The sequence below is a fragment of the Anabrus simplex genome, chromosome 1, assembly GCF_040414725.1.
Source record: "Anabrus simplex isolate iqAnaSimp1 chromosome 1, ASM4041472v1, whole genome shotgun sequence".
Taxonomy (NCBI): domain Eukaryota; kingdom Metazoa; phylum Arthropoda; class Insecta; order Orthoptera; family Tettigoniidae; genus Anabrus; species Anabrus simplex.
Genome location: NC_090265.1, coordinates 493,933,918 through 494,055,813, shown reverse-complemented (window position 1 = coordinate 494,055,813; position 121,896 = coordinate 493,933,918). Strand labels below are relative to the sequence as shown.

Genomic DNA, 121,896 nt, shown 5'->3' with positions numbered 1-121,896 from the left:
GTTTTCAAATATGTAATATGTTACATGTATGAGATAATTTTGCAGATGTAGTCTTTTTTTAAATTCACTCTGTCACTCCTGTTTACCCCCTATTCATCGAATTATCCAAAAACACAAAAATACGTGTTTCTTTATTTTCAAAGGAGATTCCAAATTTCAATTTTCATATCTGTAACATCTTCAGTTTTTGAGATATAAGTCTCCTCATAAAAGGTGTTCAACCAATTTTCCCCCTTTTTTCACCCCCCTTAATGGGATTTTCCAAAAATCAAAATAATACGTATTTCTTTATTTTTAAAGGAGATTCCAAATACCAATTTTTACGCCTGTAAACTTTTAAGATTTTGAGATATAGATATCCTCATTTTAAAAATTCACCCCTCCCCCCCTTTTCACCCCTTAGCGACGGAATATCCAAAAATCCTCCCTTAGCGAGCAGCTACTTTCATATTTTATGTCCAGTAGTTTTGGTTCGGCGATGATGAATCAGTCAGTCAGTCTGTCAGTCAGGACATTTTATTTTATATATATAGATTTACACTGAACCTATTCAAAAAGGCTATCTTCTGTATGTACAGTAATTCTTTTTCTCTTTCCGTAAAAAGCCTTATCTTGGATTCGACTTCTTTACACATATCATTGATATACTGTACCGTATATAAGAAAACATAAAGGTCCAATAATACTGCCTTGAGGAATTTCCCTTTTAATTATTACAGGGACAGATAAAGCTTCGCCTACTCTAATTCTCTGAGTTCTGTTTTTCTAGAAATATAGCCACCCATTCAGTCACTCTTTTTTCTAGTCCAATTGCACTAATTTTTGCCAGTAGTCTCCCATGATCTATCCTATCAAATATCTTAGATAGGCCAATCGTGATACATTCCATTTGACCTCCCGAATCCAGGATATCTGCTATATCTTGCTGGAATCCTACAAGTACAACTTCAGTGGAATAACCTTTCCTAAACCCAAACTGCCTTCTGTCAAACAGTAGCGGCGATTGGGAGTTAGAAGTGGGGGGCCACAAAAATCAAAAAGTACCCAGGTCTGAGAGCTATAGAAGTGGGGCGGGGTTGGACATCAAAAATGGAAAGAAAAACAACCTACAAAATGGTAAGTTTTTTAATGCTCCCTGAGCAAAATATGATAGTACCGGGCGAGTTGGCCATGCGGTTAGAGTTGTGCGGCTGTGAGCTTACATCCGGGAGATCGTGGGTTCGAATCTCACTGTCGGCAGCCCTGAAGATGGTTTTCCATGGTTTCCCATTTTCACACCAGGCAAATGCTGGGGCTGTACCTTAATTAAGGCCACGGCCACTTCCTTCCCACTCCTAGGCCTTCCCTATCCAATCGTCGCCATAAGACCTATCTGTGTCGGTGCGACGTAAAGCAAAAAACAATAGAGACGTAAAGGTTGAGTCTACTATATTTAGTGCGGTAATAATAGTACTATACAATAACTCTCACCAATGGAACAATAATTCCACATGTATTACAATTAAATAGAAGTTTGGTGCGATTATACAATTAAAATACCATTTAGTATTTGACTGCACACTAACAAAGTAAGACAATAGATAGAACTACAGACACATTTACAGAGTGAAAATGGTAGACTAATGAATGAGTGCAGCAAGCGGATGAATCATACCTCAGTGTCCATTACCTTGGCAAAAATACACCCCTGCTACCCTTAATCAAGAGTCCATACTACACGCTGATGCGTGAGTCTCCACTAGTTGCTGTGGTGCTGTACGAATTGGTTAGCTGCAACGAACGACATTTTGTGCGTATTTCCACTGAGTATTTTTCTTAACAATTAAAGAAATTAAAGGAAGGAATTAGCTGAAAAAATAACAAGGACTGTACAAATAGCTTTTTTTTTTTACAATTCCTAGTTTGAGGCAATTTTTTAAGATAACTGTTAGGTTCTTTCAAATACAGTAGAGACAATACGTGACACTCAGCAAGATATCGAGGGACAGCTATTAGAGCTCTCTCTAGCGGATTGACCTGAGATCTACTGATTCTGTCATAAGAGCACGTGTATTTGTGTGTGAAGTTTTTGGTGTTATTTATGCGTTTTCAGTGAGTTGACATAATTAAATAGTAGCGTGTGTCATTCCTTTATATCTCCTCTCAACATAAGGGGAAAGGTATGTGCTGTGTTTGGCTGCAGTAACTATGAAGTAGAGAAGAATGCGCGGTCTTTCTTCCGTTTCCCTCGTGACAAGAAAATGTAAGTAATATTGTGTTTGCGTATATATTCTTCCAGTGACAAAGAAATTTTTATGGTACCGGTACATCATAATCTTCTCTGACCTGCTTGGCCCATATTTTAACTGGCTTAAAATATAATACGCATATTTTATTGTATACCGGTAGTGCAGCAGTTAACCTTCAATACCAATGTGTTGTTGTAGGTGTGATCTGTGGGTTTGATTTAATTCAGGAAAATACATACGCATATGAGTGTGGCTGGTTGTGTTCCAAGTTACCCTATTTGGAATGCCGTAATGCATTGTCAAGCACTGAAGAAAATATGGGTGATTTAAGAAATGTACATATTTTGTTGAAACAATATGATAATGCAAATTTGCTTTACCCTAATGTAATGGCATTATGGCAAGTATTGCTTATAGGGAAAGTTTGAATGTTTTTGAGGCTAAATTTATAGATTTTCTTTCTGTCAGTAGGCTTCAAGTTAAAAGGAAAATTATCCAGCTCTTAAATGTAAATTCATTGAATCATGTGTGTAAGGAATATTCCGATAGTTTTGTTGACAAGTGTTTTAATATAATGATGCAATGCTTTTAAATGAGAAAAAAAAAAAAGAATTTAGCCGTGAATATTCAGGCAGGAATTCTAAAGCTAAAAAAGTAATGCATAAATGAAAGATCAAGCCCTTTCACAGCAGTCCATTTCACATCTTGATCATATGTCTAATTTCAGTCTTTAAATAATAACCTGTTAAATAATTCATTAATTTATCCACAAATGCTTTAGCAACTTTGAAGTTAATATCTTAGTAACACTTTCTTTCTAGACGTAATTTATTTATCCATTTCCATTGATATTTGAATTTAGCGCGAATTTTCAGGTCAAGCCACTAGGAGCGCCACTTGCAACTTGTCTCCTATTTTAACAGGGCTATAATCCGGAACTGTCGCGTATTGTCTCTACTGTACGGTATTTGGTTCTTCAGTCTGCCAAAACTTAGAAACAATCAGTTGGCTAAAATGGAATACAAATATTTTTTCCTCTAGAAAGTGTGTGCGTGTGTGGGGGGGGGGGGGGGGGATTGCCCCTGTTAGTCGCCGCTATTGCTATCAAACCAGTTATTAATTTTGCAAACATGTCTAACATAATCAGAAAGAATGCTTTCCTGGAGTTTACATGCAATGCATGTCAAACTGACTGGCCTGTAATTTTCAGCTTTATGTCTACCACCCTTTCCTTTATACACAGGGGCTACTAAAGCAACTCTTCCTCATTTGGTATAGCTCCTTCATGCAAACAATAATCATATAAGTAAGTTATTTCAGATATGATACCCACTACGTTTCCGATTATTGATATCGGGCGTTTTAAAAGTTTTTAAAAACTTTTACGGTGGCCGAAGTAACACTAAGTTGGAGAAACTTTGTTTGATGATATTTTTTTACGGTGGCCCGATGTTATCCCAAAACTCCGGCTGTTTTTTTCGATAATCATAATGCATTAATGAATTACAATTACTGTTATGTACACACAAAACAGTGAAGAAAAAATACGGCCGAACTTATATTTCTTTTTGAGAAAATTAGAGGGAATATCCCATGTATAAATTTTTAAAATATACGAAAAAGTGGCCGAAGTATTAACAGTGTTTACCTGCTCCTAGAGTAGGGCCTACGATGTATTTAAGATTCGTTTTCCTTTACAAATACGCCTAGAAAAATGAACTCAACGAAAATTGATCTGTGGACTGTACATCAATGTATGGCTGGGAGGCGTGACCAGTCTTAAGGGAAATTATGGGTAGGAAGAGCATTGTCATTTGTCACATTCGTGGCTTTGGCATATGAGTGACGAAATAGTATTATATACCGGCGCCTTCGGGTCGTACGAAAACCTCGTCTCCCTTTCTTCTTAAAATAAGATAACTCTAAAGCTGTTTAAGCGAACTTTAAGATTATTGGCAGCTCACAATACGTAGGAAGCTACATTGCTACAATGTGCAGGATAAAGTTGCAAACGATTTATTATAACGTAGGCACGGTGAGGTAAAGCTTAACTATACAGTATGTGTCTCTGTTATTCGTACAGGCTTCAGTTTTTTATGAAGACTCGTATATTCACATTAACGACTGAAAAATTGAAATAAAACGTACTTTACGGGTAAAAACATAGTTTGTCAATGATAATTCGTTAGTGAAAACCACACTTATTTCTATACAGGTAAGAATATTTTATATGATTGTGCCGGCATCGACAAATGCGTGTACCAGTTGTATTCGTACACATGGAGAGGATGATGCCCACTGTTTGTTTGCGATGCACGGAAAAGTCTCAGTGACGGCATACGTCTGCTTGAGTGCCGTTTCTCTCCTTCCTAGTGTATCTGTGGTGGACATGGGTACGAGTGCAGAGTTAAGTACGGAGCTTAAGAACACTGTACATAAACCGGCACTTAAAGGATTTTCATTACGAAAGATTGGGCTGCTAGTCAATAGAACAAATTCTACGGTGCAATATGTGGTTGATAAACTTAAATACAAAGGCACTGTTAAGAACAAGCCAAGGAAACCACCCAGGAGAAAGTGTTAAACCGAAAGGGAAGAACGATTTGTTGTTCGGCTGACAAAGATTCCAAATTAAGTGCACCATTATTGACAAAATTCACGGAGGAACGAACTGGAAAGAATATCAACAACTCCACTATCCGTCGGATCCTGTATCGGCTTGGGTACTATGGAAGAATCCCTCGGAAAAGGCCATATGTAAGTAGAAAAACAGACGTCTTAGACTGGCATTCGCAAAGGAGCATATAAATAAGGAAAACGAATTCTGGAATGATGTTATCTGGTCTGATGAGACAAAAATAAACCTATTTGAGTCAGATGGAATCCACAGAATATGGAGAAAAATTGGTACGGACAATGATGTGGCGAATACACTCCCAACTGTAAAATACGGTGGCCTGTATGTAATGCTTTGGGGCTGTATGTCGGTCAGAGGTGTGGGTAACATACATTTCATTGACGGAATAATGAACAAGGAGGGCTATAATGCAATCCTGGGGAAAACGTGAAGCAGGGTGCGGAAAAAATGGGGATGCCACTTGCTTACATGTTCCAGCATGATAATGACCCGAAACACACTGCTGATATTAATAAGACATCGTTGATCTGGAACATTCCTAAGCAGCTTAGAACACCTCCCCAGTCTCCGGATTTAAATCCCATCGAACATTATTTGACTACGTTGAAGAGGAATCCACGTAGGCAACGTGTGCGTACGAAGGAGGAACTTAAAAGTGTGATTCTTCAGGAATGGCAGAAAATCAGCCCGGACACGTGCAAAAAATTAGTGTATTCTATGCGGCGACGATGTCAGGCAGTTATAAAGACTAGGGGACATTCTACTAGATATTAACATGTTCCAGGAACCTTTCATTTTTTGTTTATTTCAAGTGTTCAATTTGCTTGTACGAATAGAAAAGATACAAGATTATGGGCGCGCTATTCTTAATTAGAAACTGTATGTTTTGTTAACATGGTTGCAAACAAATACAGTAGATATATGTTTTATGAAGGCTTTGTTGAATATATGTTCAGTGAATAAAATCCCTTTCAGTTTATCATTTTCTGGCAATGCGTTGAAGTACTAAAGCAAACAGCTCGTACGAATAGATTTGGTACATCCTGTATATTATAGGTGCCGTACCTAACTGAAATGGAACTACACGCATGGATTCAACTTTGACAATGATGCCATTTTAAAGAGATTTGTAGAGTCCGTTTGAAGGTATATATTCGTTTACTCATTGTTACGATTTACATATTAGTCGGGTGATGTACCCGGTATCCTTCATTTCATTTCACTACAATTTTTCCGTCTGACCTGTTTGAAAAATCACAATTGCCGGATCTTAATCAGACCGATTGACATTTTTCATAATATCTGACATATCGCTGAGTTTTCTCGAGCTTTTCCTTCTGAAATTTCTAATATTAGCTCATCGAGACATTACTTGTAGATTTGTCCATTGGAATCGGAATGAAATCGTGATTTTTATTAGGCTTTTGTGTATTCGAAGAACAGTTGCAAGCAGATTGCCGTACGTCATGTTAATGTTGGGTGGGCGGTGAATGGTAGCGAACAAGTAGTGAAGGTTGCGTGGTGTAAGCTGTCATCTGACGTACCGTACGAGTTCCCACTCTGAAGTTTGGTCGGTTATTTATTATCTTTCGTGACAAAATTCATCTAAATAATCATGTAAGTTGGTAGAACGGATTAAGAGAATTAGATGTATGTAGAGTTTCGTTTAAGGTTGTATAATAAATGCAAATATTATGTCTTTCAGGTTAAATTTAAAGCTGTGTCTATTCCTTGCATCGTTTCTACTCTCTTCTGCATTTGCGGAAGACTATTATGAATTGCTGGGAATTGCCAAGAATGCAGATAATAGAGAAATAAGAAAAGCATTTAAGAAGCTAGCTGTGAAACTTCATCCTGACAAAAATAAGGTTAGAATTTAATCTGAAAATAGTTTTTAATGATCGGCAAACCTAAAACCGAAGTAAAGTATTCTACATGCATTTACGGACACCGACCTCCTAATCGTTCGTGTGTGTTACAGTTAATAAAAGTGGGAGGACAAGGAAGTCGAAGTGTATAGAAGTGTTCGATTCTGAACCACAGCAGTGGCTTTTTCCAGTCTACTCTACTCTACCTACTCTAGAATAGTCATTATAACATTAGTGCAGTCCTATCTAACAGGAGTAGAGGAATCTGTTTAAATTCTACTTTGGCTGTTTGTAGTGGCTTCATCAAAAATTTTATAAATCTGCATCACGATGTCCACTTTTCTGAGCCAGATCAAGTCATGTGAACATTTAAGTTAGTAGGACGTATGCTGACTTCATGGAAACGTGAAGCATTGTTGTAGCATCTTGAATCGCAGCCGTTGGAGTCCTGTTCAAGGACTTTTTTTTTTTTTTTTTTTTTTTTACTCGACACTGTTAATATATCTATTCAATTGTAGACCATGGATATACTGGTAGCAAAAATTAGATTAATATTACCCTTTAACATGATCAGGACAATGCAGTCTTTTCTTGACAAGTCTGTATTAATGGAGCAACTGGTGGTCGTCAGACAACGGAAAGTCAGATTTCGAGGCTCTAGTTCTGTGCTTTGGTCACACCTGTGTATTTTATTGGGTTGGATGTAATCGGATAGTTCTTAGACGATTCATCTCCATCGCAGCCATCTCATTGTGAATTTTTCAGGAATACTGATATTCTGAACAAAGAAATGAGGCCTGAAAATGGATGTAGGAAGACCATGATTTTTGGAAGACGCTAATGAAACACACAACAGAGGTTATAACATTACTTGTATTTGAATCCTAGCTTTCTGTCTGGTAAGCTCACACATTTATCAGTGTGCAACACTAGACACATTTGTAGTTTTGGAAGTTGCAGGATATATTGAAATTGCAGATTTACTTACTAGCCATATCATTTACTATATCTTTTAAATTTATTTCTTCACTATATGTATCTACACTGATGGAAAATGAAATCCCAACACCAAGAAAATCTTAGTTTAGAATAATGTAATTTAGGCTAGCAGTTATCTAGGTAACATTTATTTTATTAAAGTTTTCAAGTCACAGGTTCAGGTACGAAGGTAATCCCAAAAATAAGGTATCCTATTTTTTTATAAATACATAGACCTGTTTATTTCTACAATGGTTTACATCATTTTACAGCTTGAACATTTAGCTATTTTTCTACATAATCACCATTTCGGTCGATGCATTTTTGTAGTCGCTGTGACAGTTTTTGTATGCTCATGTCATACCAGCTTGCCGGTATGCTGTTCAGGAAGTTGTAAACCTCATCTTTCACCTCGTCGTCGGTGCTGAATTGCTTTCCAGCCAAATGTTCTTTTAACTTAGGGAACAAGTGATAATCACTGGGCGCGAAGTCGGGACTATAGGGTGGATGGGTGGGTGATGATGTTTCACTGAAACTGTTGCAGGAGAGCAACGGTTTGCTGGGCGATGTGCGGGCGAGCATTGTCACAGAGAATGTTTATGCCCTTGCTCAACATTCCTCTTCTCCGGTTCTAATTTGCCCGTCTGAGTTTTTTCAGGGTCTCACAGTACCTGTCAGTGTTAATTGTGGTCCCAGCGGGCATAAAGTAGACCGACAATACCCCTTTTTGATCCCAAAACACAGTTGTCATGACTTTACCGCCAGACGGTGTTTGCTTGAATTTCCGCCGCTTTGGCGAAGAGGGATGCCGCCACTGGCATGATTGTTGCATGGTCTCAGGTGTAAAGTGGAATGCCCAGGTTTCATGACCCGTGACAATTGAGCCCAAAAAGTTGTCCTGATCGGCTGCAAAGCGTTGGAGAAATGCGCGGGAAGAATCAATTCGTTGCCACATGTGGTCTTCAGTCAGCATCCGTGGCACCCATCTTGCGCACACCTTCCGGTATTTCAACTTTTCTGTTAAAATTCTGTGAACGGCGCTTCAGGAAACCTCAGGAACCAAAGTGCAGAGATCATCTAGAGTGATCCGCCGATCTTCACGCATGATTTGCTCAACCACGACTGTCTTGACGGAAATTGATGGTCTCCTGCTCCTTTGTTCGTCGTGAATTTCAGTCTAACCGGCTGCAAACTCGCTACACCACTTACAAACCTTTTTGACATCCATACGTGGCTCACCATACACTTTCGTCAGTTAGCGATGAATTTCAATCGGTTCAGTACCTTTTGTGTTAAAAAAATGGAATAATCGTGCTCATTTCACACTTTGGCGGTAGCATCCAATGGGAGCTCCATTCTCAAGGGCTGCCAGCCAAGACTGAGTGCCTCAGCACGGCGTGCGCATGTTTATATGCGAGCGTGGGAAATACTCTTCACAATATTGTGACCAACAGCCACACGAACAGAGTTCTGTATTTATAAAAAAATAGGAGACCTTATTTTTGGGGTACCCTCATATGTGCGAGAATACACATGAACTGGTGTACTCCAATAACCACTGTAATTGCCAAAATTTTAAATGCAAGTATGCAGACGTGCACGCATTGTGTTATAGATGTACCATACATCATTTTGTGGGATGAAATTCTGTGCCTGTTGCACTTGGTCAGTCAAATCTGCAACTGTTGATGCTGGTATTGGATGATTCTGGATTTGTCATCCCATAATGTCCCAAACATGCTCATTGTGTCAAAGGTCTGGTGATCTTGCAAGCCAAGGCAACTGGTCAACATTCTGTAGAGTATATTGGGTGACAGCAGCAGTACGAGGATGAGCTTTATACTGTTGGAAAACACCCGCCCTTGAATACAGCGAATGAATGGTAGCACAACCAGTTCAGTCACCAGTTCGATGTACAGATCCGCTGTCAAGTTTCTTGGGATAATGATGAGAGTGCTCCTGCAGTGAAAGGAAATCGCTCCCAAGACCATAACTCCTGGTGTAGGTCCAGTGTGTTGAGGCCACAGACAGCTTGGTTCCTAGTGCTCACCTGGCCTCCTCCTTACTAACCTATGGCCATCACTGGCACCAAAACTGAAATGGCTCTCATCTGAGAACACAATAGATCTCCACTCTGCTTCCAATGAGCTCTAGCTTGACACTACTGATGTCTTGGATAGCAGTGATTCAGAGTTAGTGGTATGAATTGTACAGGACGTCTGGCTCGGAGCTGTCCTTCAAGTTATTGTTTTGTTACGATTCGCTGTGTCACTCTGGTACCAACTGAAGCTCTAATGGCCGCTGCAGATGCAGTACGATCGATCACAGCCATGCAGCAAATACGGCAGTTTTCCCCTCCGTAGTGGTCCATATGAAGCTGGGCTCTGGTCTTCTTTAGACAATGCCTTCCTGTGACCATTGTTGCCAATACTGATGTATTCTGCTACATCCCTGCCAAGTCTTTCTGCAATATTGCGGAAATAATATCCACCTTCTCATAGCCCTATTACACGACCTTGTTCAAACTCAATAACCTGCTGATACTGCCTTCATTTCTGTAAAGGAATGTTTGACTCGCTCCTAGCTCACAACATCAACACGGGATAATGACTAATGTTCACGAAGTGTACAGTGCGTATGTAAAGCAAAACTGCTTAGCAAGGTCATAGTGGCGCTACTAGCACCACTCTTTGTCAACTAGCGTGCAAATTTGAATATGTGTCATCTTTCAGACGTGCAGGCATGCTTTCCGAATTTTGTGTATCTAACACAATTCCTTCTTAGTGACAGCGTGTTGATGTTCGTAACAGATGCTGGGGTATCAGAAGTTTGTCCTTCAAGTATTTAACATACCAGAAGCCAATAGGATATGTTGCATTAAATGTCATCAAATGCTATCAACTTCAGCAGGGATTGAACCTGCTGTCTTGGTAACAGAACCAATAACCAGTTAACAGCACTCTATTAAGTCAGCTTCTTCATTATGCATTTCATTTCAAACAGTTTTATTTTCTTTATACCTATTATTGTGTACAGTACCACCCTCCATTGGTCAGTTATTGCATACGGTACCCTGTTAGGTCACTGTTATTTTTTTTGGTTTGCATAAGCCACTTTGGGCTTCATTAATTTTGACTGCATCTTCCTTCCCTGCTTCCTTTTCTCCCATAATTCTTTCTTTGTATTTCTCTATGCTTTCCTCAGGTCAAAAAGGATTGCACTGCCTTGTCGCATTTCATGGAAATGTAGGAAGAGGCAATGATAGTAAAAGGAGACAAAGACGTACATGAAAATACAAGAAAACTAGTACTATTTCCACATTTTTGCACTCTGACATTTTCAAATAGATGCTATTTGCTTTATGTCGCACCGACACAGATAGTTCTTATGGTGACGATGGGACAGGAAAGGCCTAGGAATGGGAAGGAAGTGGCCATGGCCAGATGCGAGATAGCTGCAGTCGCTTAAGTGCGGCCAGTATCCAGTAATCGGGAGATAGTGGGTTCGAACTCCACTGTCGGCAGCCCTGAAGATGGTTTTCCGTGGTTTCCTATTTTCACACCAGGCAAATGCTGGGGCTGTACCTTAATTAAGGCCATGGCCGCTTCCTTGCCACTCCTAGCCCTTTTCTATCCCATCGTTGCTATAAGACCTATCTGTGTCGGTGCGACGTAAAGCAAATAGCAGTAGCAGAAAGATTCAAATAGATGGGCTTTCTCCTCACCAATCTCAATTTTTCTATTTTCATTTCTTCTCAGCCCCTGACAAGACTTACTTTGTTAGAGCGTTCTTAACCATATGGGAATTTTATAATGATGTTATTGGATTTACATCCCACTAACTACTTTTACGGTTTTTGGAGCATTTGGGAATAGCAGGCCATAGCAGTTCTAATAAACAAACAATTTTGTAAGTCAGTTACTGCTGCCAAGACCTACCCTGGGGCAGATATTTCGTATGATCACATTCTCTTGTTATCCATGCTAAAGCTTAGGTTCAAGAAAATGAAACAGCCTATGAGATCAAAAAGAATTTATATACAAAAATTTACTGGGTGAGTTGACCGTGCGGTTAGGGGTGTGCAGCTGTGAGCTTGCATCCGGGAGATAGTGGGCTTGAACCCCACTGTCGGCAGCCCTAAAGATGGTTTTCCGTGGGGCTATACCTTAATTAAGTCCTTGGCAACTTCCTTCCCACTCCTAGGCCTTTCCTATCCCATCTTCACCATAAGACCTATCTGTGTCGGTGCGGCGTAAAGCAAATTGTAAGAAAATAAAATTAAAAAATTACAAATACTAAAATTTAAGGACACAGCACTGCAACAGGAAATAAGAGGTATCTTGAATAACAAATTTGCCAGAATAAAAGATGAAACAAGTAATGGGTTAGAAGGAAAATGGCAACCTATAAGAGGGTCACTGCTATCCACAGCCAGAGAGAAGTTAACGTTGAACTCTGAGCGAAAATTCAACAAGTGGATGTCGGATGAAATTCTGGATCTCATGGAAGAAAGGAGAAAATGTAATAATGATGAAATACAAAAAAAGAGACAAAGGACAATTGGTTAAAAGGACAATGTAATGAAATAGAGAAACTAACAAACAAACATGATACGTTCAACCTACATAAAACTATTAAAAATGCTGAGAACGTATGGAAAGGGAGACCATTGAGTGTGATTACAGACTATGAAGGCAACGCTATGCTCAAAGTAGAAGACAAAATATGAAAATGGAACAAATATATAACAACATTTCTTACTCTGCCTCTCCTTGTCTTCCCTACCGTACTCCTCAGGAACTTTATCTCACTGGCCTGAATTTTACTCTCAGTTCTTGCTGTCAAAGTCCAAGTCTCTGATGTATACTTTAATATAGGGGTGTAGTACATCGTGAATCTTATCTCTTTACATTTCATAGGAACTTCCCTGTTCCCCACCAAGTTCCTTACATTCTAGTAGACGTATTTCCCACTGGTACTCTTCTGCTGATCTCCTTGCATCTTGCATTATTTCACTTCCCAAATATTTGAAGTATTCAACAACTTCAAGGTTTTGTCCCCTGATACTAACTATTCCTTCTCCTTCTCTTTCTCCTCTTGCCATCACCACTGTTTTGCCCTTCTCCACTCTGATTTTTCTACCATATTTCTCATTATTGTCATTTAAAGCCTCTAGTTAGATTTGCACTTATGTACTGTTGACTCCTCAGATCACTGTGTCACTGCAAACAATAATGTTTTCATATTCCCTTTATATATTGCCCTTGTTTCCTTTAGAATTTCATCCATAACCATTATAATCATAATTGGAGACAATATACTTCCCTGTCTTAGTCTGGTTTGGTTTCTAAACCAATTTGTTTCCCCCCTCCACTGGAGTCTGGACACAACTGGAACAATTCTTACATTGCTTTCACTAGTTCCCTTGATTGCCTTCCACATCTTTTTTCTTTCCAGGATTTTCTACACCTTTTCTCTATTAACATTATTGTATGCCTTCTCTAGATCAAGGAATACCATCACCAGATCTTTTCCATATTACCACTGTTTTTCCATCAGTAATCTTGTAGTAAATATAGGACGTATCGTTGACCTGCCATATTGAAATCCATACTGCTCTTCTTATAAATTTCTTTCCACCCTTCCTCTCATCCTCCTTTGCATTATTCTCTCCAATATTTTGGCTTCTTGTGACAACAATGTAATTCCTTGATAATTGTCATATACCTTCCTGTCACCTCTCTTAAATACTGGTATTATTACACCTTTACACTAGTCATCAGATACTTGCTTTTTCCTCCATAAACACCTTAGCAGCCTATGTAAACAATGTAGACCAATAGGTCCTGCTGCCTTTATCATTTCCTCACATATCATATATATTGATCATTACTGTTCTTTAAGCATGTCTCTGTGACAAATTCTTTATCTAGCCTGATTCCTTTATCCAGAAATTTTGCTAGTTTGTTGGCTGGGGTATGTTTGTAGTCCTTTATGGGATGTATTGGCATGTCTTGTTTGTGTAACTTGCATTAGATATTCAATGTAGATGCAGCAGGGTGTACTTGTATCTGGTCTGAGGATGACTGTTCCTGAGTGGTTGAAAGCATTCTAATGAGGCAATTCATTTGCAATTGAAAGAAGTTATGAAATAGACCATAATATATTATCATACTGTATTTACTCGCAAAATTTCCCCCCTCCCCCTTTCTTTTTATGTCTCTAGATCTCAAAAACGGGGAGGGAAAATTATGCAAATGTAAATTAAAAATGGAAATTTAAAAAATCGAACATAATTACCTTAAGTTAAGAAATTTATATAGTCCTAAAATAGTACAAAATAATTGAAAATATGTATAACACAATTAATTTTAATAAAAAATCAAGGGCAATAATATGTTCCCTAGGAATAATTATACGGAAACCGTCGTCTTTTAATGTCGCACGAGAATTTGCTGAAGATAGGAGCCAGACACCGGATCTGTAAAATTTCGTATGCTAATATGTATTTCACTTCAAAGAAACAGACTTACCATGTGATTTGTCATTTATCGTCGCTTTCTTCCAAAGTCGTGTGTGATGAATCAGTCCCATTCTCTTCCATCTCCCAGATGCAGTAAACTTTAGTTCCATCTAGTTTGTTGGAAATGCCAGTTTTCTTGAAATTTTCACAATAATGTCTTGTGAAACCAGTCCCCATGCACGTACAAGTCACTCACATATTAGTTCTAGTGAAGGCCTCTTGATCTTCCTGGTAGGCGTCAGAGTATGAGAACCTCCCGCCATCCATTCAGAATATACCTGCTGCACGTTGTCTTTGAATGGCTTGTTGACGCTTGTATCAAGAGGTTGCAAGGCTGACGTGAAGCCACAAGGAATTATTGCAGCATCAGTCTTCTTGTCGACCATTTCTTGGCAAACATCAACATGATGGCCACGGAAACTGTCCAAAACCAGGAGAGACCTGTGGTTTAAGAGATGGCCAAACCGTCTTCCCCACACAACACGCAACTAATCCTTCATGAGATCTGCCACCATACATTCTTTCTCCTGGACACTAATGTGCAAACCAGAAGGACACCTCCCTTTAGGAATTGTTTTTCATTTGAAAATTACATAGGGAGGAAATTTTTGCCTGTCTACAGTAACAGCCATAGTAACTGTGCAGCAAAGCTTCTCTGCCCCAGTAGTCCTCATGACTATGCTGGATACTCCCTTTTCGATAATGGTGTTTCTCAGCCAATCAAAGAAAATCTGAGTTTGATCCGCATTTCTGATTTGTGATAGCAAGTAATTGTACTTGTTCCGCTTCCTGATTACAAATCTATGAATCTGCACGATATTTTCACTGTGATCCTTCAGAAGTTGCTGGCATAGAAATGTCCTTCTTCGAAGAGAAAGATTGTTCCTTTTCTGTAATCGACAAAGCCATCCTCTGCTTGCTTTAAACTCAGGAATTTTCAAGGTTTTGCTACTTCTTCAGCCTTTAACTGGAGCATCTCATGGGAAACTGAAAAACCATCATTTCTCAATTGATTTATGTAAGAAACAACTTCCTTTTCAATTTCTGGATGCTTCCCGGTTTTTGGTCCCCAAAATGATGTTGTTTTCTTGGTACACTGTAATTCTTCTTTCTGCTTCCACCAGTAACGCACGTGTGATAGTGCTACGGAACATTCACGAGATGTTATTTTTGGCAAATTCTATTACAGACATTTTAAATTGTGCTTTGTAACTACTATTTTTCTCTCCCATCACATCACTAACAAACACTTCGCACAACAATTTACACATAAGAGCACTGTTGAAAGCGTGATTCACTGCTGATAACAAGGGCGAGTTATGCCTAGCAGTCACAGGTGTGTTCTGGCCCCGGGCGCTGGAATGTTGAGTAATCATTCACTTCCTCCTCTCCCAGCATGGAGAACATGAACTGGAATTTCCAAACTAGTTCCAGATTTCTGAACATTGACATGAATCACGAAGACGAGATAAGTCCGTGGTTCACAAATAGTGGAAACCGTAGATAAAACGGGGGGAAAATATGCGATTTTTTTTTCTTTCCAAATTTTTGTTCTAAAAGTCAGGGAGAGAAAATTATGCAAGGGGGAAATTTATGCGAGTAAATATGGTAGTTTGTTTTTACTTAATTTTATGACTTTTGTTGTAGATATGCTAAACAAAGACACACAAGTCTACTTACAGCTTCCTTTGCCAAGGTTATGCATGTCTTCAAACCAGGCAATATCACAGGCAGTAATGCTTTGTCATTTTTGAGAGCCCAGTTTGTTTTATAAAGTTCAAGTAAACTGTATGCAGCTATTGGGGTTGCCTGGGTAGTATTTCCTAATATTAGATGATAGCAGATGAGAATCAGAGGGGTTGGCGACTATAAGGATTTGAATCTCATTGCCGTCCTAACATTAATAGCATTTTTAAGCACTTTTAAGAATATTATCATATATTTGGTTTTATTTTAACTTCCACGTGACCTGTTATTTCTAGTCATTGTAAATTATGTCCTATACCCAGTATAGTAACACTTATATTTCAGGATGATCCCAGTGCTCATAGTACATTTATACGGTTAACAAAAGCGTATGAGGTACTGAAGGATGAAGAGAGTCGTAAAAAATATGATTTGTATGGTGAAGAGGGAATCAAATCATCTCAAAGCCAGAATTATCACTCTTGGAGTTACTATCAAGACAATTTTGGGATTTACGATGATGATCCTGAGATTATCACTCTTAACAAAGCAGACTTTGGTAAGTTTTGTTCTTCAAATCTGGTTATTCTATTTGACTGTTGGAATTTGAGGTATTACCATAACTTATATTTAAAATTTTCCACAGAGCAAAGTGTCCTCAACTCCAACTCACTGTGGTTTATCAACTTCTACTCTCCTATGTGTTCTCATTGCCATCTTCTGGCACCAGCATGGCGACGTCTGGCTCGGGAACTTGAAGGTGTCGTAAGAATTGGTGCAGTAAACTGTGAGGATGACTGGGCTTTGTGTAGACAGGAAAATGTTCGGTCTTACCCATCGCTAATTATGTACCCTACTGTGAGTATAATTTTATGTACTGTAAATATTATTGTGGCACCCATTTTATTTCAGTTTCGACTCAGTTAATCCGTAACTGTTAGATTCCTCAATCCATCAAAACTAATTTAAGAAATAGCCTACCTGGAAAAGAAAAAAAGAAAAAATTGTTTCTCTTTCAGGTATAATCTGTTGTTAATTGTTCTCTTTTGCAGGTATTTTCTAAATATTATTTAATCATAAATTAATTTTGACAGACTGAAGAACGTAACAGTTGTAGATATATTTAATAGCCATAAATATTTGTAGAAATTAATCGTATTGATTTTGTAACAGATGAAGAATATCTTATAAATTATTATTGTATTATATATTTTTGGCAAATGTAAATTCGTATTCTCACCTGGAGGTGGTACAGCTCTTTTCAGGCATGGCCCAAATGGAGGTGAGCTGCAGTACCTTTTTAACTACATACCAGCCTCCTGCCAATCTTATATTTCTAACAGTACTGGGAATTGAACCCAGGCCTCCAAAGATGGGCCAGTTCATACCTACTCTCCTCTGCTTCCTCTGTTTTGGTTAACCACCTCTTCCTTAGTTTTCCGTTTGGTCTTTTCAGGCACGTTGTTGGAGGGTTTCTTATTATTTCCATTTTGCCAACACGGCCAAAGCACGTCAGTCTACTGCTCCCTTTTCTGTTCTGTAACTTCTCTGTCTCCAGCCTTTCCTATATCTCTGTGTTTCTTATATGGCCCTTCTTCGCCTTTCTCAGCATGCCTCTAAGGAACTTTATTTCCACTCCGTGGTTCCTGCTTTCCTCTCTGGATGTTGTAGTCTTATGTTTCTGCTCCATGTCGGAATAAGGACAAAATAGGTCTTGTATAACACCTCTTTGGGTCGTTGTGGGACCTTTTCATTTCATACTAAATCTCTTATGCTCTGATCCTGAAAAGCCATATTTCTAATTTTTGATCTGGGCCATGGCCTACCGAACGATCGCTGCTCAGCCCAAAGCCTGCAGATTGTGAGGTGCCGTGTGGTCAGCACGACAATTCCTCTCGGCCATTATTCTTGGCTTTCTAGTTCGGGGCCACCATCTCACCGTCAGATGGCTCCTCAATTGTAATCATGTAGGCTGAGTGGACTTTGAACCAGCCCTCAAATCTAGGTAAAAATCCCTGACCTGGCCAGGAATCGAACCCAGGGCCTCCGCGTAAGAAGCAGGCATGCTACTCCTACACTGTGGGGCCGGCTCCCAGACACTAATTGTTTAACTTTATTATGCCTCTTCCAATCCTATGCCTCGTTACCACCATTGTTTTACTCTTGTCTTCACTTATTTTCAAGTCCATTTTTTTTACTTTACTTCAGGCATCTAACTGAATTTGTGTGGGATGTTCACCCTCACCCCATATTACATCATCATCAGCAAATAAGAAAGTTGTGATGTTTTCTGGCTCTGTCTTCCTTTTGACTTTCTTCAGTACTTTGTCCATTACAGTGACAAACAAGAGAGCGGACAACACACTTTCCTATCTCAAACCAATCTGTCCTTCCAGTCCTCTTCTTCGGTCTGCGTTTTACATTTCATGAAAAATGCCCAGATCATGTGTACCTTCTCCTGTGCAATTCCATTTCTCAATGCTCTCCATTCTCTTTCTCTGGAGACACTATCATATGCTGTCTCGATGTCAATAAATGTAATCACTACATCCTTGTCATACTCCCAACTTTTTTCCACCAAATATCTCATCACGGATGTAAAATCTGCTGTCAATCTACCCCTTTGGAAACCATGTTGCTCTTCTTCCAGTTATTCTACTAACTTCCTCAGTGTATCTTCCACAGAAAGTGATGTAGTCACAAAGACGTACACGCTGTCACTTGTGTACACGGATTTTATTTGCAATTATTTACAGGTTATACATTAACCACACAAATCAACAAACCACCATTTCTAACAATTGCCTATCACGAAGCACATGGAGATTGCAACCTTGAAACAGTTGACTGCTTACATTAGCATGTCGGCTTTAACACAACACGTGTTCACAAAAACAACTCCAGCTAACCAATAACTCAACTCCACCATCAAGACCGCTTTCTTATATATGTTGCCTGGCATCTCATATCTTCTAATAAATTCTAGACTGCTTAATACATAGTTACAATTGGAAGGAAGGTTCTATGTAGTTCTCGTCTTACCTAGTGTCATTCTGGATATAACAATGTGTTGCATAATACCATAGTGGATTACACATCATGTATACAGGTGATAATAAATTATATACTATTAATTACAGGTTCTTACATTAACTAAATTCATATAAATATACAGCACGTTTCATTACATAACCTCACAAACAATGCGATCGTAAATAATAACGATACGAATACTAATAAGTGGATGTAAACAAGTCATAGCCATACATCACAAGTAGTAATAATCATAAAAAATAATAATAATAATAATAATGATTTGAGCTCGATACTTGCATTATTTACCCATGGGTTAAAGAATGTTGTTTTCAAGTTATATCATTTTATTACACTTTTATCAATATCCCCAGTCTATCACACTCGTCGACTTTGTCTTGGACGTAGATTGTATCTTCTCTCTTCCTCGATGTTGCTGGATGTGCTCTCCTCCTCTTGACCAGATCGTGCCGTGTCGGGGGTCAGGGTTGCCTCGCTGCCAGCCTCTTCCTCAATGATAGTCGATGCATTCTCCTTATGACCAGACTGGGCTGTGTCATTAGTAGCCTCTCCTCCAGGTGGATCCATGGTAGTATGAGGCTTACTCTGTATGCGCAGTGATTAGGTGACTCGCCGCAACTCTGATACATGGACTTTGACAGGAGGGTTGGTCTTTAGTGATTAAACCCCATGGCCCAGCTGTTTATCCACCTCGACGGGACCAACCCACTTAGATGCGGGACCTGCGTGAAACCCTCCAATCTTATTACAGACTGGGTGGTTATGTCGCAGTACTTGTTGGCCCGGTAGGAAGATCTGGGTCTCTTCGACATCTTTGAGCCTTGGCCTGGTTAAAGGATCTCTTCTCAGCCAAAGCTTGCTTCATGTCCTGCTGCTGTTGCTGCCGCCACACTGCTAGGGAAGCAGCTGCATCATCTTGACCAGAAGTGGGTGCTGGACGGATCTCCCAATCCCCGGTGCTGTACAGCTGTCGACCAAGAAACAGCTCTGCTGTGGAATAGCCAGTGGCACGGTTGATGCATCGTCGCAGGGCAAAGAGTGACTGTGGTATCTGATGGTCCCACTGTCAAAGTTTTTTGTCTATTAGGTGGACCCGTAGCATCGTTTTTTAGCTCCTGGTTCTGTTGGATTAGCCCTTGGGTTGTAGATAGGGGTGGTCCAGTGCTCCACACCCCATTCTGTCATCATATGCTGCCACTTCCTTGACGTGAACAGACTCCAGTTGTCTGACAGAATGCACTGTGGATAATCGTAGTGGCTGAAAACCTCATTTTGTAGAAGGCTGGTGATGCGTCCCATCATGGCTTCTGGTATCGGAAAGGCCTCAGTCCACCTTGTGAAGATGTCTGTGATTACTAGGAGTCCTGTTTTACCCCGTGGTATTCTAGGGTAAGGACCCATCACATCCAGGGCTATGATCTCCCATGGGCGTTGCGACTGTCTTCCTCGTTGACTGGAATCTGCCTTCCTGTTGCTCGCCTTGGTGCAGGCACAGATATACCAACCCTTCACATAGTCCAGGATGTCATTCCACGTGTTGATCCAGAAGAATCTTCGTTGGATAAACTGGTATGTCTCTTCACCTCCTGGATGTCCGGCTTCAGTGCTGTCGTGGAGCTTCTTGAGGATGTCCATCGTGTGCTGTCTGGGGATCACCGCTACTGCAGGCACATCAGAGAGGTGCGGTCAGTACATCAAGAGTCCTCCATCAACTCGGAAGTTCTTGTATACTTCTTGAATTCCCTCAGGACGAGTCGACTATGGGTGTTCTGTCTCGTAATCTACTACGCCAGGGTCCTACAGGGCTTGTCTTGTTCTTGCCACTGTTTGATTACTCCCAGATCAAGTTCCTTCTTGATGGTCATAAGGACAGGTTCCTTAGACTCACTCTGGTGTTTTCGTGGGCGCTCCCTCTCGACATTGGTGCTCCTAGCTTCATGTTCCATCGCCGGGTGCCTAGATATGCTGTCTGCTCCTATGTTCGTCGGTCCTGGGACATGACACACATCGAAATCAAATTCTGCGATTAACAGAGCCCATCGCATCAATTTAAATTTTGAGCCAGAGACAGAGTTCAACCATTTAAGAGCAGCGTTATCGGTGTAGAGCTGGAACTTCCTTCCCTCCAAGTAGCCTTTGAATTTGCCCATGGCCCACACCACGGCTATAGGTGGGTCCGCTCAAGGTTGCACTTGACAGTTGTAATTCATGTTGGCACCACTACAAAAATGAAATGAGGAACATCACCCGTCAATCAAAATCACCAATCTACTACTTTTTTATGTCAGATACAGTTACGCATTTTATTCATGTTAATTCGTATTTTATTCCGTATAGTGCTTATCTTTCATTTGCTTACACAAATATGAGCATTTAAAAGAAATATTATAAGATTTAAGCGACCCACAAAATAAACACAAAATATTTTCAGTTGATTGTTGTTGACAATGTGGGTAGCATAGTGGTGCCATCTATATCTAACTTGACTACCGTATTGAAGTGTTGCCGTTTCGTCTGTCGTCGCGAGCACGTGATCAGGTGTGATTTGTGCGTTTGTGAAAGTGTTGTTTCTTTGTGAGATAATTGTGAAATTTTATTTTAACGAATGCAGTGCGACGTCACGGAAACGACAACGTAGTTATGAACCACGAAGTGATAATCCTTTGTGCCGTGGACTGGGCCTTAAGTCAGGCATTATATTTAGTGCGGAGAACTCATGAGTTTTACGAGAGGGAGAGGAAATTCGTACGCTTGTATAGCCGTCTCTCTTTTCCTGCAGATCAAGTTGTGGAACGCATATGTCAAACATTAGGCCTTTCAAAGAGTACTGCTATTAAGATAGGTATTCGCCTCCAAGAACAGAAGGAAAAAGGAACTGGGGAACATAGCAGTAGCGGAAACGGGGCTGATAGTAGGGACTTGTTTCACAGCACTCCGGGAAAGAAACGAATTAAGCTATCTTCTGTAACAGGAATTAATTCTTTCCAGGCTGATGCAATACGAAGACACATGTACGATTATTACAGTTCTAAGTCCCTTCTGTCATTGTTACGGACAATGCACCTTACCACTCCGTAATAATGTACAAGACCCCTACTTCGAGCGCCCGTAAAGAACTGTTAGTGGAATGGCTGCAGTAAAGAAATATCCCAGCGCATATGTATGTGTATGACTAAATTAGCCGACGAGGTAGCGAAGGAACAAGAACACGAGGTTATTAGGTTGCCGCCGTACCACTGTCACTTCAGCCTCATTTAGTTGGTACCGGTATGGTATGGGGTGAAGTAAAACATTATGTACGCACTAATAACGAGTCCTTCACAATTACTGAAGTGGAAGGACTGTTCCAGGAGAGTATTGCTCGAATGGATGCGGCTTTGTGGAGGAGGAAAGTTAGCCATGTCACAACATTCATTAACTTGGCAATGGCAATACATGGCATCAACAGTGACTGTCAGGAATTGATGATCTGCCTAGATGACGATGACAATAACAACGAAGGCGACTGTAGTGATAGCAGTGATCTGGAGGGTATCGAGCCTCTACCTGTATGAATCAGGTATGAAAATAAGGTTTCTGAATTTTTGTAAATTTTATAGATTTTACTTGAAACTTTTGTGTTAGCACCGGTGTATATTATTCTAACATTTATCGATGTATTTAAAGTGAGATTCTTGTCAGCCGATTTCGTATCATTTTGTGTGATGAAATATTTTATTGTAAACGTCATCGGTGTGTTGAAAGTTCAATTTTTGTCGGCCAATTTCATTTGTATTGTGTATCATCGCGATGACATTAAAAGAATTTCTCCCACGTTTTTAAAAACTCGCGTGTCGTGCAGTCAGCGTGCGTCGGCAACATCGCTTTGTGCACCATTGCAGTATGACCACCATTGTGCGCAGCTGTCATGTGCAACCTTACGCCGGCCCACCTCTAAGGCTTCCTTCTCGGCAGTGCAGTAGCATGTTTGGTGGGAGATAGCTTTCTGCTGGCATACTCAATGCTGTCCCTTCCACCGTCACTCCTTTCCTGGAATAACACTGCTCCTAAGCCGGAGTTGCTGCCGTCTGTCTGCAGGCACATATTCTGTTGAGGGTCGGGATGGACTAGACTGGAAGCGTTGAATATCACAGCCTTAATGTCTAGGAGTGCTGCCTCTTCCTTGCTGGTCCATTGGAATGGGCGGTTGTTATGGAGTAGATCGGTGAGTGGTATTGTCTTCTCTTCAAAGTGTGGCACGAAGCTGCTATACCATCCACACAAGCCAAGGAACTCACGTACTTGTCGCTTGGTCTGCGGGCTTTCAGCTTCTTCGATACCTTGATTCTTCTTCGGTTGCCTTTCTAAGCCTTCAGATATTAGGACATGGCCAAGATATTCTGCGTGGGACTGAGTAAAGTGGCACTTCTCCAGTTTGCAAGTCAGTACATGAATCTTCAGTCGTTCCAGTACTTTCCTCAGATGTACGAGGTGTTCTTGAAAATTCTTGCTGTGAATTAAAATGTCGTCGAGATACATCTGGCAGAAATCTTCAACATATCCTGACAATACCTTATCCACCAGTCGCATGAAGGTAGCAGGAGCTTTCTTCAATCCAAAAGGCGTTACTGTAAACTGGTACAATCCTCTCGGTGTCATGAAGATGGTCAGCTGTCTAGAACTTTCCTTGACCTCCACTTGCCAGTATCCGGAGTTGAGATCCAGCGTGCTGAAAATCCTAGATCCACTTACTTGTTTCAGCGAGTCTTTTAGGTCAGGCATGGGGCAGGCTTTTCTACTGGTCTTCTTGTTCAACTTGCGGAAGTCCACACACAGTACCAATGTAGTTAGTCCGTTATTGGACATTATAAATTTTCCAGCTAACTCATTCCTGGTTGCCAGCGTTTTGCGCCAGTGTGCTAAGTTGGCTGATCAGTTAGTAAATAGCACACCCACCAAGCCGCATGGCTAGTGCATACCGCGGAGGCCACTGCGTAGTCAACTTGGAGCCACTGGCAGTGCCAATGCACTATGAGAGACTTTGTCTCATTTCCAAAAACTGATGCCTGCCTGGCCATCAGTTGATATAGATGTTGATTCCTGTAGGGAACCTGAAATATTTGTCCCGAATGAGTAAATTTATAATACCAATGTAGTTGGTCTGTTATTGGACATTATAAATTTTCCAGCTAACTCATTCCTGATTTCCAGCGTTTCGCCCCAGTGTGCTAAGTTGGGCTCATCAGTTGGTAAATGGCACACTTACCAAGACGCATGGCTAGTGCATACTGTGGAGACTACTGTGTAGGCTACCTGCAGCCACCGATGGTGCCAATGCACTATGAGAGACTTTGTCTCATTACCAAAAATTGATGTCTGTCTCATTACCAAAAATTTATGCCTGCCTGGCCATCATCTTGGTAGGTGTGCTATTTACCAACTGATCAGCCTAGCGTAGCACTCTGGGGCGAAACACTGGCAACCAGGAATGAGTTAGCTGGAAAATTTATAATGTCCAGTAACGAACCAACTATATTGGTAATATAAATTTACTCATTCAGGACAAATATTGCAGTTTCCCTTTGGGAATCAACATCTATATCATCTGTGCATCTGGATGCGGGATGATGATGAGGTAGGGAGAGGAAGAAACCCAGTATGGGCACATAGTAGCCTACGCCTAACAACTTATAAATATCATTTTGATCTCGTATTGGCATCAGCTCAACTAAGGTTGAAAGAAGAATTCCACCCTCCAATACTTAATGTTTTATAGCTAGTTCGTAAAAGTACAAACATAATCCAGCTCAGAGTCTAAGTACTTAATTAAAAGGTTAGTACATGTTTCATTCCTAAAGTATGGAGCATCTTCAGATAATTAAAAACACTGATGGTAAGAATGAGGTAGTTTTCCGTGGCTTCCCATTTTCACACCAGGCAAATGCTGGGGCTGTGCCTTAATTAAGGCCACGGCCGCTTCCTTCCCACTCCTAGCCCTTCCCTGTCCCTGTGTCGCTATAAGACCTAAGCACATAACAAAAAAAAAATAAACAAAAAACAAAAAAAAAAAAAAAAAAAAAAAAATGAGGTATCAACAATCATCTGCATCATATTCCCTCATTCCTTATGAACACTGCAGAGAGGTTTGGAATTTAATCCAGGCTTTTGGCATGCAGTCTAGTGATAAGAAACCACCACCTCTCCTACCTTGCTGGCTGATATTCTGATGGTGAACTTTTTTCACCAATGGGACTCAAACAGACTAACAATGGTGTCAGACCAAATAGACATGACACCTTAACAATCATGGCTACCAAGCGTGCTGCTGAAGGAAATGTAGTGTATGTGCATATATTTGAGGCATCTTGGCACCTATGGTATTTAACAGACTAAAAGTAGCTATGTGGAATGATATAATGTATTTATATTGTACCAAAAGTAGCGTATATTTGTTTCATGCATCTTAGAAAAAATAATGTTTTTGTGTTATCCTACAAGAGCTAGGAATGCAGTAAATCATGTAGCTGGAATCCTGTGCATTCTTGGCCGAACATAATGCTGATGTTTGTTATAAAGGAGGCGATTTCTCTTCAGTTTTTACTTAATCTATAACTGGTTCTTCAGTCTATCCAAAACTAATTCAGGATAAAATAAATTTAGAAAATACCTGAAAAAGATACCATCAATAAAAATGGCATTTTATCCTGAAGTATTTTTCGACAGGCTGAAGAACGTAACAGTTTTAGATGAACATGACGGGTTGGCTATTTTTGTTGTTGTGGTAAAGACAGTTGCCAGTGAAGTACATTCGCTTGATATAAGATGTGTGCAAGAATAGTTGAACATACATACATGCATGCATGCATACATAAATCTTCTTTATAGACTGTTTTGCCTTTTCAGCATTCAGTCTGCAAGCCTCTGTAAATTTACTAACTGCTGCCACAATCCTCTATTTGTAACTAGTTCTCTGGCCCTGTTTAGTTCTATACCTCTCTTCTCCAAATCATTGGAAACTGAGTCCAACCGTCGTCATCTTGATCTCCCTCTGTTTCTCTTACCCTCTATAACAGAATCTATTATTCTCCTAGGTAACGTATCCTCATCCATTTGCCACACATGACCCCATCATCGAAGCGGGTTTATGCGTACAGCTTCATACGCATTTCCTCATTTTGAGTAACCTTCTGCCATTGTTGCCACCTGTTTGTACCAGCAGTCTGGCCTAAGCTGACGTCTTGGTCTTAATGGCAGATCGTGCTGAAAGCCTGCAGTCTAAATCTGAATACGTTTCAGTAGATGATCCATGTAAACTATGAACAACAAAGGTGAAAGATTAGAGCTTTGTCTAACCCCTGTAAGTACCTTGAACCAAGAACTCATTCTACCATCGATTCTCATTACAGTCCAGCTGTCCACATAAATAGCTTGGATTGATTTTAATAATCTACCCTTAATCCCATAGTCCCCCAGTATGGCAAACATCTTTTCCCATGGTACTCTGTCATATGCCTTCCCTAGATGTACGAATCATAAATGATCCCGACAGCCCTCTGTGGTCTGAAACCACACTGGGTTTCATACCACTTCCTCTCAACCACTGATCGCACCCTCTCTTCCAAGATGCCGTTGAACACCTTGCCTGGTATACTGATCAATGAGATAACTCAATAATTGTCATCCTTCCTTTTCCCTCACTTATAGATAGGTGCAATTACTCCTTTTGTCCAACCAGAAGGTACCTCACTAAGATTCCGTGCAAATCTTATTACTTATGAAGCCATTTCATCCTTGCCTTCCCACTATATTTCACCATTTCAGGTCTAATTTCATCTGTTCTTGCTGCTTTATGATAACGGAGTTTATTTACCATCCTTTCCACTTCCCCAAGCATAATTTCACTGACATCATTGTCCTCTTCCCCTTGAGCTTGGTTGTTCGCAGCGTCACCGGGAATATTTCCTTTCATATTGAGAAGATTTACAAAATATTTCTTCCAACTATCCATTGATTCCCTGGGATCTGTTATGAGTTTACCTGATTTACCCAAATCACTATTAATTTCCTTTTTCCATCCCTTTCTCTCTTTATTACTTCCCAGAAAGTTTTTCCTGCTGCTTGACCTAGCCTTTCCAGATTATTACCATTATCTTCCCAGAACTTCTTACTGGATTTAATAACTATTCATTTCGCTCTGTTTCTTTCATCTATGTACAATTCCCTGTCTGCATCAGTCCTTGTTTGGAGCCATTTTTGATACACCTTCATTTTATGTTTACAAGCTGCTCTTACTTCATCATTCCACCAAGATATTCACTTTTCCCATCTTTACATACAGTTGATCCTAGTCATTCCCTTGCCATTTGTACTACAGCAAGCCTATATGCCAACCATTCTCTTTCGATATTCTGAACCTGTATATTGTATATTGTTTGGAACTTTTCACTAATCATATCCATGTACTTCGAATTTCCTCATCCTGGAGATTTTCTACCCTTATTCGTCTGCAGAGAGATTTCACTTTCTCTATCATAGCCCTAGAGATTCTTAGATCACTACTGACCAGAAAATCCACACATTGTTAACAGATTTCCTGAATTTGAAGTCAGTTATGATATAGTCTTTTATGTATCTGGTGCCCCTACCATCCCATGTGTAGCGGTGAATAGCCTTATGCTTGAAGAATGTATTCATAACTGCTAATCCCATACTAGCATAGAAGTCCAACAAATGCTTCCTGTTCCTATTGACTTCCATATCTTACCCACATTAACCAATCTCCTTTTCGTATCCTTCAGTTCTGTTTCCAGCTCTCGCATTGAAATGGCCCATTAACACTATCTTATCCTTGCTGTTGACCCTGTTTACGATGAAACTTGATGCTTCATAAAACTTGTCAACTTCATCCTCATCTGTCCTCTCACATGGCAAACACACCAAGATAATTCTTGTCCTAAATCCTCCAACTGCCAAATCTACCTACTTCATTTGCTCATTTACATGCCTTACAGAAATTATGTTCTGTGCAATAGTATTCTTAATGAACAGTGCTACCCCACACTTTGCCCTTCCCTTTTTAACACCTGCCAAGTACACTTTATAATCTCTCTTCCTCCTTATCTCATCTTGTTGTTCTCAAGAAGTCCTTCGCCTGTCGAATGGGAGTGCGACTCCGTTATTGCCATAGGTCCGAGGGTTGCTTAACATATTTTGAGCGTGCTCAGTGAAAAGTTCTGTGAAGCAGGATGCTACCCTTACTTACACAGTTCCAGTGAGGATCTCTCCTCCAAGAGGTTAGGACCACGGTTCATATAGTCCTAGCCGTGTGAGCACAAGGAGGGCAATCTATTGACATGCCCTCTTATAACATGTTAAAATTGTGAGGCAGGCTAATGGGAGTCGATAGGCGGAAGTACAGATTTTCATATACAACAATTGACGGAGCCATATTGTCTTTCCGGTTTAGATGACAAATATAGGTAATCAGGTTCCAACAGGCAAATGGAGTGAAAGGATATGGGTTCTGGTCTCAGTGAACAAATAATAGTTGTTTGACTGGCTTGCATGTTTCCCAATGATAACAAATGGAAGTTTAAGTCAACTTTATTTACTTTATAGTGGAGTAAAAATCTACCATTCTAATAAGAGATTGTTCGAGGACAGGTGGTTTTAGACAGAAGAAGCTGCAACATTTTAGTGTAGACATAAACTTTGAGTTGGAAAATTTCAGTAGTTTTAAAGAGAAAGAGACACTTATTTTAAGAAAATTTGATTACATATAGTTTTAAATGCTTGAGTTAATAGACAAGGCTGGTATTTTAATACGATTTTATGTAGAAAAATGTAGTTTAGAGTTCATTGATTGACACATATTAGATTTTAATTTGGAGGTGTTTAGTTTAAACATTTTAACGTGTTATAAGAGCACATGTCAGTAGATTCATTGGTGTTTATTATAATGTAATATTTGGTAGTTTATGAACCACTGAGGAAGAGAACATAAAATGTTCTGGAAACATGTACGGTGTGTAACGTTGAAATAAATAATTAAGAAATTTAATGTATTAACAGGCTGATTTGATTATTATTATTATTATTATTATTATTATTATTATTATTATTATTATTATTATTATTATTATTATTAATCACAAACAGTCTTATCAGCACACTGTTTTAATTCAGAGCCGGTTTTCGGACTCTTTTAAGGTACATCATCAATGGTAAAATTATTTACAGCATTTAAGTCCACATTAGTGTGTCATCAAAATGAGTTAAAATAACATAAAAAAGTTAAAATGGAGCCCTGTTGAGATCAACTGTAAAATAAGAAGAGTGTGCAAAGAATAAGTTTACCGGGCGAGTTGGCCATGCGGTTAGAGGCACGCAGCTGTGAGCTTGCATCCGGGAGATAGTGGGTTCGAGCCCCGCTGTCGGCAGCCCTGAAGATGGTTTTCCATGGTTTCCCATTTTCACACCAGGCAAATGCTGGGGCTGTACCTTAATTAAGGCCACGGCCGCTTCCTTCCCACTCCTAGCCCATTTCTATCCCATCGTCGCCATAAGACTTATCTGTGTTGGTGCGACGTAAAAAGAGTATCAAAAAAACAAAACAACAAGTTATGCTTTAAGCATTTGTAGTTGAACCTAATGTCCTCATTGATAGTTAATATTTTCAGTTTTATGTTCCTAAATTTAAAGGCTTTGGATGTTTCTCGACCAATGAAAGACAAATTATAATCATTATAAAATATCAAAGACAACTTAGTAAACAGTGCTGATGATGGTATTTATTATTATTATTATTATTATTATTATTATTATTATTATTATTATTATTATTGAACTATTTGTGATTAATAATAATAATAATAATAATAATAATAATAATAATAATAATAATAATAATAATAATAATAATAATAAATACTATCATCAGCACTGTTTACTAAGATGGCTTTGATATTTTAATTATAACTCGGCTGATTTGGAGTATAACAGTGATTTTTATTAGTGAATTGACACCTTACTGGCGACCTGTCCATCTGTGAGGATGGGGCCCTACCTGTGATGAATTCTGATCCTAAAGATGGCACATGCACCCAGCTCCCAAGCCATCAGAATTAACCAATGAAGGTTAAAATCTCTGACCTGGCTGGGAAACGCACCCGGGACCCCTTGGACCGAAGGCCAGCCTGCTAAACATTTAGGCATGGAGCAGGACTGTAGTTGTGTTGAGGCTCACTAAGAGGATGTAGTCGATTATGTGAGGTACAGGTAAATGAAGCATTAAAATGACAATTGTTTTGACTAGAACTCTGTAAGAAGGGAAGAAAGAAAAGGGGAGTATCCAGCTGATAACAACTAATGTATTAAGCAAACTCATACATAAATTGCAATAACTTGTCATTGAGACACATTTGAAAAGTTAATGGTTCCAGACCATGCAAATAACTCCTTATACAAAGTAATGAGTATTTTGTTTGTGATTGTTTTGCTGATAGTACATTAAGCAACCTCATTAGAGAAGATTAACAATCCAACAGGGTAACAGAAGAAATAAAATATTTCTTCAACCTATTTACAGAAAGTATCAGTATCTCATAGGGTAGATAATATATTCAGAAGGGACGAAAGAGAAAGTCGTAACTTCATTGACTAATTGCTAATTGTTTGGTCCCTAAAAGATCATTGAATGAAATTAGAAAGTCAAAAAATGCAACTTATTAGAATAGGAGAAACATGAACAGGGGTTAAAATATAAAGATTAATAATACCAATGGGCAATATATCCCAGAAAAAAAGCTATAAAATTTACTGAAGTGTTCAATATATCTTATACAAGAATTTCTTTCTAAGCGCAGAAATTTCCCAAAGTCAGTCAATTAGCCTGGCTACAGTTTAAAAGATAAAGGGCTAATGTTTAAACAAACCCACTAAAGAATCTAGAATTAATTTTTAAAAGACTCTAATTCATCTGTTTGTTTCCATTTGATTTAGACTAACAAAAGAAATGTACACGTTATTGAAAACAAGCAAGATGGTGAGGGCCCTTGATATACGACTCTTGCAATTAAAGAATTGAGGCAGTTCCAAGCCCAGCTCGCACCGCAAAATATTTAATCGCTCAATTCATCCCACAGAAGGAGAGACGAGTATTAGTAAAAGTCGATAGTTTGAAAGAGCAAATTTTAAAGTTGTGTTACCTCAGTCTTTCCCTTTTTTTTAACTCGACATAGTCTTTCCCTTTTTTTAACTCAACATAATGTCAAGATGACGAAGCCATTTTGACATGGAGAAAATGGCTAAGGAAAAAAAAATTGAACACCAAGTAGAACTGCACTAGATGATTGAGTGATTTTACATCCGAACTGCCTTTACAGTTCACCTGGGCCTGGTATTTATACAGAGTTATGGCAAAGCACAGAAAATTAGAGATGGTTCAAGAACTGAGAAGTACATCAGGTCCGCTCAGTCTTACCCATAAATAGATAAGATAGGTAAAAATATCATAATACCAGCCATTTAGACCGCTAAATGAGGCATCTTATGGTACAATCTGTTTGTCGAAGTGACTTATCGTTTAGCAGCAGTTAATCTGTAAATGAAGGTTTGCAATATTGTAAAACTGCATGTACTTTGTATGTCAATCTATATATATTAATTGAAGTCGATTTGTAGTGATGTAGAAATGATATGTCTGCCATTATAATTAATATTTTATGGGATCCTTCTCCAACACCTGTGTAACTGGCATTAGTAAGGAGGGACAACCGTTGTAATGAATAATTCCTTCTCGATTTGATTGGCAGAAGAAAATGGAGCATGCATTTATGTTCAAAACTCCCCTAACCGATTGTGTTTGGGCGTAGGCAAGTGTGCCTGCCGTTATAAACAAATCTACCCACCTAAAATGTAACTGGCATTAGGCTGGCCTGCTATTATAATGGGAACTTACCAACTCGGTGTGACTGACATTAAGAAAAGTGGCCTGTCATTATAATGATAACAGCACAATCAGTTTTGGCTGGCAGTAGGAAAGGTGCCTGCATTTATAATAACTCCTCAACTGTAATCTGTCTAGAAGTAGTCAAGGGGGCCTGCCATAGTAACGAAAACTCCCTAAATCGATTGTGACTGCGCAGTAGGTAATGGGGCCTGCCTTTATAATGAAAACTTCCCTACTCGATTGTGAATGGCAGTATGCAAGTGAGCCTGCTGTTATCATCACAACTCCACAACTTGCACTTTACATTGGAAACACCGTATGGGTACCTCCCCCTGCTGTTTCTGGATAACGCTAAGGGACATGCAATTTAAAAAAAAAATTCTTATTCACTGTATGTAGGCCCTACAGTTATTTATTTCGATATCCGTATACAATGTAGAATACTGTAGCGAAGCACGTTAAGTAATATTTTGCTAGTTAAATAATATTTTCATATGTACAATGCAAGACGATTGGTAATGATTCATATGGGAATGATTATTCTATGTAATTTAACGTAGTATGTGGGCTGGTTTGTATGCTGGTTGATGGTACAAAGTCTGTAAAAGTAAGACCATATTGATAGTATATATGTGCGGCCAAGCATGGCCAGGCCACTCGAGACGATGCGCGTGATGTCATTATTGCCAAGGTAACCATTAAACCTCTTATTATATCCTTTTTGGCTACTAGTCAAATTCAGCAGAGGCCATTATTCTGGCCTCACAGGCCATGTGATGCACGTGTACTGAGAGCTGCTTGTCTGGCTCCTTCAAAGGGTAAGCAAGGAAGTTTATGCGGTAAACAGTGGCTTTATTATTAGTTGTTGTCATACACTTAAACTATAATTTGGTACAATTCATAGGTATGAGCATTTCATTTTATTATCCTTGGCCTCCCCATCAGATGAATCCATGAGCTGCCACTGCTTGCATTATAGCATTCAGACCAAAATAACGAACGCATGGTGTTTGTACTCTGGACTATGGCAGCTGCAGTATGGGAGGCACGCACATAGTTCTTGACCTTGCAAGCAGCCTACATGTGTTCGACCTGGCAAGCATGAGTCACCAGTCTGAATCTCAGCTGTTAACATGGTGAGACAGTTATCATTGCAACACCATATTTTCATATGTAAAAGATCTGGTTTCATCTTAATGGTCACCTGAACAGTCATAACTCTCGCTTTTGGTGTGCAGAAAATCCTAATGGTGCTCGGGAAATCCCTCATTATGATAGGAAGATTGGTGTTTGGTGTGCTGTTAGAGCAAGATGAATAATTTGGCTTATTTTTTTTAAGACTACAGTAAATGCAAAGAGGTACCAAGGTGACATTTTGACGTCATTCTTTGATCAGTTAACGGAAGGAGAAAAATTGCGTGGGTGGTTTTAACAAGACTCATGCCCCTGCTCATACAGCAGAAGATTCCCTTCTTACAATCGTAGAAGTGTTTGCAGACAGTGATCAGTGCTGGTTTATTTCTCCCTCATTCTCCTAATCTAACAGTGTGTGATTTTTTCCGCATGCGACCTAAGTTAAGCTGAAGCAGCCACTGCAACGCAGAGTACAAACACCGGGCGTCCGGTCTGAGTTTATATAGGAGAACCTGTATGTTGGGAGATAATTCTGTTTGTGAATGAATTGCTATACCTGAGGAACTTTCAGTCATTAACTGTTCACAATAGCTAATTTTTTAAATTTGTTGTAACAATCTTTCACCTGCCTTAATGTACTTTTATCTGAAAGATGCATGCTGAAGTTCTTTTAATACCGTGTGTATTGGCACACCTGACAACTGGTGTGTACTATATCATTCAGACATTGAAATCCTTTAGCTCGTTCTGTGGATCAGTTGTAGTTTGTCGGTCTCCAGATCCCAAGATTTGGGTTCAAACCTAACAGAGGCAGTTAGATTTGTAAAAGATGGAAAGAAGTCAATTCTGCACTCCATGTCTTGTGATAAGATGTAAAAGATCTCTTTTGACTCATTTGGTGTTTATCTGACAAAATTAATTAAAACTCAACCTTAGATCACCCAGCAGAGATCTACTTTACTCTGGCTTAAGAAAGGAATGTCGAAATTGATGTGTTGGCAGCAAAATGGCATCATTAAAATGCCTGCACATGTTAGCTGAAGGCATATGATGATGATGATGATGATGGTGATGAAGATGATAAAGTCCACTTCGATCATCTTCATTGTTTAGTCACAGCTATAACATTGTCAATATCTGCACCTTTTTATGAAATCATTTTGGGTTATTGCTTTGACAGTGGAGGGACAAATTAATGATGTTATGCAATGATAGACCAAGCGACAAAATTCATGTTTTGAGAAAACGGCATCTTTGCGAATACTTAAAGAAAAACTATTTACCTCGTGTATTTTTCTATGAATCAAATCTTATTATATTCACGTAGCACCACACTTTGTTTTTCTAAAATAATATAAGCAAAAACCTTATTTGATATTTTATTTTGATAAAAAAGCATCTTAGTCTACAAGTGATTTCAGAAATTCTAGAATGCAATCAGAGTCCAAGCGCCAGGTGGCGTTTAGTCTACAAACGCGAAACAGATTAATACCAAACTAGCACAACATTTCTACATGGATGAACTATCAAGCACAATATCACAGTACAATACTGTTTATATTTTACATTCTATAGTCAATAATAACTCTTTTATTATTACCCAATCCTGTGTTCATTATAGTGTATGAACTTCACAACTAAATAATGCAAATAATAATAGTAAAATCAACGTAAGAAAAAGAGTAAAGTTCACCTTCTCAAACGACTTCATGAGTTATTTTGAAATCAGGGTTTCCTGAAAAACCTTTGATATCATCAGCTCTGGTAGGCGAACTAACTAACTTTTGATAAAACTCCAAACAGTCTTTAGGGATCAAGTGAAACATGGGCATCAGGTCGCGTAATTTTTCTGAGCTTGTTAATTTCCTTCCGGCCACAGTTTTGCAGTTTTCTTGGGAAATGTAGGCTGTCACCGACAGATTTTCGACCAGTTCCTTTTCCAATGTTTATTTCTGTGCGGGTTTCCTGCCTTGGAGCACTTTTCACAAAAACTGACAGAGGCTCTGATTTCCTGGGCTGGATTTCCTTGAACAGTAACCAGTTTACCTTTGCACCCTCAACGCTTTTCTTCCTGTTGGTGATCACGCCTTCTATTGCCTATGTACCTACAAAGTCATCCTTTACCATTTGGAAGACTTGTAATGGATTTCTCTTTCTGCAAGACTTTATCGATTCTGGCCTCCACATGAATATGACCAGAGAATCAAATGTGTTGTGCCTGGTGATACATGAGCCAGTATGTGTTTTCTTAAACATGATCCAATTTCTTGGGCTCCTCTTCCAGCATCTCCTTCCACCCACACGTAACAAAATCCTTTGTTCCTAGAATCATGAATACCGCAGTTATACAACCAAAGTTGGCGTTTATAAAAAACTATATCTGTTGGTATTCTTGGGAGTGGCAATGTCTTATCCAAATTGAACGAAAAGCATTCAGTTTCTATCGACGTGTCGTTTTTATCCTGCATGAAATTCTGCTTCATGAGATTCCTTGCAAGGTTTACTTCCTCATGTTCTTCTTTTGCTTGTGAAGAATCCATTTCTGATGAATTCTCTATCCTGATAGTAAGAGCATCACATGTATTTCATGTGTCTTTAGTGTTTTACACTTTAGGCTGAACTTTGTTAGAAATATTTTTTATACAATGCTAAAGAAACAGGATTCGCATAGTTTTCATAATAGAGACCGTACATCACAGTGAGAGTAGTACCTGGACTTAAATACTCTGCGTTTCTTTGTGAACGACAATAATGTGATTTTTACTTTGGAAATTTTGAAATGTGTTCACATACTTCACGGACTTTGGCTTCTGGTAGTTTATATGTCCTCCAGCACTCCCTCCCCCATCCACGATTTCACATCGCTTCATTTTTTTTGAAGCTTTGTCAACAACACAACTCGACACTCGTGATGTTTGTAAAAATATTGCTTTACACACTTCCCTATTGCACAGTAAATACTCTCTGGACGCATTCTGCTTCTCAGATCGTACTGCTTTCTTCCGCTTAATACTGACCTCTATAACCATTCCTGCTATTATTTGACATCTAGCTTCATAAGAGCCAACTTTATGAAAATTTGTAAATATCACTCCTCTCTCCCCCACTGTAACTAATACGTGGCATTTGAGCCTGCAATTACATTTGTAATCCCGAAATTCTTTACTGAATGTAACTATCCCCCTGGTATTGATGTAGTCTTGATTGGGATTCACCTTCATTTTCATAATTTGTCGCGTTTGATCTTCAAATTTTCGCTTTCTTCCTTTTCTTGGTCGGTCATCTGAAATAGCACCGCTAGTGTACAATTCTATCTCCATATCTGATGTCCCACTATCTCCATGTGGAGCGAAATTACTGCAGGTGCCAGTTTTCAGCATTTTGTCACAATTTTGGCATACAATATGATATGGTAGGAAATATTTCATTTATAATAGAAATGTTGTTCGACAGAATACTGTTATCTGAGCACTTGTGGTACAAGCTTGAAATATCATCACAGTCTTTCTGAGGCTTTTTATTAGAAACACTTCGTTTAACACACGAACATCTTCGCTAGAGTGGCTTATTTCCCCAATATTCCCTAATTTTTTTAATTCACGCAACTCAGGGTCAGGCACTTCGTTTTCAACAGATTCCTGAGCTGTCCTGTCGGAACTATTACGGGCACTGAAATTTTACATTAAATCATCAAATGTGACGAATTCAGGCGAACCATTTACACATTCTCTTCCAACTGGAAGTGAAATATCACAAGGCAGAAGGTCCTGGTTGAGTGAAGGTGAAAATGTATTACTTTTACAGTGATTCATGTCCGTTTTAGGTCGATCAGATTGATTATGTAGATCAGAAACATCTCCGCCACATTCAGTAGGTATAAGAAAATTGGTTTGAAAGTGTTGTGTGGGATTAGTTACTTCCTGAATGTGATGTTCAGCATGCTCTTTGTCAGGAGGCAGATCTTGTGGAGATGCCTAAAATAGATATTGAAAAATGGTAAATATCCGATTATAAAACTTACCGTTCCATCCGTTTTAATAGGAATATAAAAAATCTATCTTGCCGTTTTCATAACACTTTATTACTAATGCTTCTAACATCTTTCCTTTTGAAGGATGCATGTTTATAGCTTACTAGGAGATTTGTTAATACTGCGGCAGTTGCTAAACAATACATGAATGGGATTATAAAGAAGGAAATACGCATTCTTAGACACACAAACCCGCCAGAATATACTGCAGCTGCTAAACAACGCAGATGCCGAATGCAGTATTAAGTAAAGAAACCTTCATTCTTAAACTAGAAGCCTGCCAGAACTAATCAGCAGCATTAAGAACCAAAGCATTAATAGACCAAGTGACAGTCTTGGTCTACAATTGCAGAATGTTTAGTCGGTTGGTCTACTATTGCCTTTTAAGATGATACTTGATCTTCAAATGCAGAACACAGTAATGGACTTAAGTCGTGTGGCGCTTAGGTTTTTTTTTAATTTACAGGAAATTTTACTGAAGAATTTTATATTGAAGTTTGAAGACTTGGCAGCCAGAATGCAGGAAAAGCCTGAAATGAGCAAATTGTTGCTTAGTCTACAAATGCATAACTACGTCCAAATGTGCAAAATACTTTAAAGTGGAAAAGGGTACATATGGAACATTCTTGGTTACATTACATCTGTTATTCAGTGAGACAGGATTTAGGCCATGTTTGGAGAGATAATTACTCTTACTTTCTCTGATTTGCATGGCTGGAAAGAACACGTTAAAAAAAGAACCATAACCAGGTTTCTTTGATTTAAATGTGGTGGTAGTCGTAGTTTAAACAAGATATAATTTTGGATATTTGATTTCAGCTAATTTAAACCAGTTATGGATTCTTATTAACTATATACACTTTCCCAACTGGAAAAGAAGTAAATAGTAAGTTATACTGATGCTCAAAAATAAGTTCTACTGGCAAATTAAATACCAAATCACAAATTATGGAATTATATTCTGAGAACTCCAGTTACTTAGTGTTCTGATTTCAAACAGAGGTGTTGCTTCATTATTACAATGTTATTAAATGAAGCACAAAATATATAGTAAATATTACACAATATTAAAACTAAACCTTCAGTTAGAGTTCAAAAAGCACTACAGGTTTGTGACTTATTTGTAAATGATTTAACTTAAAAAAAATTAAATAACTATAGGTATAAACACTATTTCCATTCTCTTTTCTGTTTATTGTTTACATTTTCATATCACTATTAAAAATGGTTCCTGGTGTGGGTTATTGTAGGCATGTCCTAGTTCATGAACTATGACCAATAGCTAAGTAGACTACTAAGTGGTTCTAAAGTCAGGATACTAATAGCTATGGAATGGGAATGGGCATCTCTGACATATTCTGAGTCATGACCCTCCTCCTGCTCAGGCAACTACGTCTAACCTGTTTTTGAGGAGTGATTCTCACGGGGAATGTGTGTAAGTAGGGTAGCATCCTGCTTCACAGAATTTTTACAAAGCCTACTCAGAATGTTTTAAGCAAGCCTTGGATCTATGGGAGTAACGGAGTCACACTTCCATTTGATAGGCAAGGGACTCCTTGGAAATAACTTGGCATGCAAAATGGAATTTGATGGGAAGTTATCAATATTAATGGAGCTTATGGAAGAAAGTAGAACTGGCTGAGTTGACGAAGAGGATGCATCTGGATGTACTAGGAGTTAATGATATATTCGGGTAAGGTAAGATAACGAGGAAGAGAGAGTTATAAAGTGTTCTTGACGGGTGCTAAAAAGGGAAGGGCAAAGGTATGGGGTAAGTTTGTTCATCAGGAAACTTTTGCATGCAACAGAAATACAGTACATGGATATGACTATTGAAAAGTTTTAAACAATAGATAATAAGTAGCTTAAGGATATAAGAGAATGAGTGACAAACAGGGATGCCGTAGTAAAAACAGCAAGGTAATGCCTAGGAACAGTTGTATGTAAAGATGGGGGAAAAAAAGATAACATCTTGGTGGAATGATGAAGTAAGGGAAGCTTGCAAACATAAAAGGAAGGCATATCAGAAATGGCTCCAAACAAGGACTGATGCAAACAGCAAACTGTATGCAGATGAAACAGAGCAAAACAGATAATTGTTCAATCCAAGAAGTCAAGGGAAGACAACAGTAATAACCGAGAAAGGTTAGGTCAAGCGGCAGGGAAACCTTTCTGGACAGTAAGAAGGGAGGGGGGAAAGGGAATGAATAGTGTTTTGGTTGAATCAGATGAACTCACAGTATATCCCTGAGAATTACTGGACAGGTGGAAGGAATACTTTGAAAATCTTCTCAGCGTAAAAGGAAATCTTTCTGTTGGCATAGCGAACAACCAAGCTCACGGGGAGGAGGACAATGATGTCGGTGAAATTATGCCTGAGGAAGTGGAAAGGGTGGTAAATAAACTCCATTGTTCATAAAGCAGCAGGGATGGATGAAATTAGACGTGAAATGGAGAAATATAGTTGGAAGGCAGGGATGAAATGGCTTCACAGAGTAAAGAGATTAGCATGGAATGTCAGTAAGGTACCTGATTGGATGAAAGCATTAATTGCACCTATCTATAAGCAAGGGAACAGGAAGGATTGCATGAACTATTGAGGTATTTCATTGTTCAGTATACCAGGCAATGTGTTCACTGACATTTTGGAAGGGAGGGTGCCATCAGTGGTTGACAGTAAATTGGATGAAAACTAGATTGGTTTCAACGGGCGAGTTGGCCGTGCGGTTAGGGTTGTGCAGCTGTAAGCTTGCATCTGGGAGATAGCGGGTTCGAACCCCACTGTCGGCAGCCCCGAAGATGGTTTTCCGTGGTTTCCCATTTTGACACTAGGCAAATGCTGGGGCGGTACCTTAATTAAGGCCACGACTGCTTTCTTCTCACACCCTTTCCAATCCCATCGTCGCCATAAGACCTATCTGTGTCGTTGTGTCGTAAAGCAACTTAAAAAAGAGAAAAAAAGATTGGTTTCAGACCACGGGTGGGGGGGACTGTTGGGATCAGATTTTCAATGACTGAGCTCGATAGCTGCAGTCGCTTAAGTGTGGCCAGTATCCAGCATTCGGGAGATAGTGGGTTCAAACCCCACTGCCGGCAATTCTGAAAATAGTTCTCCATGGTTTCCCCATTTTCACACCAGGCAAATGTTGGGGCTGTAACTTAAGGCCATGGCCGCTTCCTTCTCACTCCTAGCCCTTTCTTGTCCCATTGTCGCTATAAGGCTTATCTGTGTCCGTGCAGCATAAATCAAATTATTAAACTCAATAGACACAGCAGTGACACAGCTTAACATGTTTGTACGCCAGGATCCCAGGGTAGGATTACATGTGTTGCTAGAGAAGACAAAATTTCTCAGATCATTGAGACCCCCAGTGAACTGGAACAGGGCAAAATGAAGAAAGCCAACATGTTCATGTACCTGGGAAAATTGACTGAATCCAATCTCTCAGAAGGAGTAACACTAACAAAAAGAAAAAGGATTAACAAACTAGAACTGATACCAACTGACCAAGGACACTTACAACAAGAGCTGTCTCTCCCATAACACCAAACTCAGACGCTATTGTGCAGTCATCCACCCAGAAGACCTGTATGCCTCTGAGTGTCTGATCCTTAACAGGAAAGTCCTGAGTGACACTGGAAGTCCAAGAGAGGAAGATACTAGGAGCAATCAAAAGGAGGCAACACAACCAGGAGCTTTATAATTACACAGAAAAATCACAGATGTGATGGGGAAGATACGTCTGACCCTGTGTGATCATGTTGACAATGAATTCCCCCAGGAAGACCAACTGGCTTCTCATCTATTGGAAGAATAAAATGGTTAAAAGACTTGCAGAAACTGGAAATAACAGGGAGTGACATCAGAGACCAATCACCTCTCAGGATTCTGAAACGAGAGAGGTTCCAGGACACACCGGCCCCTAAGAAGACAGGCGCCCTCTGTGACAGCCAGAGAAAGCACATTTACTGGGCAAACATCATGGCCTGTCCTATAATAATGGCGTATGGCCTCCGGAGAGGCCTGGTGCAGGTCTTTTTCTAGTAGACGGCCTATTAGGCGACCTGCATGTCTGTGAAGATGAGGGCCCTACCTAGGATGATTTCTAATGTTGAATACGCCACACACACACAGCCCCCCAGCCATTGGAATTAACCAATTAAGGTTAAAATCCCTGACCCGGCCTGGAATCGAACCCGGGACCCTCTGAACTGAAGGCCAGTACACTGACCATTCAGCCAATGAGCCGGACAAGGCCTGTCCTAAGCAACGGAGTTGAATGTTGTGGTGCATAGTTACTGAAATTCAGGTGTTTTCTGACAATTTCTGTACACAAGAATATCCCAATCCCCTCATATGAATGAAATAACTATGAGTTCTTCATTCTCATCATACTGTTTTTATGGGTTGTTCAAAAACATTTGTTAAATCTGCTATTTTCCATTAATCAATGTAAACATGTTTTATAGAATTTTTCCAATAAGTAACTTGTACCTTCTTTTCTTTCAGAGAGAACGGTATAATGGAGACCGAAATGAAGAAGAAATGAAAAGCTTTGTTCTTAAGCGACGTCAAGTGGAGGTGTTGAATATTGGCTCTGAGACTTGGGACACTTTTAGACAAAAGGAAGAAATTTATCGTGATATGTCCTGGCTGCTCTTCATGTGTCATGATGATAGTTGTCCTGACTCAGAAACAAGAATCAAAGTAGCAGCGATGCTGGTAAGAGGAATATCATAGCTAAAGTAACTGTTATGTTTCAAATCATTAATTAATCATGTAATTCTATTGCTTGTGTATATCATTATGTAGATACAGTAGAACCTCCGTTATCTGAAACTCTGTTAACCAAAATATTGTTTAACTGAAAGGATCAGGGAAAAAAATGTGGTTAAATTACAAAAATGATTTAAAGAAATAATATTTATTATGTTATTCTGTACCTAAGTTTTGTTTCAAGTAAATGTATGAAATAGAAAACGAATGAGGAAAGGAAACTCCCCACTCTACCACGAACCCTTGTACTCAAGGGGGATGAGTAACTAAATGCTTGGAATTTGACCTTGACTGCCACCGCACGTGCCAACACAGATCCGTTTGGCTGTCTCCTTTGTTGGCATCGGTTGTGCGGTGGTGATAGAACATTTCTTCTTCCTCTTGAGATGCCTTCTCCTAGCAGAGATTGGCGGTCCACATAGCCAGCTCCGTACGTGATGTTGCAGCATAGAAAGCATCTTCTGAAGTGCAGTTGTGCCATCTTTGGATGTCCTTCAACCATGAATTCCTCCTCCTGCCTACAGACCTTTTCTCCTGTATCTTACCTTCAATGATGAGTTGTAATAGCTGGTATTTCTTGCCTCTCATAATTTGTCCTAGGTATTGGTTTTTCCTTTTTTTTTTACAGTAAGTAATAGTTCTTTTTGTTTCTTCATGCGATGAAGGACTTCGTCATTTGACATTTTCAGCACCCAAGGTATTCAGAGTAGGCGGCGATATGGATACATTTCAAAAGCATCGATTCTTTTTTCTAGATTTTGGTTAAGGTTCCAGCTTTCACATCCAAAGAGAAAAATGGAGAACACACAGCACTGAATCATTCACATTCTCAATTGCAGACTTACATTCGATCTTGTAAATAGCTGTTTCATGCTAAAAGATTGTCTCCTGGCCTGTTTGATTCTAGATTTTATCTCTCTCTTGGAATCACATTCCTGATTTAGCACAGTGCCCAAGTATTTGAAGGAGGATACTTGTTGAATCTTATTGCCTTTTATTGACAGGGCTGCTTGGATTTTTCTTTTAGTGAAGATTACAATTTTGGTCTTGGAAGCGTTGACAAACAAGCCAAACTCTTCACTGCACTGGACTAATTTGTCTATCATGCGTTGGAGCGCAGGTAATTAATTTGCTGTGACAACAGTATCATCTGCGTACCTGATATTGTTAATTGCCTGTCCATTTATAACTATCCCACTGTTTTCTTCCAGCAACACTTCCCTAAATATTGCTTCAGAATAAATGTTGAACAAGAGAGGTGATAGCACACATCCCTGATGAACACCTTTTCTGATTGTAGTCGCTGCTGATGTTCTTTGGTCAATTTTGACATCTGCAGTTTGATTCCAGTACAGTGCGCTGATAATGAGTAAATCGCTTTGGTCAATACCAGTCGTTTTTAATACGTCTACCAACTTTTCATGTTTCACACAGTCGAAGGCTCATTTGTAGTCAGTAAAACAAGCATATACATCGACATTCATGTCCCTGTACCTTTGTATCAGTATATTTAAGGAGAAGAATGCTTCGCGTGGGCCGACCCCATTTCAGAAACCAAATTGAGTCTGATCCATATGAGGTTCACATTTCTTGTAAATCTAGGTGTGTATGATTCGCAGAAATATTTTGAGTACATGGGACATCAAACTAATCATACAGTAATCATCACACTGGAAGGAATTGTACTACTTTAGTATTGGTATGAAAGTTGATCTCAGCCAGTCAGAAGGTATCTTTCCTTATGTATAGATAATATTGAACAACGATGTTAGTAGACTGAGGCCGGTTGAGTCCTGTTCAGCTATAATTTTAACATCTTCAGCGTAAATTCTGTCTGGACCAGTGGCTTTACCATTCTTCTGAAGTTTAATGACATTCACTACTTCACTCTTTGTTATTTCAGGACTGGCTTCATTGATTTCGTCAGGTGGTGGGGGATCATCTCTGTCATCTTTGAAGAGATATTCGACATATTCGTTCCATCTTTTAAGTTTCTCTTCAACTCCTAAAATAATCTTATTGTTTGCATTCCTTAATACTTGTCCGGATCGCTTCCTTTGTAGACCACTCAGCTCTTTCACCTTTTTATATAGGATAAAGTGATCATGTTTCTCCTGAAGTTCCTCGATTTTCTTGCATTTGTCAGACATCCAGGATTCCTTTTTTCTTTGCATTTTCTACATATCTCTTTGTGTAGATTTTTGTATTTAACGGGTCTTTGTATTTCCTTCTTTCATTCATAAGCTCCAGGATTTCATCAGTCATCCAGTTTTGCTTTTTATTGCTGTTGATTTATCCAATGTTATTTTCCTGGACTTGAGTTATCCTATCTCTTATGGCGTTCCATGTGGATTCTATTTCTATATGTTGAGACTCTTTTTTATTGCTTCCATCTTTTCCAGAGCAGCACCAACACTAGTTCTGACATCAGAACTGGCCAATTTTCTGATGTCTATGGGTCTTGATATTTTAACACACCCTGTAGCGTTTCTAAAGCGTTGCATTTTAAAGTCCATTACTACTGGGTTGTGTTCACTGTTAATGTTGGCACCAGGATAGGTTTTTACTGATTTCACAAATTTCTTCAGCTCTTGTTTCGCTAGAATAATATCGATCTGATTTCTGACAGTCTTTTCTTCATTATCTGCGGGTGAAGTCTGTGTATCTGTCTAGGTCAATGCTGCATAAATTTTCAAAACCAAAATGGATGATTTTTTGCAAGGATACAGTAAAGATGCAGATGTGACAGGTTTGAATTTTAAAATGTTACCCAAAAAAAAGACCTGCTTCAAGAAGTGAAAATACCGGGCTAGTTGGCTATGAGATTAGGGGCGCACAGCTGTGAGCTTGCATCCAGGAGCTAGTGGGTTCGAACGTCGCCGTCGGCAGCCCTGAGGATGGTTTTCCATGGTTTCCCATTTTCACACCAGGCTGTACCTTAATTAAGGCCATGACGATTCCTTCCCACTTCTAGCCCTTTCCTATCTCATTATTGCCATAAGACCTATCTGTGTCAGTGCAATATCAAGCAGCTTGTAAAGAAAAAAATAATCTGTTAGTTTCTAAAGTGATATTCTACTTCACTCTGATACAGATATAGATGACCTAACCTTTCAGCTTGCTCAAACAGTGCCCTCATCACCTGTTTATCTTTAGGGAAGTGTCTTTGTTGAGGTAATGGTTTGTGTGGACTTGGCTTTTCTTCTTACAAGCGTCTCCAGATGGAAATTATTTCTCACCACTTCCTTACTCTGCTGTGAGCTGGATGTTTGGGTGGATCCTGTTGAGATGCTGGAGACTCAAGCAAAATTTCTTTCCTCCGTGACTATAGAAAGTGTCACCCACATAGTACCATGAAGTCATGATGTCAGCTAGAAATAATAATAATAATAATAATAATAATAATAATAATAATAATAATAATAATAATAATAATAATAATAATAATAATGTTGTTGGTTTTTAAGTCCCATTAATTACTTTTCTGGTTTTCGGAGACGCTGAGGTGCCAGAATTTAGTCCTGCAGTAAATCTACCAACACAAGGTTGAAGTATTTGAGACTCTTCAAATACCACTGGACTGAACCAGGATTGAACCTACCAAGTTGGGGTCTTTAGACCAGCACCTCAACCGTCTGAGCCACTCAGCCTGGCTCAGCTAGATATAAAATCATAACTTCAAATAGTACATTGGTAAAAAGGGATGTCACATCATAACTGACTATTGCATCAGTATTGTTGATATTTATCCTTTCTGACAGATGCATAAATATTCAGAGTTTGTGGATCTCGGTTAATCCAATGTGGATTTTTTTAGTGTAGTATTAATCTGCATGATGTGCTTGGCTGGATCGTAGGTTGGGGGGAGCTGATTGTACTGACCATGGGGTAAAATGTGTTAACAGGTTACTGAAATTTGGGAAGTCTATATAGACATAATGGTAATGCTTCTGTTTGAGGGAGTCCTTGGAATGTGGCTTCCCAGAGATTTCTGGACCAGCTCTCGGGGTTGCTTCACAAAATGTGTGATAGTCGTATTTCATTGTTTAACATCAGTCAGAAAGAGAGGCAAGCTGATAGCTGCACCACCATTTATTTAACATTCTCAGTGTTGCTGTTATACATGTGCTCATCCTGCTTTTGTTTTGACTGAAGAACAATTGAAAAGTCAACATACCAAGTGAGTAGCCATGTGGTTTGGGGCATGTAGCTGTGAACTTGCATTTGGTCGATAGTGGGTTCGAATCCTAGCCTTGAAGATGGCTTTTTTGTGGTTTCCAATTTTCACACCAAGCAAATGCTGGAACTGCTTTCTTTCTGCCTCTAGCCCTTTCCTATTCCTTCATCGCCGTTAGACCTATCTTGAGTTGGTGCAACGTAAAGCTAATTTAAAAAAAATCAACATATTTACAACACCAATATTACATAATATCCCAGTAGTAGTCCAGCCATTACCTGTCAAAATGTCACTAATTTAAGGAGTCTGTATGATCCAGACCTATTATAAAATGCAGTGTATGAAATTGCAGTGATAAAATTAGCTGATTTATGAAATAATATGTTAGTAAAAATCAGAGGTAAACACTGGGGATAACCTTTCACTAAAATGGATAGGATTATTTACTGAAAGAGTCTATGGGGTTTTTGACAAGTACTGGCAAAAAGAGAAGAAACTTTCTAATAACCTGCTAGGAGAAAAGACACACATTTCTCAGTAGACATTCAAAGCTTGTACCCTGGAACCTAAAACATGTCGAATAATACAGTTGCTCTAGTTGTGTGGGGATGAATAGTTTAGCACATGAAGGGTAGAACAGAGAGCTGCATCAAACACACTCGTATGTGACTCTCTCCAGGAAACCATACCTTAAGTCGGAAAATCGCATTTCTGGTTTATTTTATGTTTTGATGGTAGATAAATTCGTGATCATTTTTGTGAAAACCAGAAGTCTTTAGTTTGAGAACTGATTACTTCATGTAACTTTGAAGTTGTAAGACAGAATTTATTGAATTTCGAGAAAATTGATTTGAAATTGGGGTATAGTACTTCGATAATATATTAAGGATTTAAGAAAATCTGACTGTTTCACTGGATAATGTTATATCAGCTTTGCATATTACAATAATTTTCATAAATATTTAGCAATTTTATTCTCCAGAAATTAAATATGTAAACATGTTCAAAATTTGAAAGAAAAAAAGGAAATTTTATTCTTGTGGCACTCATATACGGTATACAGAAGTTCTGTCTTAAGGTGTTCAAATAAGATATTATAACCGTCCATGGTTCGTTTCTATCAAGGGTACGAAGATAATGTGAATGCGCCTCGGCTGGAGTCAGCGGAGATACATGAGTCTCCACTCATGGCATAGACATTCGATGGAGCACTGGTTAGATCTAATTTTCTACTTAACATTAGGCTCTATTTGTCATAGCGAGGAATTGTTCAATTAATTATGTAAGGCTAAGATAATTCCTAATTTAACTCATTGCGGACCGTGGACGGCGTAAGACGTTTAAGCTTGCTCCTATGCTGCGGGCCGTGGACGGCGTAAGACGTTTAATGTTCCGCGCGAAGCAATGCTATTTATATTCGTCACCTATGCATTCCTACACCTTAGTCAGCGTTACTGGTTGTAGCAGGAAGTTGGTTGACGTTTTTGATATAACTCTCGCGTTGAATGGGCTCATGTTTATCTTAGCTGTTTTAGCGGGAATATCTCAGCACTTCCTCGCGCGTCAAGACGGTACTTGAGACTCCAATGCAGTGCGTGTCGTTCTTACCAAGCGTAGTATAATGGCTTATAAAACAAAGTTTCTTACGGAAGATTAATTATTAGATATTGTTCACAATGATTATTCTGAAGATGAAATTATTCCTAAAATAGATAGTGAAAGTGAGAGCGACGAGGAAATTCCGATAGGCCTATAGAGAAAAGTGAAGTGCCTGATACATATCATCCTAGTTATTGTCCACCCGTTCCACCATTTACAGAGAATTCAGGTATAAACGTTCAAATAGAAAATAAGCAGGATATTTTGAATTACGTGAGTATTTTCATGAATGACGAATTTTATCAGTATGAGTGTGAGCTGACCAATCTCTACGCGAGTCGATTGCGGTGCCCCGGCCTTTCACAAAGAATTTGATCATGCAATCGTGGAAACCGATTAGTCCAAAATCCTGATATAAAAATGTACTGGACCGAGGACCCTGTTTTTCATACTCCAACATTTTCTAATGCTATGTTCCGATTACGCTTCCTTCGTATTCTTTCATTTCTTCACTTCAGTGACAGGAATCATTATGCCGAAAATACAGATAGGTTGTATAAAATTAGACGTATTTTGAAACCTGTGATACCAGATTCACACCCTAAATATTTACTAGAGGTAAGCACAAAGTATCATTTTTCTAGCATTTATAGTTTAGGCGTAATTGTAAATTGTATTAAGTGATGCTCGTCAGGAAGGCCGGGCATGAAAATGGCTGGTCCAGGCATTCAAGTGTCCTGCTCAGAAGCAGGTACTGAACGTGTTAATAAATAAAAATATTGAGAATATTAGTTTCTTGGAGGGATTTTTCCAATTTAGTTAAATCAAAGTAAGTATAACTAGATAACAATAATCTTACATCACAACATGACTGGAAAATATGAAAATAAAATAGAGATTGAATGCTTTGTTGGTTGATACTATTACATAATCAATCGCACGTTAGTAACAATTAATTTAAATTCAAAATTAACTTGTAATAAAATCAAACATGAACTTGCTGAAGGCTTAGTATCACAATCCATAAAGTTATCTGTTATCACTAATTGTCCGCCAATCATAGAATTAAACTGAGAAAAGTCAATCATTTCACTCGTCTTTACCACTCAGTGATCCAAGATTTCATCTTTCTACTTTCCATCATGATTATTCTCTCTTGCGTAAATTAACTTAAGTACCTATCAATTTGAGTTTCATAATAACCTATGTCCAACGTAGCCATTCTTAAACAAGTGATCATATATCATTGCGACTAGATTTTATAATAACTGCAGTCGAATAGGAACAGCATCTCCTGGGAACTCATATCAACCATGTAAAATGTACAATATCTAGCTAATACAATCCTGAATAAATAAGACGATCTGGAAATGGTTCAACAGCATCTGGTCTCGACGGAAGTATCCTCCTGAAAATTGTGAAGATCCACTATTACTATGGAAAATCCATACTACAAAGCAACTACTCAGATGAATACAACTCATGCACTGCGTCAGGTGACAAAAACTTTGCTTAAATATGATGCTTCACTACATCCATATCAACGTTATTTATTGTCGAAGGTCTCCTATCAGTGATTATCCATTAAAATGTTTAATGTTTGCATCATGTCTTGCCACAAATTAATACTTTGATGACCTCATACATGTCAACCCTTATAACCTTCAGGGGCATTACGTGAAAATGTTAACATCAAACCTATTGCTTGTCTACCTCTGGAGTCTCTTAACTTTGCATGATGAACACTTTAATCAGTCACTCTCAACCCTGAATTCACTGAAAATCTCGAAGACTATATATTACACTCTCATAATACCTACTTTCAATAAATCATACATCATAGCAACCTCATTTTACGATATAAACACTTTATCGACGATCATATCATTTATAATTCACAATACCTTCATGTGCATCATGCCTATTCATAATTATCCATCCCAAAGAAATACACAAGCATCTTTATCCGAAGAACCATTTCATAATTGCAACATGTCATAATCATCATGGTATAAATCTGACGAAACACTCACATCTGCACAACCCATGCGTATACGAAAAATGATCACATAAGACCTTTTAATCGACATTAAAGTCACATCACTTCACAAGAACGCAGTACTAGTGTATCATTTAAATTATTAAGAAACATTTCCTTATATTCACAATAGTTACAAAGAAATCCCGGGATAATTTACGACGAAATGTGTATTCTACAAGTTTAACATTGCACGGGGCAAATGACTCCAATATCTCCTTATTAAACTTAGCCGCAATTACGGATATCACTGAACGTTTGTGACGATCACATTAGGTTACTCAAGTTGTCTTAAATATGTCACCTCATGACAAAATAAAAAAAATCTACTCTACTGTTATGCGTTCTACATGATAGAATAAAGAAAGACAATATCTTGGGTACTTATCGTTGCTGGCTTCATGATGTTGTTCTCATCTTTCCATTTCGTTATTCATTCTAACATCAACCTGGGCCTGTCAGGACACTAATCCCGTTTAAGCCCACATATTAGATCTGATCAGGACATCACAGAGACAATCTTCAACCATAGTGAACATTTGGACCTGAAACTTGTATAGGCAGAATTAGTACAATGGTATACATATCATACAATATTTCCCTCTATTTGCTTTATGTCGCACCGACACAGATAGGTCTTATGGCGACGATGGGATAGGAAAGTCCTAGGAAGTGGAAGGAAGCGGCCGTGGCCTTAATTAAGGTACAAGTTGAACATTGCACGGGCATTTGCCTGGTGTGAAAATGGGAAACCACGGAAAACCATCTTCAGGGCTGCCGACAGTGGGGTTCGAACCCACTATCTCCCGATTACTGGATACTGGCCGCACTTAAGCGACTGCAGCTATCGAGCTCGGTATACAATATTTCAATATTAACCCAAAACACTCGCCTTGTCTCTGATAACAAATATTGAATCTTATTGCTCTTAATTATTCTATATCCTCCTGATATTTCTTTTGAATATGATTTCAAAATCCACACTTCCAACTAGCTCTTTCTTAATACGTGTTGACCAGTTCTTTCTCGACCTTCAATCTCAATTTTTTACAATACGTTATTCATGAAACAAAATCCCATTAAAAATTATTACATTAACAATATTGGTTCGCATCTCATTTCTGACAAGTTTGTTAGTTTATAATTTCCTTTCCATATGTTTTCGACATTTGAGGAATAAACTCTATGGTAATGTCAACTCTTCTAATTAGGAAGTTATGCCAAGGAACACTTCACCATTTACTTGTATCTTCATGACATATACAATCGATTGTCTCATCAGTGTCCTCTTGATCACTGAACTTGCATCGTTCAAATCATGGCCTATACATATCATACAATATTTCCCGCTATTTGCTTTACGTTGCACCGACACAGATAGGTCTTATGGCGACGATGGGATAGGAAAGTCCTAGGAAGTGGAAGGAAGCGGCCGTGGCCTTAATTAAGGTCCAGCCCCGGCATTTGCCTGGTGTGAAAACGGGAAACCACGGAAAACCATCTTCAGGGCTGCCGACAGTGGGGCTGGACCTGAATATCACATACTAGACTTGCTTTATCCTGCCGCTGGAATGTACACTTCATTTACTGGCTTTCTAGACATTAAATGATATTTCTGAATATAATTATCCAGTGACCACGGGGTTCTGAGCTTATGAATCTCCGTCCTCATTCTGTATCAATCCGATTTCTTATTCAAATGAACGAGTTATCTTGGCTATCAGACATAATTAGACATGTAACAACTGGACGTATGAGTGCTGGACGTATATATCCGAATAATTTTCGTTGATCTCTTCTTTAACATAACCTTCAATGGCTCTCTTATCAATCAATCAATCAATCAATCAATCAATCAATCAATCAATCAATCAATCAATCAAATAAACACTACTGCTCTGTATTTAGGGCAGTCGCTCAGGTGGCAGATTCCTTATCTGTTGTTTTCCCAGCCTTTTCTTAAATAATCGCAAAGAAATTAGAAAAATATTGAACATCTCCCATGGTAAGTTATTCCAATCCTCAATTCCCCTTCCTATAAATGAATATTTTCCCCAATTTGTCCTCTTGAATGCCAATTTTATTTTCATATTGTGATCTTTCCTACTTTTAAAGACACCACTCAAACTTATTTATACTGATGTCCTCCCACGCCATCTCTCCACTGACAGCTCGGAACATACCGCTTATGATATAGATGTTGATTCCCAATGGGAACGTGAAATATTTGTCCTGATTGAGTAAATTTATAAATACCAATATAATGGTCTGTTATTGGACATTATAAATTTTCCAGCTAACTCATTCTTGGTTGCCTGCGTTTCGCCCTCGTGTGCTAAGTTGGGCTCATCAGTTGGTCCTTAGCACACCCACCAAGACTCAAGGCTAGTGCATACCGTGGAGGCCACTGCATAGGCTACCTGAAGCCACCAGCAGTGCCAATGCACTATGAGAGACTATGTCTCACTTCCAAAAATTGATGCCTGCCTGGCCATCAGATGATATAGATGTTGATTCCCAATGGGAACATGAAATATTTGTCCTGAATGAGTAAATTTATAATACCAATATAATGGTCCGTTATTGGACATAATAAATTTTCCAGCTAACTCATTCTTGGTTGCCTGCGTTTCGCCCTCATGTGCTAAGTTGGGCTCATCAGTTGGTCCTTAGCACACCCACCAAGACTCAAGGCTAGTGCATACCGTGGAGGTGTGTTAAGGACCAACTGATGAGCCCAACTTAGCACATGAGGGCGAAACGCAGGCAACCAAGAATGAGTTCGCTGGAAAATTTATAATGTCCAATAACGGACCATTATATTGGTATTATAAATTTACTCATTCAGGACAAATATTTCATGTTCCCATTGGGAATCAACATCTATATCATCTGATGGCCAGGCAGGCATCAATTTTTGGAAGTGAGACATAGTCTCTCATAGTGCATTGGCACTGCTGGTGGCTTCAGGTAGCCTATGCAGTGGCCTCCACGGTATGCACTAGCCTTGCGTCTTGGTGGGTGTGCTAAGGACCAACTGATGAGCCCAACTTAGCACATGAGGGCGAAACGCAGGCAACCAAGAATGAGTTAGCTGGAAAATTTATAATGTCCAATAACGGACCATTATATTGGTATTACATACCACTTAATCGAGCAGCTCGTTTCCTTTCTCCCAAGTCTTCCCAGCCCAAACTTTGCAACATTTTTGTAACGCTACTCTTTTGTCGGAAATCACCCAGAACAAATCGAGCTGCTTTTCTTGGGATTTTTTCCAGTTTTTTAATCAAGTAATCCTGGTGAGGGTCCCATACACTGGAACCATACTCTAGTTGGGGTCTTACCAGAGACTTATATGCCCTCTCCTTTACATCCTTACTACAACCCCTAAACACTCTCATAACCATGTGCAGAGATCTGTACCCTTTATTTACAACCCCATTTATGTGATTACCCCAATGAAGGTCTTTTCTTATATTAACACCTAGGTAATTACAATGATCCCCACAAGGAACTTTCACCCCATCAACACAGTAATTAAAACTGAGAGGACTTTTCCTATTTGTGAAACTCACAACCTGACTTTTAACCCCATGTATCGTCATACCATTGCTCACCGTCCATCTCACAACACTATTGAGGTCACCCTGCAGCCGCTCGCAATCTTGTAACTTATTTATTACTCTGTTCAGAATAACATCATCTGCAAACAGCCTTATCTCTGATTCTACTTCTTTACACATATCATTGATATATATAAGAAAACATAAAGGTCCAATAATACTGCCTTGAGGAATTCCCCTCTTAATTATTACAGGGTGAGATAAAGCTTTGCCTACTCTAATTATCTGAGTTTTTTTTTATTTTAGAAATATAGCCACTCATTCAGTAACTCTTTTATCTAGTCTAATAGCACTCATTTTTGTCAGTAGTCTTCCATGATCTACCGTATCAAATGCCTTAGATAGGTCAGTCACAATACAGTCCATTTGGCCTCCTGAATCCAGGATATCCGCTATATCTTGGTGGAATCCTACGAGCTGAGCTTCAGTGGAATAACCTTTCCTAAACCCAAACTGCTTTCTGTCAAACCAGTTATTAATTTTGCAAACATGTCTAATATAAACAGAAAGAATGCCTTCCCAAAGCTTACATGCAATGCATGTCAAACTGGCTGGCCTGTAATTTTCAGCTTTATGTCTATCACCCTTTCCTTTATACACAGGGGCTAATATAGCAATTCTCCATTCATTTGGTATAGCTCCTTCAACCAAACAATAATCAAATAAGTATTTCAGATATGGTACTTTATCCCAACCCATTGCCTTTAGTATATCCCCAGAAATCTTATCAATTCCAGCTGCTTTTCTAGTTTTCAACTCTTGTATCTTACTGTAAATGTCATTGTTATCATAGGTAAATTTTTTAATACTTCTTTAGTATTACTCACCTTCCCTATAGAATATTATCCTTGTAACCAACAATCTTTACATACTGCTGACTGAATACTTCTGCTTTTTGAAGATCCTTGCATACACACTCCCCTTGTTCATTAATAATTCCTGGAATGTCCTTCTTTGAACCTGTTTCTGCCTTAAAGTACCTATACATACACTTCCATTTTTCACTAAAATTTGTATGACCACCAATTATGCTTGCCATCATGTTATCCTTAGCTGACTTCTTTGCTAGATTCAATTTCCTAGTAAGTTCCTTCAATTTCTCCTTACTTCCATAACCATTTCTAACTCTATTTCGTTCCAACCTGCACCTCCTTCTTAGTCTCTTTACTTCTCTGTTATAATATAATGGATCTTTACCATTTCTTACCACCTTTAAAGGTACAAACCTATTTTCACATTCTTCAACAATTGCTTTAACCCATATATGCCCACAGGGTCGAAAACGACCCACAATAGTCATTTGCCATCATTTATCCCCATGGATTCGTTTTCGACTTAAAATCATGATTATGTATTTGTCAGCATGTTGGCTATTATTGTGATTGTTGATTTGAAGCTGTATTGTTTGGCTTGTAACTGCAAACAGATTGCTGTGTTACATCCTTCAGCATAGTATTGATGCAGTGTGGCAGAAAATGCAAGTTGACAATTTTGCTGTTTATAATTTTAGCTTGATTCTTGTGCTGTTACTTAGAGTAAAGAATATAGTTTACGACTACATGTCACAAGTTTTTTAATTTTTCTATATGGTCATATAATAAAACGAGATATTTGATATGGGTCGTTTTCGACCCTGTGGGCATATAAGGAACCTTTCATGCATTTCATCAAATATGATCATAATTGCATTATTGCTCAATGATAAGATATAGCTTAGTTTCTTTCCGTTATTATTGCAACGTTTTTATATTTGGGGAGAGGGAATTATCACGGGAATCTATTACAGACTCGGTACTAAAACTTAAGAGTTCTTCTTCTCATGTTTCCTAGTTTCCCAAACAGTCTTATAACTTCTGAGATTTTAGAAGAGCTTGAAAGGTTATCTTCCAAACAGGAGGTTTCAACTACTGATGTGGCTATACAACCTCCCGCTGATGAAGGTCATTGCTTCAGACAAAAGGTGTAAAGGCAACAGGAACTGTTAGAAAGGACCGTACGGGACAATGTCCACTAAAGGGAATTGATGTTATGGGCAAGGAGCCTAGAGGAGCATTTGACACAATGATAAACAAGAAACACGGTATCAGTGCAATTAGGTGGCATGATAACAACGTTGTTACGCTCCTGTCAAGTGAGTACGGAGTTCATCCTATTCGACCCACGCAAAGGTACTCTTCAGCACAGAAGAAAGGAATTGCCATTCCTCAGACATTCAGTTTTCATCAATACAATGGTTATATGCGCGGAGTGGATCAAATGGATAGCAATGTTGTTGTGTACCGGGTTGGAATTAGGGGAAAGAAATGGTGCTAGATGTTTATGTGAACAATGCCTTCCTTCTAGCTCGTTCCCTTGGAAGAACCAATGATCTTCTATCATTTCGTAGGGAACTAGCTGAAACGCTTCTTCTGAAATATGGAGTTGCGCGAACACAACCCGGCCCATCTACCCGATCAAGGAATGTCATAAAGAATGTCCCAGAAATCGCACGCAAAAGTGATGGTCATATGATTACTGTGGGTCAGAAACGTAAAAGATGTGTTTCGTGCAAAAGTAAAACCACGAAAGCAAGTAAGAGATGCAATGTCGCGTTGCATGATAAATGTTTCTCAAAGTTTCATGCATAGCTTTTCATGAAGACTGAGACTTCAGTGTAAGATGCACACAGTGCTTGTAACTTTCTAGTGCTGCAATATTTTTGTGAATCTGTTGTAATTCACCATTGTACTTGAACTCATAATTATCTGTGTAATAATATTTGTGTATAATTGTAATAAACAAAACAATAACATTTCACACAATAATGGTTGTCTGTATTAGTAAATAACTGTAAGATATGTAATTACAACAATTTAGGAAAAGGTAGTTTATATGCCCACAGGGTCGTTTTCGACCCATGGCCAATCAGACAGTAACGCTAATAGAAACAAAAAATCAGTGTTGCCATTAACCTAATATCACTAAAAGAAGCAACAAATGTGAAAATGAGCACTTCATTCAAAAACAAAAGTTGCGGGCATATATGGGTTAAACCCATCCCAGAGTCTGTTTACATTTTTATTTACTATTTTCCAGCAATCATATTTACTTTTTTTAAAACTCCCTCATGCCTGTTTTATCAGCCATATGGTCCTGCCTAATAGTCCTAATTTTAATACCTTCCTTTCTTTCACTTTTTTTTTTTTTTTTTTTTTTTTTTTTTAAACTACGACAAAAACAGCTTCGTGATCACTAATACCATCTATTCGGTTTCTGTATAGAGCTCATCTGGTTTTATCAGCACCACATCCAAAATATTTTTCCCTCTAGTTGGTTCCATCACTTTCTGAATCAGCTGCCCTTCCATATTAACTTATTTGCCATTTGTTGTTCATGCTTCCTGCCGTTCGCATTACCTTCCCAATTTACATTTGGTAAATTGAGATCACCTGCTACTATCACATTCCTTTCCATATCATTTCCAGCATAGCTGCTTATCTTATCAAATAATTCTGAATCAGCATCAGCACTACCCTTTCCCGGTCTGTACACTCCAAAGACACCAAGTTGCCTATTATCTTTAGAGATTAGCCTTACTCCCAGAATTTCATGTTTTTCATCCTTAACTTTTACGTAGCTTACAAATTCTTCTTTCACCAGAATGAATACTCCCCCTCCCACCATTCCTATTCTATCTCTGCGATACACACTCCACTTCCGTGAGAAAATTTCTGCATCCATTATATCATTTCTCAGCCACGTTTGAACTCCTATTGCAATATCAGGCAAGTATATATCTGTTAAATTACTTATTTACCGAGCTCGATAGCTGCAGTTGCTTAAGTGCGGCCAGTATCCAGTATTCGGGAGATAGTAGGTTCGAACCCCACTATCGGCAGCCCTGAAGATGGTTTTCCATGGTTTCCCATTTTCACACCAGGCAAATGCTGGGGCAGTACCTTAATTAATGCCACGGCCGCTTCCCTCCCACTCCTAGCCCTTTCCTGTCCCATCGTCGCCGTAAGACCTATCTGTGTCGGCGCGACGTAAAGCCACTAGCAAAAAAAAAAATTACTTAATTCTATTCCTTTGTTTACAATGCTTCTACAGTTGACCACTATAACATTTTTATGTCATCCCTACTTGATTTCCAGTTATCTGTTCCCTTAACACCGCTCCCTAGGACACCCCGTTTCCCTGAATGTACCTGCCTATAACCCTTCTAAACAAATTTCGTAACTTATATGTACCACTGCGGTTTAAGTGAAGGCCATCTGAGCGCAGTTCCCCGTCTCCTACCCACCCATTAGGATCTAGAAATCTCACTCCCAGTTTCCCACATACCCACTCCATAGTCTCATTTAAATCCCCAATCACCTTCCAGTCAGTATCCCTCCTACACAGTATTCCACTGATAACAATCTCCGCTTCCTTAAACTGCATCCGTGCTGCATTTACCAGATCTCACACATCCCCAACTATGTTGGTACTTATACCTGCTTGCATTACGATGTTAGTACCAACATGAAACACTACCACCTTCTCCTTTCCGTCTTCCTTCTCTTCTACTTTCCTCAACATCTGCCTCAACCTATTTCCTGGATAACACTCCACCCTGGTTCCCTTTCCTCCACACACTTTCCCCACATGTCTAACGATGGAATCGTCCATGACCATAGCCTCAACCCTACACACCTCATTTGATCCCCTCCCCTCCTGGTCAGCCCTATCTTCTCTCACTGCTGCAGAAACTACTTCCTCCTCCCTTTTCTCCCTCCCATGACCCTTTTCCACCTGTCTTTTCCTTTCCACTACACAACATTTCCCTTTCCTACCTTTTCCCTTCCTCCTACTTCCACACATCTCAGTAACAGTTCCTTGTTCCTCATCTTCCCTCGGTTGTTCTACCTGCAGTGACTCGTACTGATTTTTCACAGACACCTGTCCTGAATTCTGATCCTGAACAGAGCACTTACCCTGCAATCTCGTTAGGCCACCTGTCTTAATTTCCCATTTCCTTCCCATCCTTCTTTTACACCTACTGTATCCTGTTCATTATTTGAGGGAGGTCTACTTTCCTTCCTGTTCTCTGAAAGAATCCTAATTATCTCCCTCAAACTTTCTAACTCCTCCCTCATACTCCTTAATGCCTGGCCACACCCACAGTTCCTACAGTTGCACTCCTTAGGCATTATTTACGAAATAATGGGAGGAAAAATAAAAATAAAATAACTTATTCTGTGCAAAATAAAAACGAAAGGAAAGAAATATTGCCTATAAAAAAGAAAGGGAATAAATGTTGTCTAGGATAGTTCACAAACACACAACAACAATGTAATTAATATAAGCTACTACTACACTACAATACTATTTAGTTGTATGAAATTTTTTTTTCTACAACACTCTAACAGAATGAAAATTGCTGTTAATTACTGAAAACCGAAAGTAATACACAAGAATTAGGTCTATACAATTCTAAACTGCAGTTAAGTCTACCCTAATTACTGCAACAGAATTCTAGTAAGAGAGTTAATACAGATACCACAGATATTATAGATACTACAGATACTATACTACACAAATATTTCACAGTAATAGAATAAACACACTAATTTATAATAAGATATCTACCGAGCTCGATAGCTGCAGTCGCTTAAGTGCGGCCGGTGTCCAGTATTCGGGAGATAGTAGGTTCGAACCCCACTGTCGGCAGCCCTGAAAATGGTTTTCCGTGGTTTCGCATTTTCACGCCAGGCAAATGCTGGGGCTGTACCTTAATTAAGGCCACGGCCGCTTCCCTCCTACTTCTAGCCCTTCCTTGTCCCATCATCGCCATAAGACCTATCTGTGTTAGTGCGACGTAAAGCAACTAGCAAAAAAAAAAAAAAAAAATCTACTATAATACACTACAATGATTTTAAACTACGTTCAGACGTATCCTAATTATAATACAATAGGTTATTACTAAGTACAAACTAAATGGAAATTACAATTAAAGTTTGAAATTCGCAAGACTACTCAAAATAATAGAATAAGCACTCTAATTTCTAATAAGTCACTACAATACACTACAACAGTTTTTAAACTACGTTCAGACGTATCCTAATTACAATAGTTTATTATTAAGCACAAATAGAAATGAAAATTGCAATTAGGCCTAAAGTTTGAAATTTGCAAGAACTACCGTACTCAGGGATTACCAACAAAGTTAAACACATAGACAGAAGATTATTTATTTAGTATTACTTTATCCTACTGTGCTCTAATTGAAATGAAACCTTGCGTTTGGTTAAATGTTTAAGTATCGAAAGGATTGCCGTACACAAAGAAAAACATGAATATAACAGGCAAAGTACTATCTAATATACCTTATCTTCACTACAATTCTCAACTGAAATGTGGTTATGTGATTATTGCAGCTGGTGGATTACTATTATTTTCCCTACTCCACGGGACGGAGAATGAAAGTGTCCTTAATTACCGAAAAATACGAGGTTTTCTACAAACTGCCTGCCATTGAACGGTTATAATATGTTGTTTGAGTCATCAGTCCATGGACAGGCTTGATGCAGCACTCCATAACACCCTGTGCTAACCTTTTCATTTCTACGTAACTACTGCATCCTACATCTGCTCTAATCTGCTTGTCATATTCGCACCTTGGTCTAGCCCTACCATTCTTACCACCTACACTTCCTTCAAAAACCTTCTGTACAAGTCCTGGGTGCCTTAAGATGTGCCTATCATTCTATCTCTTCTTCTGGTCAAATTTAGCCAATTCGAATTCCTCTCACCAACTTTCAGTATCTCTTCATTTGTGATTCTATCTACCTATCTCACCTTCAGCATTCTTCTAAACACCACATTTCAAAAGCTCCTATTCTCTTTCTTTCTGAGTTAGTTATCCATGTTTCACTTCCATACAGTGCCATACTCCAAATGAAAGTCTTCAAAAACATCTTTCTAATTCCTATATCAATGTTCGAGGTGAACAATTTTTTTTCTTTTTTCTTTAAGAAAGGCCTTCCTTGCTTCTGTTAGTCTGCATTTTATGTCCTCCTTACTTCTATCATCATTAGTTATTTTACTACCCAAGTAACAATAATCATCCGCTTTCTTTAAGACTTCATTTCCTAATTTAATATTTTGTGCATCACCTGACCTTGTTCGATCACAATCCATTACTCTTGTTTTGGACTTATTTATTTTCATCTTATATTCCTTTCCAAAGACTCTCTCCATATCATTCAGCAATTTCTCCAAATCTTTTGCAGAGTCAGATAAAATAAAAATATCATCGGCAGATCTCAGGGTAACATAACCTTAGTTGTGTTGAGCCAGTACGGAACAAAATATGAAATTTATAAGCTGAAATCTCAGGGTTTCGATTTCCTCTCCTTGGACTTTGATTCCCTTTCTAAATTCCTCTTTGATTTCCTTTATCGCTTGTTCTGTGTAAACATTGAAGAGGAGAGGGGAAAACTGCAGCCTTACCTCACTCCTTTCTGGATTGCTGCCTGTTTTTCAAAGCCCCCAATTCTGATCACTGCGGACTGATTTTTGTACAGATTGTTCATAATTCTCCTTTCTCTGTATCTGATCCCGATCACCTTCAGAATCTCAAATAGCTTGGTCCAGTCAACATTATCAAATGCCTTTTCTAGATCTGTGAATGCCATGTGCATGGGCTTGTTTTCCTTAATTTGGTCCCCTAAGATCAGACATAAAGTTAGGATTGCTTCACGTGTTCTCACATTTCTTCTGAAGCCAAATTGATCTTCTCCCCACTGAGTTTCAACTTGTATTTTCATTCCTCTCTAAATAATACGTGTTAAAATTTTGCAGGCGTGAGATACTAAACTAATGGTGCGGTAGTTTTCACACTTGTCAGCACCGGCTTTCTTGGGAATAGGTATAACAACATTCTGCCGAAAATCATATGGCACTTCTCCTGTATCATATATCTTACACACTAAGCAGATTAAGCTCACCATGCTGGTTTCTCCTAAGGCAGTCAGTAATTCTGAGGGTATGTCATCAATTCCCGGTGTCTTGTTCCTATATAGGTCTTTCAAAGCTCTGTTAAATTCTGACCTCAAAATTGGGTCTCCCATGTCAACAGCATCAACAGCCTTTTCTTGTTCCAGAACCCTATCATCTACGTCTTTACCTTGATATAACTGGTGGATATGTTCCTGCCATCTTTTTTCTGACTTGTCTTCTTTCCCTAGAAGTGGTTTTCCATTTGAACTCTCGACTCCCTGATGAAGAATTGAACCCCACGTCCTTTTGGGTGAACTGAACATTCCCTTACTGCCTTGACTAGGCATTGAAAGATTCTTGGTGGTTTCTTCTGTATCTCTGAGTCATTTATTTTCTGATAGTGGTTTTAACTTTACACTAACACATGCAGGTTTTCAGTAACATGGGGATGAAAAAACTAGAGCTGGAAAGGAAGCAGCCATGGCTTTAACTATGGGACATACTGCCAATGGTAGAGTTCGAATCCACCTCCCAAATGCAAGCTCGCAGCTTCATGACTTATACCGCATAACAAGTCCGCTCTGCCCCAAGTCAGAACCTGAGTGATTTTCATCCATTTTAATGGAATCTCACATTCTAATGACAGGACTATGAAAATATTAGCAACCTCGTTTTGTAATTTGTATTTTTTTCTCTCTCGCAAAAAATGAAGGAAATTTCCTCATTTTTACAGAAATCTGCTCAGGTGCTATTTCTTATATTAGAGAGAATCTGTGATAACCTATGCATGTACAGTATATGTATGTAAGTATATTATTGTGTACTTTTTTATTTCAGGAAGGTTTGGTTGCTGTTGGGGTTGTGGATTGTGCAACAGATGGCTCACTCTGTGATCGGCTCAGTGGAGATTCAAATGTTGTATTTTGGGAACATCAGAAATATTCCTCAGATGGAATAGTGCATAAAATCATTGGCTCTGATGCTAAAGATATTGCAAGGGAAACTCTAGCATTTTTACCGGATGCCATTGCTTTGAATGGAGAAGACTTTGAGGTACGAAAATAACATGAATATAAAGCAAATTCATAATTATAGTAAAACCTCTGATATTTGGATTAATGTGGTGCCGGGTGGTCCAGATAACACAACATCTGGATATTAGAGACTATCATTAAAATACAGCTGAATTCATTCAAAAACCTTAAAGCTTTATTTAGTAACTAGCTGTAGTTTCCATCATTGACGGGACAATCGTATAACCTGTGCAAAGTTATCTAACTCACCAGCTACTTTCCACCAATAATCAGGAATGTTATTTTACTTGGGATGCAGCATTATTCCCATCTATCGGAGATGAGTGGCAGCAGAAGAGAGAAATCACTTCACCACGACGGTCAATAAAATATTATTGTTGATCAGTTTTATGAGCTTATGATATGGTAAGCCTTCACAGTATTTTTCCGACTCTGTGATACAGGGCATCTAATGTAAAGGGAGTCCTTCCTTCGTTCATGACTCCCTCTTGTCTTATCTTCAAGTGATCATTCTTTTATGATTGTTTCTTATTTTTAATAAACATCTTTACAGTTTTCCTTATCGGTATGGGCCAATGACCATCACATGTATCTATATGCAGCAGTTCGCAGACAGTAATAATCCGTATGACATAATAATTATTTAAAGATTAATTGGCAAGCTGTCCAATGAGAAACAGGTTGGGATTGATGAGAGGTCTCTGGAGGGAACAAGAAAAATAGTAAGGTTTAACCAAGACTATATATTCTTTCTATTCAAAATATAACCAGAATAAAGCTCTACATTTCACAATACCATAAAGCACAAGAACAATGTTTGAATAAAAATAGCATATTTACAAGAAAGCCCTAGACCATTTACAATTATTTTTTTTGATGAGGCAATTCAAAAAGATGTAGTGAACTTCCAAACCTCAGGTCCACGAGAGAAAAAGGAACACAGTTTTAAAAACCAAGAATAGGAAAAGGAGTGCAACGGGGAGGGAACAGGACGGGATCACAACATGAGGAGTCGCCCAAGTACATAAAGACTTGGAGTGCATTGTTAGTTCATAGTGTGTTTGCCAAGTCAAGACCCATATCCAGTGATTCAAACCTCTTCAGTCAATGTTTTATCTTGTTGCCATTATTTTCTTAAAACACTAATGTAAACTCAAACTGGCCATGCAGATAAAGTTAAAATTTGGCCCTGATTGCCAAAATCCACTGGGCAAATAATAATAATAATAATAATAATAATAATAATAATAATAATAATAATAATAATAATAAGACACTGTTGCTCACCCAATGTGGAAGAAAATAAAAATAGTTTTCCAGCAAAATACTGGGAACTCGTTGAACGACCCTCCAACCTCACCCAAAAATAATTTTGCCGGGGAAAAAGAGGTTGAGTTGTTTACAATAGAATGAAGTTCTAGTGCAAAAGTGGGTAATTCAGAATCCCAATGACATTGATCTTCAGAATGAAAGATGGACAACAGGACCTTCAAATTCCTATGGTATCGTTCGAGATTGGCTTGGGGGTAGTAGGGTGAGGTAAAGACCTTTTTAATACCATTGGCAAAGCAAACGTTATAAAAAGAGTGTGAAATAAAAACAGTAGCGTTATCAGAAATTAGGTACTTAGGAAAACCAATAATAGGGAAAAATTTGGTCATTGAAAAGTTTGTACGCATTGTCTTGGGAGGACTTAGTAATGGGGCCGACAACATCGTTGTAATATCTCTCTGCAGGATAAGTAGGATAAGTAGAAGGTGTGGCAGAATGAGAACCAAAAGATAATGTGTTTGGGGGTGTATGTTTCTAGCATAATGCACAAGATTTGACCCAATCAAAGATATCCCTGTGCATATTGGGCCAAAAGAATTGAGATGCTAAGCGAGAATAAGTTTTGGTACGCCCAAAGTGCCCCCAGTAGGAGACCAATGATAATACTGAAACAGCATGGAGCATAAAAGGGAAGGAATGACAACTCTATGAGTAGATTTAGGAGTAGGCTTAAAAACCAGTAAATCATTATGGATACGAAAAGGCCCATCATAGTTAGGGGTAGAAAGAGAAGTCTTAATGTCTTTACAATAGGAATCAGTAGATTGATATTGAAAACACGAATCAAAAGATAATGGACAATCAAGTAAGTAAGCACGGTGCAAAAGATGACTTCGCTTGGTTGACCAGAGTGCAGACCCGCACTCCTCGATTTGGAGCAATAGCGCTGTCTCTCTCTTTCCCCACGCCTATCTCCCTCGCTCCGCCTGTCTCCCTCTTCCTCACTTCCTCCATAGCGCTCCAAATCTGAGCCGAGTTGAGCAGAGCTTAGCAGAGTAGCCCAGAGGTGAATCGTTGGTCCGAGCCGAGCTGAGTGGGACCGATGCACTGTACACAGGAACTCTGCACCTCAGTTTGAACGTGTGAGATTTTGGACATTTGAGAGGCCCTGCTATAGATTTTTGTAATAGAACCAAAAACACAACATTGTCTAAGGACAATACTATCCATACTTGCGATGTCAAGGATATGTATTCGAACATTCTGATCAACGAAACAGTTAACAATGTCAAAGAAAATTTAGCAACACACAGTCCTTTAAGCAAAGTGGAAGTTAATGAATTTATTAATGTACAGTATTAACGTTCACACTTGAAAATAACATTTTTACATTTAATAATAATATCTATAAGCAAGTAAGAGGTTTGGCTATGGGATCACCTGCATCCGGTATCCTAGCAGATATATACATTGACTATCTAGAATCAACTAAAATAGTATTAAAGGATTAGATCTTTGGTTAAGGTACGTGGACGATGCATTTGTTATCAGTGAACAGGAACTTAAGTCGGATAGTTTGTTAGGCAAGCTGAATAACATAAATATGTCAATTTTACAATGGAAAAGGAGGAGAACAAAAGTTTGAATTACTTAGATGTGACAGCAACTAGAAAAAATGAAAATTTGGTATACAAAGTATATAGGAAGCCACACAAACAGATATCATAATCAACAACAGTTCTAACTACCTGGGACAACACAGAAAGGCAGTATTCTATAGCATGATTAATAGAGCCGTCAACATACCATTAGAGAAAAATGAATTCAATAAAGAGATGAATATCATATACAGCATAGCCAAAAGAAGTGGTTACTCCAAAAACTACGTCAATAGGATCTAGAATAAGATCATGAATAAACCAAAAACTTTCCTCGTAAACAAGAAATGAAGAAATTTGTGACTTTTACTTGTATCAATGGACAGTCATATAGTCTGGCCAAACTGTTCGTGAAACATAATAGTAATGTCTCTTTTAGGAGTAATAATAATAATAATAATAATAATAATAATAATAATAATAATAATAATAATAATAATAGTATTTATAGTAAATTGGGAGTGTATAGGTTGACATGCCAAGAGTGCGATGAAAAGTATGTAGGGCAGTCGGGTAGAAGTGTAGCAGTACGTTATAAAGAGCATGTCAACACAAGAAAATACGCTAGATATTCTGCCATGTGTGAACATATGCATGATATTAATCACCAGTTCACGAACATAAAGTGACATGGTTTTGCTGCACCTTTGAAATAAGGGTAAACAGATGAACATTCTCGAGAAATTAGAAATTTATAAATTACAGAAACTTAACAACAAAAATAGTTTAAATGAACACATGGCAGATGATAATCAGTTATTTAACCACTCAAGCCAGTTCGACGTGTACGTGTATGGACCTACAAAACATAAGCCAGGAGCGGGTAGACGTATACCTGTACGAACTAGGCTGGCGATATATTAGATGTACATCTGTGTGCCATCTGCTGATTGTCAACGTGAACTTTAACACAGCTCGCAGCACAGGGGGAGTATGCAGGAGAGTATCTTCTACCGTAACGCGGCATTGTGTTGGCAAAAAAGATTTTGTTTCATCAATGTCTATTGTTGTAAACAACATACCGCCATCCTCGCATGGTCTGTATTTATCTAATGCAGCTCTCGAATGCATATTCAGAGAAAGTAGTTATGAGAATAATCAGAGTGATAATGAAAGTGTTAGTGATGATGACAGCAGGAAATAGTGTGTGATGTACATAATGATGAATGCTCACCCGAGTGGTCATGAACACCTGTTGATTCAAATTTTATTCCAACAAGTAGGTAATTAGGCATTATTTTACTTTGCATGCCACATTTTTGTATGTAGATACATCTGCATGATATGAAGTACGTATCCTCTTATTTTGAACAAAATTAGACAAGTCATTTAGAAGTTATAGCAATTTTTGTGAAAGCATGTAAAATTGTGAGAGTTTTCTAAAATTTATTACCCCTGTAAGGTAGAACTTGGCCAACTTTTAACACCGGCTTGAACGGTTAAACTTGCAATCCAATATTCTCGAAAGAGAAAGAAAGGGAAAGGGCAACAACTACTCCCCTTCTATGCTGCAGACTCCTCCTACTCCACCTGTCCACCCCTCCAGTCATTCAGCTCACCAGCTAGTCAGTCTACTGATTGAGCTCATAGTGCCTACACACCCACAAGACCTCTGCATCTAATGTAAGTTACTTTCAATTTCAACGTTGGATTCTTAGTCCATCATGTTGCCTTTAGTACCATTACATTTTAGTTCTTTTCTTTTTTCTTACAGACAGTGAAAACGTCCATTTTAACCTGCCAGGCTTGATCTGCAAAAAACAGATTTACTTTCCATTAAGATATTGTAATGATAAGCAGACGGTCTCAACACCAAACGGTGGAACTATGAAAGGCCATTAATAATGCCACATTTAAATACAATGGACCAACAGTGGTATTTTAATACATCGCATACCGACATTTCATAGAATTGGGACATAACATGAAAGATTTTCATGTTTGAATTTTTAATATTGTTGTATTGTCATCTTGTCTGCAGTCTGTTGGCACGTAGTTCATTTTAAATAAGATCTTTGATACATGTGATTTTGCCAACAAGCTGAAGAAGAAAATTTGGTTTTCTCGAAACATGTACTTGTGTGTGTATAAGTATATGAAAGTTTAAGTAATAATAATAATAATAATAATAATAATAATAATAATAATAATAATACATTCTGAATTGTATTGACACGGCGGAACCTGGACACAATTAATTGTAATGGTTGAGTGTTATTGCATGCCTAGCCGCAAGGGAAAGCGGAAGTTCCGTGCTAAGAGTTACAATTAAATTGAAATAAAAGATATATAATGGTTCAACCTTTTCAATACAAGTAGAATTAGAAATGTATTGTTACATTCCTAGTTGATTACAAGTGGTACCGATTTCAACCACTGTTACAACATGGTTATTTAATTTGGCCATTATGCCGTGGTTACTCGAAGAATTGTCGGCTTGTTGCGCTGCCATTTTACTTTGAGCCCCTCCCTCTTCAACAGCCCAACATGACATAAATGGCAAGAAGCATAACGTCTCAATTGTAAATACGAGTATCTTAATATTTTGTGACCGTAGGAAATCTGAGTGAATCAACAAAAAATGTTGTAAACGACAGGAAAATATTGAATATGGGAATGTTAAAGTGGGCTAATACTGCATTTGTTTCTTAAAATACTTTTGTGGGTAAACTGTTTCTTCTGCCTTGAGGGGATTCAGTTCCTATTGCTTATTTACTTGTTGAATAAATAATTTATTAGAGGAAGTTAAGATTACATCTCAAACTGATGCTTAACTTTCTCAGAGTTGTGCCATGTATTGTAAAGACTGTTCTCTTACTTCTCAAAATCATAATTCAGGATGAAAGAAAAGTGTTAAAAGTAATTTTGATTTAAGTGATCAATCTTTTTAGGACATGCAGATGCAGCTGCGCATTGGATCAACCTCGCCATGGTTGGTATACTTCTACATTGGTGATTCAACATATCAGGACCTAGAAATTAAGAAGCTACCTGCTCTTCTTCCTTCTATACGTATTGGCAAAGTTCACTGTGGCCGTGAGTCCAAGCTGTGCCAGCAAATGCACATCAATCGCTACCCAGTGTTTGCTGTATTTAAACCAGGTGGTGGTTACGAGATACATCATGGACGTGAAACTGCCCATGATGTTGCAAACTTTGCCCTGGAAAGCAGTTCGGCAACGAATCTACGCATTTTAACTCCGAGTGACTTTATGGATATGGTAAATCACCCAGGTAAGATCATATTCAAATTGCCAAAAGCACTTTGAATATGCTGAACCACCAATCAAGTGAAACTGTTTTTAAATTCTTAATGTTTCTCGTATAGTAAACCATCCTGATTGTCACATTTCAACTCATAAGAACATTATGAATGTAGTAAACCACCCAGGAAAGGCCATATTTAACTTCCAATATCTGGTGACTTAATTTACAAAAAAAATATCGTTTTATTATTTTAAAACATTTATTTACTCTAATTTTGTACTTCCCAGGAAAGGCTATATTTTAACTCCTAGTATCTGGTGATTTGATTTACAAAAAAAAAAAAAAGAGTTTTATTATTTTAAAATTTTTATTTATGCTAATGTTGTATTTCACAAGCTGATTGATATTATATCATTTTCACGTGTTCTTCACATGATTTGAAAAATATCATCTACAGAGCCAAATAATTTGCATGTTCAGAATAAATTAAGAATGTAATGCGTATTAAAACTCCATCAGTTGTTTCAAACATTTTACACTGAAGTCTGTTTTCAAGTTCTTCATTTTAAAAATAACATGAGTTCTAATTTTTCAAAATAATGACATACCGATTTCAGTTGAAATGAGCCATGTTTTTTAAAGTACCATACAATGATATATTACCATACATTTCATTACTATGGTAGCTCCCTCTGTGGATCAGTGGTAGAGTGTCGGCCTCCAGATCCCAAGATAGCAGGTTCAAACCCGGCAGAAGTAGTTGGGTTTTTGAAGGGCAGAAAAAAGTCCATTCGGCACTCCATGTAGTATGATGTCGGCATGTAAAAGATCTTTGGTGACACATTTGGTGTTTACCCGACAAAATTAATTAAATCTCAGCCATAGACGCCAAAGAGAGTTCTGGTTTACTCGGTCTGCCAGCTAGTAGGCTTAGAGTAAAACTGAATGTCAAAATTGATGAGCAGACAGTGAGATGGGGTCAAATCGAAATGTCTGCACATGTTAGCTGAGTCCATATGATTATTATTATGATTGTTGTTATTGTTATTATTATTATTATTATTATTATTATTATTATTATTATTATTATTATTATTATTATTATTATTATTATTATTATTATTATTGCAGTATCTTAACCTTTTGCTTTGGTATAGGAAAGAATGTATGTGTATTACTATGCCCAGGCTCTTGGATGTGAGTCCATTGGCCATTATGATCAATATTAACTTATTTGTGTTCACCATATTCAGTCAAGGAGTTAGTTACTCCTTGCCTCAGAGGCAAACACCATTATGCCAGCGTATATGTTTGTGACCAGTGTGATGACTGCGTGTTGTGTTATGTAGCGTGTGGTGGTAGTGGTGAATGATGATTGTAATGTTTACTAGTTTACTCCTGTAGGATGCTAAAAGGTTAGTTTTTTCCACCTATTCAATACATATAAATTTTATAAATTAGGAATTTATTGTTGATTCCACTTGAGACATGTTTCGCCCTTCATTGAGGGCATCATCAGTCCTCTCGAATAGCACCAAGGGGTCTGCTCAAGGCTTAACGTCTCTATTTGATCGACAAATCACCATCAAAGTCGTATACTGTTAATCCATATGAGCACTGCAGAGAGGTCCGTAATTGAATCCAGGCTTTTGGCACATACTCTAGTGGTTAAGAATACTATATTACCACTGCTCGTACCCTGTTGACCAACATTCTGTTTGTGAATTTTTTCTCCCAATGTTTGGACTCAACCAGCTAATCATGTGTCAGATCATGAAGACATGATGCCTGAACAATCATGGCCACTAGACCATAGGAGAGAATGTAGTGCCTTATGTTACTAGGGAGTACATATAGTCACTGGTTTCCAAGCAAAGAATTTTGAAACTTAATGTTCATCAAGTGGCTTTCCTGCTGTGACCACACCCTGCAGTACTGTAAGATGGTGACTGGCAATAGACGTGATTTTGCTGATGAGATTATGATTTGGATGAATTTGTTAATGATGTGAGTGATTATGTTAACTCAGCTGAAGATTTTATTCCTCCATCTGAAGATGAAGACCAAAACAGTGGATATATTTAGATGACCATAACTAGTACTCCCAAGTATTGTCATCATAACTGACATTCATTAACTCGGGCTCATAATCACATTATTTTGTCCCTTAAAACAGTCACCACCACCATCATCCATCACTGTGTTTAACGCTAGTGTGTTAATAAAACTCCATTCATGGAACTGGATTGACCTCCCGTTTTGCCAGATAGAACAATAATTATCTGAATGAGTTTGTTGCTTGATCATGCTGCTGTAAGTGACTACAATCCATATTTTTATCAACATTCTTAGTTGGCGAGAGAATTTAGCAATAGTTAGTGTGTTCACTAAGGTCTTTTACATGCCGACATGAATGAATGGCATGCTGTGGATTTTACTGTCTTCAGAAACACACTGGGTCGAAACCCTAATCATATACTAGTTGCTCGACCAGTGGTGTTTTTATTTTATATAAGTAATATTGTCCAGTATTGTGGATTTAGTTTCCCTGGATGTTACTTTCAACCCGTATCTGTAAGGTTTTTATAGTGGTTTATTTCTCTCTATTTCTGTGAGTATATTTATCCAGTTTTTCATAATTTGTTATAAGCATTGTAAGGTTAATGTTGTATTCTGTGAATTATATTGATACTGAATTTAACTTAATTTGTTTTATGTGGTTAGAGAGACGAGAAAGCATTGTTGTTTTTGTTGTTGTTGTTGTTATTATTATTATTATTATTATTATTATTATTATTATTATTATTATTATTATTATTATTATTATTTTTTTTTTTTTACTTTTTTCTAGAGAGTTCAGGAGGTGCTTGGTTTGTAGACTTCTATGCACCATGGTGTCCTCCTTGCATGAGATTACTGCCAGAGTTTCGAAAAGCAAGTCGTCACTTTGATTCTGCTGTCAATTTTGGCACTATAGACTGTACTGTCCACATAAATTTGTGTAGACAGTATAATATACGGTCATACCCTACAACAATACTGTACAACAGAAGTAACATTCATCAGTTCCATGGTGGCCATACAGCAGATGACCTGGTGGAATTTGTGCAAGATATGTTAAATCCAGCAGGTATAGTATGATTGATTTGTTTCTGTTCCTCAATTCTCTGTTAAATTACTGAACTCGCTGAGAATTAAATTTATATACTTGCTTTTTATTCAACATTTAGTGAATATAATTTTCTTTATGTATATGGTGAATTGAAATAATTTGTTTGAAGTTTGTTCTTTGCACTGAAGCAAAAGTGACTGCTTAAATTAATGTCTAGGGCTCTGATTTCTATGACCTAAAAAAATCTTGAATTATGCATTTATGCCCTGACAAGTACCTAAATATGACCCAAAGCTGTGAAAATATGACTTAAAAATAAAACAACAACAAATGTTACAGTTAGTTATAGATGAAATAATTCATACCTCTCTTAACCTTCATTTTCAGTAGAATTACACTATGCAATTTCTGATAGTCAAACATAAAGAATTTTTGGTTGTCAGCAAGTAGTTTTGTACGTGGAGAACTTTCAACATCACATGACATAACGGGCATACTTAAAGAAAAAATAGAAATCGTTAGTAGAAAGTTTTGGGACATTTTCGTTGAATTTTGCTTCTTTTCCACTAAGAATGTCAAGCAACTTTACACAGTGTTGTATATCTAGGCTTTCGTTCAAGTAACTTCAACCCCATGCTTTCGATAATTCACTCTCTGTTTCTTTCACAATGCTTGATGCATCACACAATTGCATGCACACAGTTTCAAGGCAAGTGATGGATTTGGATATCACGGAGGAATTTGAAATTATGTCGGCTAAGTTTCTTGACATGGTGGATGAAAAAACTTGTGTACCAGTACATTTTTGATTGCAAATGAATCAATTCTATCAGTCATTGAAGATCTCCTCAATCTCACTATAATTTGTGCAATAGTAGTTTACAGCATCAAGCTAAATCCTCCAATAGGTACAGTGGATTGAGGAGGTAAGGGTAGTGATGGTACCTCTACTTTAAACTTCTGAACTCGAAGTGGAGCCATAACAAAAATATTCTTGGCGTTGGCAATGAATTTATCCACCTCAGGGTAGTTCCCTTGAACCTCTTCAGCCACTCTATGTAGGGCATGCACAATATACTTTACACGCACCATGTTTGGATACAGAATTTAAAGACCTTTCGCTACTTTGTTAATGATGTATAAAAACCAAAAACCATGTATGGAGTAGCGTCCATTACGAAGATGAGCACATTCTCTCGTACTTTACCTGGCCACAACTAATTCATTGCAGTGTCAAAAACTACAGCGATGGAATTCTTGTTCACCTTATCCAACACCTCACACATCTTATCCAACACCTCACACATCAACAGAGTTTCTCAGGGCTGGCTAAGGGTGCCTACAATAACATTTGCCACATATCTACTGTCTACATCAGTGGTTTTCTATGCACACCCATAGTTTGTTACTGCCCACACTATTTCTTACTTTGTTCATTGTATCATTGTAACAGGAAATTGGAAATTTCTTTCTTGATGTGTACTCAGAGGGAATGGGATAAGTCGTGTACTTCTCTAAGAACTTCCAGAAACTAGGTACCTCTACTTTATACAAAGGAATGTTTGATGAAACTATCATTTCACAAAGATCCGTAAAAAACTGAGAAAATTCACTGCCCGATGTAGATGAGCTGCTGAGTGGTTTCTTAAACAATTGCTGCCTGTTTTCTGCTGCTAATTTTCTGTTTACACAGCTTTTGTGTTTAATACTTGAAAAATGTTTCTCAGCCATAATTTTCATCTCGCACAGTTTACAAAATAAAATATATCCATCGGTACCAACTTTTCACAGAAATCTTTAACAAAGGTTCGCAACCCTGCACTATCACAGCAACCTTTACTTGGTGGTAGCAGGATTTACAGGAATGTACTGTCGCAGCTTGCAAGTCAAAGGCGGCTCTATACATATACCTGGAAGAGCATAAGGCCATTTGAGATGCCAAAAGCATGATTCATTGTGCAGGAGGAAGAAACAAATAGCTACTTCTCTCTCTCGACAGATAGCGTTCAGTTTCCTTGTTCTGCAGAGTGGTAGAAAGGAATTTCAACCACAAACTATCTATTTTTGTTAAATGAAAATTATGGCTGAGACACATTTATAGAGTGCTAAACACAGAAGCCATGTAAACAAAGCATCTTGAAACTACACTGAACTATTCATTAGCACATACAGATACTGTGGAGGGGCATAGATGGATTGTGATTGAAATTCCTTTCTACCACTCTGCAGAACAAGGAAACTGAACGTTGTTTATAAGGAAGGAGGGCGGGGGAACTTGTCCGCTGTCGGCTAGCCTATAAAGTACACCCGCAGTTCGTACATCAAACGGATTTGGAGGAAAATTGATGTATTTTCGGATCTCACACTCATTTGAACCCCATACTATTGGAATGTTTTAAAACACTATGTTATTTAACATCTAGAGCATAGATGCGGCAGGACAGAGTAGCTCTGACAGTAGAGCGCTGGCCTTCTGACTCCAAGTTGACAGGTTCGATCCTGAATCAATCCAGTGGTATTTGAAGGTGCTCAAATATGCCAGCCTCGTGTCGTAGATGCGACTAACCTGTGAAATTTTGACTTAGTTTGTCGAACAGTTATCGAGGAATGAATGTTTTATTTTAGGGGTAGAATGTTTTAAAAATAGTTCTTATGTAATACCTAGGGCATGGAAGACCAACCTTCATGTAAGTTTGTGCATGAAACGATTTCAGAAAAATTAATATTGTGATTTCGAGAGTCCAACACCATTTAAACTTCTTAGGTTAGAAACATTTTGAAGCCAGGCTGAGTGGCTGAGTGGCTCAGATGGTTAAGGTGCTGCCTTTCTGAGCCTTAGTTAACAGGTTCAATCCTGGCTTAGTCTGTTGGTATTGAAGGTGCTCAAATACGTCAGCCCCGTGTTGGTAGATTTACCGGCATATAAAGGAACTCCCGCGGATCAAAATTCTGGCAACCATAAAAGTAATTAGTAGGATGTAAAACCAGTAACGTTGTTGTTGTTGTTGTTGTTGTTGTTGTTGTTGTTGTTATTGACACCTAGGACCTAAAAGAATAACCTTCTTGTAAAATCGTAATCTATAATCTTCATTTCCGTATTGACGAATTACACAATTAAAAATAGGAAAGAATTTCCAACCATATCTGTGTAACATTTACTTTTACCATCACATGATCGTGTTTACAATTAGTGTATCTCACTAAATAATTCTCACGGTAATTATGACACACATTCTTCCAATTAATTAATTAACCGATTATTATCATCACTCATTATCTCCTAAGTTGAGGCTAATTATGCCGTTTGTGGACATTAAATTTACACTTGCATGGCATTTAAAGTTTCAAATCAGTTTGAAAATTTTTGGTAATTTAATATAAATACACTGAAAATTTTCTCATAACCACGTGTGAATTAGTTAAGGATTAATTTATAAATCATTTGCCTTTGCTGGGAATGAACTCGATGATCTTTTGTCTAAATCTTTGGTAAGTGCAAATTATATCCTAGCCTGGTCTTACTCGACGTTATTCTCAGCAAATTGTTCCTTAAATGCGCTAAACAAGTCATCATGGTGGCAAACAATGTTGAAAATAATCCGTGCCGTTGAGATGAATGCACGACCAAATTAACTTACACTAAATATTCAAAAACATTAAAATATTCCTAATTACAACACACACAACACCACATTCACACAAGGTAACACGTATACAAAATTTACAATGAATCCTGCCATTATGAATTAATTAATTATTTTTAGCATGGTCGCGTCAATAATATCCGGAGGATGAACTCACGTTTGGTAATATTCACAATCCAATTAGTGGCTAGTGATCGAACTAGTGGTATCACTTGAAATGAAATACTCTTTAAACAGCAATGGAGATCCATCTAAATTTCTGAGATTAACTTGAAGATTCTAATAGAATTCCATAATCATCACCATCACATGGGTTACAAGTCGCAAGTGTAGCGTTCGTGAGCCTTAATCACATTATTATTACTCCCTATTCATGAAATGTATGCAACGTGTGTGCCACTTTATTATAATTCAGATTGTGCTCCCAAAGACACAAGCAACAAATCATTCAATAATAAATTATTCAGTTAATATCCAGGCGCATCATGAACTGAGCACATTAAATATCACATATAAGGAATCTAAGACAATTTATAGCCCATGACCGTTTAATTATATTCTTAACCTGGTCTTCTATTTGAATTTATTATTATTTTTAGTGATTATTAGATCTATCAGTCCTTCTGAAATGTTGTGAAATTAGATGACTCGATCCTAAAGAATTACAAGTGAATTTAAGATGACACGAAATTCAACCCTATCTCACAAATATTACATAAACTCCAATCAAGGTATTTCCAATATCACACGTAAGCTAATGAAGTTTATCGTGTGGTCAGTGATTTTTAAATACGTCTAAATCCTACGTATGAGAACACATTCAAAGACAGACTACAACAGCTAATCTAATAGATTTCAAATTTGTCACACACACATAACTCAGCTACCGTGACACCTCAAGAAATGAAAATGAAAGTAACTCAGTCTACTACTAAACTAATAGGACTACGATTTAGGGGAGAAAGATCATCTAGTTGTATAAAGATGAGAAAGATATCAAACAGTTAAAATGGTACTCAAGTTTAGCTGAAGTTCGATTCCAGGTTGAGGTTCGTCATTCCGACATCTTCCTGTCACAAGTCATTAATCTCATATTTGGTCCGTATTGACGACAGTGATTACATATAATTTAAAAAATATATTTGTTTAATGTCAACCTTGTCAATACTTACAATTACCACTATTGTGGTTAAATGGTCATAAATAATTGAAAAATCGTGAACATGTTTCGCCCTTCTTAACGGGCATCATCAGCACTATGAACAGCTTTAAAAATAATAGTTACATTTAAGACTGTCTTACAATAATCAATCATATAAGATTGGAATAAAATGTGACATTAAAAGTTGTTTTTGATACCATTATTAAAAAGTTATAAGTAAATCTTATAAACAACAAGTTAAAACAATTGTAGGTCAATCTCATAATCTAGTCTAAAAAATATATATGTTAATGTTGGTAGGAAGATTGTCAAACGGCATTCGTCTGAAATTGAAATGGATCCATTTTCTTTAACATTTGGTGAAGGTCCATATTAAACTGTATTCATCAGCAAGTAGAAATTCGAAGAACAAAATGTATATAAAACAAGGGCTCTAATTAATCATGTAGTAGAAGATTAGGTCAGGGATGATCATGGTAATTCTTCTTGAGTTAAATTGGTTATGTAACCAGTCGAATAAGAATACGTTGCTAGCGAGTAGCAACAGAACAAGTTAGACACTCCACGGCATTCGATCTATCCAACATTCTAATCATTGAAAATTTACACAACAGAAGGGATACTACAATTATATTGATAAATATCTTCAATCCAGTGCATTGTCGTGAATTTACGACGTGTATTTTTAATTCAACGTATTCTTATTCGACTGGTTACATAACCAATTTAACTCAAGAAGAATTACCATGATCATCCCTGACCTAATCTTCTACTACATGATTAATTAGAGCCCTTGTTTTATATATATTTTGTTCTTCGAATTTCTACTTGCTGATGAATACAGTTTAATATGGACCTTCACCAAATATTAAAGAAAATGGATCCATTTCAATTTCAGACGAATGCCGTTTGACAATCTTCCTACCAACATTAACATATATATATTTTTAGACTAGATTATGAGATTGACCTACAATTGTTTTAACTTGTTGTTTATAAGATTTACTTATAACGTTTTAATAATGGTATCAAAAACAACTTTTAATGTCACATTTTATTCCAATCTTATATGATTGATTATTGTAAGACAGTCTTAAATGTAACTATTATTTTTAAAGTTGTTCATAGTGCTGATGATGCCCATTAAGAAGGGCGAAACATGTTCACGATTTTTCAATTATTTATGATCATTTAACCACAATAGTGGTAATTGTAAGTATTGACTAGGTTGATATTAAACAAATATTTTTTAAAAATTATATGTAACCTTCCTGTCAGTTACCTTCTCCAGCCAGAAATGCCTTACATGCTTAGCAGGTCATGGAGACACGGCAGCAGATGTCTCACGATTAAATTATGTTGCACATTGTAAAGGAAGAATCCATCTTGAAGTACACAGCGATTCACTGGGATGAGTTTCGCCACGTGCCAGTAATGTAAGCTGTAACTAATGCAACAGATATTAGAATGTGCACACACATGCTGGAATATTTGATATTCTCGTGGAGAAATAAACTTAACTTGGATCACTAATGTTGAATTTCACTCCATAAGACTTTATAGTAAAATTGCACTAGATTAGCAGTGTGGATGTCTGCTTGCATGGCTGAATTTATTTTCCACGTGGTCCCGATGAATATCGTCGCCAGCAGAGTCACAGAGTAGCGTAGACCAGAGTTGCGTGGAGTAGATTAGATCAGAGTAGAGTAGAGTTGCTTAAATCAGAGTAGAGAGATTGATTTACTGCGAACATGACGTTTTATAGTTTTCGCTCAGGGGGTGTGTTTTTCTTAGAGATGATCATTGGTTCACAGGGTCTCTTATAATTGGTCATGACTGTTTCTAGAAGCTTGCCTGCTTGCAGCACAGGTCGGCATGCGCGTTCCTCGCTTGGGGACAGTGGCTTGTCACGTGATTTACACTGCACTCATTCGAACACGGATCAATACATTGTCCTTCTGAATGACAGAAAAAAACCAGTTTGGTGTGCCCACACAACTTTCCAAATGATGAATACAACTCCCGGTGAACAATAAAACTTTTAATGTCGACCTGTCGTAAATAATCCAATGATAGCCAAATTTGAAGGGGACAATATGTATGTGACAAAACAGGTTAAGGTCTGCAGCCACTTGCAGAATTCAGACATAAATTCTCTTCCTTTAAGATTGCCGAAGGACAGAAGTGCATCATAAAGGTAGGAATCTAAATGGACATCCAGTGTTTTTGGTTGCAGCGTTCATAACGGAAAATCTAAAGAAATAATTGCAGTCAACGGCACTGTTTTGAACAACATAATCGTATGTCAATGGGTTAACAGAAATAAAATGTACTGAATTATTCTCCTATGGATGGGTTTTACTGTAGTTTCACTTACAGAGGCTTGTAGACTGAACAGCTAAAGTAATAATACCCTGTAATGGATATATACAGGATATTCTGAAAACATTTGCCTGAAAAATTGTTCACACGTTGCCAGATATCTTTTGTACTGGTTCGGCAGTCGCTACTCTGACAATTACCCATTTGCACTGAGGAACATGGAAGAAATTTAAAACATACTGTTAAGCAAGTGATTCATAAGACAGTACAATACCTCATGTGGAGGATGTGTAAATTCTAAGAAAAGGGATGTACAAACTTGCAATCCTTTTATTGTTTCTTCAGGTCCCTATTTTTCTCAAAAAGTTGTTTGGGCAAACATTTTACAAACACAATGTATGACTGTGTATATTATCTTATTGATTAATGAATTTGTTGTTTTATTGCTTTCAGTTACTAAATTAACAGATGAGAATTTTTATAAAACAGTAGGAAAGAAATCTAAGGAAAATATGTGGCTAGTGGATTACTTTGCACCTTGGTGTGGTCCCTGCCAGCAGTTAGCCCCACAGTGGAGAAAACTTGCTAAAGTGAGTATTGCTAATTATGTGTGTTACATAGCTGTCTTCTGTTCTTATTCCTTTTTCTCCTTTACTTACACTTTATTTTGTAGATGATTGACTCCCTTCCAAATGTGCATGTAGCGGAGGTGAACTGTGAAGAATATGGAGAACTATGTATGGAGCAGGGTGTCCGTTCCTATCCAACTATCAGACTCTACCCATTTGGTGGAGAAGGCTTGTCTACTTTTGCGTAAGTGACATTCTTTTGAATCATATCTGAAGACATCTTCAGATTTGCTAATATTATTTTTGTGTGAGCTTCCTTAGTGCTGATAAAATATTACTGTATCATTTGATGGGTTTTTATTTTATCACCTATTTTAAAAATTGGTGCCATTCTGACTATTTTCAATAATGAGGTATTTATCCACCAGAGATCAAAACTTTTAACATCACATTAGTAATTATCTTTTTTGTAACATTAATTTTTATTCTTAGGATAACTGATTACCATTATTTTGCTTATCTGGAGGAGATCAGATTGATTATAAAACATAAGAACCATGAATTTGGGTTCTTTTGGATGAAGCTTTGTGTAACATTAGCATAGAATCCAGTTGATCTATTGCATATATCTTCCTTTATAATGAACTCTCTACATTTTAAGCTATAATGAAAGGAAATATTAATCTTACTTGCTAAGGATAATTACCTTGTATTAAAAGTTATCTGTTCTGTAACAATAAGTGAATATGTCTTTCATTTGTGTTTCTAAACTCTGCCAAGTATTTATTTGTGCTTTGTATAGGCGTAGGACAGAATTTTAAAAGACAGTGTATTTTGTCACAGGATATACAGCAGTTTTCAGAGAGATGCTAGAACGTTGCGACAGTGGCTTTACAATTTTATACCTTCACCAGTAGAAAATCTCACACCTGAGACATTTGAAAGCAAGGTAGTTGGAAGTAAAGACACATGGTTGGTGGACTTTTATGCTCCATGGTGTGGCCACTGTGTAGCGTTTGCTCCGGAGTTCCAGCAGGTTGCTCAGGTTAGTTTTAATGTAATTTTTTCTAGTCAAAAATGTAAAAAATAAAATAAGAGCAAAAGAGAGTAATTTAATCTGTCAAGTTGTTTAATAAGGAAGAGAAGTTTTCAGACACTTGGATAGCAGATATAAAATTGATATAGTAAATCCTTGTTAATTCAAAGTCGTTGGGACACAAAAATCGGACTTCGAATTACGTGATTTCAAATTAATCACCAACGCGTAATTCCTCAATGCCAAACCTTGCGGCATCACAGTATGTTCCAAGACCCATTACTGCATGCAATTAACCTTGATTCACAGTTTAAACCTCTCAGATACCATGGGGAAAAAAATCTATTTCCGAAATGTATCCAACAAAGTGCATTTACAGTATTCAAATAATGCACTTGGTTAACTCACTGGCAAACATAAAATCAAAAGAAAGAAAAAACATGATTCAAAGACAAGAAGAAATCTGTACTAGCTCATCTGTGCAAGTGCTTTATTCATTGGATTACTGTACTGTATGTATTTTAGATGTCTTGTACTTGCATGGAAAGTACCAGATGCTGTTAAAACATCGTGGCTTATTGAACTTTCCTATGACGAGGGGAGAAAGTCTCTCGCTTCCGTCCGCATTACAACAACACTATAGTGACTATACTTGTACAATTTCATGCCATGGCACTTCTAAGACCCATTAATGCATGCAATCACCTTGATTCTCAGCTTAAACTTTTCAAATGCCATGGAAAACACTATTTCTGAAATGTATCCAACAAGGTGCATTTACATTATTCAAATAATACACTTGTATAAAACAATGGCAAACATAACCTCACGCAACGAAAGGGGAAGAAAAGATGATTCAAAGAGAAGGAGAAATTATGCTGGCTCCCCTGTGCAAAGGCTTTATCTCTTGGATTACTGTACTGTTTGCATTTTTAGATCCCTTGTACTTGCACAGGAAGTGTCCGACGCCCTTAAAACATTTTGGCTTTCAAACTTTCCTATGACGGGGGAAAGAAGTCTCTCGCTTCCATGTGCACTGCATAACAACACAGTACATTTCCCGGCTGGCAATTCTTTCTTTTAAAACCATAAGTCCGTTTGGCCTCGGCATTTAAAAAAATAAACAAAAAATGCAGTTTCATCAACATTGACAATATTGTTTGATGCATACGAATTAATTATACAAGGCATGCATTTTCGCCAACAGTTGGCATCGCCAGTGTTCGGGGATTCTACCTCTCCGCACACTGCCTGCTACGTGGTATTGTGGCATTCCTTAAAACGCCAAATACAAAATAATTAACGGTACGATTCCACTCGAACTTAGCAGATATGAAGCATACTGTAGACTCGCCGAAGTGGGTGAAAGTGCTGAAAATTACCCCTGTACGTTCCGGAAGATGCATTCTTTCATGATGCGGAGAAATTTTGAATTAAATTACTCTGTAAAGTACTATTTTTTTCAAAATGTAAAGGCAGTTTCGAATTAAAAGTCTGAACTTCGGTAACAGGGCTGACTTTGTTCTTCGAATTACGAATTATCAATATTTCAAATTAAACAATTTAATTAACATACAAAACTGTACCTCATGTTTCCGGGAATGAGAGCTGCTTTAAATTAGGCGAGATTTTGAATTATCGACGTTCTACTGTATTTTGTCTGTAGTGAAGATACGTCAGCCAGCAGTTCATGGTTATTAATTCATAGGTACACCAAATAATATTGTGGATGACAGTGTAAGATGTTTAAATAAACTTTTTGTGTACAGGGAGGCAAGGCTAAATACAATCCTGTGTGAATTAATCTGAACATGATAATAACATACACATTTTATATTTTTTTGCTCTTATTCACCTAAATACCTTTAATCTTTGTTCATGGCTAATATTTCTTACTTTCTGTTTTATAAACTGCATTTCATGATTTGGCATATATTTCATAAGCTTTGAGAACGTATTTTTAAGTTCATCATCGTGAAACCACACTGTAACTGGAGACTCTCTGCATATTTTTATGGAACAATTAAAGTTTTGTTGGTCTCCTTATGCAAATATCCCACATGTTTTATATTGGATTAATGTCAGGGGTGTACCCTGGGCATTATTAGACACTTTTAAGACATTGTTCTCACTGAAGAATGTATTTCAGTCGCGCGTAGTTGAAATCTCATCCAGCTGCGGGGTAGAAAGCTCTTTAAATGGCTGCGACGCTGAGGGGTTAAGGGAGGGATGGCGGCATTAAAAAGGATGTTTGTTTTTTCTGTGATCTTGTTCAGATTAAAATTTGGATTGGTATACTGATCCATATTGATATAGAATTCTTCCAATATATTGAGCAGAGGGCCCTTGGAATTTATGCTTAAAATTTCCATGTCATTTTTGATATTAGAAAATTTGTTTATAATATTCTATATGTTTTCCTATGGATGAAAAATGGTTGTGTTTTATAGTGTTGACATGTTCATTGTATCGGATAAAAAAGCTCCTGCCAGTACGCCCAATATAGCTGGCCTCGCAGCATTTCATTAGGTATACTCCTGAAAGACTGTACTTGTTATTTTCGTTGACGGATTTAGTGTTGTGCAGGATAGTGGCGTTATTGGGTGAGGTTTTCTAGGCTATTCTAAATTGCATCTTTTAAAGTTGTTAGGTACGGTGTGAATATTGGCGTTTAAAAAAATGAAAATCACGCTAGTGTGCCTCTTCAGTGACGTCTAGGCTATCTGTGACAGCTGTTTGGCGAAACTGTGGAGGATCAAACCAGCCTTCGGGCTGAATACTCAACATACACATATCATGCTATAGTAGGCTGCTTTTTTGTGGGCGTTGGGATGAGTGGAGTCTTGCTTTATTGTATTAGATGTTTGAGTAGGTTTCCTGTATAATTTATATGTTAGGTGATCATGCTGGGTGACAGATATGTCTAGGTAATTTAAAGTGTGATCTCTTTCGGTCTCCATTGCAAATTTTATGTATTGTTCTAGTATGTTAATCTCATCTGTGAATCTACAGTCTAAAAAAACGAAAATGTCGTCCACAAACCTACACCAAAAGTCAATATTCTCAATTTTACTGATCTCAGAATGTTCTAGAGCAGGGGTTTCCAATTTGTAAGGGCTCGAAGGCCATATTGGAAACCTTAGTCATGTTCGCGGGCCGCACTGAAATAAAGGTTTGATAATTTTAATTACTTAGGTAAAACATTATTTTACAATTGCATAAAAGAGTGAAATTTGGAGCTCAGGTCGTTGAGGTGCTGGCCTTCTGAAGCCAGGTTGGCAGGTTCGATTTAATGTCGTTCCGAAGATATTCAAATACGTTAGTGTCATGTCGGTAGTTTGACTGGCACGTAAAAGAACTCCAACAGACAAAATTCCGGCATTCAGCATCTCCGAGTACCATAAGAAGTAGTTATTAGGACGTAAAAACCAATCATTATAATCTGAAATTTGGATTTTAAAGTTTTAAAATGAAAAATAATCTATTCATATCAAATGAATATTTAAAAAGGGGAAATAGTATTAAAGAATGAATTAGTTTGGTCTCAGGTCTATAACGGATATAAAAATTAATACATTTTTGAACGACCTTTAAAATATTGTTTTGTAACTATTCTTCACATTATTTATTAAAAGGCTCTCACGGGCCGCATTATATGGCGTCATGGGCCGCCATTTGGGAACCCCGTTTCAAGATGGTCTATATAAATCTCAGCTAATATTCCCGCGGCCAGTAACTTCATAGGAAGGCCCTGTTGTTTATAAATAGTGTCATGGAATCTGAAATAACTGTTATTGAGAACAAATTCTAGCCGATTTACAAATTCTTCTATTTCTAGAATGCTTAGGCCACTATTAGTTTTCTTGTTTTTTGTATGGGTATATTGGAATACATATTAATGATATTGTATGATACTAAGCTGTGGTGTATCTCAGTTTTAAATTCTTTTGTGATTTTGCAAAATTCTATTGAGTTTCTTACTGCTTTCTTAGCTAAAAATATGTAATACTTCTTAAGGAATGTTTGAATAAAGTGTGATATTTTATATGTTGGATTTGATATAAAATTTATGATGGGCCTCATAGGAACATTTTCCTTGAGAATTTTAGAATATGCTTTAGCTGTCAGTAGTCTAGGATCATTATGGTCAATTTTGAGATTTCTTGTCGTTTAAAAGGAAATGGATGTTTTTTTAGTAATGTTTTAAGATTTTTCTGGATATTGGTGGTTGTATCTTTTTGTTTAATTGAAATGTGTTGTCGAGGAAGCATTGTTTGGTTTTAGTTATGTACTCATTTTTGTCAAGAATGACGGTGGTATTACCTTTATCTGTCTTCGTTACTAATAAGTTGTTATCCTTAATTTTGTCTTTAAGTTTCTTAAGTTGTATGCCCCCAACGGCAATTTTGTTGTTGTTGTTGTTGTTGCTGTTCTTGTTGAGCTTGTGACAATCTTTTTTTATGATTTTGTATCTAATTTTGTTGCATAGAATGCAAAGAACTTTGTTTAGAGCGTTTTCGGTTTCTGCAATATGGTGGACCGAGCTAGATAGCTGCAGTCACTTAAGTGCGGCCAGTGTCCAGTATTCAGGAGATAGTGGGTTCGAGCCCCATTGTCGGCAGCCCTAAAGATGGTTTTCCGTGGTTTCCCGTTTTCACACCAGGCAAATGCTGGGGCTGTACCTTAATTAAGGCCACAGCCGCTTCCTTCCCAGTTCTAGCCCTTTCCTGTCCCATCGTCACCATAAGACCTATCTGTGTCGGTGTGATGTAAAGAAAAAATAGCAATATGGTGGTAACATTTTGGAAGATTGAGGTGTTTTCCCAATTGTGTTTTGGCCCTTTGCTCAATATATTGGTTTCTATTTCATTAAAATTTATGTCTGTTAAGATTTTAATGGGGTGGGTGGAATGTGTGCTTGCTGTCTTCATTTGGTTTAGGGCCGGTTCTACCACCTACTGGTAAAGTAGCACGTAATTTGCCCTCTGCGTAAAAGGATGTTTCCGTTTGACCACACCCAGGTAGCGCTATCGGCAGCATAAATCGTCGTTACCCAGCGCGTAATTTATCGGCCACTTCGAGGGCCCGATAAGACTTTACCTTACCAATATAAATGGGCAAGTTTTGAGAGCTGAACATTATTAGCTGTATTTCTGGTGGCATACAACTCAAATTAGCTTAGTATACTGAAAAAAGCATTATACCGTAACAGTGATCGATATTGTATTGCAGGATTTTGAACATTAATGCTTCCTTTGAGTTGCAACGGTCACACCAGCCTCTCGCATTGATAGTGTAGGGAACACATTTTATACGTCAAACTTTCACAAAGAAACTCTAAAAGGATATAAAATCAAAACCTATTTGGAAATAATTTCAAATGGGATTTAATTTTATACTTTTTCAGTTTTCAGACACCAAGTATAAGTTAGTGTATGTATCCCAATTACTTAAGCTCTCTCGTAGCGTAATGGCTAATGCGGTCGGTTCGTAATACGAGGTTTGCAGGTTCGAGTCTTCAATATGACAAATCTTTTTTATTTTCATTATTAGCGTTGTATTAATCTGTATGCCTCTTTACATACGTTCTTTTGTTAATAATATATTTCATTGAAATGTTTTAATCACAATATCATGTCTACTAGGAAAATGCTTTATATGTGTGCTACTTATAGAAAGTGATGTTACGATGAGCAGGTAGCCCAGGTAGCAGATTCCCTATCAGTTGTTTACATAGTCTTCTTGTAAATGATTTCGAAGAAATTGGAAACTACTCCATTCCCGAATTCCTCTTCCTATGATGGATATTTACCCCGATTAGTTCTTTAACAGTACGGTATCTTCCAACTTTATCTTCATAAACATTAGAATGAAATGCATTATAAATAAATGGAAGCATGTGGAACTAAACGAGGTCACAGAGCTAGTTGCAAATAGAGCATCGTGGAGATACTTAATCAATTCACAGAAGCCTGCAGATAGAATGCTCAAAGGCAGTAAGTCCGTAAGGAACATGTTTTTGTATATACGTATATGGAAGCACGTGAAAAAGAGTTAAGAACAACGGCAGGAAACGAACCTATTTTTTAAAATGTAAATTAGAAAGACGATGAAAACCTGCGTACCTTCTATTACGGAGCGAGCAACTTGATCAATCTACTACGAGAATACTTTCCAAAAACGCTGCCTTACAGGACAGGTTATAACTGGTGTAAGAAAATGTAATCTCGAGATTTTAATCCCAATTAGGTATTGATTTTGAAGCTCATAGATTAAAATCACTAAAGCTTGACATAAATCGTTGTCCATAACTCTTAAGACTCCCCTTATTAGGCTTTTTGATGATAATCAACAGATGCAAGCACAGGAAAATAAGAGAATCGAAATGAGCTTCATACATCTGACGATAGATAGCACCACACTCGAAAGCGAGAAGTCGCTGAAAATCAGTCTAGCCAACTCCGTATATCAGTGTCTAGCTCCGGGTACCTACTCAGCACTTGCACGGAGGTGGTTGCGTGCAAGGCAAAGTACTAGCTGATTTACACCCCCAGGTACAGTAGTTACCTTCTGGGCAGCTGCCAGCCACTTTACCAGCAGATGGTAGAACCGGCCCTTAATGGGGGTATTTCTGTTGGGGACACTATCTTGTGTATGTTAGGTTTATGAATGTCTCAGTGCATTTAACTTTGTCTAATGTGTTCTGTTTACGAATTGCTAAATTTATTAGTCTATCTTGAGTAACTTGTTGAAAATTGTCCCAATAGTTTCGGCGTAAATCATGGGATGCTTTAAGATGTGTTTTGTATAGTTTTGTGTTAAGAAATTGTTTTTTCCTATTGAGGAATTTTATCTTGTCACTTAACCATATTTTGCTGGTCTTTATCTGTGTGTTACTTGTTTGAGTAGTGTTCCTGTGTCTTTCGTTATGTCCTTTGAGAAAATTTGGTGTTAGATAATTCAATAGGCATTCTCTTAGAAAAGCAATGTTTTTGATTATATTCGTTATTTTAATCCTTAGGTTCTGATAACTGTAAGCAGTGCATTTTGCCTGATTGGCTGGAATATTATAATCTATTAGCTTCATTATCCATGTTGATGATTCTAATAATCTAATATTGAACTTTAAAATATGTTCCATAGTCATTCTTTAACAGTAAAACTCTTCTCTTTCTACCACCTGGATCATCTGACACAGTCCAACAGAACGCAATTATGATGAGGGGAACATTTGCACCTTAGTTAATGTGACATCAAACCCATCAACTTGACCCTGAGCTAAGCTTAAGAAGATTTTAAATTTATTGTTCATAACACGCGACTCGCGCCTATCACATAGCACAAGCTTATCAACGTACATCATTATTCATTGCCAAATCTCCTACTGATGCAGATTTTATAAAATACAGTACCATGTAACTCAGCATTAAGATGTTTTTAATTTAAAGTAAATATGTCAACATTATAACAATGGATTGAATGAATGAGTATATGTGTGAACATCAAGAACAGGGTCTTAACAAACTGGTGAACATATTAGACTTTCAAAGCTACTCTTTTAAGCATATTTTATTATCACAACACATCATTGTATTTTAGCATTAGTCATTCGTAATTAGTATAAGTAATGTTTTATTAACTCAACATGATGTATCCACAAAGACACGCACAAAATGCTGTCAACTTTCATACACAGATTTATTCACAATTATTTACAAATTAAATATGTTGTATGTCCGTCGCTCCCTTCTCGATCCGCCAGCCAGCTACACGCGTGCCAGTGTGTTATTCTTCGAGCCTCGACGCGCAGCCCTCAGTGCGCGTGCCTGGAACGTCGTGTGTGCTATAAAAAGGAGCTCCTAGCCTGTCCAGACGTCCACTGACCCCGGTGTCCAGCTCCAGAATACACCCTACGTCGAGCACGGAGGCTACTCCTCTTGAAAATGTGCTTCGGCCAGGTGGACTGAATTTCTGGCAGTAAGAGGTCTCACCTCGGGTCACCGCTCCTCTTGCCTGTTTCGCTGTCCATGCCCAGTCTTACCATTATATGCCACTATCATTCCCTAGCTAATACAAGCTCCCATTATCAACTTAGTTTCGCTAAGTAGGAACTCTTCAGTCATTGAACTTACGTTAATGAACTCAGACACTTCAACAAGGAAGGACTCTCTGAGATATTTACGTCAGTGCTTCTGATAGTTTTCGACTATCAAGAACTTTTCATGTCACAAGGACTATCTTTCCGAAATAGTAGTGAACGTGAATACTCCAACGTGTATATAGTGTACAAAGACAGACTCTTTCTCCAAATTCATAGTTCAATTTGCTTCGAGATAACTTTCAGTTTTGTTAGTGTAAATATTGTAATTTTACATGTGAAGCAAATAAAGAAGTTGTGTTTTTTGTAAACCCAACCTTGTTTACAACAAAATACACATAACCTTAATCACTGCTGTCGCAAACAAAACACTTCACTCCGAAAACATCAACAAACCACCATTTTAACAACTGCCTATCACTAAGCACATGCCACATGGAGATTACAAGCTTAAAACAATTGACTGCTGACTGTTTACAAACATGTCGTCCACGAGGTCACAACTACAACTCCTGTTAAACTATAACTTGAACTAAGCAATAACTCATCTCTACCATCAAGATCACCTCCTTATATAGGTGCCTGGCCAGGCTTCTAGAAAGATAGTTACAAAATACTGTCTCGTAAGTTCTAGAATGCTTAATACATACTTATAATGTACAGAATATTCTCCATAGTTCTTGTCTACCTGGTGCCATTCTGGATGTTAGTGTGTTTCACAGTACTGTAGTGGATTACAAAGGATATATACAGGTTCTTACATTAACTAAACTCATGTAAATGTCTTTAATAATAATAATAATAATAATAATAATAATAATAATAATAATAATAATAATAATTCGAGCTCGATACTTGCATTATTTACCCATGGGTGAGAGAATATTGTTTTCAAGTTATATCAGTTTATCACACTTGCGTCAAGCATTAAGACATTTTTAATTTAAAATAAGTGTGTCAACATTGCAGCACTAGTTTGAATGAATGAGTCCAGTATATGAGTGAACATCAAGATTAGTGTCAGAACGAACTGGTGAACATTATAGACTTTCAAAACTACTCTTTCAAGCATATTTTATTATCACAACACATCATTTTAATTCAACATTAGTCATTCATAATTAAGATAAGTAATGTTATATCAGTTGTTTTTATTAACAAGGGGAGGTCACATTGTCAGCATCACCGTTTTTGTTCAAACTTTGTAGGTTGGTAGTACTACATCACAAAAACACACTGGCAAAGTAGTAGCACGCAACTCTCAAACTTTTTCGGAAAAAAAAAAAAGCAACTTTGAAAATGTTGAAAAAAGTTTAGAGAGGTTTAGCATGCCAGGTGCCATCCAGCAAGACACTTTGGCGTGGTGATCGAGTGGTTAAGGTTCTCCACTTCAGTTATGAAGATGGCAAGTTCGAGTCATGCTGCTACCAGCTTTTTACCCCCCGCCCTTTTCCCCCCTTTTTCATCTATTAAAAATGTATTTTCTTCTATTACTGTCAAAATAGATTTAAACATTTTCTTTCCCAGTAATTCGGCCTCTTCTTTAATCTCTACAGAGTCACCGGGATCCAGTAAGCGATTTATGTAAAGAAGGTGCTCGACGTAAGCCATGGCCCTTTCCAACTGTTTATTTATTGCTTGCTCTTCCGGGAACTCGTTTGCACTTTGCGTAGCTTCACATTCAAAAACACTTTCATTCAAACATATTTCAACATGCGAGATCTCCATGCCGATTGAACTTACGATGAGTACATCTGGTTACATCGCATACAACCATTACACGACACAATGCGGTCAGACAGTGACTAACTGTTGCTCTCATTCGCAACATGAAGAAAAAGGGGATCAGGAAATGTCAGGAAAAAAAACTTGAGGGCATGACTCGAACTTGCCATCTTCATAACTGAAGTGGAGAACCATAACCACTCGACCACCGCGCCACAGTCTCTCACTTGATGGTACCTGGCATGCTAAAGGTCTTGTAATTTTTCCTCAAAATTTTCAAAATAGCTTTTTTTCAGAAATTTTTGAGAGTTGTGCGCTACTGCTTCGCCAGTATGTTTTTGTGATGTAATATTACCAACCTACAAAGTTTGAACAAAATTGGTGATGCGGACATCGTGACCTCCCCTTGTAAGACGAAGGTTCTTCAGCAGCTGAAGATGACCCACAAATAGGGTCGAAACCGGTACTGTTCTGCAAAAATATTTTAAGTACCTTGTAAGAAATAAATGTATTTATTAGGTGGAAAGTTCCTATCTTTATATTTGCGAGGTTTACTGTATCACAGAAACTTATAAAGCTTGCACCTTACCTTTGTGTATTAATAAGTTACACATTATTCTACTTTTTGAAGGATGATGGTATGTGTACCCAATTAGATAACATTGTTGATGATATATATTAAAATTAGCTTTTGAGAATTCATGTAACTTGGGTAATGTATATATACACACATTAAAAAATAATATAGACCACTGGGCGTTAATGGGTTAAGACTGTTCAAATAACCTTCCCAAAATCATATTCTTCCTTCTTAGACTTTCTAAAATCCAGCCCAGAATTCTAATAATGTAACCTTAACTCAAAGCATTACATAAAATTTTGTATATTTAGCAGTGTGTTCATTGGAACAGACAATTTCCAGCTCCTCAGCCGTTCCTGAAAATAATTTAAAAATCTACTGTATCTTTTCTGCTTGAAGATACTGATATTCAGCCCCTTTATAATGTGAAAGTCCAGATCCATGGTTGACTGTTCAGTGCCTTGGCCTTTGGGCCTTGTGTTTGTGAGACTTCAGTCATGAACAGTTACCTTTGGCTCACGGGGTTGGTGTTTGTGTTGTCCCATCAAGCAGTACATTTCTTGTCACGGAGAACCATTGATAATTTCCTCCATCAGCACACTTAAGCTGTACCTTGTAGTGATTGGAGAAGGTAAGAAGGCAGCCAATCTTAACAGCTTTGTCCTTAAATAACATGTTTGATTCTGGCTGAGGTCGGTGATATTTAAGGGTGTTTAAATGTGGCTCCATGCCAGCGGTTTCTTACATGTTAAATAAATCCTGTAGGACAAAATTCTAACAAGCTGGCATTTCACAAGACTATTAACAGTTATAACACACATTAAATGAAGGCAGAGATAATGTCAATTCAGTGTTATATTCATCCCACGTGGATCTCGGTAAATAGTTTATTACTGTACCAAGCTAGTGGCTTGAATGGTATAGCGCACTGACTAGGTGGTAGGTTTGATCCCAGCTGAGTCTGGTGATTTTTGAAAGTGCTTAAATATGCCAACCTTGTGGTGATAGATATAATCTTCTATCACTTTTTTCCAGATCCTGGTGGGGTCTTGGGTGTGAACTATATCGCACATGTGGACCTCCCTTATTTTACAGCCGGATGTCATCTTGACACCAATCCTCTGGGAACAGATGTATTTACTAGTGCATTTTTTATATATGTGTGTGTGAGTGAAAAGACAAACACTAACACTCAGTTCCCGAGTTAGACAAATTGATCCGTCACAGCTGAAGTCCCTGATGTGGCTGCAAATTGTGAAACCATAATAATCTGAAATGAAGCTGTGACTCTGGCCCTTCACGTAAGGATCTTGTCTTATATTGGGAGGTAGGCCTATATCACACATAAAAGTACTGTGGGACAGAATTTCTGGGATCTCAGCATCTCCAAAAACTGTAAAGGTGGGACATGAAACTAATACAGTAACATTATAGCTTATCATTCATCTTATCAAAGATTCTTTGGAATTACAGTATATGCTTTTTGTTGTTTAAGTGTATTTGGTTTCACCTGGAGTAGTTTTCATGTATAAGACTGATCCTGTATTATTTGTTTCTCTTTCAGAAACTGGAAGGTCGAGCAAAATCAGGAAAAGTTGACTGTGATGCAAATAGGGCTTTGTGTCAGAGAGCTGGTGTATCTGCTTACCCAACAGTCATGCTGTATCATAACACCCGTTCATATAGAGGCGAAGAAATTGAAAGCCAGTCTGGAGATTATATAATCTCCTATGTAGAACGTGTTATGAAGAAGAGCCATCATTCATCACATGACGAGTTTTAATGTTGCATAGTCTAGATGTTAAAAAAAGTGATGAGGCACTGTTTATTGTGCATATCAGCCTGTGATAGACTCACTGGGTTAGCAGTATGGGCATCTCAAGCCAGTGAGTGAATTCTTCCTTGTTCACAAGCCTTCCACAACTTAATGTAGGAAGTTACTTGTATATTTGCTCTTGTTCTAGTACAGTTTTATTTCTTGAATTCATTGAGTTGAAAATGCTAGGTTCACTCAGGACTTGAAATGTGATCTCTCAGTATATAGCTACACCAGTGAAGTAAATGAATGAACCTACATTTTTAGCTCAGTTATGTAAATATTTTTGTTAAATAGCTTTCAGAAAGCTGTTACAGAGCAGACAAAGCAGATAAAAGACGTTATAGTAGAGCTGGAAAAAGATGCATGAAAGGTAACTTTTAATTTTTTATGACTGACAGGTGAATACAGGCATTTCTTGAAAGAATGATCTGCTGTAGATTTTTACATAAATGACAATGGTGGAGTAGCTGTAGTAGAAGTAAATAGTTGCAAATCTGTTCTCTGTCATTATATGCAGCTGCCCTTGCTATATGCTGGCAATTTATGCTGGACAAGCATGACTAATTAATTTAATCTAAACCAGACATCCCTGGTGATTCATTGGTATAATCTGCTGAAGGAATGGAGATCTGAAAGTTGTTATATGGTGAGAGGTAAAATTCATGCAAATACTCAAGTCGGTGAGCAGTGGATGAACCGGGAGTGGTTGACACTTGCAAGTACATTATTTATGGGATTACATTTGTGACGTCATGCACTTGCTTGCCAAGTAGTTGACAGGTAAAGGAGTTCAATACGCCAGAGAAGTTCATAAGTACAGTCGTGGTCCAATGACAATCTGAAAGCTAAGATATGAATTTTCAGAAAAAGTATTCACAAAATCTACTGGAGATATCATCCATAAAAAATGAATTATTTTAAAAATTTCAAATCCATATTTTTTAAGTTCCATTGCAATTTTATTTAAAATTTGGAATTTAGTAGATAATACATGTTCAAAAACCACTATGTATTAGTATATCTATATATAATTACATTCAGAGATACTGTATGTAGTATTTATAAGAATTACATTTTTCATACCAAAATTTAGGATATAACGATCTCTACTACCTGGAAAAATCCTGTGATAAAAAATTCCATTCACAGTTTTATCGCATAACTCGGATACATATTGCATCGAAGTTTTGTTAAAATGGAATGTTACAGGAGATTACAAGAGAATATGCAAAACAAGAAATTTGGAAGAAAGTAAAACAAAGTTAGATATAATTTCCCCTGTGGAATCGTTACATAGAAGTTTCCAGAACCATATGTTTTTACCAAAAAGAGCAAAATACTTTTTTTTTTCTCCAATTGTCACCATAATATGTGTGCATATTTATAATTTCAGATATTGAGCTTCTGATCAAGGCCAAAATGTAAGCAAACATTTACTCACTGACTGATTTAGAAAAGCAAAATGCTATTTTTCAGAAAAAATTGTAATTTTGTCTTCTGAGAATATACCAATACGTATATTGATTTCCTATTAAATTGAATTAAATTCAATTACACATTAAATTATTTGATTGAACAATTGAAGAAAGACAAATTTGCTGTTCTCCAAAAGATGTATAATTACATGTTAATCATCTGGAAATGTGTAAAAATTGGTTTCGGTCAGAAACTTTGTAAAACCTTTGCTTGTGAAATCTGTACTATCTTTTAATCTTGCTGACAAAGTGTGTGTTTTTAAAATGTATTTAGTTTGGCCATAAATACTGTTACACATTAACATAACTAGAGCTCGGATGTTTAAGACATAAAGTAGAAGTCCGCTATAGCGAGTATGGCATATAATGAGAACTCCGTTATAATGACAATTTTTGTCTGTCCCTTCAAAATTCCTATATTAAACTGTGTATTATCCCTCGGTTACAATGAGAGCCCTATCACTGACACATCCGTTATTACGAGCGATTAAGCGCGCACGATTTTTTTCAGTTACTGATATTTATGTACCCCAGCGATTATGTTGCGTGCAATCGATCAATTTCGGTATTGCTTCCTCGCTATGTCCACTAGCGAGCTCTCTCGTCAACATTCAAAGGCGACGTCAGAGTCGATTAGTAATACCCGTCGACTGCTATCCCGTAAAGAAATTTTGGAATGAAAGAGAACATGTTTTCATAATAAATGCGTAAATAACGCGTCCGATAACAGTTGTTAGCTCATTAAAATAAAGGCTGAATAAATGATCTCTTAATTTTAATGCTAAATACTGCAATTAAATAAGAATGGGATACACCCAGTGGCAGCTCGTTTGGGAGGCGCTAAAGCGTGCGCCCCCCACGGGGTTCCATTAAATTAGGGAATTTTAATCTTTTAATCTTTTAATCTTTTTAATCTTAAATGTTAACAAGGGAAATATTTTACTATTATTATCAAGGGCGCGTGCTGTACTGTACTGTGGCCCGATGCGCTGCTAGCCCTGCGCAGGAGGGCGCTCTCTCATAGCGGACCAAATACTGCGAGTCTCACTCAATTGGCCTTGAGGGAGCCAATCAGAGGCACAGTAGAGATGTGCTGTTCTAACAGAGATTCCGGCGCGTTTCTGCCGCAGCCTATCATTGCAGCCAATCTACCCGAAACATTGCTGATTTTATTTCTATTTAACAGGGGTCAGTTTGTGCCATTTCTCTCCTAAAACTAGGAACTATTTTGCTGAGGCACTTACCTGAGTTAAATGTGCCGGTATATATTTAAAATAGTCTTGTAATTTTTAGGATTATTAACTAACGAAACGAGTAACGACTGTAACTACTGTCTCCTCGCACTTAACTCATGTTGATTATTTTCACCATGTTGGTCCATATTGACTTATATTCAAATTTCAAAATTCAAATTTCTGTAAAATATTTTCACTGCCTTGTCAATACTTATTGACAAGTATTGATACATATTGGCAAGGCGGTGAAAATATTTTACAGAAATTTGAATATAAGTCAATACGGACCAACATGGTGAAAATAATCAATTCTGAACATGCCAGCCAGGCTAGAAAATTGATGAATAAATTTAAAAACACAAAAATAAAAATAGCCAAAATATCCAAGGACTTGAAATTTCTTAAGATTTGTCTAGAAAATAATTTAACCCCAAAACATTTGAAATCAGTAGAGAAAAGGGGCATTTTGCGAAGACATGAGAGGACAACTCGGTTGAAAGTGAATCAGTTATGGTTAAAAAGTGAAATTAAGTTCTTTTATATTAAAAAAAGTCGTCTGAACCAGGACTTACATGACCTTCATCTGCAGTTTACGAAAGAGGTTTCAGGTTTAGTATGGGATGACATAGAAGATAAAGTAGAAAATTCATTATATTTCATTCTCAAAAAGAAGCAGGATACATTAGATAGAAAACTCGAATTACTGAAGGGGCAGAAAGAGGAGAAAGGAAACAATAAAGACGACAATAAGAGATCAAATAATAATGAAATTAGTTTCTATCCCCCAGTTAAGAATTTAACAGACACGGAGTTTAGCGCAGAAGAAATGGAAATATTAGAAATGAGGCCAAAACATAATTGGATGAAAATTTGTAATGATAATAATAATAAAAGGGAAATAGTGGAAATAGTAGCAGAGGTAGAACAGGTCATATCCAAAGTGGAAGCTGAGGAGCAAGAAGAAACAAGACATGAAGTAGGAAAAATACTGTCCAAGATAATAGAGTATAAAGATAAAGAAGCAATCATAATGAATAAGAAAATTAAAGGATTGAAAGGAAAAATCGAAAACAATAACATTACAGTAACCAAAGCGGACAAAGGCAACACAATCGTTCTAATGAATAAACAAGAATATATTGAAAAAACAGAGGAATTTCTAAAGAATGGCAAGTTCATTTTAATTAAGAAAGATCCGACGAACATAGTTCAAAAGAATTTAAAAAAGATGTTGAAAGAAGTAGCATTTGTTATGGACTCAAAGGAAGCAAATAGTCTAATAAATATGAACCCAGGAATGCCCACCATGAGAGCATTGCCCAAGATCCATAAACAAGACATTCCCATAAGACCGATAGTAAACTACAGAAATAGTCCAACATATGGATTAGCCAAATTTATACAAGTATACTTAAGAAAACATTTTAAATTCACATCGGAGGCAATAATCAGTAATACAAGCGATTTTTGTAATAGAACAAGGTATATTGAAATTAAAGAAAATTACACAGTACCTAGTCTCGATGTTAAAGACATGTATTCCAACATTCCCATATCTAAAACAATAAATATTGTCAGAAGGAACTTAACAGAGCATAGTGGTTTAAGTAAAATAGAGATCGAAGAATTTATAAAATTGTTAGAATACGTATTAGAGAACAATTATTTCGGATTCAACAACAAAACATACAAACAGGAAAAGGGATTGGCTATGGGTTCCCAGGCGTCAAGTATTCTAACGAATATTTACATGGACTGTGTGGAAACAAATAAAATAATTGGGAAAATTAAAGGATTAATTAAATGGTTGAGATTTGTGGACGATGTGTTCATTATCATAGATGAGAAAGAATTAAGCCCGATAGAAATATTAAGAAGGGTGAATGAAATAATACCAATATAATGGTCCAATATAATGGTATTATAAATTTACTCATTCAGGACAAATATTTTAGGTTCCCTATGGGAATCAACATCTACATCAGGTGAATGAAATAGACAAAGATATCAAATTCACAATGGAATCAGAGGAAGGAGGTTCACTGAACTACTTGGACGTCATTATATAATTTAAAAAAAAAAGGTAAGTATTGACAAGGCGGTGAAAATATTTTACAGAGACTTGACTCATGTTGGCGATACTCACTGGAGAGTGCGATGTTTAGCTGTGTGTCGATGAATGATCTCATGAGGTGACTGACGAAGTGAAATTAGGAGAAAGGTTGTGATTTATATGTAGGCGTAGTGTTATGTCTGCACTTCGTACAGTATGATTACCGTCGAACATATTAAAGAACTAACGTTTTCTTCTCTTTCTATCGAAAAGAAAGTCGAACTGAAGGACTGTGGTAAGCCGACACCAGACTTCTTGTTGAAAAAACTGGAGACCAAGGAAAATGAAAATAGGGCTTTTCAAAGACAAATTAATTCTCCTGACGTATATAACAAGAACACGCGGATATGTGGAAGTGATATCTCAGAAACCTTTTATTGCATTCCTTGCATGCTATTCTCCCGTTCTAGGAAAGGAGATAAATGGATCGCCACAGGGGTGATATCAATAGTACCATGGACTCTGAAATGCTTGGTAAAGTCAATGTCGTGTCTTGTTTGAGTGATCACTACAGTGAAACTATTCGTAAACATAATTTGATTGTGGACAAGAACAGGCAAATGTTAATAATAATAATAATAATAATAATAATAATAATAATAATAATAATAATAATAATAATAATTGCATATGCATTGCACCGTATAGTGTTCGAAGTGTATATCTTGATAACATGGTTTGAAGAACTTGAGATATATTATGGCATTATGAAACAGGCCCCACTGCTGATGTCCACGAGCCACCACTGGATACACCTCAAGATATGGCAGAGTGCATCATTGATTTCAGAGGTTAGTTTATATTTTCTCGCGTCTGGTTAAATTACGGAAAGGCTATTATCATGTAAATTTATAGCGAGAAGGTTATAATTTCTCTACTAGTACTTGAAGTATGTTTTTATCATGCGTATAGTACGGTTAAGTTAGGATAGGTGACTCTGTTTGAATAAGAAAACTGATACATTTGCCACAAAACACGATTGATCATCTTCGGTATGGTATAGTTTTCTCACTATGTGCATTTGCGAGCTCTCTCATAGACTGCTGTTCTCTAAAGAAAACTTGAAATGAAAGAGGGTAACACGTTTTCATAATAACGTGGCTGATAGCAGTTAACTCGTTAAAAATAAAGGCTGAAGTAAACTGTCTCTTAATTTTAATGTTACATACTGAAATTAAGTAAGAATGTGATATGGCAGAGTATATCACTGATTTCAGAGGATAGTTTATATTTTCTCGCATCTAGTCTAGCTATTCCCATTTAGCGAGGAGGTTATCATTTCTCTACATGCATCTGAAATGTTTGCCACAGAAGAAGCCTCTGCAGTAATACCGTATTTCTCCGAATCCAAGACTTTTTTTTCTCAGAATATTATGTGAAAAATCAAGGGTCGTCTTTCATTCGCGGCCTAACAGTAATGAACACCACTGGCAACTACCGCGGTAACCATGCTGCTTCTTTTCACCCCCGCCCACGCGCGCACATGACTCATTGAAAATAAACAACTGCCTCTTTATTATACATCACCAGCCGCGGCAATCGATTGTACAGTGCCTGTGTGTAATGTCACTGGATCTCGAGAAATAGTGACAAGAGAATGACGTTCTACTAGCCTCTTTAAAAAAATTTCCCAGATCTGCAGAATGGCATCAAAACATGCAAGCCTTCGAATTCTAAGAAAGGCCACGGTTCAGTGGCAGAATTATAATGCGTCTACTGTACCTGACGCTTAGTAAAATAAAGTTTTATAGACAGGAGGAATATTTTTGTGATGGATCGTCGTATTGTAAAGATACGTGGAGAGGTATTGCCGGAAAATTTTAATTGGGTTCTTGTTGATATTATGATGCAAAATTTCAGTTAATGGTTATTAAATGCTGGGAAAAGTAGAATAATTGTGCAGCCGCTAGACGGCATAGGCTAAAGCCAATATTCGGCGTTAGCGTAAAGACAAAGATAGCTTACAAATGCGTACTATACAAAAAAATGCATTCAGTGGCCCGCAACAAGGATGCTTTAAATAAGTCGAAGATGAAATTGTGAGGTATGTGCAAAAACCACAAGGGAGATTGGCCATACCATGGGACAGTAAACTCGTTCGTTGACTTTCAACGTCCGCGATTAGGCCTGTACATCGCTAACCGCTGAAGTTGGCCAAATCCGGCTAGTGAGACGTGTGTGTAGCGGCCGGTTGTAGCTGACGCTGAGTGAAAGTGACAGTTTTGTAGACAGCAAGAATATTTTCCCAATGGATCGTTGTATTGTAGGAACGTGTGGAATAGATATTGCCGGCAAATTTTCAACGGGTTCTCTTCGATATTATGATGCCAATTTTAAAGTAATGTTTATTAAACCCTCGGGAAAAAAAAATAATTGTGCAGCCGCAAAAAATATACGGCATAACTAAAGCCAATGTTCGACGTTGGGGTGAAGACAAAGATAGTCTAAAAATGTGTATTGTACAAGAAAGGCATTCATATGATTTTACAAAGTACTTTTAAGCCTTATTTACATTTTTTTGAAGGAAAAAGTGGAGATCGTATTGCATTCAGGGTCGTCTTGGAAATTAAACATACACTTTCATGTAGTATCAGATTTAAAAAAATAACAAATGAGTAAGCCGTAGTATGGATATCATCCGCGAAAACTCCAGTTTTGAACAAACTGATTGCCGTTTCATACTGATTTTAATGTGTATTTGGATTTTCCCAACTTTTACAAAAAGGTCGGATATAACGACAATCCGTTATAGCGAGTAAATTTTTTGCTGTTATGAATTCTCGCTATAGCAGACTTCTACTGTATAATTAGCCCAAATGTGCAAGCAACTGTGACCTTAAAAATGACAAGATATGACTTAAAAATAACAAAATATGACCCAGACATTGACTGTATGCAAAATGTGTTATGCTGAATTCTTGCCTAATTATTTATTGTTATTTTCATAGCATGTTTCTGAATAAACGAATTTTAAATATACTCCATTCTCACTATCAAACGGATTATTATCTGAGATGTGTGGCAGGCCTGCTACTAAAGTAAGTTCTGTAAGAAAATTAATATTGAAAAAATTGGGAATATACAGTATGCGATAAAACAAACAGCACTGAAATTATAAACATGTTCTGAACATCGTACAGAACTGAATGTTGCCAGAAACCTGGCACTGCAATGACAGTTGACATGGTAAGGTGGGAATTACAGTCCACACTGTGAGGTGGTCGCTTGCCCTTGTGCAAAAGTACTTTGGAAATTGCTAATTTCCTGTGGAACGAAGTTACCAAACCTTCCCCACTCCCTGTATTTCATGCCCCTGGATACAAGCACATAGGGCATGTTGAAAGAATCCATTTTATAGTTGGATATGACACCTAGGAATGTTCCCAAATTATGTTTTGTATCCTTGCAGTAGATTTACATGTTAAAAGTATGAATAACAGTTATATTGGTGGACATAGATATACCCTTCCTGAAAAGTTTGCAGATTTGTACATTTAGGTATTCCCTGGTCAACTGTGATGCACACGCTGATTATTCCACACCAGTTGCATCGTACTAAATAAATATGGCTGGAGCTCTATGACGAGTTCTGGCACTGGCCAGAGAGTGTGAGGGGAAAAAATCAGTTCTGCTGAAAATGTGACCACTTTCTATACAAACTTTACTTATGAACTGATCACAAATCTGTTCAAACCAGCAGCTTGAATCATCAGCATGTTTGATGCAGCATACCTGTGCAATAGTGCCTTTTCTCTTTTGAAGTCTCACCTTGGAAGCTCTTTCTCCGACAGTAATATGAGGACATCCATTTGTCATGTGAGTTAGCCCTAACAATGACAAACTGTCAAAATTCAAGGTACAGAACAAAAGAAAAATTCAGTATACCTAAAAGGAAAGTTGGTTTTGATTGTGGACTTTTGGTTTGGTTTTTGCTAGTGGTTTAATGTCACACTAACACATCAAAGATTTTCGGTGATGCAAAGATAGCAGGGGGCTAGGATTGTAGAGGTAGCAGCTGTGGCCTTAATTAAGGTATAATACCAGCGTTTGCCGGGTGTGAAAATGGGAAACAACAGAAAACCATTTTCAGGGCTACTGACAGTGGGATTTGAACCCACCATCTACTGAATGCCAGCTCACAGCTACGCAACCCTAATCGCATGGCCAACTTGCTCGGTGTTTTGTTTACTTTTGTTCCTGATAGAAGTCTAATTTTTAATTGTTCATTGTTCCATTTATTTTAGTTGTTTTTACATATTTTATTTAATTATTAACCATTCATTTAGTGAATAGATTTTTTTTTTAAAATGGCATGTGGCCTGCGGAGAGGCCTCGTGCAGGTCTTTCGAGTTGACGCCATATCGCCGACCTGTACGTCTGTGAGGATGGGGCCCTACCTAAGATGAAATCTAATACTGAAGACTTCACGAATGCCCATCCCCTGAGCCATAGAAATTAACTAATGAAAGTTAAAATTCCTGTCCCGATTGGGAATTGAGCCAAAGGCCAGCATGCTAACCATTTAGCCATGGAGCTGGACAATGAGTTGTGCGCGATACAAATTTTGTGCCTCTTTGCAGATGGTGGATGTAATTCTTCTTAATCACTATCACTTATTTCTTCACCCTCAATTATGATATTTTTAGGAAGGAAGTCATCAACTTCTTTATCCACATGGGAAAAATCAGAATCTTCAGTTACGTCATTCATCAAAATTTCGAACACTTTCTCACTATCTGGTACTACTTCAGCACTACTGTGAGTGGCCATGTTCGTCAGCTAGCAGTTGATTCCCAAAAACTGTAGACATTCACATACAAAAACTAAGTTTACAGCACTTCCCATGATGATACGAACAAGGGCAAGCTTCAGTAATGTAGCCAATAGATGGCAGGTAGCATATGTTTTTGAATCATTGCTCAGAGACATAGGGAAGCAAAGATATGACACTTGTAATTTCGACACGCTCTGTATAGTGTTGTAACTTCTGTGGCACTTTGTAATCTGCAAGTATTTGGGCTGCGTGACATTGCTTGCTAGGCCAAGGCCCATCAGGGCTGTAACACAATGGGATTTTGTTTTTTTCCTAGATCGTTGTGGTCCCCTGTAATTTCAGGTAAATTAATACATAAAACGTTCAGATAACCTTTTGAAGTAATAACTGATGCTGAAAGTTTTAATGATTACAATTCAAGTAAAGTTTGTAAATGAGTAATGAGTGCTGATGAGTCAAAAATAACATATAATCTTTACTTACTATGTTATACTGAAATGAAATTAGAATTTTACAGAATTCACTGATGACCTTAGTTCAAGATCTGAAGAAAAGCTGTATAGTTTGTTTGGTAACTTAATGTGTAACTAAAAAATAAATGTAATTTTCTGTTAAATTACAGTAACCATTTGTTCTCAGAATTCTGAGAGCTGTAGGTGTGTAGTTAATAGCTGAGAAATGTTCATTTGTTGTCTGGATGTGTGGTAACTTACCAGTAATTCATATGTGAAAATTCATTTTTAAATTGCAGTGTCACACCACAAATGACCACTTATTACAATTAGGACACAAAAATTTCAATTGAACTTTGAATAAAGCAGTATTTATTCGCAGATCTCTACTTTTTTAATCCTAATTTTTTTTCATTTACCTCAAAATAATGTTCCTATAAAGCTTATATTAGGGGTGCTAAAATGGCTTAGCCAATTGTAAGTTGTAATAAGCTTACCTTACAAAAATTTAGTCTTCCCTGGAGAAGTCATTACAAGTATCATTTAATACCATGTAACTCCGCCTCTGGACTTGATAACCGTCTGGATTTGGTTAGGAAGTAAGTCCTCAAGGTTGTGCTGGTATGTCACATCCAGCTTTAGCCACTCACTGAGGATTTGATTGCGCAATTCCACCAAATTACGGTGATGCTGCTGTCTGCATTTTACCCGCTGTTCCAACATGTCATACAGATTTTCGATGTGGTTCAAGTCAGGTGATTTTGCAGGCCAATCAAGATGTAATAGGGTGGAAGAGTGTTCAGAAAACCAGTCACGTATGTGTCCAGCCCGATGAACTTTGCTGTTGTCATCTTGAAAAATCAGGATATCAGTAGCATACTCATCATGCAGAAGTTGAGTGAAAGGCAACACCTGATCATCCAGAATGTTTAAATAAACATTGCTGTTTCATGTTAGCGGTCACCTCAGTGAGTGGGCCCAATCCATGATACAAAAAACACCCCTAAAACAACACAGATCCACCTCTGGCGTGAACCTGACCTTACACACCCTCAGGATGAAAGGCTTAATTTGGACTTTGGTGCACTCGACGACATGCATCATTGTAATACAGGCAAAAACTTGATTCGTCAGACCACATTACATTCCGCCTGTCAGCTACTATCCACGTTGGACTATTTCTAGCCCATTGAAGACGTGCAGCTTTATGTGCCTGTGTGAGCAATGACCTCTTGCAAGGTGACAGACTCCAAACGTTCATTGCATACAGTTCCCATAACAGTCTTTTCTCACTAACAGGTTGGGATGGACATTCATTTACTGAATGCAGCAATTTCTGTCTGGTTTGGAAGCGATTTTGATTCACAAGCCGTGAAACGCGTCTCCGGTCCCTCTCAGTCAGGATCTTTTCCTGATCAAAATTCTGACGTGTTTCACGACCACGTGTAGTACACCATTGCTTGTAGACAAGTTGAACAGTCGCTGCAAAATACCAACAAATCCAGCAACTTCACGCACTGTATGGTCATGGGCACTGCCAAACACGATTGCCCCTTTTTGCCACTCTGTCACGTCTTACACCTTCCTAGGTTGACGTAGACTGTCCACTCAAAACTTCAATGTCTCACTGATTGGTACTGCCTTATGCTCATGTACAGGCAGAGCATATGCGGTTGAACATGGAAGTCGTTTGCTGCGCAATCTGTACAGGCTTAACCATCCATCTGTGGGTGCACACCAGGATGACTAATTTTTTGTCCAGTGAGCTTAGTTTTCTACATCACAGTTTTAATTATTGATGATTTACTTCAGTGATATGTTCCTTGATTATTAAAGTACAGATATTTATATAGTCTTCCAAAATGTCTCACAGTACAGTATATTCTAAACTGAAAATACCTGTGCATGTACACTAACATCAAGTATTTCAAATTTTTTTAAAGTTCCTGTATATTCTGTTGTACAAGTGCTGCTTGCATTTTCATGTATCTCATGCATTCACATATAATAAAATGAAATGAAATAAAATGAAAGCATTTGAAAGTTAGTGTACTATGTGTCATACAAATTTTCACTAAGCTTTAAAAGTATTTGTGAAATATTTGAAGTTAAAATGTCATCCCATGGGATCAGGAGGACAAATCCTTCATGGAACTAATGTAGTCTCCGTACTTAAGTCAGAAAAATTACTGTGTGTTGTTTATTTTGTGAAATTTAACTAGAAGTAAATTTAAAATGAAAAATCAATCAAACATTTTGCAGTATCCTCTTCAGTACATGTAGTTTTATTATTGCTTAAAGTAATGTATAATTTTTTTATGGAAGTACAACTGTGTTTTTCTATCTTAATTTTTTAATCACATGCATCATCTTATTTATAACATAAACTTACATCATGATTGAATATTTAGCTTTCACAATCTCCTAATTCTTCAAATAGTCTTGTAGGGGTGGGGTTGTGTTGAGTACATATTATGGTTCATGCAAAGAAAAGTTAAGTACAGAGCAAAAAATGGTCACCTGGACACTAGAGTGGAGAGTTTTTCTCTAGGCTTGCTTCTGGCTTACATTAGGTCATAATATGCATGTGTGTTTCCTTTTATTTCTGATTGACAAGTATGCAGTTTGCCATGCTTTTGTTTCTTCTGTTTGATGTGCATAAGCTGCTCAGCTTGCAACCGTTTAGCAGCTTATAACCTTGTCAGGGGTGCTACGGATTGTTTACCTGATGATGCTACTGATAATGCTACCCAATTTTAATCAGTAGAGCATCAAATAGGACATCAGTGGCTATGAATTTGGCTCCAATTAGAGTTTAGTGGCCATTTTTTCTCTGTACTTACCATTACTTTGGCATGTACTATACAGTATTATGTACTTGACAAACGTAATAACTGTAAGTCTGAAGTTACATTATTGTTTCTCATACCAACTTACCATATGTTTAAAGGAGAGTTTAATGCTTAGAAATGAAATTCACTTGTTTCACTTTAAGATCTTTATATAAAATATTTCTGCCTACACCACTGGTAGTAAATGTTACGTTTTTATTTCATTAAAGTATTACTGGAGATAAATGAAAGAAGAGAATTAATTATAATTCTTAATGAGTGTGTTCACCTGCTGAGAAGAGAGAATTTTTTTGCCTGTTCTTTGTCAGATGTACCGGTAAATTGGAATTGTGTAGTTCATGATGCATATTTCTGAATGTCAGTGTAAAGAACTTTAAAAGTGTTCAGGGTGCTACTCTAAGATTGAATATCTCCTGTTCACAATATTAAATGTGAGACAAAACAAACCAAAGAAATTATTTTTAAGAGAACTTTCTTCTCTATTGGTAAAAGATCATATAACCTAGTTCTTCCATTTCTACTTATTTATATGATGTAGTATATACAAATATGGTCATTATTGTTATGAATAGAATGTTATTGTTAACAAATTTGAAGAGATTTTTCTCTTAATTGGGAGGGGGGGGGGGGGGCTGATGGCCTTGACATGAATAGCCCTCTTACTTGAATACCCTTCACTCATTGGTCTTATTTCCTAATGTGCCATGCATTGGGTTGGCAACCAATTAGGTACTCCTTACTCTTAAATTTATCATTCTATTATTGCATGATAGTAATATCTTAAAAAATGGGAGTGTTCTAATATTCAGTTCCTTCCTTTACCTTTTCTTGCATATTTGTAAGTTTTGATATTTTTTCTGTAAATTGCATTGTTAGCAACATTAATATGTATTTTCCAATCATGAAATTATCAGTGTTTTGTTCCAGTGTGACATTGGGCTCATAAGTTGGATTACCTTACCTCATCAAGACGCTGGTGGCTAATGTACAGTACTAGGGTAGGTACATACCTTTGGGAACTTGATTTTTCATATAAATGCCAAAGGCAGGCAAATGCAAGTACATATCTTCCGCAGTGCACTCTCATTACACTGTACTTCGAAGGAGGCTTGGTGTGGTGTCTCAACAGTGCACTTGCTGTCAACATCTTGCAGAGGTGTGGCAATCCAGCTGATGACCCCAATGCCGTAGTGGGGCAAAATGTTGGTAATTTCATGATTAGAAAACCCTAGAAAGCTTGAATACTTAAAGCAGTTGATATTAAATTATGGTTTCCTTCTAGGATCTTAATTTTTGAAACATTGGTGGTACATTCTGTGCACTTTAAGCTGTATATTAGTATCATGTGAGAATCAGGATGAAATTTAAAATCAATATTGTCATTTGAGCTGGTATATGATGGTCGGTATGTACAAGATCTTTAAATGCTAGAAGCTTGTGTGAGTACTTTTATTTGCATGCTCACACTGCCTATTCGGGGACAAATTCTAACTGGCATCTTTTAAGGCCATCAGCAGTTGGAGGGATGTTGAATCTCTTATTGAACAAATTACTGTTATCTTGAAGAGAGAGAGTATCAAGTACAATGTTCTAATGTATGGTAGAAATTGCATTTCACAACCACTGAATTATGTTTGATTTAGGGATTTTAGAATGTTGAAATATGATTTCAGTAACCATTGTTTCTATCTAAATACTGAGATCTTCCTCATGGTTTCAACAGTAAGGATTCAATAAATTATATGACTAAAGGTAGCAGCCCTTATCCTAAAAACAAAATGTTATTTTGTGACCTCTTTCATCAAGTGTAGAGAATAGCTTTCAGTTTAAAAATCTTTAAGTAATGACAATGCCTATGACTGTAATAGCAATACAAGGTGCGAAATGCATCCCTAGATACATAATAACTATAATCAAAGGAAAATATGGGGCCTGTACCTGTGAACTTTCGTTTGGGAGATGATAGATATGAATCATACCATTGGCAGCCCTGAAGATGGTTTATGGTTTTCTTCCGTTTCTCTTTCACACGAGGAAAATGCAAGGGCTGTACATTTTGATAGTCACAGCCACTATCTTATAATACTAGCCCCTTCCTGTCCCACTATTGCCAAAATCGTGTATATTTATGTATTAGCTTTGTGTAAAACCACCAGGAAAAAAAATCATCAATGTTGATATTAAATTTAATAGTTGTTAATCATAAGCCACCTAAAATAAACAAAGTTTTATAGGCTCTTTATTTGATGTCGGTCACCAGGAGTAATACCTCATAATGGTTGTAGGTATATACCTCTGATAAGTTTTTGATATTTCTAAAATTCTCTGTATTCATAACAGTAATCAGGTGTGTGTGATAAAAGCTGGCTGAGCACAGTATGATGTTTAATTTTATCTAGCTTACAGTTGATTTATCCTTTTTCAGTTGTTTCCTGCAGTACAAAAAAAAAACCATATTTTTTCTAGGGATTTTAGAAATTAAGGGTTACTTTTGTATGGACCATTCAGGTCAATGGAAGGGTAGGTTTGAGCACCATACCTTCCTTCCCAATCACCCAACTGTATGCCAGTGGGTGGAGTTTGAAAATTCAACCTAGAGGACTGCCAAACAGTCTGGACGAGACATTAAAACTGTCTAGTCTGGAAGCTAGTGTAACAGGTATTATCAATTATTTATGCAGTTTACTTACTTTTTGCAAAACCTTTCTTGCCATTCAACTAATTTTAGGTATGCATTTTTGTACTTGCTTTATGTTTATTGAACTTTTATCTGTTTAATATACCGCTTCTTTTTGTACAATTTACATTATATTTTGTTATTGTTACCAATTGGTCAATAAAGATGTTTTTGAGATGTAGTATGATCATATGCTTAATGCAACTACAAATTTGAGCATTCCACATATGAATTCTGTCCAGTTTTCCAATAAATACATTCTTTGTCTATATGCAGGATAAAAATGAAAATCCACAGCCTGTTTCCAGTCATTGGACCGGGTCAGAAATGGAATGAATGAAGCCCCCATTTAGTGGCGAGGATAGGAATTCTGCCGAAGCCTGTCGCACTCCTCAGGGGCAATGATTAATGAATGACAGATGAAATGAAATCTTAATGGAGAGTGTTGCTGGAATGAAATATGACGGAAAACTGGAGTACCCGGAGAAAAAGCTGTCCTGCCTCCTCTTTGTCCAGCACAAATCTCACATGCAGTGACAGAGATTTGAACCACGTTATCCAGCGGTGAGAGGCCGGCGCGCTGCTGCCTGAGCCACGGAGGCTTTTTGTCTATATGCAGGATATTATTATATTTTGTAAAAGAAGTTGAAATTATTGAAAGAAATCATTAAATTAGAGGCGCGCGGCTGTGAGCTTGCATCCGGGAGATAGTAGGTTCGAATCCCACTATCGGCAGCCCTGAAAATGGTTTTCCGTGGTTTCCCATTTTCACACCAGGCAAATGCTGGGGCTGTACCTTAATTAAGGCCACGGCCGCTTCCTTCCAACTCCTAGGCCTTTCCTATCCCATCGTCGCCATAAGACCTATCTGTGTCGGTGCGACGTAAAGCCCCTAGCAAAAAAAAATTTATTTATTTTATTACAAAACTGTTTCTCTAGAACTGATGATGTGATGAAATTGGTTATGCACTTGTTACTTATACATATGGTAAAGGAATCAAATTATGGCATAGTCTGTTGTCCTTTCAGGAAGTTTAAACAGGAGAGAGATGTGTTATTAATTTTAAAGTAATGTTTAAATATATTATCCAAGATTATTACAAAAGAAACTGACAGATTTAATGTTGTATTTTTTTTTAAAAGGTGATATTGATATGCATGTTGTGCTGTTAGGTTGAGGAACTGTTAGTGTCTAAGTCTGGAAACTTGCCAGTGTTTTAAAATGTAGGTCTACATCTCTTGCATAGTACCCATCAAGACAATTGTCTGATTCATTCCAAATGTGGTGTAACATATGTACATCAAAACTTGCCACAGCACCTGTGATGCTATACTTCATATCTGAATGAGGAAGTACAGGGACAAAAAACATTGTTTTTCACAATTGCTCATAGAAAAAAGTTGACAGCATGATATCAGAACTCCTTGGTAGCCACCATCTGCAGTAGGGTCTATCCATTGTGCAAGAGTTTGAGATAATTTCTCACATCCTGGTGTTTGATAGTTTGTACTCCATGCTGATGGAAAATGAAGTTGTCCTTGTCCCTTGCAGTTCAGATATCAATCTAGTGTTTTCTCATAGAAGAGGCCTGCACCTTTGCATAGAACACAGGAAAGAACTCAACACATTAACCTTGGGAGAATCCTTAAAATACTCCATAATTGCCCTAAAAAGTTCAGTTTTCCATATTCGATCATTGTTTTTAATCAATTATTTTCACTCAAATGGAAACCTGACTTGTGACTGAAAATTAACATTTACGAAAGCCATTTTCATTACATTTTAGTTCTTCCATGCAAATACCTTAGCGTTTCATCTTGTCTTGTTTGGATAGATGTAACAAGAACTTCAATTTGTTAGGAGTAATTTTCAGTTGCTTCCACAAAATTTTCCGTTAGGTTTTGGAATTCATTCTTAAATTCATCCTTCTTGTGCACTTTGACAGATTTTGGTTATAACTAACATGAACCCTTATTATTCTGGTACAAACAGTCTTCCCGCACGTGTCATGAACTCATTGTTTCAAATTTTTTGTATCAATCGTAAATAGTATATCTAGTTGGTGGTTGTTACCTGGAACAGGTTATAAAATGTTGTATTAAAGTTATGGAATTGGTTCTGGCTAGTTCAAGCACACAATGTGATGATTTTACTATAGCATTGGCAGCCATCTTAATATGTATTGTGCTTGTGAAATAATCACCTGCAGTACTACCAACTACTGCAACAGTCTCTTCAAACTTCTACTGAACCTCAACCTGACGGTACAAAGTTCATATTGAGATCACAGATAGTCTTGATTTTATACATTAAATCTGTCCACTTCTTTTGGGTGCATTGTGAATAGTGCAGCTGGAATTAGGTTTTTAGTTTCTGATCCCAAATCATCCCTTGGCTGTTGCAGTAGGTAGAGTGATTTGTTTTTTAACTAGGGTTGCTATATTTGAAAAGTGAAAATCCAGGACACTTTATTTTCTTCTTTAAAATATGCAAAAGAAAAATGGAAAAATACAGTAGTTAACTTCCTTGTAGTACATAGTGTAGTAAATGTTAACAACCCTGTACCAGTATTTAACACTTAACAAAAAGGTTTAATATTAGAACATTTTGGTGGTATAAATCTTTATCATTCCAGAAAAAGAATAATGGAAATATTAATTGAACGGGAGTATTTATGGAATTTGGAAAATTTCTTAATATCTTGACAGTGAACCCTGTTTCAGGCTTAGTTGCGTTTACATCCATCCCACTGTGTCCATTTCCAACTGTGCGGTAGTACTATACTTGATGCTAATCAGGTACTCTGCTACCATCAAAGATATCGCTGATTACATAGAATTTGACACAAAAATGTTTATCATTAAAATGGGAGATTCCAAATTGGATCCTCACTACATTGCAAGTTATAAATCTCATTCCGTATTGACGGTTATCGCTTTACAAATAAAAGTATTTATAAAATCCTCCTTATCAATACAAATACAAATCCTCGCTACAATCAGAAACTGTTGGATCGTTCAAAGAAACAGTTACCTTACATCCTGTCTCCACTCGGACACCAACCACACTGGGCAACTCGTCATAAACCTTGTCTTTGCTCACAACATGCTGATTGAAATTGCGCCTTACAGGAGCTATTCCAATACCATGGGCCTTTTTTGGCTTTACGTCGCACTGACACAGATAGGTCTTATGGCGACGATGGGATAGGAGTGGGAAGGGAGCGTCCGTGGCCTTAATTAAGGTACAGCCCCAGCATTTGCCTGGTGTGAAAATGGGAAACCACGGAAAACCATCTTCAGGGCTGCCGACAGTGGGATTCAAACCCACTATCTCCCAAATACTGGATACTGGCCGCACTTAAGCGACTGTAGCTATCGAGCTCGGTGGCCTGTTATTATCAGCAAGACTGTTCTCAAACGTTCATCATTTGGCAAATTACCATCTACTCAATAATGGATAATTACTCTGTAGTTATTATAATAAATTAAAACATTATTAAATGTAATTAGGTCTGCTTCATTTCTTTCAGAAAGACTTATTCTATGCTATGAACCTTGCAGCCATGCCTCCAACGCAGCCCATTCTTTTTTTTTTTCTTTTAAGTATCTTCTAGTTAAACTACACACACAAAAAACTGAAAAAGATGGGTTTTAAGTGTCACACAAGCCCCAACAGCCTCTTTGTCCAGTTTATTTCTTTTGTCTGCCCGTAACGAGTTCATAATATAAACCACTTGCACCACGGATGTTCATCTCAGTAAGAGAAAACAAATTCTACCACCGATGAAAGTGCTGAAACATTGATTCTCCCCTCTTGAGATTTTGTGAAAATTTTTACACACTCGTCTTCCATCACTGAAACTGCAATTCCATATTGACCACTTGGATTTTATTTTTTACAAGTTTATACTACTCAAAGTGGTTGTTGCCTATACGAATGACCAGATTGATATAAACAGCCACCAGTAGAAATTTAACTGCAGCCCACATAATGTCTTTTGAGGTTAAACAAAGCCAGGATAAGGTTGTAAGATCATCAACTGGAATTTTTGAAAGAATCAACCAGTTTGACTATTCTTGGTCTTTGATTGGTCCGTATTGATTAAGCTAATGGAAAAATGCCACATGTAGTTTTTAGGTCTGCTCTGTCAGTATTTATTATAAACTCATTAGTTTACACAATTATTTTTCATACATGTTTCGGGAGATGGCCCACTTTCTTCCTCAGTGAATTTGACATCATAAACCAAAATTCCTCATATTTGAAGAAGCATTAACCTAACTTACACTAAAAACATTAATAGTTAAAAACATAAAAATGCTTGACACACATACTAAAAGGTTTCCTTTATAACGTTTGTCTAAATTGCATTAATAGTTCTTATGTTTGTCCTTAATGTTTAGGAAGCACTTTAAAAGATCATATAAAAACCATTGTTCTCTTGAATGAAGTCAAAAATTAAAAACAATTTAAAAAGACTAGATGTAAAAAGTCACTTATAGTTTGAATACTATTATGTGGAATATGTGCAATTCAGCCCAAGTCTAATATTTATTTATTTCCTCAGATCTTACAGTAATTAAACCAATCGATCCTTTCAAGGAACACATTAACTCCAATCTAAGCTATATATTAGTAATACTAACATGAAATTAAATTAAATAAGCGAACCAACAAAATAAGATAAATTGGGATAAATAATTGTCACCACGGCAAAATGGCCCCTGGGCAACTCCTATTGGAGATAAACCCGTCATGGCAATACGTCACCAAACTAACATAACAAAACAAAATTGAATAACTGTAATTACAAAGTTACATGACAACATAAAATATGGCAACAATTAAGCAATGGCAAAACAAAACAGAAATTAAATCCTGTTTGGAGAAATAGTAGCTGGCAACACAGTAAAAGTAAAAGAAATACCTTCCGGTAAAACAAAACAAACAATAAGAATGGCAACCAGCATACCATGGAATGTTAATGGCCTTCCTTCATCCTGTAATGTCAGCGAAACCCAGCTATTCCTTTCCCCCTCTCACGTCACACGTCTGAGTGAGCAGCCACTGTCACTACTCAACCTGTCTGCTTCCTCATATCATGACCTATATTACTGTCTCAGGCTTGCTGACACCAACTCACCTCTTATCCCTTTCAGACCTGAAAGAAAACTGGAGGTGTGAATTTTTGTTTGTACGTCAAGAACTGACTAAAATGCTCCTCAATACACATATTAATAGTTTATTTTACAAAACAGAAACTAACATCCGAAAAACAGGACCCACACAATTGTGCGTATCAAAATTCAAAACCTCGTTGTATCACGTACGATGGTGTAGCTTCAAAATTTACGTTCACTAACCAATGTACACACTTCATTGAATATATTCCGGTATTCAGTAAAGCTTCTAGATTAATATAAACGCAGTAAATAAATACTTACTTTCGGCACTACTGCTTCCTGCCATCTCGCCGATCAGCTGTGCTTTTTAAACTCTTCTTCCTTCGCCCTGGCGGTCAAGCGCATACTAAAATCAATTGAAATACACGCCACGTGTCCTGCACAATCACTGCAGTCCGGTGTAGCGCCGAAAAAACATCAAATACGGTCAGGGATAACTAAAATACGAACCCGCACAATTGTGCGTACTCGGTCTGAAAGGGCTATTCAATCTGCTGAACTGTGCCTACCTATATTACAACATTGATCACGGACACTTTAACCCTATATCTTCAAGTCTAATTATATTTGCGTTAACTCATATCACCAAACTCTATAAAACTTTATAACCTAATCACTCTTACTGTTATATCCATCAAGTCCATCTCATACCATCTCTTTTACATCACTCTATACCAAACCTCCAATCCAATTGCAACAATTTCTATCACTTAATCACTCTAGCGCGTACTGAGCTTCATTCTTTTATGTTTGGATTAAATAACAATGATGAAATTCTCTTTGTTATTAATCAGTAAGATGTATACACCTTACCACACGAAAGCTACCTCTATATTGAAGGACGACTAGATAATTCAGATGGAAGTGGACTAAACACATCACAACTAAACAACCATGCTCCTGTTTTTCTCTTTTCAGCTAAGATATCCACCTCTAATAACTTATGAACCATTTAAGATACCAACATTCTGTTTTCACTTTCCTTAATGGTATTAAAGGGGCTCATATTTCAAAATGCAGTACTTTTCTAGGCTTTTGTATTGGCACACGTTTCTATATGATAACTGCTGATGATGTACTATTAAGCTTATGTTCGTAGTTACTGGAATGTCGCATAGATCGCAGCACAGGAGAATCGGTCTTGAGAGCATTGCCCATCACTACCCTGTCGAAAGAATTGGAGCAAACTGAGACATTTTAAATTACACGTTTCACTCATGAGCAATGGTGGTTGCATATGCAGCAAGGCGAATCTTGTCCCGTCTCAAGTTCGAATAAGCATGCCTCTAGTATCCATCCTCAAACGTGATCGTGAATGGATAGAAAGCTTTGAAATGTGGTGTTGGAGGAAAATGTTAAGAATTCCTTGGACAGCTCGTCGCACATCAATCCTGAACCAACTTCAGATAAAAGTTCGTCTATCGTGTAAGGTCTCTCAGCGGATCGTACGCTACTTTGGACATATAATGCCCCGAGATGGTAGTCTTCAAAAGCTGATTGTTGAGGGCAAAGTCCAGGGAACCAGACAACGAGGATGAATACCAACACGATGGATTGACATGGTGAACGGCCCCCTACAGTGTTCTCTCAGAGTAACCACATTGAAAGCTTTAGGTAGGGAAGAATGGCGGAATATGGTTCATCAGCAAGAGGGCTGAATATTATGATAGTCATGACGCCTCAGTCATGAGGCAAAACAAAGAAGAAGAAGAGTATCCAAGTAGTTGTACACCCTATCTACAGTTATTCACAAATTATGCAAGGTTATTCAGTTAAGTTGTGAAAAGTTTAAGATACTGACATTCTGTTTTTATTTTCGTTAATGGTATTAAGGGGTTCATATTTGAACATGCAATACTTTTCCAGGCTTTTGACAAAATTTATCAGCACACACCTTTCCATATAAGAATTTTATTTCATGCAACAACTGCTTATGAGGATCATACTATCAAGCTCACACTCACAGTTACTGGGATGTCGCACAGATCACAGCACAGGAGAATTGGTTTCAAGATTCTCGCAAGAGTCTCGAGATCTGTGACATCAGTTTCAAGAGTTTCAAGCAAGATCATTACCCACCACTAACCCACATTATATACCATGGCTGTGTAGCATAAGGAGAAGGCATGACACAAAAGAAACTATTCGCAACAGGTTACGACGCCAGAAAGATCGAAAGAGAACAGCAGTTTACCTGACATATTAAGATCACATGACAGAAGCTTCCAGATAGTTAGGAAGGCAAAAAGTTAGCTTGTCCAAGAAAGAACAGTTGCAGAACGGGATAGTATGTGATACAGTTCAAGCGTAGAGCACACCAGTATGATGATCGTAGATAATTTCCCCGCTAGATACTGGAGGTGATCACAATGCATGGAGTCAGCAGGAGCCAAAAACAGTACCATAAAATTTTACAAAACATTCAAAAAGAATATGGTAAAATTTCAGCCACCTACTCTGGGATTTTAAAGATGAAGCAGGGAAGATTGGACTCAATACCAAGGTCAATTGAAAAATTTTAGTAAGATACTTTGAAAAATTGCTGAGCTCTAAAGAGTCTAAAGAAAGACTAGAATTCAATTGTCCAACAACAGAAACCAGAGATTTGGACCTACCCAATCAGGAAGAAATAGACGACATCATTGAAAAATTAAAGAATAACAAAGCTACGGAGAAAGATATGATTGTGGCGGAATTGTGGAAGGAAGCAGGTAATCGACCAAGACAGGAACTGAGAGGCATACTGAAAAGAATCTGGCAGGAGGAAAGAATCCCAAAGGGCTAGGAAAATGTCCTGATACACCCATTATGTAGAGAAGGTGATAAAACAGATGTCGGTAACAAGAGAGGAACATCCCTTGTATCAAAAGCTCTTTAAAATAGGATAGAGTCAATAATAAACAAATAAGAGAATACTAAAGCAGATTCTGAAAAGGCAGGCCCTGCACCAGTCAGATGTTTAATTTGAGACAGAATAAAAAGGGAAAAAAGAATGATGTGATAGATGGTATATGTTGATTTAAAAAATATGTTTCTGATTCTCTTTAACTGTATCCTGGAAAAAGTAATAAGGGTATGGAAGGTGAAACTCAAAGGAAGAGGATTACATCACAATGTCAGACTAGGTTCAAAATTCAAAGGGGTAGGTATAAACTGGTTGGCTTTTGCTGACAACATTGCATTCTTCTCTGGAAGTATAGAATCAGCATCAGAAAATCTACCTTCTGAAAGAAGTTGCAAGGAAAGTTGGACTTCATATCTCTTTTGGGAAGGCCAAATTCATGACTAACATGCAATGCACGTAAAATGTTAAGTATTGACAAGGAAGCCAGCAAAACAAGAGCAAAAAAAAAAAAAAATTGGAACTAGTGTTCCAATTTCCAATGTTCCAAGTGCCTTAGGATACCTACAGTATAACAAGAATGATATTTCAAATAAAATTAGACATTACAATACCATAATAAAGCCAGAAATTATCTATGCTTTGGAATGCATATTTACCATAAAATCAAAAGAAATGGAAAATGAAGAGAAAAAACAAAAGGTAGCTTCTGAGAAAAATTTGGGGATCAATGAAAACAGAAAAAAGGAAAGTTCTGTACAGGAAGAACAAAGATTAAGAGTGAAGAAAGCAAAAAAAGTGTTGGATACAATCAGAAAGAGGAGAGTTTTAAATTTTTGGTAATAATAATAATAATAATAATAATAATAATAATGCCATCTGGCTGCCTGCTCATCAATTTTGAGGTTCCGTTTTACTCTAGGCCTGCCAAATGGTAGAGTAAACCGTATCTCTCTTGGGCGTCTGCGGCTGAGTTTTAATTAATTTTTTTGGGTAAACATTAAATGTGTCACCAGAGATCTTTTACATGCTGATGTCATATGACATGGAGTGTCGAATGGACTTTGTCCAACCTTCAAAAATCCGACTACTTCCAGGTGAACCTGCGATCTTGGGATCTGACACACTACCGCTGATCCACAGTGGAAGCTGGCTACGTTATGAGGATGGACAACAACAGACTCAGCAAACAAATTTTTAAACATGTTTACAGGAGTAGGAATGGTAATCAGTGGGTTAGGGGATAAAGAAAGACATGGAAGAAATGGGGATAGCTGAAGATATAATAAAGGACAGAACAACTTTTAGAAGGTTAATGCAAGATTTTATGGGTTTCCAGGAAGGACCAAGGGAATAAAAAGTTACATTTGGACTGAAGAGCAGGAGAATGAAGAATTATTGGTGAGCAGGAAAAGAAGCAGAATTAAATAACTCAAATAAGTGCAATGGGTTACATTACATCATTCTTCAGTAGCCAAATTTGAAAGAAGAAAAGTATATTTTACCCAGAAATGACATTTTAAAAGTGCATATTTCACTCCTAACTGATATTTGTCTGTCACCAATTCCCTCTTTTTAGTGGCTAATAAAAATGTAATTTCAGTGAAATGCTTTAAAAAGCAAAGCTAGGTTGTGAGTGTGAAAGGTGGGACCTTCAAGATATTTTGATATGTAGGCCTAGTTAAAATCAGGAGATACCCTGCTAAATCTTTTCTGTGATTAAGCAGTCTAAATGGATATCGGTATGTTGTCACATGCCTGGTGAATCCCTGAGTTGCTAGCTGTTAGCTCACAGCTACAAGTCTGGAGTATGTTAGTTCTGCATGACACATTGGCTCAGTAAGGTGTGTGTGATTAGTGCTGTAGTTAAGTGGAATGATTTATTCGGTCAAGTATTTGCATATTAAGAAAAAAATGATCTGCTACCTGCTTTAATAGCACCAACTACACTACTACACGTACACTGTCTTGATGCATCTACAAAATCCTCTCGATCAGCATTGTTACGCAAATACATAAATGTGTTTGGTAGTAACATTTTCAGTGAGGACGGCAATGTCTTATTTTGTTGTTTGGTAGTAACATTTTCAGTGAGGACGGCAATGTCTTATTTTGTTTTGTGTGTAAAAAGAGTGTTTATGCAAAGAAAGACTATGACATTGTACAGCTTAATAATAATACAACATGGCATGAAGAGAAGGTTAAGAATAAATCTAAGTTAAATCGGCAACGAATTACAAGCAGTGTACCGTATGTGAACACGAGTTCAAGTGATACATGTTTCATAGACTTACGTCTAGTATTAGTGAGTTCCAACATTCAATTGTGGAAATATGATGAACAGCTTTGGGAATTTTTGGAAATACACAAACAGAAGGTGCAGGACAAATCTACATTGCACAACAGCTTTCACATTGTTTTCAAGATGTAATTTGTAATATTAGGAATGAGCTGAAGCACAAAAAATATGGATTTCTACTGATAAAACCGCAGATGCATCAGAACAGTGTATTTGTAGTGTTGTAGTTCGTGCTATGAAAGCAGGCACCAGATCATTTTTCTTAATATACGAATATTTGACCGAATAAATCATTCCACTCCTACAAAAATTTTCACTCATCAACTTTCTTGTGGCCAGAAGGCGTACAGTATGACAATATATTGTTATTTATGAGTGACGCTGCTCCATATATTGTTCAAGCAGGAGCTGGATTAAAAATTCTAAACTTAAATTAGTTTACCTAACCTGCCTTGCACACGGTTTATATTATGTCGCTGAAATTGTTCGAAGACAATATAAAGAATTGGATCATCTTGTCTTCAGCATGAAGAAAGTGAAAGGCACTGATTAAAATAAAAAAAATTCATGACCTCCTTTCAAATTTGTCCTTACCTCCTCAGCCAGTTTTAACTCAATCGGCTTTGTCTTTGTTTAATAGTGTGTATTTTTATACCTTGTTCAGTAGTGAATTTTTCTGTTTTTACAGGTATGTTATAACTTAGTGTAATATTTATATTGAACTTGCGTGTCCAACAGACTCAAAAACTTTTAAGTTACATGTAAGTGGGTCAACAATGAAAAGTATGGCTTCCTTCTTACCAAAAAAGAAAAAATTCAGTGAAGTGAAAACATTTTTGTATTTCATAAATGCAGAGGAAGCAGCCAGCATTGCCACATCCCAGGGATGTTTTGCTGAAAATAGCATCCAAGAAAAGATACAGTAACTTATATCCTTAACCATTTCTCCAAAATACACAATTGGAAGCTCTGAATAATTCCTTGGAACATTCACGTTTTCTGAAAGACAAAATTTAAGCAACATTGTCTTCAGAAACATACAGTACTCTATAGCTAAAATTGCATTCAGCAAGCTCAGTAAGGTACTACCAAATACACTGTATTACTGAAAAATTCTGGTTTAAAAACAGTGTGTCAAATTTCTAGAAAGCTTTGTAGTGAAAAATCAAATATTGAAGATATATTCACCAAAGAAGAACTGGTGCTTTACACATGCAACATTGAATGAACATTTCCACAGACCAAATAATTTTTCACTGACAGGCACAGAAGCTTCACACAAGAAAATCTCACAATGCCCTCCCTTGTATATCATAAAAGCAATCAATAAGATACAAATTCTATGAAACAAACAATTAATAAAATCTTTGTGTATTTCTTATTTTGGCATTTTTTCCATTTTTTGGGTATATTTGCTTGCTTGTTTTACTCTTTGATTGTGCTTAGAAATTTAGTAATTACTGTACTGGCAGAAAATTCTTAATTTTTCAGTTTCTATTACGTCTTTGCAGTTCTCTACAGTTAATAAACATTACTAAAATATTTAATATATGTGCCTGTATTAATTAATTAATTAATTTATTTATTTATTTATTTTATAGGCTACCAATATGTACATATCATTTGTCAAACTACTAAATGAAATTTAATAAAAATAAGGTTAAATTAATATTAAGAAAATTAATTAAATTACACACACACACACACACACACACACACACACACACACACACACACACACACACACACACACACATGCAACCCCCCTCCCATTATTCACTCATCAAGAATCACACTGTTGGTTTATGCATCTACGAGGTACTTTCTGTCCACAAACCTGCTACGCTGGCGTAGCAGGGGGAGAGGTGATACTCCCACGTGGCGCGTCCCAGGTGGCGGATAGGGGGGTCCTAACCGGCGGACTTGAGGGAAATAAAATACCTCTCGCGGACCAAACACACAACCCCCTGTGGGTGGGGGACGCCAACAAAGAATACACCCACGGTACCCCCTGCCTGTCGTAAGAGGCGACTAAAAGGGGCGGCCATGAAACTACTTGTGATTAGTACCACCACGCGGAGAGCATCATGGGTCGCTTTTACTTGCGCGTAGTACCACTATATTAGGTACCAAATAGGTTTGTGATTAGCAGCACACAGGAGCACCGTGCGGTCGGCTTTTGCAGTACCTGTGATTAGTACCACCATATGAGCAGGACCATGGGATGATAGCAACCATGGTTCTGCCTTGCCTGTGATTAGTACCCACTATATGAGGAACACCACAGGATAGGGGAAGGTCCCTGTGGTTAGTACTCTTATGTGATGAACACCATAGGTTTGCGTTGCCTGTAAATGGCGCCGCAAAGTGAGAAAAACATAGGTCTGTGTTATATGTTGAATTTCATAACCTCTGAGTAGTACAATAATGTGTGGAATACCGCAAGTCTCTGCTACTTTTGATTAGTACCGCAACAGGACAAATGCCATGGTTCTACTTTCCTAGCGATCAGTACCATAATGGGGGGCCGATAACTTGGATGTTGGACCCCCTTTAGACTGCAAGCATCATCGTTTCAGTGTTATGCTATAGCAGCAGTCCCTTGGTCAGTAATACTATTCTTTTACGTCAGTTTGTGTGAATGTAAGGCATTGCGGGTCGCATCCACTGATTGTTTTAAATTCATGTCCATCCATTCATTCTTCGTTCTCACGCTTTGAATTCTGGTCAGTGGAGAATTTTAGACTTTTAATTTGTCATTCCATTTCATCTCATTTCATACCATTAGGGGCCGATGACCTCAATGTTAGGCCCCTTTAAACAACAATCATCATCATCATCATCATCATCATCATCGGTACTTTCTGTAGGAAGACTTGAAAGACTCTAGTGGGTTACTGCTGCGGATGTTATTTGGAACAGAGTACCATAATCTAGTTCCCATTGCAATAAATAATCGATTATAGACAGTTGACCTGCTAAAGGGAATGGCAAGTGTAGTGACAGAGCGTGTATTATGCTGGTGAAAAGAGGAAAGGTATGTAAAGTTTGAGGACAGATACTGGGGAGTTCTCTCAGTTAGCAGTCAGAACACCAACATGGCTACACGAAGATTTCTGAGTTCTTCAAACTTCAGCAGGGAAAGTTGCTTGTAATAAGGTGTGACATCTGATGCAGGAATTCATGGTACTTTATAGCTTTCTAATTTGTTCTTTCGTAGCATCTATGAATACAGCATCACAATAATAGAATAAAGGGAGAACTATTGCTTTTATAAGCCTGACTTTTATATTTAACGGTAAAATGTTATGGTGGTATTTCAGAGGATGGAGCGAGGCATATACCCTGTTACAGATACATGTGATGTTTTCATTCCAATTTAGGTTTTCCTTTATAACACCACCTAGATTTGTTGCCATTGATGCTTTCACGGCCCGTACTTATAGACATGCCGTGTCACGGCATAAGCCCAAAAGCTTATATCATGTCAACACCTAGATTATTTACTG

General features: G+C 37.6%; 1 protein-coding gene across 1 annotated transcript; it reads left to right on the top strand.

The window, feature by feature from the left end:
* Positions 1–6,353: 6,353 nt before the first annotated feature.
* On the top strand, positions 6,354–93,322 carry LOC136857007 (dnaJ homolog subfamily C member 10). The gene is made up of 12 exons (XM_067135341.2): positions 6,354–6,483; positions 6,572–6,734; positions 16,267–16,480; positions 16,568–16,779; positions 41,578–41,790; positions 62,081–62,296; positions 68,099–68,441; positions 71,266–71,544; positions 79,108–79,244; positions 79,328–79,467; positions 80,067–80,268; positions 92,227–93,322. Coding segments are annotated over exons 1-12 (2,340 nt in total). The 5' UTR covers positions 6,354–6,481; the 3' UTR covers positions 92,446–93,322.
* Positions 93,323–121,896: the final 28,574 nt, after the last annotated feature.

Excerpts from the sequence above, each read along its gene's own strand:
- LOC136857007 (XM_067135341.2), top strand. Across the intron at positions 68,442-71,265 it reads GGATATGGTAAATCACCCAG|AGAGTTCAGGAGGTGCTTGG; the intron begins GTAAGATCATAT and ends ACTTTTTTCTAG. Across the intron at positions 80,269-92,226 it reads AGTTCCAGCAGGTTGCTCAG|AAACTGGAAGGTCGAGCAAA; the intron begins GTTAGTTTTAAT and ends TTTCTCTTTCAG.